At 40.7% G+C, this 143,598-nt stretch overlaps 7 protein-coding genes and 1 long non-coding RNA gene across 10 annotated transcripts in view; 4 read left to right on the top strand and 4 right to left on the bottom strand.

Moving 5' to 3' along the window:
* npr2 (natriuretic peptide receptor 2) overlaps positions 1-22,186 on the bottom strand; it is a 92,264-nt gene extending 70,078 nt beyond the window's left edge. For both annotated transcript variants that reach the window (XM_085169233.1, XM_085169232.1), the window contains exons 1-5: positions 21,139-22,186; positions 8,876-9,051; positions 6,175-6,288; positions 5,820-5,955; positions 4,135-4,229 (exon numbers count right to left, since the gene is read on the bottom strand). In XM_085169233.1, the coding sequence (XP_085025359.1) occupies positions 4,135-4,229; positions 5,820-5,955; positions 6,175-6,288; positions 8,876-9,051; positions 21,139-21,835 (1,218 nt within the window). In that variant the 5' untranslated portion in view covers positions 21,836-22,186. The remainder of the gene's footprint in view (positions 1-4,134; positions 4,230-5,819; positions 5,956-6,174; positions 6,289-8,875; positions 9,052-21,138) is intronic.
* Positions 22,187-24,592: 2,406 nt separating this feature from the next.
* Positions 24,593-36,649, bottom strand: alad (aminolevulinate dehydratase). Its single transcript, XM_085169235.1, has 12 exons — positions 36,517-36,649; positions 35,325-35,450; positions 35,168-35,218; positions 34,169-34,265; positions 33,674-33,809; positions 33,501-33,584; positions 33,230-33,318; positions 28,366-28,421; positions 28,181-28,268; positions 28,004-28,090; positions 27,752-27,881; positions 24,593-26,316 (listed from the first exon to the last, which is right to left on the bottom strand). Exons 2-12 carry the CDS (start codon positions 35,441-35,443, stop codon positions 26,258-26,260), a joined length of 996 nt encoding a protein of 331 aa, XP_085025361.1. The 5' UTR covers positions 35,444-35,450; positions 36,517-36,649; the 3' UTR covers positions 24,593-26,257.
* A 159-nt stretch (positions 36,650-36,808) lies between these two features.
* Positions 36,809-40,662, top strand: tmem203 (transmembrane protein 203). The gene is made up of 2 exons (XM_085169242.1): positions 36,809-36,953; positions 38,577-40,662. The coding sequence occupies exon 2, from the start codon at positions 38,744-38,746 to the stop codon at positions 39,155-39,157; it is 414 nt and encodes a 137-aa protein (XP_085025368.1). The 5' UTR covers positions 36,809-36,953; positions 38,577-38,743; the 3' UTR covers positions 39,158-40,662.
* A 3,219-nt stretch (positions 40,663-43,881) lies between these two features.
* On the top strand, positions 43,882-77,152 carry tprn (taperin). Its single transcript, XM_085169234.1, has 4 exons — positions 43,882-46,184; positions 69,159-69,360; positions 71,371-71,495; positions 72,578-77,152. The coding sequence occupies exons 1-4, from the start codon at positions 44,094-44,096 to the stop codon at positions 72,638-72,640; spliced, it is 2,481 nt and encodes an 826-aa protein (XP_085025360.1). The 5' UTR covers positions 43,882-44,093; the 3' UTR covers positions 72,641-77,152.
* A 625-nt stretch (positions 77,153-77,777) lies between these two features.
* On the bottom strand, positions 77,778-80,335 carry ssna1 (Sjogren syndrome nuclear autoantigen 1). Its single transcript, XM_085169243.1, has 3 exons — positions 80,065-80,335; positions 78,899-79,098; positions 77,778-78,006 (listed from the first exon to the last, which is right to left on the bottom strand). The coding sequence occupies exons 1-3, from the start codon at positions 80,114-80,116 to the stop codon at positions 77,914-77,916; spliced, it is 345 nt and encodes a 114-aa protein (XP_085025369.1). The 5' UTR covers positions 80,117-80,335; the 3' UTR covers positions 77,778-77,913.
* A 4,994-nt stretch (positions 80,336-85,329) lies between these two features.
* ehmt1b (euchromatic histone-lysine N-methyltransferase 1b) lies at positions 85,330-123,073 on the top strand. 2 transcript variants are annotated; one of them, XM_085167154.1, is made up of 26 exons: positions 85,330-85,459; positions 106,214-106,304; positions 106,393-106,913; positions 111,158-111,413; positions 111,530-111,678; positions 111,972-112,124; positions 112,275-112,346; positions 112,502-112,604; positions 113,738-113,851; positions 114,452-114,729; positions 115,464-115,696; positions 115,778-115,990; positions 116,072-116,154; positions 116,658-116,764; positions 116,926-117,048; positions 117,157-117,258; positions 118,670-118,774; positions 118,866-119,020; positions 119,116-119,286; positions 119,398-119,542; positions 120,307-120,384; positions 120,532-120,647; positions 120,794-120,880; positions 121,552-121,630; positions 121,761-121,930; positions 122,851-123,073. In XM_085167154.1, the coding sequence occupies exons 1-26, from the start codon at positions 85,439-85,441 to the stop codon at positions 123,038-123,040; spliced, it is 3,915 nt and encodes a 1,304-aa protein (XP_085023280.1). In that variant the 5' UTR covers positions 85,330-85,438; the 3' UTR covers positions 123,041-123,073. The 2 variants fall into 2 exon arrangements, with proteins under 2 accessions (XP_085023280.1, XP_085023279.1); XM_085167153.1 differs by lacking the exon at positions 85,330-85,459 and adding an exon at positions 99,826-102,982.
* Positions 94,548-95,805, bottom strand: LOC146514638 (uncharacterized). The gene is made up of 2 exons (XR_014875181.1): positions 95,089-95,805; positions 94,548-95,040 (listed from the first exon to the last, which is right to left on the bottom strand). It is a non-coding gene; the product is annotated as an uncharacterized LOC146514638 (long non-coding RNA).
* A 3,072-nt stretch (positions 123,074-126,145) lies between the features above and the next one.
* LOC146514636 (voltage-dependent P/Q-type calcium channel subunit alpha-1A-like) overlaps positions 126,146-143,598 on the top strand; it is a 24,599-nt gene continuing 7,146 nt past the window's right edge. The window contains exons 1-5 of the mRNA XM_085164864.1: positions 126,146-126,361; positions 127,788-128,109; positions 132,880-133,158; positions 135,228-135,333; positions 139,985-143,598. The exon at positions 139,985-143,598 is cut by the window's right edge and continues 7,146 nt beyond it. Of these exons, the coding sequence (XP_085020990.1) occupies positions 126,301-126,361; positions 127,788-128,109; positions 132,880-133,158; positions 135,228-135,333; positions 139,985-140,128 (912 nt within the window). The 5' untranslated portion in view covers positions 126,146-126,300 and the 3' untranslated portion in view covers positions 140,129-143,598. The remainder of the gene's footprint in view (positions 126,362-127,787; positions 128,110-132,879; positions 133,159-135,227; positions 135,334-139,984) is intronic.

Below are 143,598 nucleotides of genomic sequence, written 5' to 3'. Positions count from 1 at the left end.
AAATTTGTCAAGGTGACAATGCTGTTATTTTATTTTACACCAGAAATGAACAAAAAAAAGTAAAAATGAAAAGAGCCAACTGAGTTGATATTACAAGAAGAGCTGCTTGCGTGTTTTTCCTCAAGTCATATAACAGATAAGGTTTTCAAAGAGTCTTTATTACCTTAGTTTTAACTTAATTATCGTATTACCTTCGTTTAAATTACTTTCCTGCAATCACAATTGTACAAAGGTATTTATTTACCCCAAGATTATGTGATTGTCCCGTCTCTGAATCAAAATATCAGCAAACCTATCCACATAATCAACATATGTTTTGCGTTACTAACCCCCTAACCTGGTATAACATAGGTAAATGGACTGGTTCTTATATAGCGCTTTTCTACTCATCTGAGCACTCAAAGCGCTTTACACAACTTGTGCATTCACCCATTCGCACAAGCACAGTGCTTTATAGCTAACATTCACACACATTCATACTCCGATGCACCGGAGAGCTATTTGGGGTTAGTAGCTTGCCCAAGGATATTTGGCATGCAGACTAGGGGAAGCCAGGAATCGAACCACCAACCTTCCGATCAGTAGATGACCTGCTCTACCACCTGAGCTACGGCCACCCCATAGGTGGTCATTGCATGCCATGCAATGTAATGATTAAAGGAATTAATGAAACGTTCAAGAGAAAATACAGAACTGTAGGATCAACATCCACACAAGCAGCGACCATCCTGAAAGGCTTGTGTGCGAGGGAGAGAGCTTTATTTTGACAGCTCCATGAGCAGCATCTGTTGTCCTGCTGTGAAACACGACTCCTGTGTTTCTAACGAGCCGGAGGAAGTTTTATGCTTTTCACCCCTGATCCCAACATGTTGTGTCCTCTCTGCTAAAGGCTTCAAGGCCGTCGCCCCTGCAGGGTCATCAAAACAATGCAGAATGCATTCAGTGAAGAGCCAGAAGCTGCACACACTGAAATAGCTCCAGTATTTCCAGTATTTCTTCCTCCGCCATCCATCTTTTACGTCAATGCGAAAATTACCGTGCTTCTCACTTGATTTATAAACTCCAACTCTTCTCTGATAAGTTTCAATTGCTAGTTCCACGTGATCCTCGATACAGGAAGATGTTTATTTTGGAATCTGTGCTCTTATTTAGATTATAAAAAATGATGAGTTTGGACATGTTTTGGCTACCTTGTGATTGGCAAGTTGCATGCCATATAAGCATGGTGATGGGCAAAAGTCTCAATTCATAGCTCAAACCTGAAGTTCACAAACCAGTGGGTAACAATGCCATCTATTACATGATATACTGTCTACCATACATATGCATTTGGAGTACCTTAATAAAATGGAAATACTTCATTTGATTATGCCAAAGTCATGCTAATGTTACTTTTTTTAATCAAATCTAACACATAAATCCACTTATTAACAGTGTAGCTTATGTTTTTATGTTAATATTACATATCTTCAAACATTAAGCAACAGAGGACGTTACAAGAACACTTCCACAAACAAATTTTGTTTATACGAGAGTTTCTGTTCAGTGGAAAATAAATATTAGTTAATATTCTGTTTCCCATAATCCGCTCATACAATATATAGACAAAATCATTGGACCACCTAAACAATACACCTACAGGAGTTGCTAACCCTTGGAAACCCATGCCGAGACGCTCCAAACGCTTAGCTTTTGTGCTGATGTTGCAATTATTGAGCTAGCGGAGGGTTGATGGATTTACACAATATTCTCTTTAACGCTTGACATGGCTAAGTGCTTAATTTTATACACCTGTGACAATGCAACTGAAAACAACTGAATCAAAGATGAGGAGAATACCTTTTGTTCATATATGTATCAACAAAAGTTCTAGCTATGTTCGATTCAGTTACAAAAATCTGCTTCTTATTTTCTTAAAGGGATTTTTCCCCTTGTGCAAAGATGAACATAGATTTTTATATTGTTTTATATTGTTAAGGTTGAATCCTAAAACTGCTCGTGATGTTTTCATCAGCCTGCTGGTCAATATGAATCCACCAATTAAAACCCAGGGATAAATGAGACCAGGAAGTCACACTGACAGCCTCTCAGGACCACTGTGAAATTCTAATTGAAGTCATGTGTAGCTAACCCACTTATTCTGCCCTCAGGGAGGAAAAAACACACTGGAACCGTTCACAGCGGTGTTTGCAGAGCACAGCATACAAAAATATTTTCATCGGACTGTTTGGGGGAACTGAGGTTTTATGCATCTTATCATTAGAGAGGTCAAGACCCCAGAATATCTAACAAACAGACCACTTTCCGTGCATGATGTCGAACATTTTATTTCACTGCGTCTACAGCCAAACATGAGGAAAGGCTGTGGTTTAAAACTGCACATAATGCTGAGAAGAATTTTGGGAAAAATGTACAGTAATTAGGGACACATTCAGTAAATTAGTCTCTCGCTGTCTGCAATTTGTTTATAATTTGGTGTCAACATCTCATTTTGTGTGGAAACCTCAGAAGTGTAAATCAAAAGTGTTCAGTAATGGGACTATTTTGTAGGAGGCAAACGTATAAACTTTGAATAATAAATAAAATATGAATTTGTTTTGCATTCACTACAGTATGTCTGCACTAAACTGCTTGTGACTCTTCTCCCAGGCAGTTTATTTAAGGGATAAGCCAATAAAAATTAATCACCGTATTAACCACAGTGAAGCTTGCTGCATGCAAAAACACTGCAGTAGAAAGAACGACAAGGTTTATTTAAAAGAATCTGAAAACACTCTCTTTGGTATTATTAGTTCAGTCCCAGCCATAATATGTATATTCAGCAAATCTATCTATCTATCTAGAGAAAGAGAAGGTAACTTTAGTATATCAACAAAAACATTTTTGAATTTTGAAAAAGTTCAAATGAAAAGTATAATTAAGAACTTTTGTCATGTGATGACTCCAAATGACACTATTTATAATGATTCAGTACTAAAGCTGTATTTTCATTACAATAATATCATCTTTTATGAAATTATACAACTAAAATGATGATGTAAAGGATTAAAAATACTTTGAAGAAGCTATAACGCTTTGCTACCTGTGTTTTTTTCTTTTATCTAATAAAAAAAGTAAACCACTTTGATAATAAATTAAATATAGAAGCCTTAAAAGAATTAGGGCAGTTTAACTTGAATCTCGACTTTTTCAGCACCAGAAGAAGACAAATCTCTGCACACCCTATTAAATCCTCTATTTTCCCTACCTTTTACTTTTTTCCATTTGCTAGAAAGTAAACATGGCCAGGGCACCAGCTGATGACACAAGTTTTAATAGATGAACAATGCTAAAAAAATTTTACAAGTAAACAATCTACAGCTAACAATGATAAATAAAATTCAAACCCTAAGGAAACTTTTATGTCGTTGTTCATATTCATTTGGTATTTTGTCAAAGTCACAAGAAACTTCTAGAGATGTGCAACAGAGGTGCATGAATCCCCTGAGCTCCAGGTTCATGACCACAGATGCACAGCTGGGTATCAAAACTCAGCCTCTTTTGGACCAAATTAAATTTCAAATAAATCCTCATTTTAACCCTTGGAAAGGCTTGTTTGGAGTTTCCAAGTTTGGAGTGTGTTTTATGCCTTCACTAGAAAGCCAACTGCGTAGCGATATGAAGAAATGAAGGTAGCGGGAGCTGGGGAAGAACATGCAACAAATGTCTCTGCACACAAGTTGGTATGCATCATAAGTCTTTGCTCACTACACTGTGCCAAAAACTGGTTTAACTGAGAAATGAAAGTTTACATTTCTGAAATGGGTTTGTGAGAAAATGATTGTTTGGTAGTGAAACGTATTAAACACTCATCGTTAATAAAACTGTGCCAAATCCCACTGATAACTGTGGCAGCTCTGTGATACTCTGTGTGCCTCTAGGTGTTTCTGTCATAGAGGTGCCATATGTTGGAAAGCACTTCCTATATCTTTAAATCTCCCTACTGTGCAAAATGCACAAATTTAGTCCGAGTCTTCTCGGAGCCTTGAGGGCTTATCACAGTAAAATCCAATAAGGTGTTGTCACAGATTAACAACTTCATGAGCAGCTAAAATAACTTTCAAAACCCTCAATGAAACTAAAACCATAACTTACCCCGTACTCCCCTGTCTCCTGGTTGGTCATCGCCCACAGGTCAACGTCAATATTTCTGGCATTTTTTTCATCTGTGGAAACAAGTCCGGTCACACCTGAAAACATGAAGAACGGCCACATTAAAGATTTGACAGTGGATCGCGATCTGTGGTGTTTTAAAACAAGCCAACCATGCACACAGGAGTTTTTATATTTTTCTTTCAAATGCTCATAGACAGCACTTTCTCTAAATTGTTTATAACTAGGAAATAGCATAAGCAACAGTCAGACTAACAGCAATAAATCCTTTGCTGAAAAGTGCACAACAAGTGTGAAAATCCTAACCGTAACTGTGACTTGTGTTTAATATAATAATTACATGACGGGAACTCCATTTGCAGCTTTTACGCTGAGTATTCTCCTGACCAAAAGCCTTTTGTGTAGCCTCTAAACAAAAGAAGTGCATTTGTTGAACCACAGAGGCACCACTGATAGCTTAAAATGGTCCAAATTCAAAATGTTTTAAATCAATGATGTATGAAATAAAAGTAACAGAAATGAAACTGTGACATCGAGGATTCAAAGCTGGGTCTCTGGTACATCAACTAGCCCCACAACAGAAAAATGTGGACTTTGCCAGCTAATCATCTTGTTTCTTTTAAACGACTGTTGAAAACTCATTTCTATAGGTTAGCATTTCCTTAATCTTTAATGTTCTTTAACCTTTTAAGTTATCTTTAATATGGGACTTTTATAAAGTGCTTCACTGTTTGGATAAAGTTATTATTATGGTTATTATAAGAATGGTTTTTTCATAAGGGTTCAAATATCTGGAAACGAGGACACTGAGTTTTTAAAAATTTTGCTGTAAAATCTACCACACATGAATAGTCCTAATAAAAAACGGAGAATTGCAGCACAACTGAAGCACCGTTTGAGGGCCTGCACATGAACTAAAACAACAAAACCAACAAGAGGAGAAAGCATTGCTGCATTTTAAAAAGATGAGAGCTTTCATCGAATGTTTGGACCCCAAAAACGCTGTTATGTCATCACTTAACAGGCAGACAGGATATTTGAAAAGCTTTTGTGTCAATCAAATTAGGTCAAGTTAAAGCAAAATTCGCTATAAGGCCAGGAAAGTTTCTATTACATCCTCATCGTGCCCCCTATTTTCTTGCTTTTTTCTCATCATGCTGAGAAAAAGAAGCTGTTGAACTCTTTCATGCCAAAACAACTAAATCCTATTGTTCTGCTTATTTCCATTTGATATGAGTGCAGATCTGGCAGCTGATAAAGTAAACAAGGAAGTGTGTGAGCGGGCACATCAAGCATCAAATGGCTATTAGCAGGAGTGTTGTGTGATAACGGTTCAATTATGCTGTAATTATGATGTTGAAAGGGCACATTTTAGTCGCATTCTGGGTTCAACGGTGCTTTACGATAATGTGCAGCTGGTCACTTGGCCTCGCAGCGAATACTGTTCCCTGTTATCTGAAGTGCAGTAACGGCTTTAGGGTGAAATGAATGGCAGTGTTTAAAGTGGTGGTGGAGACCTAAATCCATACTTTGCATTAGGTCTCATGCATGAACATTCAGCGATAGATGCAAGATCAAACAGCGACAGAAAGGCTCACTGTCGCTGTCTTTTAGTTTCTGAAACCTCTGAAAGACTTGTTGTTACAAATTTACAGAAATGTACTCACCCCAGAACTGGCGGTTTTGTGTCCTCATTGTGATGTTAATGCCGTCATTCTGGGCTCCCCCCTCTGCCAGTGTCTCCTGTAAGGCCATCGCGTATAGTACAAAACCATCATAGAAGCTGCCAGCGATGTAGTCCATCTGCAAGAAGAGACCAAACAGCAGCATGAGGATATTACACTGAGCCCTTTTAAACATTCAATAATACATAATACAATAAACATAATTTATCATTAAGTGCTGACAATGACACAGGGCAAATCAATTTTTTTCTGCACAGAATATCTGAAAAAAAAAAAAAGATTAAGCAGGTTACGATTCTAATCAGAACTCACAAATATGTTAAAGGTGATAACTTACCAACGACGGCTCCAAGTGCACACCAAAATCCCTCTGAGCTCTGGCATGGAGTTTCTTCTGGAAGTCTTTGTATTCTGGATTATCAGGAGGCCGGTACGTTATGACGAAAACAGACTAGAGGAAGCACAAAGACGAAAATGTTAACAAAGAGTGAAGATAGATATGAGAGATGTATTCTTAAAAATACTCTACATTTCCATGGTGGTATACACAAGCTTCCATAATTAAAATATCAAGAGCATTGATGGTGTGCTTAGAATGGTCAAAATGTTTTAGATGTGTTTTGCCGTTGTTTGAAGTCATCTTCACTGTGGAAAAATGTAGCATTACATATGCGCTGGGTTACAAGAAGTCAATACATTTTTGCAAAAAAAAAAAGAAATAGCTAGCACAGTGACCATAACAATCACGATCAAATGTGTCAATCATCACTTCTGCTAAGTGCACAATTTGATGTGCTTAATCAGAGACAACATCATCCTTCCACAATGAATGCACTAACCAAATAGGTCCATAGTATATATCTGAAATGAGATACGAAGACCCTCTTTTAGAACACTTAAAGTCCTAGTTGACTCAAACTAGCTTAATATTCAGTTGTTCATTCTCTGGCTGTAGCAATTTTATCATAGTAAATTAGAAAGAAACACAAACTAAATGTAAATGAAAACAGCTTGGCTGTGTAATACCCCGAGTTACCTAATGTGTAACCACCTAAACATGCAGTCTCTGATAATACAAAAATAAATGCTGTTAAAGTTGTTGAGAGAAATAATAGTGAAACACCGAACAAATCCAGCGTGTTTGGAAGGGTTTTCTAGGACATGGAAGCACAGCTTAGGTTTACAAAGTTGCATCTTAACAAACAACACGAGTTCTTGAATAGTGATGAGACCAAAGTGGAGTGTTTGGCCATAATGCACAGCACCAGATTTATTCAAGGAACAGTTATCGCTGTTTTAAAACAAGGTACCAACTTAAACATCAAATATAATGAAATACATGTATGCTTATTATACATAGTTATGTATTTGTATTAAGCAACTACCAAAAATTTAAAAGGCCTGTTTTTCATCCATCCACCCATTTTCAACCTAGACTCCAACATAACTGAACTACTCCCCTCACACCTCTGTCAGCAACTCATCCCTCACTCTGGTGACTAATTCACACTTTATTCAGTAAAAAGCAGGTCCTAAAATAAAGCAGCTGCTTAGACAAAACCCTCTCCAGTGTGGAATATGTGTTTCGAAAAAACATAAAAACACTATTGGTCTTATAATTCGTGGTGCAATTACAAATACAGCCTGACAGAGTGTGTTGTTACTTCTTTAATGACTTCAAAAATTGGTTCAATACAAACTGCTCTGCAGGCACAAGTGCTGAGAGAGACCTTTAGTCTAGCAATCAAATTTTGACCCAGACGTTTCAGTGAAAATATTTACCTTTGCTGACCTTTCATTCTGTCAATACACTAGTCACCAAAACAAGTGTTTTGCAAAAAAACAAGTTCTTTTTTTTTGGCTCTTATCTGGAAATTCTACAGCTTGGTTTTCATGTTACAACAGTTACTGGAGACCTACCACAAACTTCCACAAGCAATTATTGCTGTGAAGGAAACATATTGCGATAATGAGACCTGTTACGGCATGCAAACAAATTAACACCTTTCATGATGAAAAATATCAGATCCAAAAATGTGGCTTTACAGCTCAGAAGGTTAGAAGTTCAGATTCAGATGAACAGATAGAGACACAGAGTGTTTATCAGTTCATGGTTTCAACATTGCAAAACAAGCACTTCCTTTCATTATTAAATCTTCTCTGCGATCTTAAAATTGCTTCCTTCTTAAAATAAATCCAACCCCTGTGGACAGGTATACAGTTTAAATACCTTATTATTTGTTAGGATAAAATCTATACTTTTGCAATATTAATTATTTTGTTAAAACCCGTTGAATTTAAAAAAAGTCAAAAAACTGTCAAAAAACCGTGCTGTAACATACGTTTTACAAGACTGTACAAGAACATTTTCCAGCTATTCAAAGTTAATGTTTTATCTTATTATTGGGAATTTAGGCAAATATATGCTGTACATTATGTCTTAATCCACTATTTATTATGCAAGATTTATTTTACAAAGGCTACTCTGCTTCAAAACTACTGAAAATACTTCATTAAGAGAATTAGGGGGAGCCAGCGTGACATTTAGGGGGATAAATTAGTCGACTGACACATTTGTGCCTACTTTCTTATTTCTCAGTGCACTCATTTATAGGGCTAAAAGGCCTCCTGTAAAAACACATCCCCCGATTCATTAATGTCAACAATTTCCCTCTTTAAAGTGGTCAAAGTGTCTGAGAAGAGGAACAATTTGTGTCATCTGAGACTGAAGAGACCAAATTGGTTCAACTTTGTAAGATGAACCAATCTTACCAGCTTGTAAAAGTTTATTCAAGTCTTCCATCTACATGTCTGTCATTACCATAAACATTCCCATCTTTTTAATTTCCACAGCCATGTTGAGTTTACTCAGCCCAATGGACACGGTAACTGAAACATGGTAATGCCACTCAATTAAGCGAGATTACCATTTCCCATGCCAAATGGCGGTCTTGTGTGATTTCCAATAGCAAAGCAAGTGAAACAGTGATTGCAGCATCTAATAAATCCAAGCATAAAAAGGTATGTGTTCATTTTACCTTAAAAACCTTGATGGGATCAGCCCAGTCAGCTTTCTGCCACGGTTTGCGATCTGCCAAGATCTCAGCAAACACATCCAGATAGAAGATAGCATAGTTTTCTGGGTCCTGGATATCATTCTGAAACTGTTCCATGATGGTCATAAACGTCTCCAAGGGCCCACAGATGTACACGACTGTGAATAGAAAAGCATCAACCAATCAGTTTTTAATTTTCTTCAAAACATATCAAAAAAGTCCATCTTGTGCTGGGTTCAGATCATATTTTAGCAGATGCATGTCTGGTGTTAGATAAATGATCACTCATATCATGTCATTTTTAACACCATTTAGATTACTCAGATCAGGGGTGTCCAACTCCAGACCTCAAGGGCCGATGTCCTGCAGGTTTTAGATGTGTCCTTGAGCCAACACAGCTGATTTAAATGGCGAAATTACCTCCTCAACATGTCTTGTAGTTCTCCAGAGGCCTGGTAATGAACTAATCATTGGATTCAGGTGTGTTGACCCAGGTGTTCACCCAGGGTGATATCTAAAACCTGCAGGCCCAGAGTTGGACACCCCTGACTTAGACTGTCTGTTAGCATATTTCTCACTTACCTAGTGCTCTATGCACTATGGAAATAAATGTCCTAACATGCTAAACGTATTTGTCGGCATTGCAGAAGGTGGATTTTGTTTTCAAAAAATCCAATTCAATCCAATTCAAGACCTTACCAAGCACAGGTCTTGAGCCACCCCTCATTTCTTTACATTTTAAATGGTGAAATAATTGCACCAATTTACTGAGAAATGTGCAAACATAAATGGAAATACAGTTTAATGGCACTGGACTGCCACTGATGCCAGTCCAGTTCTTTAGACTTGGTACACCTAAACCTTTTTTTCCCTGTTTCCCATTCTTAAGAAGCAGCAACTCTTACACTGAGATTATTCAGATGAGGTTTCAGTGAACAGTAGAAGGATCAGCTAAAGAGCCAGTCATCTCAGGTCATGTATCAGGTCTTTGCTGGCTTTTTCCTGTTTTGTTTTGTTTTGTTTTGTTTGTTTTGTTTTTTTTGTTGTTTTTTTTTTTGGGGGGGGGGGTTGTAAGCACATGACTTCCAGATACGGTTTATCTTGTGTCCTCCACTGGTCCAGTTTTTTCAAATCTCTTAAGGACATGTTAGATGGCATTCTGAGATACCCTAAGTATTCAGCTAACAGCTTTTTTCTTATGTCTGTAAAACTGTGCTATCTTTGGCTTTTTTTTAGTAGATTCACCTAAAGAAAATTTTGTACAGGCTGTTAGTGCCTAAATATACAATTTACCCAACAATCATATGATTGTTGGGTTTTTCTCTGTATCTATGAAGCGCCTTGAGGCGACTTTTGTTGTGATTTGGCGCTATATAAATAAAATTGAATTGAATTGAATTGAACAATGGGTTCTTTGTAAAGTTGTTATACAGAATGTAGACACAAAGCTGGACCATCCCTTGAGTTAGGTGCTTTTTATGCTTGAACGAACAGTGTTAAGTGGCTTAACAAACAAACAAAAAAAGGTTCCTCTTAAACTCGTCAGGACTGGATAGGAAAATGAGTGAAAAAACAACCAGTGACAAATGACAGACTTGGAAAGACCTTCAGAAAGCCTGGAGAACTACTGTTCAACACCACTTTAGGGTGGGACATCAGCTCACAGCAATATTAGGGGAAACACACTGACATTTACTTTACTTGCATTTTTTTAACACTTACTGAATGTTCATGCTTTCAGATGCTGCTAGACATTCATATCAGCACATTTCCTGTGGCTTTGATTAAACATGTATAAGGTTCCTTGAAATCCAATTGATCTCTGTTTGCTATCATTGTGACAACACCAATAATCTCTATTAAAACCAGAGCAGTGTGACACATTTTCCACAGTTTCTTGTGGTTTCACGTATTGAAATGAACAGCACAGTCTAAGTAGTGGGTAATACACTTTGACAGCTGGCGTTTATTTCAACTTTTGCAATGCCTGATTCTAATAAATGTCAGGCTACAACAAAATGGTCTGTAGCAGGAAAGAAAAAAAATACACGAGCAAGCCAAGATGGAGAGAAAAGCTGTACAAAGTTTGGGGTGGGTATTAGTTCAGAGGACCTCGAACAGTGGAAACAAGTGAAGAAAGAAGAATACTGGACTAAATATTGTAAATATTTCAAGGGTACTGGAGATAAAAAAAAAATAAAAAAAAAGTATATTTGGCAATACACAAACTATAATCCGAGAGCTTTACATAAATAAAACTGTCAAAATATTTACTAGAATCAGAAATGGTTTTAAAAAAGAAAAAACAAACAAAATTACAACTCACCCATTCAGTCCCAAGTTTTAGATCAAGATTCAACTAAGGCAACATTTCCCTTGGTTTTGTGGTTTAACCTGATGTTTTCAGACATTTCCAGGTCTCTGAGCCAACTGAGTTAAAAATGGTCCAAATCCATTAAATTCTAATAAAATGATTGGTGCAGCTAATCTCCAGGTGTGACAATTAACTTTAACATCTGGGAATCGATGAAAAAAAGGATTTTACAAGATTTAGATTAGTAAGAAGTTGGCAGTCATTTATCTAGGTAAAAATATTCTGGCCATAGATTTGATTATTGCAAAAAAAAAAAGCAGTTTATGAAACCTACACTTTTAATGTTTGGAAATTAACCAAAAACAGAATTACATAAAACGCAAAAGATACTGCACCAGGAACACAAACATAATAAAATGTCTAAAAACACAAATTAATGTGTCCAGTTCTGACAGTACTCACTCTAAGCTTACCTTTAAACTATTCAGTTGATCGGAGACTTGAAAACTTTTTTTTCCAGGTTCTGGCAGTGTCTCTACCTACTACCTTCACCCTGCCACCTACACCCTCCTGCTGCTGAGTCATTTTTTTTAACCCCAAAAAGCTGCATTTTTTTCCATTAGTAGGCTCCCAACTAACAGACATTTCCTCATGTTTTAGAGCTGCTGCTGCTTCAACCTCAACCCTCAGCTCTTCCAGCTTGGGTCACCATGCCAGGTAGCTCTGTTGTCTGCTGGACCGATCCCAAAATAAACACGTTACACAGCCAGACGGAAAATGTCCTCTTGTGTTGCAGAAGTCACTGTGTTTACAGAGGGTTATATAAAAGTACCTAAAAGTGACTCTAAAGATTGTTTTTAAACCAAAATCTTGATTTAAATTCTGTTTTGTTTTTTTAAAGATGGCTTCATGATTTATATAATCGCGTTTCAGTTTTACCTCTAACAGAAAGGTTGTGGTTTCAGTGCTCTGTGTTTTCTTTTTTTGAAGCATTACTAAACATTGCAAAATAGAGCATTTGCTATTGTGTCAGGATCTTCTGTGTTTTTACAAATTGGCATGCGCCACCTATCCTGCAGTGTTCTGTTTTGTTCATGCACATATTTTGACACTGACCCAGATCTAAACACAAACAATTGTCAGTATTTTCTCTTACTGAAATAACACATATAGTAACGCATGTATTTGTGGCGGGTGTTTGTACAAACTCCTTCCTATTCGCTTTACCCTCCAAACAACGCTGTTTCAAGATAATGATGCTCATTTTAAAAAAAAAAGGCTTAAAGCGAAAAACGTCTCTTTAGGAAAACACAGAAAATGTGATGTTTATGGTGTTTCAGTCTTAAGAATAATATGCAGAAACTGAGCATAATGCCACAATTATCGAGAGCACAGTTAACACTTGTTAATGATACATTATGTAATGATTTGTATGACCATAATTAATTTTGGTAACTTTCAGAATTAGCTATTAAATATACTTATGCTGTAGGGTCCATCGTAAAATTTACATGACATAGCAAAGTTTTCACAGGAAAGGACAAATGTAATATTATACAAAAACATGGGATATTTCATCATTTAGTCTTTTTCTACTCTTCTTTATTAAAACATGATGTGATGGATCCTTAAAGACTAGACATATTAGTGCTTTAATGAGAGCAGTTGCTGTGTCTGCTACCCAATGTTAATATACGTTGTTTTAAATTTCACTCGGAGCTTTAAAAAAGAGAACCAACATCCCCATTGGACTCCAGCTTAGCATGTTCAGCTTGTTATCAACCAGTGTTTTGTTAGTTGAGTGCTGACTTCATCTTCACCAAAAAAACATCCCCCATTTTTTCTACCCTTATTACAGCTGTCCTGCGATCCATTTTATCTCATTAAATTACCATATCCGGTTCTCCTACCTAAATTATGAAGCCTGTAATGTTCGGTTTATGTTTCAATCTAAATAATACAAAATAACAGATAAGGCTGAAAACTGTTCAACAGCACCACAAACTGAAACCCCGACAATTATTGTGTGTTGTAATTTGACTGCATTTGTTTAGGTGTATTTCATAAACAGGCGACGGGTTGCTGATTAAGGCTTCAGTAAGTCGTAATTTGAGAGGTTGTTCTGTTGTTTTCTTTGCTCACTGAAAGGTGTAATGTCATACAGCTGTTATTTCTGGATCCATAAAAAACCATTTTATGTCAGGGATTTATAACAGACAGCACAAGACTGCTGTGCATACTATTATATTTTTATTTATTTTAAATTCTTATATTTTACTGCAGGTTTATCGTAGCTCTGTAGTGTGTATATGTCTCTAAAAAAGAGTTTAAAAAGTTAAAATATGAAAGATCCACCACTATGTAGATGTCAGTTATAGAAACCCCTTGCATTTTTATACCTCTTGCAACAAAATAAGAGAAATCATAACATATGACTTTATTGACTTAGATTCTAAATCACACTGTTTTGTTTCAGTCTGTTTTGGGGCTATTTCACTGTTTTGGTTGCTTCATAGGTAATCGCATGCAAATGCATGAACAGAAAGGAAGCCAAGAATTGCACTCAGTGTTTTTGTTGCCTGGATTATGCAGGATTTTCTGACATGTGCCATGTTTGTCTTGTAGATGAATCTTTTTAAGGTGGGATTACCCTCTCCAGCTCTTTGTTTGTTCATCTTCTGATCTTTATGAAAGGCTCTTGTCAAATAAATGACTTGTAGCACAGCCTCTAGCCTTTCTTTACACAGAAAACTGTAAAGCAACATGCAGCTCAACAAACCTGCAATGGTTGAAGATGTTTTCACGGGAAACAGGATTTCTGTAATTAGACCGAGGCACTACCTGAGCTTCATTGTGAAGAGACACACTTTTCATCCCTCGATCAGAGCTGAAAATCACTTGCATATGTACTTGAAAAAGAAAAAAAAACACATCAGGGCCTGATGTGATTGCTGAAAATTTCCCTCTTGTGTGCCATTAACAGAGTAAAAAGCATCAAGACAAGTGGGAAATGTGATGGGAGCTGGAATATATTCAGTGTTTAGGCACTGTGCTAGATCTAAAAAAGTGGTCCAAAACCTTCCAAATCACAGAGGAATAGCAGAAGCTAGTCATGGAGTAAAGCGCAGCATTTATCTCAAGAAAATGTATGTTTGTTTTGTTTTGTTTTTTACGATTTCTACTTTATTTTTAACACGGCAGTTTGTGAAACTGCCATAGCTTTTAATTTATTGATTCGTGTTTTCTTTCAATCTTTCTTCTATTGCTGATTTGGTTGAACAAACCCTTTAACTAAATACACTCCCTGACAAGCCTCAGTGCACTGAAGTTAAATGTTTTTCAGTTTACCAATACCCAGATAAACAGGGTAACAAGCCACTGCTCCCACTATGCTAATGGTTCTTATCAAAGATCATAATGCTGGCAATCTGCGCAAACCAAAAGACAGCTATCCTGATGTAAAGAGCTATTCAATTCAATTCAGTTTTATTTATACAGCAACAAAATCACAACAACTGTCACCTCGAGGCACTTTATATTATAGGGTAGACCCTACAATAATACATACTAAGAAAAACTCAACAATCATGTGAACCCATATGAGCAAGCGCTTTGGCGACAGTGAGAAGGAAAAACTCCCTTTTAACAGGAAGACTTTTAATTTACTGGAGTAAATGTTCAAAGGTGCATTTTGGGTACATTTTAAAAGGTCCTATAAGTATGTGGAGTAGATGGTTAGTAAGGAGAAACTTGTATATCTGGCTCATCTTTTCGCTGTGATTCCTTCTCTGTAAAAATAATTGTGTTTACCCACTGGCACTCAAACCTGCATGGAAAAGATTGTGGTTTGGGTTAAAATATGCTCCTCAACAACATCAAGTCTGCACATTGAAAAACAAAAACAGGCATTCCACCGTGTGTTTAAATGTTACGCTGAGGGCTTATTTACCAGTGTCGTTCGCAAGACCCATCTCATATTTCCCACAGACACCAAGAGTTACCTTGGGCTTAATTTGAAGACACCAAAGGGGAGCAGAAGCTTTAACAAAATGGCAGTATTTAGACTGGGCTGACTATGCGCTGTATATGTTTCCTGTAACCTTAAAATAAGTCCAAATACTAATCTCATTTATCCATATGTGCACTCACTGAGTGATTGCTTGAATTTAAGTCCAAAGCTGCTGTCATATTTTAATGTGAAGGCTTCTCCCGTTTCCTTTGTTTCCCCCACAGAACAAACCTTCACTAAAAAGAAAGCCTAGTCCTAAAACAGTAAGTATTTTATTCTATGCTAATCAGTTATCTAAAAGTGGTCCTCCATATTTCATTTAATTTCCAACTAATCTGCAGGTTTAAGGAAAAGAAATCTCTTAAATCAGTTTTGTTTTTTAAAATATGGCCAACAGTCAAACAAAAGATTTTCCTTTACAAAAGTTAAAAATATTTTCCTCCTCTAAAATTTGTGGTCAGTTATAGTCTACTGGGTGGTGACGTTACACACCTATAAACTGAAATGGGATTAAAAATGGGATGGCTGTGACTTGTCTGTGAAGGAGTCTGGTCAGTCATATTTTGTTGAGCCTGACCTATATTGAACACTGGCACTCATGACATCATTGTCTTATAAACCGGCTTCTTGAACTAGTCTTTGACCATATACCAGTACAAAAGATGGACATAGCCACTGTGACACCACTCATCCATGCATTTCTTTCAGCTCTTCCACAACAAACTGGCACCTTCAGCCTGTTTTTCCAAATAGACAAACCTTCTCAGGAGCTGCACATCACCAGATACACACATCAAGGTAAGAAGAGAGGCAAGATGAAGTGATGCACCCATCATGCCTAGTGCCTACTGTACAAGCCAGTATGTGCTCCAAGAATGAGGAGTGCTGGAGAAGGCCTTGTGCATCGGTCAGACTCTACCATCATCAATGTTCTTGGTAAAAAATTAATGCAACACTGGATGGAAATAAATCTTGTGACATTGCAGAAGCGTATCAAAACAATGCCACAGATAATGTGTGCCATAATCAAAGCTAAATGTGATCCAACAAAATATTAGAGTGTGTGACCTTTGTTTTGGTGGCGACTTTTTTTGGGCCAGGCAGTGTATTTTATGTGCTTGTATTTCAGTGATGCAAAATATACTCTAACAAAGAATAAAATGTCCTTCTTAACAGAAACATACCACCACTTCTTGGATTACTTCCCCCATCTAATTTTTTTGGATATTAAAATCAGGAATTTGGGGGAAATTGGAGGTCATAGTGGAACAGGTGAAAGGGTTTTTTTTGTAGCTTCAAATAGCATGCAGTAACTTGGTAAGCTATTAAACCTCCAGTGATATAAGGCGTCACATTAAAAGTCTCAGCCTTTGCTTTTTTAACCCAGTCTGCAGTCCGAGCTGACAGCCCGGAGGATATCTGCCGGGACAAAAGTGAGTGCTGAGCCACAACAAGCCCTGACAAAACCATTAGCTCCTCTGACCTCCAGCTCACTGTGGCAGCTCCACAATTTATTTGGGGTGTGTGCGTGGGGGTTTCAGCTGCCAGTACGTTTCTCCTCCTTTCCCTGCTTGAACTACCTTTACACTGTGTTTATCCCACTATTTGTTGACGCTGTTACTGTAACAACAGATGTTTAAAGCTTGTTTGCCCGTGCCAGAAACCATAATACTCAAGGATTTACCGCTTGAAGCAGATTTTGCTCTGACTTGTTGAGTTAATCCAAAAGTGATTCTGTCCAAATGTTCCTGCAATTATAGAGAGATGAATAATTTGCAAATATACACTAGCACTATCAGGATACATTCCTGAAGACCAAATATAAAGACCCCATGCAACGCACTTCACTCATCGTCAAAGCCTTCATATTACAAACTGTGCAACAGTCAAGAAAAAGTCACATATTTGTTTGTATTCTTGGATATAATTTTGTTTTTCTTCTTGACAGTGAAAATTACTTTTTTCAACTCTGTGCTTGCTCGGAAGTTTAGGGGGTTTTTTTGCTGTAAAGAGAAGTTTTCTTCCCACGCAGTGAGCAGCGGACGCTAATGTTTTTGTCACTTTTTACGGAATCAAACTCAAAGTAAGGTCAGTACTTCCACGCTTTAAACGCTGCACGCTCATACTCTCTCCCGCACTCGACATATTATCCATTGTTGATCTGCACACAGCTGTTGCCAAGAACGTCGCACACGCTTACGTCATTGTCATGAGACACTCTCGCAAGAAAATCACGGTTTTAGTAACGCAATAACGCAGCGTGCTTACGGGAAAGTAACAGTAATCTAATTACCGTTTTTGCAATAGAAATCCCTTACTTTACTCGTTACTCAAAAAAAGTAATCGGATTACAGACCATCTCTGGTCGTGACACACCAAAGTCACTTTAAAAACAGCAACTGATTGCAAGTTGTTGCAGACCCGTCACTATTCTAGAAGCAACCATTTTACAGGCAACGACATCACAAGTTTGTTGCAAACGGTCACAATAATATCCACTGTTTTCTGTTGTGTGACTGTAGCCTAACCAAGCTCAGTAACCAATACAGCCAAATAGTCTTAATGAGAACATATTTTAAATTAATAATGCATATATAACGTATTTAAAATTATACAGCTTAAGTGTTTTCTCTGGTGCATGGAGTGAAATGATTACATCCACCACCAAACCCCTCCAACTTCCAAACTTTGCATTCTTTCATCCCTTAAAAAGTGGAAAATACTTATTTCGTGTACACGGACGTGTATCAATACAAATGAGACTGTACAGATGAAGAACTGGGTTGAGGGTCTTAAAAATAAGAGTTGGAAATTCTAATATGATTTAATATTTAGATAACATATTAGGATCTAATATCTTATCTAAAGTGAAGAACAAAGTGTTAACTGATCCAATGATAACCTTACCATTCAGAAGACTCAGAAGATTCAACCACACAAATGCATTTCCACAAGAGCAGTAATCATCAAATCGGACTCATGATATTTCCAGTTTGTAAAGGACAGAAGAGTGGTGAGAGATTTAAAGGCCTCCTTCTGCTGCCTTTAAAGAAATAGCAGTATTATGATTTGTTGACGTCTAGATGAATGGGGTTTTTTTTTCAGTGGGACAAAATATTTCAAGGTTGAAGCTTTAAGGCTATCTAATAGTCTGCTGACACCGTGGCATTGTTGGTGTCGTCTTGTTCCAGCTCTTCTACTGGCTGCAGTTTATTTCTGTTTGTTTCCACTAAGGGAAAACTGTGTTTTCATGTTTCATAATGCCCCATAATTTAATCAAACGTGGAGTGGACCCCAACCTTTTCCATCTCCTCTACACCCACAGCCCTGGACTCCAAAATACGTCTCTCTTCAACATTTTTATTTTTCAGCAAACTCATTTAAACCTGTATCTGCACGACTTTCAGCTTACCATTCCTGTACTATCCATCCATCCATCCATTCGCTTCCGTTTATCCTTTTCAGGGTCCATTCCTGTACTACTAGCAACTATTACTATACTGCTGCTACTTTTGCTGTAAGCTTATTATTTCAACCATTTATGTACGGTTTGTAGCTTTAACAGCTCTTCAGCTTAGCTAGAAGTTTGAGTTTTTACTGTTTAATTCGAATTAATTTATAACTTTATGTTGAAAATGTTAGCCAGTTACTTCATTTCAACTATTAATCCGGTAAATTTAGATTACAGTTTTGTTTGGACTTTTAGCAAACAGTTTCAGTTGTTTATCTATATTTTATATAAGGTGCTGCGCAAAAGACTCGAGTCATATAGCCAGACCTTTCTGTCAGTTGTTTTTAACCCTATCTTGAGCAGCAGTTCTCCAGGTGTGATAGAGATCTTTCAAAGTTTTCATTTGGCTGCTTTTTCATTAATTGTCCATCCAGTCCTTCACCTGACCATTTTGAAAAAAGAAAAAAGTTATTATTTGGTGAACCACTTAACATGACCTACAAATCATTCCAGGACTAAAAAAGGTAAGTAAATGGATGAAACAGTGTTGTTTTCTACACATAACAGACAACTTAGCAAAGAAGTATAATCTTCGTTGGGTACTTTATTACCAGGAACCTGTTGAAAAAACACATAATGCTCTCATTTCTTTAGTTTAAGCAATAAAAATGTGAATAATAACACAGTTCAACAGACATAACATAGTATTTTGAGCCCAACAAGTTGATTCCTAAAGAACTTCTATATGCATACTCAGCATGCTATGCAGTGTGACCTTAAAAGCTTTGAGGACAAGTCTGAAGCACTATCTAAAACAGATGAGATAGCAATAGAACAAAGACCGGACACAGAACTTAAGGGACGGATCTCAGGACAGCTGGCTGTCAAGAAGCCATTTATAAGGGTGGGAAAAGACTGAGGGACATCAAATTACACAAGAACTGAAGTGAAAAGTGGCAACAGGTATGAGGAAGTGATGTACCCAAATGTGAAATTTCTGGTTCAGATAAATGTTTGGAAGAGGTCAGGAGACAGGTACAACAGTGGGTGTCTACAGCCATCTGTAAAACACGGTGGGGGCTCTATTGTTAGTTTGAGGGATGTTAGAGATTGTAATAAGCTTGATGGTGGGATGAACACAGGAACGTGCTCTCTTCAGGATGGAAATGATGCCAGCCAGATTCTCAATGCAGTAAAAGCATAACTGGATAGAAAATCACACAAGGGAACACTATCAGTCATGGATCGGCCTCACCAAGAGCCCGGATCTCAAAATTACTGAAGCAGTGTAAGATTATCTTGATGGAGAATGGAGCAAAAGGCAGCCAAGAGCTCTGACTGTCTTCGTGAAGCCGTGGAGAACAAGACTGCTTAAAGAAATTAGAAGAAAACTTTCCTAAGAGAGTTCAGGCTGTGCTGAAGAACAAATGTGGTCACACCAAATATTGATTTTTCAAGCTTGTTAGACTCATACAAGCTCTTTTTTGATTTATATACTGTATTTATATGTAAGTTTGCACAAGCTTCAATAAATTTGTGCACCAATTTCATATTTTCCCAGCTAAATGTGAACAAATGGGGGGGTGGCTTTAGACTTTTGCACAGTAATGTAGTTTGAACTGCATGAACTGGGAGTCTCTGTTTTCGGGTCCCTGTGCAAAACCCTCAAACAGCTTTGCTATTTTTTTTTCTCTTTGGAAACTTTATCTCCACGTGATTTTTAAATAATTGATATAAACCTAACTTACCTGGCTGCACAGCAAATATTGACCAGGCTGAATTGATTGTAAGCCTCCTTTATATTCTCATTACAAAGCAAGCAGCACTGTTTGGCTGCAAGGACACACGTTTACTCACAACTTCCCTCTCTCTGTGTGTCTTTATTGCCTTGGTCCTCTACAAGGCAATAAACCCAAAGCAGCAGACTGCCCACAGCCTAAACATTCCTGTGTAATAACTCCCGAGTAAACAGGCTTTCCCTGCACCTATTCCAGTCCACCTCTGTTTGTATCTTCTTAGGAAAAAACTTCACTGTGACCTCATTCTGGGAGAAAAAGCAAAATGCCTATTGTGGACATCTAGTTATTTCCACAACGGTCTGATGCATCATTTCGAATATAGATTTTTTTTTTTCCCCTCAAACAATTGGGAAATAAATCTGCATGCAGGCAAACTTAACCAAATTGTTCCCCATGCTGATCATCCAGTATGATGGAAATTTCGCTTTCCATCCACTGACATTATCTTTATAATATCCAGCTGGAGATCTGCTTTACTTCAAGATAAAAATGCACACACACACACACACACACACACACACACACACACACACACACACACAAATAAATGTTTTGGTTTTTTTTAAATCATACTCTTTTAGAGCTGCTGTTTCTGTTGGTTTGTAAGATACCCATTTTTTTCACTTCCCAGATTTCAAACTTTTAATCACACCTCCCTCAGCATGAACTTACTTCTCCCGCTCTCCTTGATAAAAGTAATGACATCCTTGTGGTACTTGTAGTCCTCCTGGTACGGGTGGGCCCCCACTGTAATGTTCATCTGCTCCTTCAGGTTCAGGTAAATCCCCTCAGAGAGGAAGTAGTGCGGCCGGTCGTCCTGCCGCCGGTCGTAAAATATCACCACTGCCCGGGACGTCCAGTTAAAGTGCGTGTGCAGGACGTTGGCGAAGTCCCCGAGCTTTGTGGTGGACGGTCCGCTGCGCACAATGGTCCGGTACTCCTCCCGCTTGTCGAAGCCGTACGCGGGTCCACCAGCGGTGATTAGCGGGATTTTCCAGTGGGATGCGAATCGCCCCACGGAGGCAAGCGGGTACACGCACCCGGGTCCGAAGAAGGCGTCCGGGCGGATGTATAGCTTGGCGTCCACGGCCACTACTTGCGCCCGGCTCTCGGCGCACGACCCCGCGGCGGGGTCCTCCGTGCTATAGTTCAGGATGTTGATGGAGCGGTCGAGCAGAAGCTTGTGTTTGACGTGCAGGTCCTCGTGCGCCATGAGGAGTGCCGGGAAGACGCGCGGAAGAGCCCACGGGTACTTCTGGTGGTTGTCCGGGAGCATCACGGCCACGGTTATGTTACCTCTGCAGCCGGGGAGGAGGCAGCAAGACAGTGCAGCGAGCACGCAGCATCCCAGCGCGCCTCTGCATCCCATTTCTCGTCTCAAAGAGAAAGCGCACGGCAACGGAGAGCGCACTGTTTGGAGAGAAGACACGGCCGGATGTGGCAACCTGACACCAAACCGTCTGCCTCACACTGTCTCCTTCTCTCTCTCTCTCTCTCTCTCTCTCTCTCTCTCTCTCTCTCGCTCTCTTTCTCAATCACAAGTGCCACAGAGTCGGTAAATGCGTCATCTTGTCATGGCAGTCCGGTTGTGCCACGCGTCTCCGATGCGTAAAAATCCACCGCTAGTGAACTCGTGGTACTTCCAAAGTGACTTTTCCAGCGCTGCGCAATCCTTACGCTGACAGTCTCTCGGAGAGTGATAACACACATCCAGATGACTCCAAGTTAAATCAGAGCAGCCCTCTGCTCGGCCCCCACACGTCACACACTGCAAGAAGTGCGCCCTACAGTGTCAATAAATCAGCGTGTCTCAGTTTATTTCCTTTATTCAGGTAATTTTTAATGTTTCACTGATTTAAGATGATTCCGATACAGTCTATAATAAATTTGAAATCTAAAAAACCTCATTGTGCCCACTTAAATGAACCACGGCAGACTCTGACTGTCACTTATGTGCTTGGAAAAATGAAGTAAACTGCATCAGGAAGAAGAAGAAGGTGCCCTGAGTCACGCTTATACACGTGAAGTGTTCACAGAAGATGACAAATCTAAACACGTCAAATGTTAAAATATTTGGTATTTTTTGCAGTGTATGAAGAAACAGCCCATTAAAAAGCGGAGTTAGGTCGCCCCCTGCCTGCCGTGTCACATATTACAGAGCAAGCATGTTTAGAAGGAATACGTTTGGGACTGTTCTTGAGGCTGCTCAAACTGTGCCAGTTTTAAGGTGCTGGTGTTACTAAACTGATTTAGGGTCTTTCAGGTGAGCTGGTGAAGTCACTTCAGTCTGCAGATGTTACACCTGAATGTTGCTGCTCCTGTTTGTGGCCCCAAACTACAACTTTTTCAGTTTTTTTTTTTTTAATTCTCCTTAGCTTTTAAGTTTATGATTTTTGGTTGTTTTTGCTTTTCACTTTGTATCTCATGTGCATTACTAGTCTGTGTATTTACAGGGACACTCTTGGAAGGGTAAATTGTTCCTGTTTGTAAGTAAAGTAAACATACTTTTTGTCTGTGTTTTGCTTGTTGGGTTCTGATCACAACAGGGAATCAGCAAAGTCTGGAAATTTGATTCACTTGGTAAAATGAGTGCTTGTATAAAACGTCACAGAATTCTTTCCAGGCATTAAAAAATTCCCAGGAGACTGCTAGTATAGTACGGGACACGAACAGTTATACTTTTTTAACATTACATTTTGATTAACCATCCAGCCTACATCTGTCACCTGTCACCTTATCTTTTTAATTTTCAGTAGAAGTGGATAGTTTTGAGTTCCACCTAACTAAGGATTAAAATCCAAAAAATAAAAGTCATGGAAGAAAATAGGAAGTTCAATGGTGCACACAAAAACAGTGGGTTTCCAAGCACCTCCTATGTGCTCCTATAGCACCCACGGATGTCTTAAGCGCTTGAGTTAAAGTCAACGTGATCTCTTTTTTTAGGTTCTTAAAGTTGTCCGAGGGAACCAAGAACCTAAAAAAGCAGTATTTTCCCCCTAAACTCAGCCAAGTAAGGCTCAAATATGGTTTGAAGCTCCAGCTTGGGGTCAAAATTCCTTAAAATCGTCTCTGTGTACAGCAAAGGTTGGGCCAGAGAAAACCTCTTCTCCCACATTGAAGTAGTAGATAAGCAGATATAGTGTTTACTTATACTTATTATAGATATTTTATAGATATACTCATCAAGCATCGTGGACAGGGTCCAAGAAAAGCTATGAATAAAATTTAATGTTAAAATGAATAAAATGTCCAACACTTTGTTTTGTTTTTTAAAAACTACACACATACTGTATTTTCTTCAAGACAATTCAGGCTCTTCATCACTGCTTTTGAAAATAAATGATTCATTAATGTTTAAGTTAGCGATGTGCGATACCACTGATTTCCTATCTGATCCAATACCAAGTAAAAATCAGGGTGGTATCGACGATACTGACCCGAAACCGATACTTAATGTGCTATTGTATTTCTAAATGGTTACAGGACATCAGACTACTTGTTCTTATTGTTTAATTATAAAGAATTATCATATAGAAATCAAAAGACCTGAAGTTGTGTGTTAATTGACGCTCCTTGAACACGTATATCTTGTCATTTAACATGTATATACTTGCCTGGACATTTCAACAAAAACATTCAATATTCATACTTTCCCTCATTCACAGTAGTGCTGAGCCACACTACAAATTTTGGTATCGATCCAATACCAAGTAAATACAGGGCCAGTGTTGCCAAGGTTAGTCAGGCAGCTAATTGGGCGAGTATAGTGTGCTATGACTTATAAGATGAATTCTCAATTTGCAAATTCTGAACACAATTTAATCACCACTATATCACTGTGATTGTTACTGTCCACAATAATTAGTTAACACAACAAAACACACCTTTCAGCTTTTCATGTGTTTTGAAACTGGGTTTTTAGAGACCTGGAATGTAAACCTTACAGTCTCTAAACCACACAATTTTCATAGTGCATGTTTGAGGTTTATTTGTTCCAAAGATATAATTAACACAGTTCAGCATGCTGCATACTGAACTTGCTAGTATCAATCTGATACCAATACTAGTGTTGGTATCGATACTATCGATATTTGGATCGCTCTGGCCACCTCTAGTTTAAGTTCAGTTCTTTTAATTATTTTTTTTTTTTGCAATTGTTGTACTAAGTAAGGTTGACTCCTCTTTGATATTTGACTCTACCTTAATGGCTTTTCCTGCTCAGCTGGAACTTTACTCCTCAGAAAATAATCTAAAATGTGGCTTGTGAAGAGGCAGGAAGAAGTCATATGCAGCAATTAAAATAGCTGTTTGCTGCTTTGATGCTGCTTCTTACAGGGTTTTTTTTCTGCCCAGCTGTGATCACCTCTACCCACACAGGTAATCTGATTGCACCACTACTCTTATAACTAGGTACGGTGCTTGGAATCAATTATTGTAATCAAATTACTCAGGTAATCAGTGTACTTGGGTATAACTGTAATAGAGTACTAAGGTAATAAGATTACTAGATAATCAGAGTACTTGGGTAATCCGAGTACTTATGTAATGAGAGTAGTGGTGCAATCAGATTACTTGTGTAATCATAGCACGAAAAAACAAAAACAAGACTAAAAATAATAATACACACAGTTACAGATCCGAGTGAATGACTTTATTTTCTCTGGAAATACTTCACATATAGCAGACATTTTAGGATGATTCATACAGATATACGGTTAGTAGAGAAAACTGACTTTATTTAACACTGATCCTACACACCCAGAAGTCACAATGAAAAAATCTGCTTTTACACTCTCAGCGTTTGGCTCCATATCAGCCCCTGATAAGCTCAGACAGGTATGTATGATACTGAACTCGCTTTAAAAATAATCAGTGGATACATGTGCAGTTTGCCATTTGAGTTGTGTTGAATTCTCCCAGTTCTTTGAATCTTTGGGCTGAAGGAAGGACACTTACTCGGTGTATAAATGCTCAATCAACAATCCTTTATTTCCATACAATTTTCACACACATGAGCATAAACCATCCGGATGGGGAGAGATGCAGAGAGGGTCACAGCAAGTCTCAAAATGGCGATGTATTACACAGCTTTTTATAGTTTTCTACTAGCCCCCACCTGGTCGTAAACCTAAACATTCACACTCTCTTATCTGTTGTGGAGCCTAAGTTATGACCTCGGGCTCCCTGTCTTTCTACCCCCTACAAGGGTGGGGGCACAGAATGTGGTCTGTTTCTGCTATTATCGGCACAAGGTCTTTTGCACACAACATTCTCAGAGAATGATTTAAGCAGTCTGACATGACAAGAAAACAGCGTAAAACATTCACAGCAGATAAATGGTGGCGCCCACCTGTCTAACAGAACCCAAAGGATGGTCACATTCTTTTAATCCCCAGAGATATACTTGAACTTTTGTCTATCCTTCTAACAAAATATACTGAGACATTTGGTCTAATCATACTATAAGAAAATGCAAAGGGGGTCATGTTCTTTAACCTAAAGATGTAAGGAAAACTAAGTTACATATTTTGCACACATCCTAGACTAAGGAATATAATTATGTTCTACAGCTGTTTAACATAACTCATCTACCTTGACTATGGGTATAAGAGAACCTAATTCAAAATACTGATTTCACAGTTGCTATCATGAAACTGACCATAAACATTAGAAAAAGGCCCAAAAAGGATTACAATTTGTGGATTTTATTCATTTTTCCCCCTTAAAGGGGTTTTTAGCAAGCATGCCCTGTCAGTTGGTCCACCTCTGTTCTGGTCCAGATCATCTCTCTTCACTCCTTCAGCCAGGTGAGCAGCTGAGGTGTGTAGTAGGTGATGATGATGTCAGCGCCTACATCAAAGAGCAAGGAGAAGCTATTAATATTAGCCAATTCCAGAGCAGAACTAACACTTAATTAAAGCTACATAGAAACTGGATGTAATTTTTCCCCTCACTTGGGCCCAGACCAGAAGACCAGATTGTTACTGACCCACAAGATAGCAGATTTAATTACTGCTAGCCTAATCTATGAGAATAGTATATTATTAGATGTATATTTTCTAATATAAAAATATATATTAATTCAATTCAATTTTATTTATATAGCACCAAATCACAACAGTCGCCTCAAGGCGCTTTATATTGGTAACTGGGGATTAGACCACACTGCATCAGACCCTGCAGCTCCTCCTGCAGGTGGTGGACCAACCTCACACTTTCAGGGTGAGCACAGCCAGGCCCAAGCTACAACGTGGGGTGTCTTCAAGCATCCACCCCGGGTTGGGTGGAAGAGATAGAGGTAGTGGCTGGGAATCTATTCTTAGAGTGCTGTACCAATGAAAGGACCCAAATAAGCAGCAGGTAATGGATGAAGAAAAGTAAATAAAGCTTTAAAATACATGTAGCAGTGTAACTTCTGTGCCTCCCTTTAGACTCACCCCTGCATGCTGCAGGTACTGCTGCTAGAGAGAGACAGGATAAGTGCTGTCAGTCTTTATCAGTTTACAAGAAATTCAAAGACTGCGTCAAGCTAAATGTGTTATCTGTATTCTGCTGTCACTTTAGCTTCCTCTTAATTCAGCTGACTGCTGTGGACTCATCCTTGTCCCTTTCACCACAGACTGCATCAACGTGAAAAGTAAGCAGCTAGCTAAATGATGAAAGAAAAATGATTCAGAGCAGCTTGTGATCATATTTTACAAGATGGTGAATGTTAAACGTTCCTGAGATCCCTACAAACTGTGCAGAGATCACCAGCTTCTTATTTTTGCTCTGGGGTAAAAAACAGCCGTCATTTAAGGGTATTTTAATGACTCTAAAAGTAAAAAATACTGGCAGTGGCCTTCTAGTAGATACTCCTATGGTATCAATCTGAAAGTCTTATGTCACACACTTCACAAACTTTGGTGTTCACATTGCTCAAAACCCCATATACCTTTTACAGTTGAGGGGTAAAAAGTAAAGAGACCAAAAGTTATCAAAAGATAGTTTAACTATTGTTAAATCCCTTGAAATAAAGCTGAAAGTCTGTACTTCAGGCACATCTGGATGGGCTGATTTAAAATCCACTGTGGTGGAGTACAAAGGAAAAAATAAACAGGTAAACACTAGTGTCACTGCACAAACACTTACTAGCCTAACTGTATCAACTGTTGTCTGAAAAAATAAAACATAAACAGAGGTTAAAAATAGCACCTGTAACATCAGACTGGGGCTTTAAAAGCGCAGTGTTCTGCACATTAAGAGGTTTTCTTTGAGGTAATTAAACACTGTCAGAGGGTCTCACCTGCCCTGCGGAACGCTGTCATGGCCTCCATCACAGCCGCTTTCAAGTCAAATGCTCCAGCCTGTGCGCCATGCCATATCATAGCAAACTCCCCAGACACATTGTACACTGCCAAGGGGTGAGTGGGGAACTGAGGGGAGGAAACCAAAGAACATTTAATATTTTAAAGTGTTGCTAATTAACTGAAGGAAGTATGCTTTATTTGAATTCTCCCACCCTCACTGGACTGGTACATGAAATATAGCTGCTCACCTTGTCTTTGACTTCCCTCATGATGTCCAGATATGGCAGACCCGGCTTCACCATCAGCATGTCCGCACCTTCTCTCACATCTCGCTCCTGCAGCACAGACCAACAGCTCAGGATCCCCAACAAGTGTTTGAGCGTAAAAATTTTTTTGCCAAACAGACGTGTCCACAAATCATTTACCACAGCTCTGATGGCGAGCCCTCGCGCGCCAGGAGGCAGCTGATAGCAGCGTCTGTCCCCGAATGCAGGCTTCGACTGTGCGGCATCCCTGTATATGAACACAACAAGGGGTGGGGTTAGGCCTCTTCTCACTTCAAAGTGCCCCTTGACTGATCTGTTAACAATGGAGTTTGGAGTTCACTTACCTGAAGGGACCATAATAGCAAGAAGCAAACTTTGCACTGTAGCTCAGCACTGAAACCTGAAAAAAAAAGAAGAAGAAAAAAAAAATTCAAGAAGATTTTATTTTATTACAGTTTTTGTCAAGAACCTTTTTTCCCCCCTGATGACATAAAAACTGTTGCACGGGGGACAAAAACTGATGAAGAGTATTGACAATTTTGTAGATGAATAACAACAGGATGAAAACGGTCTGGAGAGATGAGAGCCAATCACAACTAATTAAGATGTGTAGGAAGGCGGGACAAGTTTGGAAGTGATCCAATCAGAAGTAATCTCATTGTGCAGAAAGGTCAGATGCGCACAATGTGATCAGCTCCTGACAAACAGGGCGGGAGTTCCCATGCTCCCCGTTCCTCATGAAAACATGACAAAATGTCAATGCTTGGGAGGAAGAGAAGAGTAGAAGTATGGACACATTTTGATTTGGTGTCAAGGAAAATAAGGCTACGTTCACACTGCAGGTCTTAATGCTCAATTCCGATTTTTTGATCAAATCCGATTTTTTTGTCTGCTCGTTCAAACTACAAATAAAATGTGACAGCAAACGCGCTCTAGTGCAGTGGTTCCCAAACTTTTTTCACTGGGCCCCCCTTTGTTTTACAGAAAAATGTTCGCCCCCACCCCCCCTCGCACGCGTACACATGCGTGCACACACACACGCACTAACACATCCTCCAACCACACACACCCATATTTTGCTCAATTGCGGTTTATTTCACACCTCAAACATTTAGTAAACAATTAAGCAAATACAAGTAATCTGCAGGTAGTAAGAAAATAAACTACTAACTCTTTTACGCTGCGTCCGCACCTACACGGGTATTTTTAAAAACGCAGCTGTTTCGTCCACACGTAAACGGCGTTTCGAATCACTGAGATTTTTTAAAACTAATTTTTTTGCGTTTACGTGTGGACGAGGAATACAGAGTTCGTCATGCAATGTTAAAGCTATGTGCCTTTTTTCACATCAGCTGTGCGCTACGTTATTGTTTACATGAGAGGAATTGCAGAATGGCAGATATTCAGATTAACAGTATTTTGTCTCTATCTTCAGGTTTTACACGCTTACATATAAACACACAGTTACTGTCCCTCTATTTAGAAAGGCAGAGGCGTCACGGTGTAATTATTTTACATGTAGTTGTTTTTTTCCTGTGTAATAATGTTCAACATTGCTATCAATACATTTGTCAAAAAAAATGAACCTCTGTGCAAAATGGGTTTAAAAACATAAACAGCTGTGGGATACTGTTTGTCTGTGATTTAGACAGGGGGAACAAATCATGGCAGGTACGGCCTGATGTCATTTGTATCCCACTGTAACTTTACTGTATAAAGAGCAAACATCTCCAAAATGTCAGGAGTAGTTAGTCATTACAACAAGTGTTTGTAAACTAAAAATCAAGAATGTGGGATACTGTTTGTCCGTGATTTGAAGAGCCCAGCGCTGCTCCCAATGAAGTGAAAACCAATTCTGCAGGGGAGACCTACCTTGGCACATGTGCAGGTGAAGCCAAAGGGAAGACATGCTTCACCATATTTTCTAGTCTTTGGCTTAGAATGAAGTTGGTTTGGAAACATATTCAGCGATGCTTCATCTCCTGCTTTCTCCTGCCCCGTGCTAGCAGCGTCCAAGCGTTGTTTGTTTGGTTTTTTTTCCTTTTCATGCGGCGTTCCCCCCCCTGCAATGGCTCTGCGCCCCCCCTAGGGGGTGGTCCCCACACTTTGGGAAGGTCTGCTCTAGTGTGAACGCTCAAAGCGGCCCGCATGCGCAAAAGAAGACGTCACACACAACGTGCTCTGTTTAGACCCAGAGCAAACAGTATTGTTTGACTAATGGCCTTAATATAAAGACTTTGGACTTCACGTTTCCCAATTTTTGCTTTAAGTTATTTTGTTATTTACATAATAATGCAGATAACCTAATAATTATCCTTATTGCTGTTTTAGAGAGGAGCGGTGCTTCAAAGGATAGTTGCAGATTTCTGTCAGAATCTGCAGATTATACAGTATAAATAAAATGTTCACGTTGTCTTCCCAACAGTTTCACTAACATCTACACTGGACGGACAGGAAGCGTTCGCGATGTCTTCTCCAGTGCTGATAATTGGCGTCTGTCTTGTGTCAGTGACGTAAAAGACGGATTTAATGCGACATGACCGTTCAAACAGCAGTCACTTTCTAAAACATCAGATATGTATCGGATTCAGTAACACATACGAATGTGACCCAGATCGGATTTGAAAATATTGGATTTGTGCTGTTCACACTGTCATACCATGATTGGATATGGGTCGCATAGGGTCAAAAAATTTTTGAAATTTGATGCACTTTCGCCTGCAGTGTGAACTTAGCCTAAGACTCTTGGTAAACCATGTGGCGCAACTCTCTCTGGTAAACAAACTTTAACATTAGTCAAAGGAGCTTTCAAAGAAAAGCGTCTGGACTTCTTTAAGTTGCTTGAAGACGTTTCACCTCTCATCCGAGAAGCTTCTTCAGTTATAAGGTCAAATGGCGGAGAGTCCCAGAGTTCCTTCTTTTCTTGTATTGTGAGGTTGGACGGAGGGAGAAACCTCTACATCAGAGAAACCAAACAGCCACTTCACAAGCGCATGGCACAACATAGAAGAGCCACCTCCACAGAACAAGACTCAGCTGTCCATCTGCATCTTAAGGATAAAGGACACTCTTTCGAGGATGCCAATGTTCACATTTTGGACAGAGAGGACAGATGGTTTGAAAGAGGAGTGAAAGAAGCCATCTATGTCCACTGTGAGCGACCATCTTTGAACAGAGGCGGTGGTTTACGACACCAACTCTCTGCCATCTATAATCCAGTTTTGAGTTCCCTTCCCAGACGCCTTAACGCCCACTCACATCCTGGGCCATCTGACCTCAGGAATTCGCATGATAAGGTGGGGCCAGGTTTCACAATGAGCTCACCCGAAACTCTGGCTGATTGGGACCCACACCCGCTTTCACACCTTGGCTCAGGCGATTAGAGGATCATCAGGGGGTCCTTTTGTCCCTCTGTGGGGGGATACTCCCACTGGGTTTAAATCTGGGACTCCCCACCATTTGACCTTAGAACTGAAGAAGCTTCTCGGATGAGAGGTGAAACGTCTTCAAGTAACTTAAAGAAGTCCAGACGCTTTTCTTTGCAAGCTCCTTTGACTACGATGACCTGGATGACTGAGAACCTTCACAGACAAACTTTAACATTCAATTCTTGGATGTAGTCTACTATAAATCATATGATATTTAGTCAACTAAAACTAAAAGAATTTAGATGCCTAAATAATGACTAAAAGGCGCTGACTAAATCTGAATCACAATTTGCTGCCAAAATTAACACCATATAAAAATAACAATGACATAATCCAATTACCAGTCACTGTCTGTGTATCATGAGTAGGGATGGGTATCGAAAACCGGTTCTTGTTGAGAACCGGTTCCCACTGTTTCAATTCCTTGGAATTGTTTGCCATTTTTGCAAACGATTCCCTTATCGATTCCAGTCGCCCCGAATGACGTCACCACGTTGCGGAGCGTCATTTACCTGGCAGGAAACACGGCGCCTAAGCGGCTCAAACGCTCAAAAGTTTGGTTATACTTTACGAGAACGGATGACAACAGGGCAACTTGCAATACTTGAAAAGTAGATATTTCATTTAAGGGAGGAAACACTACGAAAATGCAAAAGCATTTGCTCACAAAACACGCGATGACCTTAAATGAATGTCGTGTTTTTAATTCCGCTCCAGACTCGTGAATCTCAACCCAGCAGCAGCGGTAACGTTTGCACGTCCTCTCCCATTAATGCGGCAGGTAAATAATCAACTAAGAGTGCATATTATATTAGCGCGATCTGCCTCATTACAAAACCTGCCATTACTGTGCATTTAGTTGACCATGATGAGAGAGACAGACAGAGTCTGGCTGGCTCAGATGCTGGCAGTTCTCGCTGCAGTCTACCGTTAGCGTCTCCTTTCAGGCCAGGATAGACGAATGTCACCGAGCAGTGACTAAGTTTGTGGTAAAAGGCTTGCACCCATTTGCCACAGCAGATGCCCCCGATTTTCGGTAAGTGAGTGTGTTTAATTGTGGGCAGGAACATTACTGGATATTCTTGTGTAATTGCTGCAGAATAATATTTATTGTATTATTTTACATTTACAATTTTTTTTTTCCTGGGGACCCTGTGACACCCCATTGAAGAGCCATAGGCTGGATCTCTTAAGATCTCACTGTTGGGTTTGTAAGGCCATGTTACTCCTAAATTTTATCTTGTTCAAAAAGAAGATATAAAACAAAGTTCTAAGCTAATCGAACTTAGGGCTCTCCTTTTTTAAAAAGAATCGATAAGAGAATCGATAAAGTATTGAATCGTTAAACAGAATCGAAAATGGAATCGGAATCGTGAAAATCTTATCAATACCCATCCCTAATCATGAGTGTAACACCCACTCCTGCAGCTGATAAGAATGACTAAAAATAACTATTTGTTATGCAGAAGAGCATCTCTGCACAATAGCAGCAGAAGACCATACTGAGGCTACAGTTTGCACGGGTTCATCAAAATTGGACAATAGAAGAAGAATGTTGCCTGGTCTGATGAGTCTTGATTTATTCCTGGAGAATAAATCTATTCTGAAATTCTCTGGAGGGAACATCATTCTCAGTTTTTAGCATTTTCCACATTCTTTCCCAATAGTAAAAGGTAGGATCACAGGCGAATGGTTATACTTTGATGAGCCACACTATGAGACTAGGTCGCAGGTTTCTGAGTTGCATTTAAATATTAATAAAAAGTCCCAGTACATTTACCTTATTTCCCAAACCATTGGAAATCAGTGCTTGTTTTATGGCTCTAACTCTTCCATCCATCATATCAGAGGGAGCGATGATGTGACAACCTGCAGAGCAACATACAACAGACAATGCGATGATTAGTGCACCAAATGTAGCCTAGTGTAGTGTGGCTTTAACTTTGCCTTACATTAATTTAAAAAAAAAAAAAGAGGAAAGGAGAGGATGAGGAGGCTTCCTCCAGTTTGTCACACTAATAAAACAAGCACGCAAGCAAGTAAAGAATTACCAGCACGAGCGTACGCCAGCGCTACTTCAGCCAAACGCAGACAGCTGGCATCATTGTTCAGTGTGCCATCATCATTCAGGATGCCTGCAAAGAAAAATAACAAATAAATAAATAATATGACAACACAAATATATGAACTTTGTTAGGCTGCTTTACGAGGACAAGCCACTGACCACAGTGTCCGTGTGACGTGTAGGGACACAGACAGACATCACACGCCACCAGCAGCTCCGGGAACAAAGATCGGATTTTCTTGACTGCCAGTACCGCCGGTGTATCATCGGTGTCGGCGCCTGAACCCCTCTCATCCTGAAGGAGGAAGCATGAGAGATCAGCGAGTCCAAGTGTGAGGGAACGGAGTCGTGTCAGTACAAATCCTCGGGCAGTAACAACCAGCTATAGCAGGATGTCAGGCTTTCCAGAAAGCTTCTGGCTTCAGGAATTTGCTCCCATTCAGGCACAAAATATCAGCGAAGTGAATCCAGTCTAATCATTTCCAACAGAAACTGAATGAATACACAATAATAGCCTCGTACTGTAGCTTTAAATCTAATTTAAAAGACTGAGCACACTAGAACACAGCACAAGACGAGTCATGTCTCTGTTCACTGATGAACTTTTAACAAATGACTTAAAAAGTCTACCTGGAGGTTTTTAGCTCTTCATACCTTTGCTATTTTAGCCGGGACACCAAAAATCAGCACACACTTCAAGCCGTTATCCACAAGTGGACGCAACATTCCCTCCAGCTTGTTCACTCCATATCTGCAGGTACAAATATAATGACAAAAGCTTTTTGTTAGTGTTTTTGTTAGTGAGGTTTCTGCAGGAGGCCAATTTGCATCCTGAAAAAAAGTACAACATATAGAAGAAAAATGACTATGATTCATGTTTAGCTAAAGCTCTTTCTGAGACAGGAGGTTTCTAATTTTAGAGATGTTGCACAAATACAAGAAAGCAGTCCTACATAGATGCTTAATACGCACACTGAAGGAAATATTGTGGTCAAAAATGACTCCAAGACTACACAGTGTTACTCAAGGCCAAGGTCATGCCATCTGACGTATCTGGTTTGACATGATGTTTCTGAATTTTTTTTTTTTTTTTTAAGGGCCCAGTACAAAAACCTCAGTTTTATCTGAATTTAGAAGCAGGAAATTAGAGATCATCCAAGACTTTATGTCATCAACACATCATTCCTGCAGTTTAACTAATTGGTGTTTGTCTTCTGGTGTGTCATTTGGGTTTCATGGAACCCAAATGACACACCAATTACACATTATACATAGTACATATGCAAACATTAATATTTACATGGTAAACAGATATTTTAATAAAATTTCCATTTCTATGTCTTGTTACCAAGACACTCCAAAAAATGTAAGTAGAGGTTTTCATTTTGGGAGGTACAGGTCTAACGATTCTCGTCTTATCTCGGTCCAGGTCCAGTGTTTGGCTCTGGCTCCGCCCTTCCTGACTATTTTTATCTGGAGACTACACCCTCAGTGGTTTCACAACTGCAGGGTGACACCATACCCCATGTGATTTTTGTTAAAATGAACACTTCTATAATGTAATTATTCTTTTTTCAATAGGTTTTTAAGCTGTTCTGAAAGTGGGTGCTGCAGCTGTAAAGACTTGATGCTATTGATGGCTGTGGACCTTACCTGGCCTGTCCCGGCAGGCTGCCGATGGGCTCTACTGCATCTGCACCATCTCTGTAGCAAAGAAGAAGAAGAAGGAGGCCACATAACAAGAGTGAGAAGATTTGAATGTACTGACCTAAACTTCTTCTGGTCAACCCCAAGTCATTTTAAGACTTACGTAACAAAGATTGGGTAGATAAGATTGTCAGGTCTTAAATCGGCAATGCAGGTCTGCCAGTATCTTAGGGTTGGGTGGAAGTAGCCACTGTGGAGGATTGATTCTGCAGGCGTCTGCATCTTTACACTGAAACAGGGAAACCATCAGTGACAAAGATCCAAAGTATTCCCTCTCTGTCACACATTTGCCCATCAGCTCGGTGACCGTTAACACTGATCAAGCATGCATGGAGCTGCTTCTTCAAACAGCAGCTCGGCTCAATCCAACTGCAGAGTCAACAAGCCACAGCTGCCTCCAAAATGTTATCTTAATAAACTGAACCAGCTTTTCACCACAAGATCTTAGGGTTATGTTACGGTCTTGTAACTGTGCCATGTGGACTTGGCCTGGCAGGACTACCTACAAGAAATGAGCCAATAATCCCTTTTTCATTACTCTTAACCGTTTTATTACATTTATTGTTATATATTCACAAAATACATGTGTTCCTTTTGAATGTTTAATTCTTCTTAGTATATTTCTAACTTAACCTCCTAGGCAGTAGGTCTGGAAATGGGGTCTAAAATTAAAAATTACATTTTCCAAAATTATTGTCTTATAATAAGAGTACTAGGAAGAAACTTTTTTTTGTTTCTTCAGATCATCTACTGATAAATTGTACCACAAAACATAAAATTATCATGTTTGCTCAATCAAAAATGTAAGTAGAGGTTTTCATTTTGGGAGGTACAGGTCTTTTTTTAAAAAAAAAAGAATAAGAACTGATATTGATATATGAAGCTAAAATTTCACAGCAAGCATTATTTATGTGCAAACTTTGGACCACAAATTTTTAGAAAAATCTAGGATGTAAAAATGTAATGATTTCAGAAAGAAAAACTCCACAGTAGGAAGCGCATAGTGGCATCTTAACACAGTTACTAAATATTTTCTAACCTTGTTATGATCAAAGTGAGAACCGCAAAGGCCAAAAAACGCACTTTAAATGAGACGTCATTCTTCTCTGAACTTTAATTCAAGCTTTTCATTGAGCAGGTATTCTCTTCTTCACGTTTAGTTAGAAAATATAGTTTTTACTGACTGGGTAACTACAGAAATCATCGCTAACCGCAGCTAATGTCATAAATATGTTATAGTTGTTTTAAAAGACATGGAAAAAAGAGTAGACGTTAAAATACACCAATAAACTCACCTCTCAAGACAACAGCTTCTCACTTCTCCGTACTGAAGTCAACTGACATTGTGTCCTTCTTCGGTGGTGTCGATTTTAGTTTTATGCTATCGCCACCTATCGACTGCAGTTCTGCTTGTAATAAAGTTGTCTATTATAATTATACTTTTTATTTTTTAGAAAAAAATAATACAAATAATTATTATTCATGTATCTGTAACAGTTTAATAATCTTTGGACAATTTTCAAGAATATATAAATAAACGCAAAAAAACAAAACAAATTAGCTTTTAAGGGCCACCGTACCAGCCTGGGGGGTGGGGGTAGTGTTCTCGCGATATCTCTCAGCAGCAACAAAATAGCAGAAGGTACAATGCTAACAGCTTGTTAGCCTCGGTGGTTTCTAAAATTTCAGACATCTAGTGTGATGAAGAAGAAGACTCGCATCTGTTTCTAAGGTAAATAAAAGTGTTATACTGAAAAACGTCTTGTGTATGTAAACAAGCGCACTGTTATTAATTAGAAGCTCAGTATCATTTCTAGCTGACTGGCTATTAGCTTAAATTGAAGCTATCTTTGTGATTGCCGCTGGATTCTCTGTATTAAACGCTATTTTTTGCAGTTACTCTCGCATCAGACGTGTTTACCTCACTCAGAGCGGTAGGGCTGAGATTAATAAGAATAGTTATGGAGCTGTCAAGGTCTGGAAATCAGGAGGGACTGGACGTCAGTGACGTTTAATCAACAGCCTTGTATCCATAAAATATGGGTTTTTTTTAAGGCCCTGAGCATTCAAAAAAGACTACGAGTAAACAATAAAGTGTAATAAAAATCATGTACACTTTTAAAAAATATATATTTAAAACACATTGTAAAATCAATAAATGTCAATAAAACAATGCATACACAAAAAATAGTTAAAAAAGAAAATCATATGTTATTAACGCTACTATTGCTGAATAATCATAATTACACATTTTTAAAAATATGAGGGTGTGTGCGTGGAGGATAAATAAGTAAAAGTTCCAAAATAATACAAATCTGTTTGTTCAACTGTGCTGGGTGATCCTGTTATCAGTTTTGATGAGTGAAGCACAGTATGTTTTGAAATACACGAAAGGGTTTATTTCTGATAAATTCATTCAGGGATATATTGAAATGAAGCTACATGGAAATACAAAGTATGTATACAGAGAGAGAAGTATTTTGGAAGAGTCAGTATTTGGTGTGACCACCTTTATTCTTCAACACTCTCTGGAACACAAATGGAAATACGGTGTGTGTATATTAGGCAGCAAGTAATATATGCATCAAATGAAGGGCCAAATGTGTCAGGCCTTTGGTAAAAAAAAATGAAGATTTCCTCTTAAGGGAATTACTTACAGATACTGTTCATCTCCTGTAGATCGCATTTTAGGCCTGTGACTGCTTCACTTGTCCAGATTTCTTTCGACTTTTTAAAAAAAATTTTTTTTTTTTTAAAAGGACACACTGCACAGGATGCCAAGATTTGCCAGGTTTTTGGATAATTTGGGAATCAACTCGTGGGTGCCAAAATACAATTTTGAACTTGTCAAATTTTGCGTTGTTGTCGGGTCTTGTTTTGTTTTTGTTTGTTTTTTTGAAAGATGAAAGTTAAAATTCTTATTTTAACTTATGTGTAGGCTCACCGGTTCATCCTTAGTTAGGATTAGGTGAGGTTAGGTCAGTGTATGAGTGGCTTATCATTAAAACAAAAAGCATTCTTCTGAAAATGGCCAGGTACAAGGTTTGAAAATGGAAAAAGCAACCAATATCCAAATGAAAACTTTGAAAGACCTGGAGTGGTGTTGCTCTTGACCACTAGAAGAAAATTACATCCTTAAAACAAAATATAAAGGAATGAGGGGTGGCTCCAGACTTTTGCACAGTACTATATGTCTGTAACAAATGAAAAACTGTGCCAACACTGTGGCTAAGAGTTGAGATTGTGTAGCTTAGTCTGTAAAATGTAAACAAATGTTTAAAAATAAGGTGGTAAACTAATTTAATGACAAAGCTATGATCATCATTAGCTTTTTCACTTCTATTGTTGTTCCCAGGGTGGATCTGAAGATGTAGCCTACAGTGTGCCACCTCTCCACCACCTAACCACTCCTGCCCTGGGATAATCAGCCACCCTCACCCTGGAGTACTTTGACCTGCATCCAGGGCTGCCTTGTGTGTGACTTGGCCGTCCTCAGTCACTCCGTCCCCAACGTCCTTCGCCATGCTGTTCTCCCTTAGAGAGCTGGTCCAGTGGCTGGGCTTCGCTACCTTTGAACTCTTCCTCCACCTGCTGGCTTTGATGGTCTTCAGCATGTTGGTCGCCCTGCAAGTCGACGAGTTCACCGGGCTAAGCTGGTGGCTGGTGTTCGTCCCACTGTTTGCTGCAGATGGCCTCAGCACATACTTCACTGCCATCGTGTCCATCCGGCTTTACCAGGATAACGAGAAGCGGCTGGCGGTGCTGCGGCTCCTCTGGGTACTAACGGTGCTCAGCCTGAAGCTGGTGTGTGAAGTTCTGCTGTGCCAGAAGCTGGCCCAGCAGGAGCAAGCCAAAGACCTGTGGTTCGGCCTCATCGTCTCGCCGCTTTTCATCCTCCTGCAGCTGCTCATGATACGAGCATGCCGTGTCAACTGAGAAGGAGCTGAAGTGTTTCATCTAACTGACAACATAGAAGCAGAAAGCAGCTTTGGGTACATCCACACTAATAGGTTTACATTTTAAAATGTTCGCACTACTCCAGCATTTAAAGACCCCTAAAATATGCGAGACTGCCCTCGTATATTTTATCCATTCCTGCGTACAAAACATTAAATACAACTAACATGTGTTGAATAGCCTATTAAAATAGATACATTATAATGAGACAAAAAAAGAAGAAATCCACAAAAGCAGCACAGTTAATAAAAAAGTGAAATAAAATCTAAAAGCCCAGTGAATAAAATGTAATACAATTAGCATAGAAATGAGAGGGGAAAGAAATACAGGAAATAAATATGGAGTACACGGGGTAAAGACTTCAGGATGATATTGTTGGGGCAAAGTCCTCTGCTGCCTGTATGTCAAGGTTTTGTGTTGTAGTCTGGACGGGCAGAAACCGAAACTTCTGAAAGTGCTGATGCAGACACTAACATTTATCATAGGGCCACAAAAAGGAAGTGAGAACACTGTAGCCTGACTTGGAAACCATTTATGATTGCATTCTTTATGTTTGTGAAAAGTATGACTTAATTTTTAGCCGTTGCCAAGGCTTCCTCAGATGTTTCACTTTATCACAAATCCCACAAGTTACTTTCAACATCAGTTCTACCCACAGGAAAAAATATATATATAAAAGATGAATGTAGTTTCTGGGTCTTAAAAAACAAAACAAAGTGAAGCTAGTGCTAAAGTGCCTTAAATCTGCCACCAGGGGGCAATTCCTTTTGGTTTCCAAATGACTTCTAATTATATAAAAGCCTGTGGGAACACATCACTTGACTCCCTTGCCCTGTGACGCATGCATTTATTTGTTAAATTGGTTGTTACAGGTCTTAATAAATAAAACATAAAGGTAATTTTCTAATCTTTGGTCATTATTGGGTCAGAAATGTGTTAACCAGTGAGCTTGTGGCATTCCTGTTTCTCAGTCAGATCCAAACTTCTTAAAACGCAAGTATTGTGACAGACCTGAAAGCATAATAACAGAACTTCACTAACTAACAGGTGAAGTCACAGTGGCTACATCTATCTTTTATAGACAGTTTATGCTTCCACTTTATTGTGAGTCCAAGTAAACAAGCCTGTCTTTACGCTCTGTCACTGCTGTTCTTCCCCCATAGTATTTTGCATAAGATTTGTTTCATCTTTACACTGGCTCAAGCACACACATTAGTTCTTAGTCTTCACCATTAAGAAAAATCCCTATTTCCATTAAAAATAAATAATAATAATAATAATAATAAAAATCTTATCATCTCATTATTCTCCCGTTGTTGTCCAGACTGCACAAGTGAAACATGTTGGTCTGGACATGGACATTTTCTGGTTTAAAATACAAACATGTTAGTGTGGGTGTAGCCTTCATCTGCCATTAGAGATTTTAAAGCATAACCATTTTTCATTTTTATTTTTGTTTTCTTTGGTTCATTGCCCCCCCCCCCCCCCCCGAAAAAAAAAAATTAAAAATTAAAATGAGCGTTTCCCATTTCAGGAAACACGGAGTTAATTTCTAATTGCTTTAACATGCATAATAGACAGAAAGTTTTCTCACCTGCTTGAGTTATTATTTTAAAAAAAAAAATCTAAAGAAGAAGCACGCTTGCAGGATATATTTTGGTGTGCAGGTTTTGTGATACATTTGAAAGAGCTTGTATTTGGACCATAGTGGCACATCTGCACTGATCAGTCAGTGGTAGAAAATTTACACCAGAGGTATCGCTCTAATGCACTGTGCACTCAATGTTAAAGCAGCAAAGCCCCAGGCAACCTTTTTGAGCAACTTTCATGATGTTGCTGCAGCTTTATTGATTGCTGTTTCCCTCCTTGGACTGAGAAACTGCTTGCCAGCAAAAATGTGTTTAGGATTTTAATCTGACTATGTCGTGTGTGTTCATCAAACTCTATCACAGAGAAGTGGTTTGGACTTGATAAAAAGCTGGATGTGAAAACTGTCGGGACTCAGAGGGGATTGTTTTACACATCATCCCTAAAAAACAAACAAACTGCTGTTTACTTTGACAACATGTAATGTGTTTAGTCTATTTTGAGTCCTTTGCTGTCTGTGTAGCGCATGTATTTAAACTTTAGGGTAAATCCTGATGTGAAATTCTGTGTATATGTTGATTTTTTTTTTCTTTTTTTAAAAAAAATAAATTAAAATGTTATTTATGTTCTTTTTTTTCTGTGCCACCTTTTTATTGTCATCTGTATATACATGTAAATAAAATAACATTTAATGGTTGTCCATTAAATGATTTGAGTCTGTGTTCTCTCTGTCCACAATGGGGCGCTAGTTCGTGGGGTAAAGGACTAAACGTTTATGTCACCGCATAATTAAGTCAAATGCAGCCATTTTTTCTGCATATAGAAATCAAACAAGTATGACTTTTGTTTTTTCTTAAGCAGTGTTAATAATTGGGATTTCATCTACCTAACCATGGCACTGTTAACACTGACCTACATCCTAGGATATGTTTATACATCATCCATTTTCTTCTCATTCAGGGCCTCAGAGTGCCTATCCCAGCTGTGACAGGGTGGCAGGGTCACTAATCAAGCTAACTCTCCATCAGATGCTTTTGGACTTCAGGAGGAAGTTAGAGCATAGAAAACCTGCTCAAGCGCAGGGAGAACCCAGCCTGGAACCCATCCTTAAAGCAAACATCACATCTGTAGTGTAATGCGTATCCTAATGTTTTGTCGGGTGAAAAGGGGGTGTTTTACTTTTATTTTAGCATCAGCATCATTATTATATCAGAATCATTTAACAAGCATTGCATTAAACATTGATTGAAGCTATTGACATTACATTAACATTTGTATTACAGTGATTGCTATAACCTGGTGTTAATCTTCTACTTACAGGTGTCAGAATAATCATATTATCTCTCATTGCAGGTGTAAACATGATCACCTTATATACATTGCAGTTTGTTGCTCATTATAGAGTTGTGCTCGAGTTAATAAAGGTCAAAAACTACAGTCAGCGTTATGACTGGCTGATCCATGGTGTGGGATGACTTTGGGCCCAGGAGGTCGCACGCGCTTACATAACACTGATATCATGTGATTCTTTGTGATTTTTTATTTAGTTATATCTTTTTATTAAGTTTTTAAGTAGTGGTAGTTAATTAAACCAACTTTCATTTAATGATTCAGAGTATTGTACACAGGTCAACTTGATAATTTGCAAAACCTTGCAGCTGTAGTGTTGTGTCTCCATAAGGGACCGTTGGCTCTAAGGAGATAAGTGGGAGCCAGTGTCTGTCCTCGAGAAGAAGAGAATGTTCCTTTGCTGTGTCAAAAGTTGTCAATATTGACTGTATTGTACCACCTGTACGCATGAGGGGGCGTTCTAATACCCTGATTTTCATAAAACAATTGTTGTGTGGTGTCTGAGGCGAGATTTGATGCTGTCTGCTGTATGGTGTCCATCTCCCACGCGTGTATCCATTAAATCATCGTTTGACTTGACCCGGCCGGACCAGTGTAGTTATTTTTGGTTTTCCTCTTGTATCCATCCCCAATATTTGAATCCGTAACAGTTTAAAATGATCTCTATTAGATTTGATGATAACAATATGGGAGGCTTCTCTACAGGTGAACAAAAGCATAATATCCGGCTGCATACCAGTTCGGTGTGGTGTTCCTGATTAAAGCTGGAACTGTTTCCAGAATTGTCTCTGCAAATGATAGAAAATCTCTTTCTGAAGTTGATCTGCAGAACAATGTGGAAAAGTTCCTGGTTTGCAGATTTTCTCAATTTAAAATGTATATACATTTAAAAATAATTAAAGGAACGTATTTATGGCTGCATACGCTTGATATACTTTACATTTTAAAATAAAGATAAATAAAATACCAAATATTATGAAGGCTTTATGTCCTTCTTTTGTTTAGTTTTTTCTCTGCATCTTTCGGTCCTGCTTCAAAGGGGAAATAAGGCACACTCTTCGCCCTCTTCAGCCCTGCTCTTCTTAATTATTGCCCCGCGATGAATGTTTTATGAGCTACAGTAATCTCTTGTAGTACCCAAGAATAGCCCTCTTAGTGCTGATTCATGTGCAGCAGACTCTTTCCCAGCTCATCTGATCGCTGCACGCGGATTATCGACAGGTGGTATCACCGGCAAATGCTGAATGAACCGAGGTTAAGTCTATTTAACACTCCGACATCCCAACCAAAACCATTTAGAATAACCTGATTCCTGTCCAGTGAGACTGGGGATGAAAACTGTGGAAAAACCACAAAAAATAATTATTTTGAACACTACTGGGACATAATAGGTGGTAAAGTTTAAGAAATGTTCCCTATTTAGTAAATACAACAAAGGTAAATTAGGGTTTTAATTCAATTTTAACAACAATAATAATGTGTAGTGGTTATAATTCTACTGTGTTATGTAAACGACATTTTTGTTGTGATTAACTACAAATTAATCAGTGTTTTTGTAATTAAACAGCAACAAAATTTATATTTAATCACATAATGTAAAAATATCGAGAACTTGAACGCAGCATTTTTGATTGTTTGATTGGCAGGCCTAATTTGCTCCGTCAACAATAGAAACGGGAGGGAGGGGGCGTGTCCAGAGCACACAGATACCAATCATAGACGCTCGGGCTGCCGCTGAGGGGGCGGAGCCGCGTTCAGGGTCCTTTGGGGAGAAAGGGAGCCAGACAGTGTGACAGCAGAGGGAGAGGAGAGAGAGAAGAAAAAAGGGATGTGTGTGAGTGTGCGGTGATCGGTGCTGCAGGTACAGTCACAGCCGGAGATACAGCTTCAAGAGCCGCACCGGACCGCGGCAAGACCGCCTCGGAGCCTGCCTGCCTCTCTCTCTCCTCCTCATTTCTTCCAGTAACAACCCTCCGCGATGTCTGGCGGAGGAGAGGTTCGCGTCCTCCGCCAAGAGGGCGGCCAAGAGAGCCCGAGGATGCCGGCCTGGAAGCGAGAAATCCTGGAGAGGAGGAAGGCGAAAGGCGGCGGCGGGGCTGGGGGAACCGGTGCTCCGGAGGCTAGCCCCGGGGGAGCGGGCCCGCAGCGGGTAAACGGTGAACTAACGGGGAATGTGAACGGAGGAGGTGGTGGCGCGACCGGGCGGAACTACACCATCACCCCGGCCACCCAGCACTTCTCCCACAACAAAGAGCCACAAGCGACGGCCGCGGCGACACCGAGGGAGGAGGGCAGACACGAGAGCCTGGTGCTGCAGGAGAGCCTGGGGCCGCTGGAGGAGAACCCGTTCATCAAGCTGGAGAAGGAGCGGAGGAGGCGGCAGGAGCAAGAAAACGCCACCCGCCCGGTCCAGCACATCCTGGAGCTGTACGGCAGTGTCCCCGGCATACGGACTATCCGAGCGGAGAACATCATCATCATCGAGTCGGACCCGGATTACTTTCCGGAAGGTGGAGGCGTGAAAAGCGAGTGCCAATGGCAGCAGAACGGTGTGAGTAGTTACAGCTCTCTAAACGACCTTCTGGACCGCAGAGGGAGTGCTGTTACCGAGATAAGAGCCAAGGAAGTCGTCATTTATGACACCACGTTAAGCAAGAGCGAGGAGAACCTGAGCACCCTGGGCCGTCCTGATCAGGAGGTCCCCTATAATACAGGTGAGGGTCAAGGTAGGGTCAGCCGGATCCTCCAGAAGTTTGACAGCAACTATGGGAAGCTGCAGAAGAAGTCCCACAGCACAGAGAACCTCCTGGACCTGGATTGTAGTGCCAGCAGTAGGCCAAGACTCTGGCCCAAGACGCGGCCAGATCTGGTGCCAAAGCCCAGGCCGGGTCCACTGGTCAGCAGCCCGGGCAGTAGCCAGCCATCTTCGCCTGTCTTCCAGGGTCCCTGGTCTTCCAAACCAAAGCCACAGCCTGTCGTCTCTGGGCCGGGAAGCCCCCAGCGTTCACAGCCCGTGTCTTCCTTCCGTCAGCGCTTTGAGGAGAGTGGAGTCCACCACAGCGCAGCCGTCACCCCCAGAGACGAGCCGGACAGGTGGACAAACAAGCCCACCAGGGAGAGAGACTGGGAGGCCGCTGAGGTGCCCCCCAAACCTAAGGTGCCATGCTCTCCGGAGACCCGCCGTGCCCGTGCCGAGGCCCCCTTGAGCCCTGTCTCATCCAAGGTGACCTGCTCCTCACAGGAGTTTGAAATCCGTCCCGCTCCAAAGCCAGACCTCGCCCAGATTCCTGATGGCGACACCCAAGCACGGGCCCTCGCAAACCTTCGCCTCCAGTCCCGAAACTCCTTCACAGTGATCCCCAAGCGCCATTTGGCTGCCTCATCTTCAAAAAGCAGCCCCATGGTGACACCTGGCCCCATCAAGTCCTCCCCCTCACACAGAGCAGCAGAGGTGCCCAAACCTGGAGTGCCAACCTCCCCCACCCTGTTAAAGAGGAAAGAGGAGGAGGAGAAGGAGGTGGAGAGGCCATCCAAACCTGAACCATCTCCTCTCACTGTTGCCACAAGTCCTGCTCCTTCTCTCTCTGAACCTTTATCTCCATCCCCTGCTCCCACTTCTCCACCTGTCCTCTCTTCACCCCCCTCTTCTCCAGCTATCCCATCTTCACCTCCCTTCTCTCCCACCCAGTCAGTCTCTTCTCCAGTGCAACCTCCAGTGGATCAGCTGCCAGTAACAAACATTGACGACATCGAGGTGGAGCCCCCACCCCAGCGTGTCCCTGTTCCGAGCCCCTTGGTGCAGAGGAGAAAGGGGAACACCTTCACTGTGGTGCCTAAACGTCGGGTGGAGTCTGACGCCCAGCTGAGCCCACCTGAGCCCCAGCAGGAAGCCCCGAGTGAAGCCCCGAGTGAAGCCCCTCCGGGGTCAACCCCTCCCCAGGCCCCCTACGCCCAGCTGGGTTCCCTGTTGAAGAAGCGCTACCCTGCTGTGGAGGAGATTGAAGTCATCGGCGGGTACCTCTCCCTTGCGAAGTCCTGCCTCTCCAAGACTGGCTCCACGGGCAAAAAGGTGAGACGAAATAATATATTTAATTATTTTTGTGGCTTGTTAAATGTGAATATTTGGTGATTTATAGCACTTTAACACTACACGATGCATTACAACAGGCCTGGGTACATGCATGCAAAAAACAAGCAAATACGGGCTATTTATGAGCACATGGCCTTACACATGAATGCTTTACTTCATTACAATGATGCCGTGCTTGACACTGTGCAAACAACTGAGACAGTAACCTCTCTGCGAGACCATCAAATCATGGCCTCTGTTGCTGACACATGCAAGACAGATGTTTAATCAGCTGCAACCTGCAAAAAGTGTATATGAACATACAGTTAAGTGCACAAATATTTGCATGGTGTAATTATGCAGCATTGCGGTGGATTTTTGGTTTATTTTGCTTTTTGAGCCTTTATCACTTGCATCCACATCTCTGTGGACCTCACATTTAGAGGTCCAGTGAACAGCTACTGAATACAAGCTCAGCACATCTCCAGATCTTTTATGTGCATAATTTCTATTGAATTTAAGAGGGAGCAGGCCTCATCTGGCCATTAAGGTGTCTGTCCAAATTAAGTGGGGGACTGTGCAAAAAATGGCTGTAATTCCCAAATGGTTAATGCAATGCATTTGTGCTAAACTCCTCGAATCAAAACTGAAAGTGTGCATTTGCTTTTTAAGTCTACTGTGATGGTGTAAAGAGGGAATACTGTCTGTATGAGCGGGGTATCTTCTTTTGGAATAACATTGCAGACTTGCAGTCAGTAGCCTCGAGATTCATTAACACAATGCTGGTTTTTATCTATGTTTTGGGTGTTATTTAGTTTTCCTTCTAGGACGTCAGGTTGTATTTTGCCTGTGTGTGCTTGTTTGCTGAAAATCTCTGGGGTTTGAACTCTTCATAGATCAATCAAACACACAGAAAGTACTAATATTATTGTTGCCTTGCAATCTCATGCCTAGCAGCCTTCCCGGGAGACTTGCGCAAGTTTCATGTGATCTAAATTTAGCAGCTGAGCGTCACAAGTGCAGGAGCCGCTGTGTGTGGGGTTTATTTTTTCTTCTCTGTGTGTGTTTCTTTTGCATCCTTACCAAACTGTGGTCACCTGAGTTTTATTTTGGAGGATTGTTTTCACCTTATCCTGACCGTTTTTGTCATGTTGGGCTCCTTTAAATGGCCCATCACTTGACCCGCTGCCGGCTTAAGTGGATTAAAAGCGTGTGTTTACGCAGTCACTTGGAACAACACGCTGTGGACTTCTGTCCAACAACAGCATGTTAGTGCGGCATTAGGTTAAATGGCCCTCCAAGCTTATTGACTGAACAGCTGCTCTCAGTGTTTTGTCCACTGCAGGTACAAATATATTGCTTCTTTTGCAAGAAGAGCTGAGATATTCCCAATCCTGGTCATGAATCATAATTAAATCATAGCACAGAGCATGTTGGAGGCATGTTCATATCACATTAATGTATCTGGTGAACGTCCTGCCTTGTTTTTAACAGTTTTAGGGCTTTAATTAAATTTGTGGCAATGTTTATATTTAATTTTGCAAGGTGCTGCAGGCTGCATCCAGAGTCTGTGTAATGTTAAGTGTGTTGGTGTTTATGTTGCTCGGGTATCTGCAATAAAGGGAGAAGGGAAGAGAGCCTGTGGCTTGAATTTGAATATTTTATTGACGTCTTGGTGGTTCAGATGCTGAGGAGGGGGTGTGGTATACAACCTCAGCAGGATGTTACTTTTTTCACTGTTCTGCTTGGGGGGGGAAAAAATTGTTTCTGTTTCAGCCCCTGAATATTTTTAGCCATTTGGCATGTCCTCGATGTAGGCCAGTGTTACAGCATCTCAGACGTCAGCCTGCAGGTGTGCTTCCTCGACCCGGTGAACTGTAATCTCTGCGAGTAAATCCAGCTACCTTTTACAAGCAGGCCAAGAAACCTGAAGCTCACAACATACCATGTGTTTTTTAGCATAATCGCTGCATGCTTGGTTAATTATGTTCATAACCATCATAAGTATTAGCAGTCATGTAAAAGAGAATATTGGCTCCCTGTTAAATCCAGAGTTCAAGAGTCTGGTCCTAAAGACCTCATACTATCATATTATCCTAACAAAGCACTTCATTCCCTCCATGCTGAATGTGAGGCAGAGCCTTCAGTTGTCAGACCCTTCTCCTGTGGGACTAGCTCCCAGTTTGGGATCAGGAGACAGGAGGAGGACTACATCTGCTTATATGTCATTACTTATGACATTACTTGTTGATGTTGTTTCTCTCCTCACCCCTCAGCCTGAGCCTGGTTTTTTCCTGTTAAAAGGAGTTCTTTCTCCCCACCATCACCACATGCTCATAGGGGATCATGTGATCATCGCAAGGGTGGTCTTTCCATGATTGCAGGCCCTTTACCTTACAATATAAAAAGCCTTGAGAAATCGAAACGAACACCATTGTATTTACTTAGAATGTGATTTATTACGATAAATGATTCATTAAGTTTTGGTCTTGAAAGGTTTTTCTTTTTTCTTTTTTAGACAGTGAGCAGACAGGATGACAGGAGGGTCGCACCAGGGCCCAGTTAAAGTTGACCTCCTATATAGAGTTTACTTGTTAAATTTGTGGCTGCTCATAGTCAACATGCCAAAGACTTACATCATTTTCAGAGAATTTAAAAGTTATCCCATCTAATTTATGTCATAGAAAGCAGTTATCCCTCATTTGTCCATGTTAGGAACAGAAGCTCGGTGCACCTGCTGTTGTTTTGGAGGGGCAGCCAGTCAGAAAAGAAAAGTGGAGCTTATCCTGAACTATGTGGCTGTTTAAAGCTGTGAGTCACACAAAGCAACTTGAGTAGAGTCTAAGAATAAAAAACATGGAGGTGGAAATGAGCAAAATAAGTACCTGTTAAGTTACTGTACCGAAATAAATAAATAAGTTGACGGCAGTATTGTCAGTTATTTTTGCCATGTTGAGTCTAAGTGAAACAGAAGTTTGTAGCAGTGTTGTTTTAAACATGAATTTAAAGCTCCTTAGTAGGAATTTTTCCACATGTTCCTGTAACTTGTATTTTTAATTTCAGTGGAAACTCCGGGTGACTGCTGACTAGAATAAAATTACCTGAGGTTTGCTCCTATTTCATGTCATAAAACAGATAAGGAGGCTGCAGACACGTCCATGCAGCCTGGTTGTGACGTGTGTGTGTGTCTGTGTTTTTTATTGTGTGCACATGTAGACCATGGCAGCGACACATGATCACATCCTGTCCTTTTGTGTCCAACAAAAACACTTTATTCTTTTGTTTTTCTGCCCGCTCCTCTTGGTCATCATCAAGGCCCGGATTTTTTTGGGTTTTTTTTGTTTGTCCTCTTCTTCTTCTTCTGCTTCTTTTATTTTCTGGGCAGGGCTGCACAAGCAATTACAAAAGCATCAAGGCTTGGCCTAGCCTGTATAATTTGTGTGGAATTTTTGTTCAGGGCCGCTTCTGTGTGAGAGCAGCCTTTCGGAGAACGGCCTCAGCTTTGAATTATGGGCTGGGATTGGGGTTTGGTTTTATTTGAGCTCCCTTTTTCCAACAAACCCAAACCCAAACCATTTACATTTTTTATTTTTTATTTTTATTTTTTTATTATGAGGAGCTTGGCTGACACTGAATGATCCACATGTACGTCAGGAACAGATCATCAACTCTTCCGCTAGATTTTCCAAGAATCTTTTTACTGGTTTTCTCCCAAGACGTTTTGGAGCACATCCAGCAAAGACTCTCCTGTTAGTCGTCTTCCACTCTGCTTTGTTTCCCCCACCTCTCTAACCAGTGATGCTTTATTCCTGTGTGGTGGTGGTTAATAAGGCCTGTCCCCTCGCTCCTAGCTTCCTCTGATCTCCTCTCTGTTGGGGAAGGAATTGTGGAAGAGCTAGAGTAAGTAGGTCAAGTGCAGCTTCTTGTAGCACTATCACTTCTGTATTTGCATAAAAGCGACTCAGGGTTTTCGACTCACTTTCCAGCTGCAGTTTGATTGGATTGGCTCTCTTGGCTGGTTTTCTTTTTTTTTTTTTTTTTTTTGGAGAATATTTTTGTTATACGCAGCAGCTCTTTGTGAAGCAGAGATGCAGTTGGCAGCGGGACACAGGAGGAGGTGGAGTGATTTGTTTCTTTTTTTAAGTTGCTGCTCCCTATGACTGTTATTATGGGAAAAACGAGACCAGCCAATGCGTTTGTCAGCATAACATCCAAAGAGAGAAAGGGAGAGAGGCATTTCTGTGTATTTGCCACAGACTGTTTGTAAAAGATGGACAGAGCCACCATGAAGCTTTAAATGGCTGTGCAAAGGTCAAGTCAAGAAATACACATGTTTGCACTCTAACCCTAATTAGGACAAACAAAATTACCGTGACCACGTCCCATTAACTTGCAGTTTCATTGCCTTTGAAATGATTTCTTTGAAGATAATAACCAAGAACTGCGACTACTTGCAGTCAGTTGCCATGCTCAAAGCGATTTTGATGCATCAGGACAGTCATAAACAGCAATAAGATGGAGCAATTCCATTGACAGCGGGATTAACTTTATGATTATTTGTCCTGTTTGTGATAACATGATGATTAACTGTGGTAAATCTGCAAAAACTGCAGTTCTAGAGCCAGGAACTGCAGTTTTTGCACTTTTGTGTTTGCTTCATATCCTGGGTGTTTCTGCTTGGTATTCACAGAGGAAACGGTAACGCTGCTAATATTTAAACTGTTGCTGCATATTTCTATGTAAATATGATCATTCTGTCAATTAAACCCGATTAGGTTTTAGTGAAGACGCTAATGCATTTGTGACCGAAAGGGATGATTATTCAGATGAATGAGTGTTATTATCATGGAAAGCAGATTAGTTATGTTTTTTTTTTTTTTTTAAAGTCAGTCTATATTAACCTGTGATTGGATGATTGAATGGCTGGAGCTTTGGGCTTGTTTGGTTCAGTGAGTTTACGCTGGTGTAAAAGCTCTCAGCTGAGCTCAGTTTAGGACGACCTCCGTGTGGTTTAAAGCTGTATGAATTTTGGTTTAAATCTTATAGCAGATACGTGTCGTTTCAAGTATTATTAGAAACGCTAGCTGATCATGAGAACTGGCTGGGAACTGAGCTGCTTTCAGACCACATAATTCTGCACCCTCTTAGCTTTCAGTGGTTGTTTATGCAGCGTCACCTCTTCTTGTGGTCTCTTTTTTTCTCTTTTAGTCTCTTCAGTTTCTCTGTAGATGTCCTCAGCTGTGTGGTGGATGACGGGTAGCTGAGGGGAATTTCTCGTGAAGATTTTTAGAGTTCCTTCTGATGATTAATAAAGCCTGGGCTTCACTTGCAGTTAACCTCTCTGGAATTTGTTCTATTTATCAGTGTCAATGATTCTTTGTAATTTAGTGGTGCTGCATCATATATTCACACACCTACACCACTCTTGCTTCCTTATATGTTAGGAAAGCACCTACTGTGTAGTGGGAGGGGGAAAAAGACCCTAAAATCAGTTCTAAGAGCCGCAATGGTCTCCAGTTTCTTCCGGTGTTACTAAGTTTCTACGTATGTGTAGCATATTCATCATCAAATCTTCCATCTCAATAGTCATACTGATCATTTGTCCCTGCAGTGACACATAGCAGTACTAGTGCAGCAAAGGCAGAGTTAGGAGGAAGTTGGTGTGGAGGGCGCTGAAACAGATCTGACTTATTTTGACTCATTTTTTAAATTTAGCATTTAGCTACACTTTAATTTCATTTTCGGTCACTGTTTGGTTAAGTGTAGGAACAAAACCTATTTGGATGGGAAGAAAAAAACGAAAAAAAACTAACAGTTACCTCTGTATAGAAGTCTGGACCGGCTCTCTGTTCAAAGAGTCCGAGTCTAGGGGTATTACCACAGTAGGTTAACAGAAACTGATTTAAACCTATGATTGGGGGGATTCACCCAGCACTCACTACCTCCGTCTGAAAGCCTACCCTGCAGTCTGCTAGATGTTGCACCCCATTAGCAACCCTGAGTAAGGTGCAGTCAACAGCCACATCCCCTAATGATCTATGGCACTTGCTGAGATTGACCTTAGTGACTTGGAAAATCTTGGAAAGCCCCAGGGATCTGTTAATTTTAAAAGGCCAGAATTAGAGCAGGGCGATATGACCAGAAATATTTATCACAATATACATTTGAAAATTTGCGATAACGATATAACTGACGATATAATTGACACTAGACAAAATACTTTACAACTCCACAACTTCATTAGGGAAAAAAAAACATCAATGTATTTTCACTTAAACAAGCAGCTTTTTTATGTGCATTAAAGTTACATAAAAATGTAACAGTGCAAATTCCTTGCTGTCAGTTTAACCAAAAGGCATTTCCAGTGGAAACTGGCCGACATATCCTCAGCATAACCATGTATAATATCCACAAAACTTAAAAAGAGGTTATACACGCACAATACGGTAATATTATGTTGAAGCACAGTACGTATCACTCCGCGAGGCTCCTGCCTACGATAGCCGTAATGCTCCGACAATCCTTCAAGCGGTGCAGCTTCGTAGCTTAGCAAAGTCGTACTAAAACATTTGACAGATTTTCAAGTGCCGTGTACATAAAATCGTTTCGAGGTCAGTAAACACAACCAGAATTCATACATAAGGCACACTGGATTATAAGGGGCACTGACGATTTTCAGAAAAATCAAAGGATTGATTTTAAGTGTGCCGTATTTTCCAAACAACACGGTAACAACGACGGCCCGCTAGCATGCTCTACCAAAAACAGTGCTTTGTTGTGTATCTGACAGACGAAAGCTAAACCAGTTCCACCACTGAAGTTGCAGCATTTTTACAAACCAGTTCTGGTTCATTGGTTTCATTCAACAATCCACTTTCGCTCTTCTCATTCTGCGTCGCTGCCATGTGCACTGCGCATGCGCGTTTTACCCATATTCTATCACCATATTTCATTTTCCAATCGTTGCCCAACATTACACTGGTATTACTGTGAACGGTATGATATAGCCCAGTCCTAGCCAGAATGACCTATAACAACCTTACAAAAGTAAATGTTTATACTCATACCCAGGTTTTACGTTTACATTTGAAAAGAATGCAAAAAAGGGAATGTCCAGTTTTAAAACTCAAAATTCAAAGAAAGGTGAAAATTGTAAAAATGAAGAATAATTCAGTCTAAACTGACGCTAAATACCTGTTGCTGGTTTTGATGAGGTTTTGGTGGAGGAGAGAGAGAGAACACTGCAGGAGTAGCTAAATTCCCTCCGTGCTGGATGAAAACATTTGTTTTTTAGGACGTAGAACCCCTTACAAAGTTCCCAAAGCCCTCTGTAAGTCCCAACCCACGATGGCGGCAGTGAGCAGATTAAATCTTAAAAAAATGTGAATTTGTAATCCACAAGAATAGCAACATTTACAGCTGCAGAAGCTTTGAATGTGAGTGCTTCTACACTAAATATTTTAAATATTACACATCAGCATGTTTAGATTTTGTTTTAAATAGAAATATGGAAGCAAGTGAATTTCACTTTAATGAATTTGACGGGGAAGTGAGGTTACTTTGGGACTTAAAAAAAAAAAAAATTAAGAACCACTTTTCTTAGCAGTCTGTATAAACACTGTAAACATACAAAAGGTTAAATATCCAATTACTTCCTGTAAAATAACAGTACAATCCCACACAAAAATGTAACAGCGATTTACTGTAAAATTGCAGAATCCTCTTTGTAAATTCATAGCAAAGTTCATGAGGAAATTTTAATCTGTCAACAAGACATTCAGAAAATACAAAAATTCAGAAATTGTAGGGTTAACATAATTAGGGTAATAATAGTTTGGAGTTAAGTGTAGATCAGTGTGCAATAATGTGCCTGTCAAAAATGCAGATTTCATGAAGTAAAAAGAAAATGAATTTTTCTTTAATTTTTCTCTTCTTGAACAAATATTTTGTATGAAAGTTTAAATGTATCAAATTAGATATCGAGGTTTAGTAGTACAGATGTCATGAAGTAAAAATACAGTTTGTGTACTGTAAGTAATCAGGAAGTGAGCCAGTTTGTTGTCTTGAATGATAACATGCAAAGTTACTGCTTTTAATTATTATGATAAAAGAGACTATAGTAACATTTGATAAGCATTTTTTTAAAACGTGAAGACAAATACTGGCATCTGATTATCTGCGATAATGAAGACTGGCACCAACAAAACTGATAAAGGTGCTTCCAGTCAGGCCATATAACTTTGTTTTCAACCTCTTGGCTTGAATGCAAAGATCAAACTGTGACTAAAAGTCATCACGGTTTATTTTACTAACAGTAAAAGCAAACAAAATTAAAAACATGCCAGCATGTTTTACACGTCCTTAAGGAACTTCAAAGTCATGCTTCTCCAGCAGGGAGCACGTTGCATTAAATTGAAGTATGTTTCCTGCATGTGGGGTTAGACAAACCACTGCTGTTATATTTTTTGTGTGCGGTTAAATGTCATGGAAGCAGAAAGTTTAAAAATACCCAAACTTAAATAGTTAAAGGCTCCCTGTAACACAGGAAGGCCAGTGAAAGGGCACACTCCTACATTTACATTGTGCTCCTGGACTACAGGTGTGAAAGTCCATTGTGTTTAATTATTTACCACTCAGCAGACATTTCCCACCTCTCCTCCCTTACACTTCCTGAAGATTTACCACCCAACCTCCTTGCATTAAAAAAGGCCCAACCTCTGTACTGCATGAGTGCTCCTTTTATTTAAACAAGCTAATATTAATTTAGTTGATTATATGCATAAGCACCATACTATACGTCATATAAAGAAGCTGATTCTGGTCGCCACTTAATTGCTATGACTAGAGTAGTTTTAAAGAAGGTGAAATAATGCAGCCTCGTAGCTCCACTTCCTCTAACTTGTGTACATTTAGATTATTAACCTGTACAATATTAATAAATGCTGTTGTAGTAAATCCCAGAATCAGATCCTATTGATAAAAATTAATTTAATTTTGTACGTTATTGCCTTTAAGAGTCAGATAGGAGGATTATTTCAGGAGAAGGATGGCAGAAATTTAGTAGCCAGCACCAGTAGAACTGTTCAATTCTTAGTTTGATACCAAAACACAAAGATGACCTCACATCCTTTATTTAAAAGCTGTTTTAAAACACTGATGTGATGGCAGATCATTGAATTAATATGCTAACGACATATTTTGTAGACAAGACACAAACTAAAATGTGAGGATGGTTGCAGACTAGTCTACTAATGTAACAGTTGCATTACATTAGCATAAGGATTTTATGTGAGGCTTTGCAAATGAAGCCTTTGGAACGATGATTTCACAACCAGAGCGTTGGATGTCTCAAACAGAATAACAGCGTGCATTTCAGGATTCTTCAAACAGATCTGGAATGATTTCCTCTCTTGGTCCAAAAAACATGATAATATTGTTTGCATAGTATCTTTTTTCCAAATGACTTATCTTTAATTCGACTTTAAGCCGATTCTGCCTTACATCTTTAATCAGTTGCCATCTTCCATTTGTAGTTTTTTCCTGTACTTGTGGGCTTCCTTTTTTCTTCTTCATCGCTGGACTAACTGCTACGTCAGAAAGTAAAACGCAACTGTGTACGTAAAATCGGTGGCGGTCTATAATTTGCAATAGACTTTCAGCAGCAGTTGCTTCTAAAGAAAGATTTTGTATCTTAACGTCTCTCACATAAGAGAAGTGCTACTGCTGTTTTTATAATTCATGTCAAAGGTGGTGAAAATGTGGTTTCTCTGCGTGGCTGCAGGATGTGAACAGGCGCACACAAACTCACAGAGAACACACTAACAAGTCTAATTTCTGTACAGGCATTACAACATGTAGATATAGAGAGATGTAGACTCATGAGTTTCCCACACAGCCCTCAACACACATGTGCACCCCTGCAAAGTCAGTGTAATTAGAATTCAGCCAGCAAAGCCCCACTATCATAGTCATGTTTAATTCATTGTGTTTGTGTGTGTGTGTCTTTAGAGTACATGAAGCTGAAGATACTAAAAGCACAGGACGCTAACAGACCAGGCTTTTTGGAAGTTTATAAAAAGAAACCAGAGTGGGGCGAGTGTAAGGAGCAGGTAGAAGATGCTCACTTTTATCAGCTGCACCGTTTCCCCCGCTATCTGTTTGAGATTCATCGTTTCTCGGGGTTTTAACTGGCTCAGTATGGACCTTTTTGTGGGGTGCTGCATAAAGTGAAGGCAGTAAGGGTGTTATTTACAGGAAATGCGTGCCTTTTATTTACCTTTTATTTCTTGGTCTATAAACAAATGTGTTTCATAAATACAAAACTGTGTTACAGTTCTGGGTGGTCTCCTTTAAAGAGGAGGTCAAAGCCTTTGTTGAATCCTGGATTTATTTGTTTGCTTGCATTTCTAATTAAGCAGGTAAAATCATCTGTGAAACCCACCACGCTGTCACGATAACTGAACACTTCGGCCTCTGCTTCCTCGATAACAAATGCAAAACACAAATTCTGGGAATACGTGAATTTGGTGCTGGATGTAAATTTTATTCAAATGCTCTCTCCATGAAACCTGTGTGCAATCCGCCTCAGTGTTCCCACGGTTGATAACGTCAAGGCCACGGACCGGGTGTCCTGTATGTAAATTGTATTTCAGTAGCTGCTCTTAATAATTTGCTTTCCTCTTTACACGATCAAAATCCTGTGTGCTTCTCTGCGTCTCTGCTCTCTCCTTCCCCTCGGTCACACATATTCATGGCGCCTGTCACCAGGGCAACGAGAGCCGCGGCCATTCAATCCCATCATTAGGATTCCTGGATAAGGACACAAACTGTCTCTCCGACTCTCTCTCTCTCTCTCGCTTCGTCACACACACACACACACACATACACATTTTGACGTCAGCATTGATGTTGCAGATCGTGTAATTTGTAGGTAGGTGGAGCAGCGTTTCGACGTGACTGACGTAAAAGTAAAACGCAGCCTAATAAAGATGTTGGGCGTCAGCACTCTGATGTTTAAGAGAGGGCTGTGAAAACAGAGGTTAGTTCTTCTGCTACGTGACTTAAAAAATATAATAAGTAATAATAATAAGTAAAAGATTCTCATGCATAAACACCCAACCCACATTCACATTTTAAGATCTTTAATCATTGTTCCTCTTTACTTCACTTTAAAGAAGTGTAACTAAACACTCAATCTCAATCTGAGATTCCTTAAGAAGAGGAAGAATTTTAATTATACACCTCAGCTTTTTTAGGTTATAAAGAAATGTTGATGTAGTAACTCTGAGAATCTCATAAGAACAGTTCAGTTGGCTTTGATTTTAAGTGAAATGTGTAAAATTATTGAACAAGTACTGGCAGCATATCACTTAGATTTTTGTCCTTTTATTAGACAACAGAAATTCACAGAAAATATCAGTTTTGTTGATTTTTATTCTTTAAATAATGGAAAATAAAGAAAAAAAAACCCATAAACTTTTGTCACTTGATGCAACATTAACAATAAAAAACACCTAAATTATCTATTACTTACATATTGTGGTGTATGGTAGGCCATCAATCTTCTATTTGCTTGTAAAACAGACAAAAATACAGATAAAAATCCAAAATCTACGACCTTCTTCTTTGCACCCTGCCAACCCTCGCCCAGATCAAACCCTGTTCTGGGTTCTGGACCGCGAGCTATTCTGTATCAGTATTAACTTTGTAACTCCTAGACAAGGAGGAGATGCAAGTGCACAGTTTTCCTAAATACTCTTAAAAATGCCCAAATTTTGTCAGAATTTTTTTTATTCCTATATGCATTGAGTTGCAGCTGTGTGATTGGCTAATTAGATATTTGTGTTAAGTGGCCGTCTATGTATTTGTAAGAGGTGCATTGTTAAATTTCACCGATATCTTAGTGTAGTTCATAAACTGGGCATTTTACAAAAACATAAATGTAGCTAAAAACTCATCATCTGTAATCAGCTGTGTTTGTTTCCACTGATCCTTTAAAAACATCAAATTTAGTTGTGAGGGGTGTTAAGTTTGGAACATTTCCTAACAAACACACCTCACTGTGCCTATTAGTCATTAGTTGTTTGGTTCCTAACGGCGCAGAGAAGCTGGCAACAGAAGGGAAATGCAAGCAGTAAGGACGGGAATATGAGATAACTGGCAGTACTGATGATACTGGGCACACTGATTGTTACACTGATGAAAGATCATTGACGTTAAGTTATGTTTCCTGTAACAGGAAGTGTGAAACAGCACGTACGAGGTGTTTTATGCCTTAAGCTAGACTTTTCACTTTACTTGCACTGAGCACGTAACTTCTAGAGCAGGGTGGAAAAAGCAGCGTTGTCACTGTTCACTTTTCATTAGCACTGATTTTATTTTATTTTATTTTTATTTATTTTTTTTGGGGGGGGGGGTTGTAAATAATGGCCCAAGTAAAAAAAGAAAATATTTTTTACAATAATTGTTCTTTATTTTTATTAGCTGAAGTGTTTAAAAGTTTAAATGGGGAAAAGAGTTGGGGGGGGGGGGGGGGGCAAACCTAGCTATTACGCTTGCATATAATCAACAGTTTGTTTTTAATGATGCTGAACTTTGACCCACCTTGGATGTACATGGCGTTCACCTTTTTTGACTACGTCATATCTTTCTGATATGCCGCCTTGTAAACGGGTCAGTCGCTGACTCATCTCAGATCCCAAAGTTCATTAACCTCCTAAGACCCGAACTCTTCCACGGCATGCATTTTTAATTTCTCTTTGATATTTGGGCTGATTGGGACCCGGTGATTGTAAAAACAAAGAATTACCAGATTTTTATTAATTAATTTTTTTTACCTGATTTTTGTTTCTAAGAAAAATGAGAGCCACATATGAGGATATGCATTTGAAATTTCGATAGAACAGTAGCTGTATAATGTCCTCGTAAGTGGATATCAGGCCCCTGTAGAGCACAATTGAGTATTTTGGTCTAAATAACCCAAAATGTGATGTCCACATATGTGGACGCCAGGTCCTAGGAGGTTAATACAGTGGCTCCAACTGGCCGTCCTAACCGTAAACAGTGCCGGATGTGTTCCTGTAAAAAGATTTATTTAATCACCTGCTAATAAATGCTCATCAAATCCACGGGGAGCCACCGGAGTTGGGCAAAAGAGCCGCATGAGGCGAGTTTGCAGCCCCCTTCATCATTTAAGATTCTAGAAGCTGGATAGTGAAAGCTTTTTAAAAACAAGGGGGGCAAACACGATTGTGATCCAGCAGATTTCTTCACCTGACAAATATTCGTCATCGTGTCATGTGCCTTGTCTTGATTGTGGCTTTCCGGACACACCCGACCATCAGTACTTTCACATGAGAGTCCAGCAGAGAGCTTTAAATGGCCTGACTGCTCCCACAATGACCGTGTTTTCGTGCGCTGAAAGGTTTCGATCTCCACCCTGCCGGTGTCACCTTTCATATAAAGTGTGCGCAATTATATTAGAGCGTGCCACGTCACCACGTGAGTGAAAGCGTCCTTAGACAGAGCAAAAGGGTTATTAAAATGATCTCAGGCTGATCAATAACAGTTGTCGATGCACGGAAATAGAAGCACTGTCTTCCCTGTTGCATCTCATTTCTTATCTGTGAGATAATCTGTGAGCACTGATAGCACAGGGAGGATTAAATACACAAAACCTACACGCACAAGGCTACAAAGGGCATACTATTACAACTGTGACTCACTCAGTCTTGAGGCATGGCAGTGTAAATACTGATTTTCACATTTGGCTCTGTTTGCTGCCCACGCTGCCAACCCCAGCCTCGAGTATCAGCCACCTACACGCGAGTTTCCACATTTATATCAGTGTTTTCATCACTGATGATCACTTGAAGTGCTTCCAAATGCCAGACCGTTTCCAACTCACACGTGATGCAAAATCTACACAGCTTCATAAGAACCTGCACATATTTATTTTTGTTTTCTTTCTAACCAAAATACTTTAGGCCACTGGTATCCCAAAGGTTGGATATTTGGTCCAGAACTGGGCGTTGAATCCAACAAGTTAATTTATCTGTTGTCCCTGTTGTAAAATTATTGAATGTAATTTGCTGCTGGGTGGTGCTGGCATTCAGCAAATCTGACTCATAATTACTGCATAGAGGTTTGGGTACTGCACCAACATTAGCTAATGATTAAGAAAAAAATACAGCACGTTTCATTTTTCATGCGTTAAATGAAACGCTTGTAGAGTGATTTCAAAGTGCACTTTTTGTGTTTTCACCAGTTGATTGTCAGAAATTAACATTCAGGGTAACATTCAAGAGTTCTCCGGGCTTATTGGAGCTCTTTTCTTTGGACAATGGCTACTTTTACACTCATCTTCAGTCCAATTGTTCAAGCAGAAAAAGAAATGGACCAGTATTGTGTCTTCAAATGGCAGACTGCATAGTAAAGAACCAATTCTCAGTTGTATTATAAGCCAGTATGACAGGGAAGAAATTATGTTTTCCACGTGTCCTCAAAATTTGAGGAAATTGGACAAGTGGATGACAAGAGAAGAAGTGTCTAAAACTATAGTAGATGAACAGTGTCTGAAAGTCACGTCCTCGGGAAATAGGAAACAGCAAAGACCTGATGCAGGACCTGAGAGTTGCATCTGGTCCAGTTCATTTATCTGCTGTTCACTGAAGTCTCAGTGGTCTCAGTGGAAGGGTGGTTGTCTAGAATTACTACTTATGGAGGGTAAACAGGGAGAAAAAGCTCATGTATGGCAGATTACACAAGAACTGGACTGAATATCAGTTGTAACAGGAATCCAAATTTGTATGGAGGAAAACAGGAGACAGGTGAGCATCTACAGCTGTCTGTAAAACATGGCTCTGCCAGGGTTTGGGGCTGCGGGGATCTTGTCGAAACAGATTAAAATATAAATCCTGAAAAGTGCATTCAGATTTTGATCAAACATGTAATACTGTCTGAAAAGCTCCTCAGAGCTTTGACTTCAACATTACTGAAGCAGTGTGGGATAATCTTGACAACAGCAGAGAACAGCAGCCAACATCTAAATAAGAAGTTTGAATGTCCTTCGGGAAGCCTGGAGAACTATTCCTGGAGATTACCTAAAGAAATTACAAAAAAGCTTTCCTAAGAGAGTTCAGCCTGTGTTTAAGAATAAAGGTGATCTTGCAAATATCGTGTTTGAAGCTTGTTAGAGTTGTGTATTTTCTTGTTTTAGTACATTACTGCAGCTATTTCCCATTTTTCTAGCAAGATCTAAGGAAATGAGGGGTGGCTCATGAGTTTTGCAGTATAGGGGAAAAGATGATTCTGATTGTTGTCACCAGTGATGACTCCATCAGTTGGGGATATTATGGTGTTAAATTTTCTTAGTTAAGGTTTTAAAAATAAATCAACAAATCTTCTGTTGACTGTATAAAGCAGGTATTATTAGCAAGTTTGGTGGAGTGAAAGTGTCAAAGCTAGTAAAATAGAGTTCCTATAGGAACGTGAAAATGTGATTATCCTCTGTTTGATAATCATGCACTTACTACTTTGTGTTTTTTGGCACTAGTTATCATAACCAGCTAAGTGGTGCTTTGTTGGTTACGTTTTGTTATCTCTCTTGTTGGTGCTAATGCCTCTGCAGCCAGACTCTTCAGTCGGGTCATTGTGGTGCTGTTCTAATATTATCTACCTGGCTGGAGATTAGCTCTAATCAGGCACCAGGTCAGTCTTCTTCCAGCAGCCTTGCATGCGTGTAGTCCTTGTGGTGGGCATCAGTGTGCCAACATTAGATCCTGCTGACTTGATTTTATGTGTTATTGAATGGACAATAGGTATCAAACACTCTTCTACACATATTATAAATGAACAGCGGCATGGTCAATATTAACATGACTGTACACGCCGCGCCCTTCACCACCTGGAAATACCGACATAAGACTGGCACACCGTGTAAATACAAACGCGCCCATGCTGCAACAACCTCAATAGGGCTGAACTATTGTGCTGAAGCTCTGCTGTAAGTCTGCAGCCTTCCAGTTCGGTGTGTCCATTCAGCAAGAGCCACTTTTCACCAAACGAGGACACGCCATGCTGGGTGGCCTGGAAAAAATGTGTGGCACTGCTCCCATCTTGCTTATTGGCCGAAGCACAATCATAAAGACATAATCTCATCAGCTGGCTTGCCTCTTCCTTTTCTCCCTTACTTCTTTTGTTTGTCTTTCTCTTGCGTCTGTTTGTGCTTCGTAAAGCATGAACAGCAAAAAACACAGCTGATGAAACTTAGGGTGGAAGCAACTTGTGGAAGAAATCTGATTTATTGAGCTCTAAATGAATATTTTTTTTCTTCAGTGCAAGAAAAGCATCAACCACACTGCTGAAATGATATGACTTCACCTATATCTTTCAGATTATCAAACAAATGTTAATATTAGACAAAGATAACCTGGTTAAATACAAAATATGCTTTTTAATTGATGATTTTATTAATTAAAGGGGAAAAAAACAAACCAATCCTACCTGGACCTGTGTGAAAAAGTAGTTTGCCCTAAACCTAATAACTGGTTGTGCTACCGTTGGCAGCAACAACGGTAATCAAGTGTTTGCAGTAACTGTCAGTGAGTGTTTCACATCTCTGTGGAGGAATTTTGGCCCTCTCGTCTTTGCAGAATTGTTTTAATTTGGCCACATTGAAGAGTTTGCCAGCACGGCCATGGTCATGCCAAAGAATCTCAATTGGATTTAAGTCCAGACCAAAAGCATTTGTATTATCCTGCTGCATAGCCCAAATGAGCTTGAGCTTCAAGGCATGAACTGATGGTCGGACATTCTCCTTCAGGATTTTTTGGGTGGATTTTCAGAATTCACAGTTTCATCAGTTACAGAAAGCTGTCCTAAAATAGCAAAGCAGCTCCAGACCATCACACTGCCACCACCATGTTTGACTGTTGGTGTGATTTTCTTTTTATTCAATGCCGTGTCGGTTTTATGCCAGATGTAACAAGACTTAAACCTTCCAAAAAGTCCTGTCAGCCCACAGAATGTTTTCCCAAAAGTCTTGAAGATCATCAAGATGTTTCTTGACAAACCTGACACAAGGTTGTCTATTGCAGTCTCACACACTGTCCCATATTTGTGTGCTTTTTCAATTCAGATCAATCAGTAACTTTGCTTATAAAATGCACATCATCATCTGACTTTTGATCCACGAAGTGAAAGTAAATCAGCCTTCCAGGAAGTCTTCATCATAATTAAGCTTAACTACTGGTTCAAATCAGACGATTCTTTACATTTGGTCTACATGCTGTGCACGCTGCTTGGCAACAGCATTAAAACCACCTGTCTAATGTAGTGTAAGTATTTGTCATAGCCCTAACTGCAGTTTGTGAAGTCCTGTTATGAAGCCTCAAGTGTTTTTGCCATCTCCATCTTTGTGTTTTGAAACCTGGCAGAAATCTCACTGAAACGGCACTTGTCAGTCACAAGTTGTTAGCCAGCAATATCCCCTCGGTAATCCCCCTTTATGAGACTTTAGTGAGATTTATATTTCCGCATATGTGGCCTCTCTAGAAATGTCACTACACGTTGCATTGACATGAACCCGAAGAAAATGGGGCACCAGTAACCAGCTGCACAGTGTTGATGTAGGCTGCCACAGGTTCCACTAAAGGATGGTGGTAACTTAAACTACTCTCGCAGTCTTTTTTTGACACGTAAGTGTGTGCAGCCCGTTGGAGGTCATTTTTCAGGCAGTGCTCGATCTGTACCTCCTTACACAAAGGAGCAGATACCGGTCCTGCCCAATGACCAGAAGTTGCCATCGGGTTGCTGAGTGCTTTCTAGGCCTGTGTGACTGTGACCTAAGTTGGACCCTGCCTTACTCGCACGTTGTGTGTGCAGCTGTCAGTATGTGCATCGCAAAGTGAATATAAACACAGCATAGAAATACCCACTTTATTTGAAAAAATGAAGTGTAAATGTGTGTTTCAGGTGATTCGTGCACTCATATTTAATCTTTTGTAAGTGAGCAAGAGGGCTGTCAAGTGCATTTTCAGGAATTTGTATGCAAAGGGGCTTTTTGAAAGAGAAAATTATCCAACTCGTGAAGCTGAAATTGATCAATTCTAGATAAATTATAGTTTACAAAGGTCAAATTGCTTTGTATTTGTGTGTAGATTGAAGCATGTGCTTCAAAAGTTACACTGAAATTGCTGCAAACTTTTGTAAATCTTAGTTTATATAGCGTACGCGTTTGTAGCCTTTTTGAGACATATTTCTCTCTATAGTCGGGAGGCCACTGCTGTTGGGGAGTGTCATCGCTGTGGGTGTTTGTGTGCTGGCTCAAAAAAGTGCCTGAAGATGTCTGTTTTTGTAACGTTAAACTTTATCAAGAAATAATATAAAAGTAGACTGTATATCAAAAAAAGACCCTGCTGAAACAATGAAAAATGAAAAGCGTCTTTCTCAAGGAAAAGTGGAAATTAATCTAAATCAGTGTCCTGTTTAATGGCGTCTGTTTGGCACCCTGTGGTGAGCAAGGAGGACAGCAGGCGTGAGTATGGCCTGTCCCATAGCCTGAGGACAGAAGACGAATCGCTTCTGCCTCCATGATGCAGCCTTTTATCATAGAAAAAAGAGCCACAGAAACTAACTGCAGCAGGAAGGGAGCGGCCCCTAAACAAACATCCCCGTTAAGTTGTGGTCTTTATTAAATTGCACAGAATTTCATTCCCCTTTCTTTTCTCATGTTACGGAGAAAAGAAAGGTCAGCTAAAGCAGCAAGTCAGAGAGAGAGGATGCGGAGTAAGTCGCTGCAGAGGAGTCTCGTCTAACCGTCGAGTCTCATGTGAGAAGAAGAAAGACAAAAATAAAAAGTGAAAGACTGTGAAAGGGGAAGCGAGCCCAGCAGCAAGCCTGATTTATTGATGGGACGTGCTGTTGGCATCCAGAGACTTCCTCTAAGTCAGGATGCCAGTTTAGCAAGGAAAACCTTTTTTATGTGGGGTAGGATTTAACAGAGGAACTAAAAAAAAGAGGTTTGGGGCTAAAAAATAAGAGATTTCTGGGAGCGAAGGCCCTTTTCAGAGATGCTAACACACTGTCTCAAGCGTCTGTATACACAGGATTTAAATGGCATTGTGGTTTCTGCTGTTACTACTGCTGAATACTGATGTTTCGTCATGGCTGTCAGGAGGAATATGTGGGAAAACGGTACTCATGATTAGTTTAAAAGTCACAGACTGAGGTTTGAACCATAGGCTGTATATAAAAGATGGGTGTAGCTTCCAGGTTTAAAGTGAATTACGCTGGCATTATCTCTAATGGACAGCAGGGGGAGACCCATCTAGTATGGACTCTCCCGATTAGTTTTGCTTCTCATTCGTTAGCTCCAAGTCTTAATGAATTCAGCATAATGTTAATTTTATACATTATGGCCCACTAAGAGTAAAAATGGAGGATAAAATGGGGCATGCTTTACCACATGGTAATGCCTATAAGCATGCAGTGCCTCTCGGGTCCTCAGTCAGACCCACCCTTGGCTTGTCATTTCCACACCAACTGTGACTTTAGCTAAGGAGGTAGACTAGGTTGTCTGCTAACAGGAGGTCGCTGGTTAGGTCACCAGCTCCACCAGTCTGCTCTCAAAGTGCAGAGCAAGACACTGAACCCCAAGTTGCCATCTAATACCATAATCATTAAAAAAAGAGTCTAAAGGCATAAATGATGATGTTTATGGATTTAGCTTGTACTGTAAAATTGAGTGTTGAGAGGAAGAAATGTCTTTTTATTTAAATGCTAAAGTTACTGTTACTTATTAACCTCCACCCCTCATTTGTTTTGGACTTAACATGGATTTTTGTGCCATATTAATTTATTTCTTAATAATATTTTGCCTTGAAAAACAGACAAAACAAAAACATTAAAAGCATTACACTCATCAGCTGTTCAGTAATGTGCTTTACGTGACATTAATAAGATTTGTAAAATATGCAATATGCATAATCCTACTGATATTATGATCTTAATACATGTTGTTATTTTTTTTTATGAGCTTCCTGTTAACCTTAATCAGATATTGGTAGCTGTCATATCATCAGGATATGATAACGGACGTACGGCAGATGTGGTTTGCCACTAAACTTCAGCAGTTAAAACTGATTTCTAAAGTTCGAAATCTCATAGATTCTGGTCTGGATGTTCTCACACGTAAACACTTGACAGTGGTCGGGCGAGTCAGGTCAAGATTTTTGGGACATTCTCCAATTTCAGCATTTATCAATATTTTCTAACCTTAACTGCCATAATTACCAGTTTTCCAAGCCAATGTACAGAACAATAAGGAATTAAATGTACAGCTTTAAACAAAACATTTTTATAGACCTATTCTGATAGGCAGCTCTTTCGCTAAGGTGTGATCATACTTTAATGCTGAAAATAAACAAACTGAACTCTTTTACTTTATGAAGGTGAACCTAATACAACATGTATATATAATGCACAGTTCACCTTATTTATTGCATCCTCTTTTTATGGTCACAGACAGGCTGAATTTTGAACCTTGTGTTTAATTGCAGTCATCATATTGTTACACATCTTTTAATACATATTTATGGAGGCAGGAGGTCTGTCCGCACTTAAAACCATTTTAACTTTCAATCAGTTTACAAGTGGTTTAGTATTATAGTTCGGCAAGATTTCTTTATCCTCTGTGCCACACCTGGAAACATTCCTGTTCCGACTATCAATTACAGAGAGGACATAAAGGATCCGGGGGAAAAAATTTTTATAATATAGGTTAACTGCGAGCTCTGAGTGGTGGAGGGCGGCCTTGTGATGGAGATTAGAGCAGATTTAGATCACGGCCTGCAGAGTTGATGGAGCCAGGTACAGCAGGTTAAGAGCAGTCAGCTGATCACCTCGGGGAAGACACAGACAAACAGCAGGTTTGTGTGTGTGTGTGTGTGTGTGTGTGTGTGTGTGTGTGTGTGTGTGTGTGTGTGTGTGTGTGTGTCAGTTTTGAATGCCATGGCAACTCAGGGGGAAAAAATACAAGCTTTTTGAGTTTGCAACGCCTACATCCGACCAGAAGACAGAAATAGTAACTTATTATAAACCATTTATAGTCTTTCTGCCAACTTCAAAATAAAGTCCTCAGGAAGAGAGCTGCACACTTGACTCCAGAAAAATCATATGCAGTAGGCGTGTACTGATGGCAAGATGGTGTCTTTGCATATGTTTGTGCTTTTTAATTCCTGTTAGCTTTCAGAAATGGAAGATGTATTTTATCTTTAATTTGTATAAACTAGTGAACGAAGCTTTTTTTCTGTAGCCACAACATCTGACATGCAGGCAGTAGTGTGTGTAAGTGTGTACGTGTTGCTACTAATAAACATAAAATGCATTCAGTGAGCCAGAGGAGCCGAGCTAATGTTGATAAATAATCAAATAGTCAAGTCACCTTCAATCCAAAACAGTCGCTGAATGACACAAAGTGCAGAACAGGAGAAACACAATCGCAAAATCTTGACAGGGGTACTGACACAGGTGAGGCCCACACACAGTAGAAGAAAAGCCAGAATGGATGTTTCCTGAACTTGCATTTCTTTGAATAGCCAGCAGGGTAGCTGGTTTTAAACAACAGGATGTGATGGTACGGTGGCTACGAGCGTCTTTTACATCCAGTCTACAAGGGAATGGTTTTTGAGAGCTGTGAAAAATGGGCAAACACATACAGAGATACCTGGATTTATCGGCAAGATAGGCAGATCTGATTGCAGCACAGCTGATGCACATACATGTTGATCACACCACCTGTAGATTTCTCTACAGGCGACAGGAGACAGGTGGTGAGATGTCTCCTTTTAGAATAAATGCTCCCTGACAGCTTAAACCTCTGCTGCATTCATTACACAGCCCAGCAAAGTGCGAGGGCTCGTCTCACCCCGCAGATCTGTGTTTGCAAGCCTCTGAAGCATTGCCAGACAGGCGCGTCTCGCCGCATACTCTGAGACAATCAATCACAGGCCCTCGAGCTCCTGCAAGGCTGCCACCTGTCCCACTTAGAGGGCACACAAAGTACAGCACACGTAGCCTCAGATGAGTGAACAAACTGCAGCTGGCTCTGCAGGAATCCTAATTAAAAGCTTTGCTGAATAAGTTATGAAGAAGTGGGTTTGCATCGAGTTAAACTGCCATGACTGCAGTGTCATCAAATGACTGAGACACGTGATGCTCAGTGTCAACAGTATAATTACGCAGCAATAAGGAAGTAATAACCTGTTCATTTTAACTGGGCTCGTAAAACGAAGCCTTCTCGAAGGAGCCTGCTGCGAGTGTCAAGTTCAAATCTGTGCTGGGAAAGGAGAAGTTTGGCCTGTAAACAAATCAGGTTTATAAGTCAAGGCAGCGTTGCATCAAATTATTCTGCCAGGAAGTAAATAAATGCATGTTGGGTATTTGAGGTATTTCAGTTGTAGAAAGTGAATACAAGAAGCTCAATGCTGATTTCAAACAACAACGCTTGAGTGAGATGCTGAATGTGATGAGGTGTTATTGGTGTGTCTGTTAGCATTAGGAGTATTTCCAAGCAAATAACCAAGGGATTGGTATTCTTTTTTTTTTTTTTTTTAGTTTATTTTTACCAAAGATAGGAAGTTACTCCAACTTAGAAGAGATTAATTTGTGTAGATGTTCCTGATCCAAATCTGGGAACTTTTGGAAAGATTCTTTATATTTATTGCAGGATATTGTGGGGCATAATTGGACATTTCACATCATATCTTTGCAAAAACATCAAGTTAGGAGACAGGAACTGAGCTCTTTGATAATGGTCATACATGTATGTTTCACTCAACATGAAACATACATGTATGACCATGTGGATTTACAGCAAAGGACTTTATATTTTAACTAAGAGTTTAAATATTCGTAAGTACAGATGTTTAAAAAGAACAGCAGGTGATCACACCCCTTTTTCTGCACGTCTTTCAGCTGAAGATCTCCTTCAACGAGTCCAGCCTGCAGAGCACCTACGAGTATCCATCAGAAAGCAGCGTGTGGGACAGCGGGGAGGAGGAAGAGGAGGACAAACAAGATGAGAAGTTGGCAGACGAACAGCCGAGCATGGTGGGACGGATCCACATCCCTCGAGCCAGTTTGACCGGCTCGCCCTCCCACACCACCAACAGCAACGGTGAGATTTTGTGAAACAAAGAAGAGCTGGTTGTCAAATCTCCTTCATATACTCATGGTCCTCAGAGGATGACGATGATGATTATTATTATTTTATTTATCGTCATCACAATGTACCCTAAAATCCACTGGCTCAGATTGTACTTAATGGCACAGCTTGCAAGATAAGTGCATTTGCAGTCGCGCTTATCTTGTAAGTTTTTTGTTTGCAAGGACGAACTTTTTCAGTTTTAGTTTTAGTTTTAAATTCTCACCTCAGACATTAGAGGGTTACCTAGGCAACCAGTGCCTGGAGAGTTTGCAAGCGACCAGCCATGTAAATCAAACTTATCAAAGCGAATCACCTTTTATGATTGATCCAGTATTTTTAGTAGTGGGAGAAATTAACTACCTTTAAAAAACACACCCCTACTTTGTCTTCACTCTTGAGCTGCATCTACTGAACTTTTCCTGTGAGCTGCCCCCAAATTAACTTAAAACCTTTACAGAAGTTTGCTTATCATGACAAGTTATATCACTTAAAAATCTCAGGCTAGCCTGTCTGCATGAGCATGTTTGGTCAGTTTTCATCTTTAAGGCTTTAGGCTTTCAGTGCGAGTATATTTGTAATATGTGTAGCCTCATAATAATTTTAGAATGAGTTAAAAATCATGTTAATTGTTGCCAACATAGCTATGCTTTTAGGTTTATTCAAAATTAATTTAGGCAAAAACTTACCAGACAGCGCACGTGCCACATTCTGATGCAAATTAGATAAAGCAGATGTTAACAGAATTAAAGGTTTAGCACTTAAAAATACTGCATGTGGAGAAGAGATTAAAATGGTGAAGTGTATTCGCATCCTAAATGAACTGAGGCTAGGCTAGTGGTATTTTTATCTTTTATTTTTTTTTTGTAAAGGGGGCTGGTTTTGTTCTTCTTTTTTCATGATGTTTTCTGCACTTTCCCACAATGGCAAAGTAAGAAGTTCAGAGAGACTGGAAACTCGTCAGGTGTTTTTTTTTTTTGTTTGTTTGTTTGTTTGTTTGGTATTTACATATCTGGGTAAAATGGCACTGAAAGATCAGACTGCTAATCTGACTACTTACCTACATGCATAGATCCAGTTTTATAAAGCTTTTAGCATTCTGCAAGTTCATATTAATAAAACAGCAGATTTCAAAACTGAAGAATTTGCGAGCGCTTCCAGAGATTAAAGAGAGCTGCCGATGTGCAGAAGGAAGGGGAAGATGCTGTGTAAAGTGCAAAGCTAGTCCAATCAGGTCATTACGGCTTTGTTTTGCCATCATCATCCTCCTCATTTGTATGGAGGTAAAGTGAGTATGTAAGCCACAATAGGTGTGGTGGCAGAGCCCCCTACTGGCTGTCCTGTTTACTACACCCGAGAGCAGCTGACTCACTCAGATATAATAAGCCCTTCAGCTAACAAGTGGATCCTGTAATAGCAGCATTTTTGGCCTTTTTAGGTAAAAAAGAAAAAAAAATTAAACCGATGATTTTTGTATGTTTGTTAAACGTGATGACTATCGTGTCTCCTCTGGGTTACATAATGAACTATATTGTACTTTGCCACTGGAAAAATCAATAAGGAAGCTCATAATTGTAGCTCTAAATCACCAGATTATGTTACGCCCCTCTTCAACCTCTACTGAGGCTGTGCAAAAGTCTTTGGCGTTGCTTAGTAATTAAAATAAAACCAGTGTTTCTAAGAACTCTGCTGTCACAGTCTCCACTGTGGTGCAGCAGGGCTGAAGCAACCTATTGTGTGAAACGACTTCATCCTCCAAGAAACAGTGGCCACTGTAGTGATTTAACAACAGTGTATTCACATACTGTATCTCATAAAGCACTGTCATTAAAAGCAGCTCACATTCTTTATACCAAAAACACACTTGAAAACCTAAATGTTGGAATGACTTGGATAAAAATAAAAATGCAGGGGGGAAAGTTACACAGTTAATATCTAATGTGTTTTATTCTTATTTACTTATTTATTTATTTTTCTCTGTAGATCTGTCCAGCTACATTCCCAAGCACTCGGTAGACTTCAGCGCCTGGCAGGAGCACAAACACGATGACGGCATTAACCAGGAGGATGCCGCCTCCCAGCAGACACAGATAACTGAGGAGGTCATGGTGAGGGAAACACCTTCAGCTGCCATTCGTAAAGTTGGGTTTCAGACTCCACAGGAGGAGATGTGACCCCCTGTTTTTCACCTCCATCTATCAACTCAAAGTATTTGATTTACAAATATATGAAACAGAGAATAGCAGCATATTTTACATCCATGAAAGTTGGTATGTTGCCATTTTATGATTTAATGAATTTTGGCTAAAATTATAGATGGATTATTGATTATAGATGGCACATTAAGGTACTGGGTCCTAAACTGAAACTTGTGATACTTCAGCAATTCAGACTGTTATACACGGCATCATTTTATAGAGTTGTAGGTGATAAATTTAATGTGATGATAAGGAAAGGTTCAGGCTTCAGAATGCATTGAACAAACAGTTTCAGACAGTGTTTTTCTTTTCCTATTATCCATGAATCTTCATTCAGAGGCATAGAGACTGGTTGGCAATTGGATGCTGGCAGTTGCTGGGTGAAATTGGTTTAAGAGAGGATGCTGCACTGTAAACCTCTGTGTGATTATTTTGGTCACTTGCAGATTGCCTTAACTGCCTGTAGTTTGCATTGAAGTTGCTGTCGTATCTTCAGACACTCGTCCTTTACTCTCTGAGCTGCAGTGAAACTACAGCCAGTCTGTTACACTTTTTCAATTTGTCTGCAAACATTTGAAGATAAGAAGCAAACTACTGGTAATCACAGCAACCTGCTAGCAACCAAAGCAATCACATGCAAGATTTCAGTGTGACCAACTTCATTCTAGTGATTGCAGCAACCTCCAGCGACCACATGTTAACCAGTTGGGGAATAGATCTGTTCATCTTGCAACCAAACTCATCTCTTGAGCCTAATATAGTCATTTTAGGCACCGAGGCCCCGCCCACCTGCTGTTCCAGCCTTATGTCTGTAAAGGGGCAGCCAATCAGAAGAAAGGTGACTTAAAAGTAGAGGACAGAAGGTGAACTGAGGGCTGCACCAAAACTCAAATAGTAGTTTGATTCTTTATAGTTTCTTTCTATTATGGTAGGGTATCTTAGATTACATAACTTTATCTAATTCAAAGTATTTCTTTCTCTTTTCTCCTCAGCTCACGCCGGCGGACAGCTCCTCCCTCACCGACTACAGCAGCGAGCCCGCTCTTTACTTCTGATCTGCCTGACCAATCAGCTGTACAGTAGCATTGCAGCATCTCACCTGTGGGACCAGACTGCCTCCACCTCGACACTCCAGCCGACTATAAGCACATCTTCCTGACCAGACAGGAAACATGGGTGTTTTATTTTTGTTTTTCTGGCTGATTTCCTGCCACGGCACCGCCACACGCCACGTTTCCAGCTGCGCATCGGAGCTGCCGGGTGGCTGGCGTGGTGTTCAATGCCCACCTTCTTTCTGAAGCTGAAGCAACAAATCCTAAAAAGAAAAGAAGAAGGAAAAAAAAAAAGCAGCTGGGCTGTCTTTCCCAACCCGTGATCTAACAGACAGTTGATCTGTCAGCGTCCAGAATCTTCCTCCTTGCCACGCTGTAGAAGTTTTTGCTGCTTTCGAGGTTCAAATTTAGCTTCAGGTTTTATTTTATTTTATTCTTTTTGGAGGATGTCGACGAGGGAAGGAGCCGACAGAGTTCAGTGTTATCGTGGAAGCGTGTCATTACAGCAGATTGGCGGCAGATAAACATAAAAATGGTGAAAGGGTGCCACAATTGCATTTCTTTGTTCTCTTTTTTTTTTTCTTTTTTTATCCGCATGTTTTGATTTGAACCTGGCACTTCTGTTGGTTCTGTCTTACTGTAAAGCTTCTCTATGCCTTTTTTTTTTGGTTAGGTTTTGTGTATTTTCTGGCAGACTGCTGTACTGATTGAAGCTGCTGGATTTTTTTTTTTGGCAAGCAAACTTCAACACGCTTCACTTCTTCATGTGACGAGGGAGGAAACATATGCACCCCACCCCCCGGGATCAGTAGCACCTCTCATTTCTTATTAAATGCTTGATAAAGTGACCTTGGCCAACAATGTCTGTATGTCCGTATTGCTGAAATCACGTGTCCGTATATCTGCTCTGGAAAGCTGGTAGACCTCCCGATGCCTTTCCTCAGCTCTTTGTGTATTTATTCCTGCTTAACGTTGAAGTTTGCATGTCTGAAATCTGCTTTCTTTTTTTTGAGGGGGGGTCGTTTTGTTTGTTTTCGTTTTTTTGTACAGATGTTTGCTGGTAAGGGCTCCAAAAGATCCCCACCAGACCAGTCGGACCTCATCTACTTTCACATTCCACAGGGAAACAAGGCGGTCCACTTTGAAGGCAACAGTGATTGTGATTGATCATTAAAAGAAAAAAAAAAGGCATTTTGTGAGAAAGAATGAAAGTTTGTGTGTGTGTGTGTGTCTTTTTTTTTTTTAATTATTCATATTTTTTATATGCTCATAATGCCAACTGATTAAAGAGTTCCTGTAAAGGCCTCGCATCCACTCTAAGGCCAGTATTGTTGTACTGTCTCCACTGGGATTCATCTCTTCTGCTCATTATTTCATGTATTTTTTACATTTTATTTCTCCAATCAGATGCAATTTGTTTTTTTTGCCGTCAGGAGCTTTGTCTTTCTCTCTGATGGATTTACAACTTATATGTTTCGTCCGGGAGTCTTGGTTGATAGATGTCTTTGCACTGTCATGCTTTTAGCTTTGTTTTGCACCTCATGAGGAAGTAAGAGTGGGCTGTAGAGGAAATGTGCACTTAAAAGAACGAGAAGCCTACAGACTGGTGACAAATTAGAGGAGAAGGTTAAAAGCGTCTCAGTGACGTGCCTCCAAAACACGATGATGTCATCTAACACGTTTGAGACTGTAGCACTTGATTCTTAATGATGTCATCCTCATAAATCCATTCAGTGACATCCCACCTGTTTCCTTTCAAGGTCGGGGAAGGGCATTATCATCCTATAAGAGACCACTTCCATCAACCATGCCAGCAAAATTGCCCCCTGAGGGCATATTATGGGGTTAAAGGGTTCAGGCTTTTCCTTTAATTTGTCACCAACCTAAATTTGGTTGAAGAGTTACATTTCAAAGAAAACCCTGACTTAAGTCTAAGTCAGGGTTTTGATTGGGGTGGACTGATATATCAGTTTAGATTGCACTGACTGATATTTAGATATTCTGAAAGAAAAAAGGTGGGGATAATCTGTGCATTTCTAATTTCAATCCCATGTCTCAGTCGGCATGAATGAATTAAAATTTGAAATGAAACTCTTCAGCCACACACGATTGAATGCATCGCGATGAATGCCATGACCACTTTGTTTTCTTTTGCCACTCTAGTCTTACGATTGTTTGGCCTTGTCACTGTGACCAAAAACAGCAGCCCGAAGTGCAGTTTCGCCACACAGGTCCACAGGGACTTCATCTTTGTCCACCTGCAAAATCTCTCCAACCCCCTGCTGGTGTACACCGATTTGAACTTTGGATGTTTACTTCATGCGCTCAATGTGACTGCTCAGCAATGCTTCTGTTTCAGAAGACTGAATGTAATTTTTTTTTCAATAAATTTCCTGTGGTATGATTATCAGCTTACCAGAAAACATCACATTGAACAGTGAGCCCTGTTATTGTTTCTCCAAACTTTAGCATGGCTGGATTTGACCTTCAATACATTTCTCTGAAAAGGTCTCAAACTGGCAAAAAGTTAGTAATAATGAACACATTTCCATCTATTGCAGTATACATTTTACTTGGCCTGGTTCAAAATAGCTGGACTTTCTTTGTGTTATGTGGCTTGACAAAGCCTCAATTCCCAGTCAAGGGATAAATTCTTTCACAACAGCAGTTATCAGCTTCCTTTATTAGTCCAAGCTTTCTGCTTCAGCCTGTGTGTGCACTCAGGTACAAGGAGGCATTGGACACACTTTGGCTTTCATTCTGCACAAAATCAATCAATTGAGCATATCCTACTGATATTTTAGATATGAAAAGAGAGAAACCTTACAAAAAGACCCAGAAGTCTTTCCTGGTGCTGCTTAGTCAAGAGCAGTTTCAAGAGAGTTTCTGCAGAAAATCATTTAAACATTAAAGGGTACTCGGCCTGATGAAGTAATAGAAGAGGAAATCAGTCTTTTCCATCACCAACCAAATCTGTGCAAATTCCTGCTAGAAGAAAATGCACAGTTTGTGCTGCTGTAACTTGAAAGCAGGGCTTCATTCAGTGGTAGTGGTAATATGGCGCTCACAAGATTGAAGGTATAAAATATATGAACTTGGAATACAGATCACCTTTAAATTTAGTTTACCAGATCTAGTTTAAGCCTAGTTCAAGACCGAAAAGCCAAATTTAACCCATTGAACCCCCATGCCAGAGAAATCAAGCCTAAAGGTGAATCAGTAAATTCTGAAACCAAAACCCGTGAGGTTGGCTGCTCTGGATTGGGTTATGTGTCTGGCTTTTGTTACTAAAAGGAAAGCCACCTCTGAAAACATTAAAAACTACGCTGGATTATACCTTGCTAACCCAATAATCTCTCCAATATCTTCCAATCCTACAATACACTCGACAATACTCTGTCACTTGTAGCTGTGCAAACACAATCTGCAGAAACTCGACTACGGTGCGTCTCGTGATCAAAGACACAACAGATAATCAAGGACCACCTCAGAAAAAGCGAGGACCACTGATTGAAACTTGTTGTTCACTGTGGTGTTTACAGAGTGCTCTATCATATCATGAGAGGAAATGAATGAAAACTGCTTGAAACACAAAAATCTTGGGTATGTAAACGAAAACACCAAAAAATGTTAAGTATGCTTGATTTGTAGTCATGGATATAAATCCTCCAAACACACTGATTAAAGGAGACCCATAATGCTCATTTCCATATTCTTATTCGTGGACCCTACCAGAATAGCTGTGCATGATAGAGAGGTCAAAGTAATTCTTAGTCTGAAATAAGCTGATTTAACTGCAGCTTACTTCTGATTGGCTGCCCCTCACAAGCAACCACAGGTGGGAGGGGCCTCTGTGCTTGAAATGACCATATTAGTGATATCCATGCTTTCTGATATCAAATAGAACCAAGAGTAGGAAAAACTGCCAGAAACTGAATGTTTTAAACATAAACTTTTGTCTCTCAGAGTTTATGACCATAAAAGCATTGCGGGTCCCCTTTAACTGAGCCCTGCTTGGACCTCCTTTGGAATTGTGGCTAATGGTCACATGACATACCTGTGGATCCATCAACCTGTGGTAACTGCTGCCTCTGTTGACCAAAACCCACTCTGCGGTACTCTTTTTGCTCTCTCTGTGAACTGAAGGACCAAACTGTGGGCAAACTTCACTGATCTCGTCTTAAATGGCACCAGCAAGAACTTTTCTGATGGCCAGAGACGCAGCACTCAACTTTAACGCTTCTGAAGTGTACACACCGACTCTTGCCGCAGTGTCCCAACCCCGTCTTTGTCTATGCCCGATGCAAAATGAGCAGTTTGTGTTGGTCACTCTGTAGCAACACTGTGGTAGAAAGCTTGCTCATCTTTTACTTTCCACCCTCCTCTCGTCTGTAAATCTACATCGCAGCAGATGTGCTTACTGTAAAGTTATTGTCAATGATTTGGGCAAGTGAAAAAAAAAGTGATGTCATACTTGTACAAATGAAAGCTCAATAAATAGAAGACTTGAAGAAATGCGAGTGCTCTAGCCTTTCTTGTCTATGAATTAAACTATGCGCCAAGTATGACTTCTATGCATATAGTTAAGGCAAAGAGTCTGGGTTACTTTATTATCTGGGAATGTCTGATGGGGAAAAATAAGCTTAAATCCCTTAAAAAACAAAACCTGTCAGAAATCTCAGTTCTGATAAGTCTAAAGTGGTGGATGACCCACATGGGAACAAACATTTTATACACAACAAAACAAGGATATTAATCTAGAACACAAATAGGAAAAAAAACCCCTCAGTGGGTAGAAGCAGCCCTTTTGGAGCCATGCAAACAGAATAAATGTGACAAAGGGTGCACTAAAGAGGCGACAGCGTCCCCCAAAAGAAGAGAAATGTTTGGTGAACTGAGTAGAAACCATCGCGCTCTCCTCAACTTGCACAGGTAGTCTTCCTCCCCTCACCCCAACTGGTCATGGCAGAGTGTGGAGGAGATCCCTGGAGTCACCACGCTACCTGACATTGGCATTCACCAACAATATGCTTTTCCAAAATACCCATTGACCCACTGCCAAACCCATCACGTGTCATACAGTGTGAAGTCTCACTCAACAAGCAAAACAAACAAATTGGAGTTTTAACACAAAAAAATGTTAGGAAATACATTTATTGAATCCAGAAACTTACAACAAAGGCTTAAATACATTACAAATTAGTCCAAAGTAGGGAATAAACTGCCTCAGAAGCCACAGTCAGGTGAGGTCAGGTGCACAGTTTTGCTCCTCGCCTTCAGTGCTCCGTCCTCCGAGGCTCCGTGGCTTTACTGAGGTTTCCTGCCTCCTGCTTTAGGACGCTCAGGAGAGACTGGGAGCTCTCCAATATCTGCAGGAGTTAAAACAAAAACAAAACAACATGAACTAACTTGTGCAGAAACTCAGAGGAAGTGGGGAGTGCACTTTAGAAGCAATTAAAGAAGGGGTCCAGGCTTGGCCAATTTGTTGTTTTTTAATCAGAGCAGCTCAGGAGTGTTTGTTTACAGTGATTAAGTGAGAGCACAAAGGGAGTTCAGCGTCAGCAGGTGGGATCTTACTGACATCCAGTACAGCAGCCAAAAGCTTCTGTGGCCATACCCAACTTTTAATTAGTTCTTGAATCAACACTTGAGACTGAGAGGTTTTCTGGTTGATGCAGACCGTCCAACAAACAGCTATTGTTTTAGCATCTTATAACCACTGATCCATTACTCATGCACTAATAAAGGTATCCCACCCCCGCCTCTCCTTCTTCCGAACGTCTGCAGCTGGTATTACCCAGCAAACTTGGGTGAGAAGCAGTTGTGGTATGAGGCTATTGTACCAAAAATTACTTGCTATTTTGAGTTAGAAAGAACATTTCTGTCACAAGGTAGAAGCAGCCATGGTGTGACTACATAAGATCCTTTATATTACAAAGACCCTACAATCAGATTACCTACTATCAGCAAGCACTTGGCAATAGTGGGAAGGAAAAACTCCTATTTAACAGGAAGAAACCTCCGTATAATGCAGAATAATATATAATACAGAACATCAATCAACATGGAAATTCTTGCTGGGTTTGCTGTTATGCAGAGCTCCGTTTGTTCTCCGTTCACCATGCACCTGTTATGTGATATTGATTAACTTTGCAGAAGAGCCACATGAATTTCAATTTTTTTAAATTTTGCCTTTATAAATACCTGTGTAAACAAAAAGTCAGCATATGAAAACCACTGCAGGCTCGGTCATTGACGCACCTTGGTGTATGCAGCCTCCGTCTCGGCGATGGTGCGGTCGAAGGTGGAGCGTGCGGCGAGTCTCTGCGTCAGGCTCTCGTTGACTCGGCTCAGCTTCTCCGAGAGGACACGGATGTCGTGCTGCAGCCGCTCCTTTTCCTCTTCCTCCTGCTTGATCTGTCGGTTCAGCTCATCCCGCTTCGAGCAAAGCTCCTCGATACCTGATCGGGAGGGAAAGGTGGGATTAAACTAGAGCCTCAGTAGATCTCCTCGGGACTCAGCCAGATGATTTCTGCCATAATTACGCAGCCCAAACACAGACATGGATACAGTAAACAGAGAACAATGGAAACCTTCACAGTGATCTGAAATTAAACACACTTATTAGGTCAACAACAGTAAAATAGTGGTCTTAATTTTCATTTGAGTGAGTGAAATGGCTCAGCCACTTGCGGGTTAGTCGCTATCAATACCAGGACTAAAAAAGTAGGATTAGTGCTTCCCTAATTCCAGCAGACCAGAAACAGATTAACCAACACCTGACAGGTGACAAGCTTCATCTTCACCGGGCTTTTATCTTCCAATATTTTTGAGAGAAGAAGAAAAAGTGTCACACTGACATACAGTTAAACTGCTGCAAGCACCCAGAGCTGATACCTGTTAACACCATTCGCGCCAGTGTGGAGTGCAAAGGGTTAAAGGTGATCTGAGGAGGTTAATCAGATTATTAGGCGAGGTGCAGCATCACAGGTTAACCTCTCAAAAAAGGACTTTTTTCGGTTTTAGACAAAATTACAGGCAGCAAACTTTGCTTTAACACAAGGGTGTTAACATTGCAAGCTGGGGCCAGAACACCGGCTCCTCAAAGGATCCTCTCCGGCCGCAGAATAGCTCATTAAAATAAACCCAATATGACAAGACAAACCATCTGAATAAAAATGCTACAAAACACACATAAGGAGGACACAATAAACTTTAACACAATAAGTAAATGCGAGTATTGTTCTCTGGTGACAGTGCAGGCTACAACATGCTTGGTCTACATATAGCGTAATAGAGTCATTTAATAGGCAAATATGCTTAATTTATATATTAACCAGTAAGTATACTATAATTTAAATTTAAGCCGCTAACACTGTTATGCTAATCAGTCTAATGTGTTATTGACAGTAAATAGGCTCACTCACATTTGACCAGCTCGTTGTTGTAGGTCTGCAGAGCTGCAGCTTGTTGGGTCATGTCGGATTTTAGGTCAACCTTCACCGGATTATATCTGAGGTACTCGGTCGGCTACCTCGTCATCTATCCCTAGGAGCTAAACAAGCCGGGGTGGACCAAATATTCAGCACTGTTTATTCAGCAAACCTCCTTGAAAAGCAAAGCCCGTACATGGCGGGTTTCCCAGACAACTCAAACCCAGGAGGAACTACCGGACACCCAACCAGAGACGATAACTTGGAAGAGAGTCTACTTCCTGTTAAAAACATTGTGTAGAAATGAACTGGAGTTTAGAAGGTTGCCAGAAGATGGCGCACACGACCAAGACCTCAGGGAATAGGAGTAATTATAACGAAACGGCTAAAGCAATCGTTTGCAAATGCTTCTACATAAACAGCCAAAATATTATTTTAGTTTTGTTCTCCAAGGCAATAATAATGAATTCGGAATTATATAATATCGACTCGTTACCGGAACCATCTCATGAGCGCCCCCTATCAAACCAGAAGTCGATAGAGTGAGAGTTCTTATATTAAGAGATATCTGCCCTTCTTCTCTACTGTGTTTAACACCGATAATGTCCGGCTTGCGCCCTCTGGCGGATAACAAAACCTACTGTTAAATTAAGTTCCTGTTAAGAGTTACTGTTTACCATTTAACCACAAGTTTCCTCCATTTCCCATGCATATATTAGATGCAGTTCAACCGGACTAATGCCTAAAGACGGTTAGCTGTGCCTCATATTAGTTTTACTAGAGAGACATTCAGTACTAGAACAATCCAGAGTACACATCTGGAGAAAGTAAAAATACAGCCTCCAAGTAGATATACCTATGGTATCAATTTCAAAATACTGCATCACCTGAAGTGATCACACTTAAAAGATTTTCATAAAACTTGACCTCTGACCTTGAGTAGATCTTTAGTAGATCTATGGTGTCAATTTGCAGCTGCTATGTCGTCTAGTTCTCAAGTTATCGGATTTACGACGTTTGGGAGATTCCTCAGCGGCTGCTGCTGAGAGAGAAGCTATATTACTCAGCACATGACAGACAGGAAGCAGTATGTGAGGGTGTCCAGTGCTCTGTCTGATTGGTGCAGTACAGGAAAAGAAAAAAAAAATTCCTCCATAGCGATGTGTGAGACTGATAAAGTCAGAAAATTATTACTTAAAGTTATTGCTGCTAAAGGTGGTCCTACAAGTCACTGAATCAGTGTGTTTTTCACACACTGGTTCTGCATTTTAGGCTTTATTAAATAAATTATGACATGTTGTAACATTTCTCACGTTACTGTTCAACTCAGGTTTTATTTTAATAATTTTAGATTTCAAGTTTGCCTACCGGTCTGGAATTGGGGTGAATGACGCTGTCATGTACCTGTTGCAGCAATCCCTCTCTCACCTAGAGCAGGCGGGGAACACTGTGAGGATCATGTTTTTTGACTTCTCCAGTGCTTTCAACACCAACCAGCCTACACTAGGGAAGCTGGAGGGAACCAGAGTGGGCAAACAGCTGACTGCATGGACCATTGACTACTTAACCAACATACCACAGAATGTGAGGCTTCATGACTGTTGTCCGACGTGGTAATCTGCAGCACGCTGGGCGCCACAGGGCACAGTTCTCTCACCCTTCTTGTTCAGCCTGTATACTTCTGACTTCTGTTATGATTCAGACCATTGCCACCTACAAAAGTTCTCAGATGATATGGCCATCATCAGATGCGTATCAGATGGAAACGATCAGAAATACAGGAGGGTCATCAGTGACTTTGTTGGCTGGTGTGAGACCAATGCTCTCCAAATCAACACTAGCGAGATGAAGGAGATGGTCATAGACTTCAGGAGGAAGTCACCCCCTACAACACTGGTGAACATCCAGGGCAAAGACATTGAGATAGTGGACTCATACACATACCCGGGTGTTAACGTCAACAATAAACTGGACTGGACTACAAATACAGACAGCCTGTATAAAAAGGGCCAGAATCGACTCCACCTGCTGAGGAGACTGAGGTCCTTCAGAGTCTGCAGGACTCTGTTAAGGACATTTTATGACACTGTGGTAGTATCCACCTTTTTCTATGCAGTGGCCTGCTGGGGGAGTGGATGCACAAACAGGGACAGGAGGAGCAGGATTGGCAAACTGGTGCGGAGCTCTAGCTCTGTGCTGGGATGTCCTCTGGAGTCTGTGGAGGTGGTGGGCGGGAGGAGGATGTTAGTAAAGCTGACATCCATCATGAACAACCCACATCACCCACTGCATGAGTCTGGGAGTGGGCTGAGCAGCTCCTTTAGTCAGAGACTGAAACACCGTCACTGCAGGAAGGAGCGCTTTCGCAGATCATTCATCCCAACAGCAGTTAGACTCTATAACTCCTCCTCATGATCTCATGAGTCACTTGGACATTGTGGTCATCCATTGGTCATCAACGGTTACCACCTCATGCATAATGCATCTTATATATGTATGAACGTGTGCATGTATTTGTGTATGTATATGTATAAATGTACAGTCAAGTCCATAAATATTGGGACATCGACACAATTCTAAGATTCTTGGCTCTATACACCATTACAATGGATTTCAAATGAAACAAACAAGATGTGCTTTAACTGCAGACTGTCAGCTTTTATTTGAGGGTATTTACATCCAAATCAGGTGAACGGTGTAGGAATTACAACAGTTTGTATATGTGCCTCCCATTTGTTAAGGGACCAAAAGTAATGGGACAACTGGCTTCTCAGCTGTTCCATGGCCAGGTGTGTGTTATTCCCTTATTATCCCAATTACAACGAGCAGATAAAAGGTCCAGAGCTCATTTCAAGTGTGCTATTTGCATTTGGAATCTGTTGCTGTCAACTGCCAAGATGAGATCCAAAGAGTTATCACTATCAGTGAAGTAAGCCATCATTAGGCTGAAAAAAGAAAACGCATCAGAGAGAGATAGCAAAAACATCAGGCATGGCCAAAACAACTGTTTGGAACATTCTCAAAAAGAAGGGAATGCACCAGTGAGCTCAGCAACACCAAAAGACCCGGGAGACCACGGAAAACAACTGTGGTGGATGACCGAAGAATCCTTTCCCTGGTGAAGAAAACACCCTTCACAACAGTTGGCCTGATCAAGAACACTCTCCAAGAGGAAAGTGTATGTGTGTCAAAGTCAACAATCAAGAGAAGACTTCAGCAGTGTGAATACAGAGTGTTCACCACAAAATGTAAACCACTGGTGAGCCCCAAAACAGAAAGGCCAGATTAGAGTTTGACAAATGACATCTAAAAAAGCCGTAACAGTTCTGGAACAACATCCTATGGACAGATTAGACCAAGATCAACTTGTAGCAGAGTGACGGGAAGAGAAGAGTAAGGAGAAGGAAAGGAACTGCTCATGATCCTAAGCATACCACCTGATCAGTGGAGCATGGTGGTGGAAGTGTCATGGCGTGGGCATGTATGGCTGCCAGTGGAGCTGGTTCTCTTGTATTTATTGATGATGTGACTGCTGACAAAAGCAGCATGATGAATTCTGAAGTGGTAGGGGCAATATTTTCTGCTCATATTCAGCCAAATGCTTCAGAACTCATTGGACGGCGCTTCACAGTGCAGATGGACAGTGACCCAAAGCATACAGCAAAAGCAAGCAAAGAGTTTTTGAAGGGTAAGAAGTGGACTGCTTTGCAGTGGCCAAATCAATCACCTGACCTGAATCCGATTGAGCATGCATTTCACTTGCTGAAGACAAAACTGAAGGGAAAATGCCCCAAGAACAAGCAGGAACTGAAGACGGTTGCAGTAGAGGCCTGGCAGAGCATCACTAGGGATGAAACCCAGTGTCTGGTGATGTCTATGTGTTCCAGACTTCAGGCTATAATTGACTGCAAAGAATTTGCAACCAAGTATTAAAAAGTGAAAGTTTGATTTATGGTTCTTATTCTGTCCCATTACTTTTGGTCCCTTAACAAGTGGGAGACACATATGCAAACTGCCAAATTCCTACACTGTTCACCTGATGTGGATGTAAATACCCTCAAATAAAAGCTGACAGTCTGCAGTTAAAGCACATCTTGTTCGTTTCATTTGAAATCCATTGTGGTGGTGTATAGAGCCAAAAATGTTAGAATTGTGTTATTGTCCCAATATTTATGGACCTGACTGTATATTTAGTGTGTATGGATGTATGTGTATTTGTATTTCTTTGTATTTGTATTTTTATTTCTTGACTTTATATTCTTGGTCTTTATCTCTCTTATCTCTTTGCATTCGTCTGCTATTGGTACCTGAGCTGTGGTAATGCAAATTTCCCCACCGTGGGATCAATAAAGTCTTTTTTTTTTTTTTTTAAGTTTTAAATTAGCTTTGCAACTTTTTGAATAAAATTTCTGACTTTGCTCTCATAAGTTTGAGAGCTTATCTCGTATTTTATCCTATTGACAGTTTTTCCTTATACATTTTTCATTTTGTCCTTCTTTGCCCCTTGTTTTGTCCTTCGTAGCCTCTAAGAGTCAAATAAGATAATCTTTATTAGTCCCACACGTGGGAAAATACAGTGTTGTCAGAAAAAGAGAATTGCACTTAGTGTTATTGCACATGGGTGGATGTGCAAGTCTTTGTTGTGGAGTCTGACAGCAGTAGGAAGGAAAGTCCATGTTAGTACAGAAACCTTTCAAAAGCATGATTTGTACGTTTTATTCCAAGAAATCTGCAACTTTTTCCTTGTTTTCCCCAATTTTAGTAAATTTGCCATTTTTCCTAGTAAATGTGTGACTTTGTACTGTAATTCTTTCTTTGTTAATTCCATCCATCCATCTTATTCCGCTTTATCCAGGGCCGGGTCGCGGGGGCAGCAGCCTAAGCAGAGAAGCCCGGAACTCCCTCTCCCCAGCCACCTCCTCTAGTTTATCCGGGGGAACTCGGCCAGACGAAAGATATCTCTCCAGCGTGTCCTGGGTCTGCCCCCAGGGCCTTCTCCCTAATTTGTTCATTTATTTTCTAAATTTTTGTTCTAAATTTTGGTAACATTTTCCATTTTTTCTTCGTAAATATTTAATTTAAAAATTTCGTTCTAAATTTGCAAAAAAAATGTTTTTGTTCTCCTCAGAAATTTGAGAGCTTTTTCTTGTACATTTCCAAATTTTGTTCTGGGAGATTTGCCATTTTTCCCCATAAATTGATCGACTTGCCCTTGTTTGCCCCTCATTTTGTCCTTCAGAGCCGTTGATACCCCGTCTTAGTACAGAAGCTCTTCAAAAGCAGCCTTCAGGTGTGGCTTTTTTAACTAGTGCGCGCATCAATAAATGTGACGTAATTCCACGGTGGGCGGAGTTTACGTCCAGGCACCATGGCTTCGGTTGGGACCGAGGTGAGTGTGTGAGCTTTTTCTGCGCCAAGCTTGTTTTCCTTTTGCCCTGTTTTCCGCTCCACGGAAAATATGTTTTGTCCCGATGGGTAGACCAGCCCCCTGTGAGCGGCCGAGCCGCCGGTGTCGAACTGTCGGTTCGCGTTAAATTGGCCGCTGCCAGCCTTGGAGTCTTTTGCTTTTGTGCTGGACCGGAGGGCAACTGAATGTGCAGGAAGATGCTGCGCCCCGGAAAATGAATACTCTGTGCAGGCACGTTGTTCGCTTTTCGCCGGGGTCTGATTATACATGGTCCCGGGTTGTGTCACTGTCCTGCCTGTGTCCAGCTTTAGCGGTTCAAAATAAACCACATACACACCTTAAACTTGCATTTTTAGCCAATATTCTCAAAGTTCTTGCTGCACTGTTTGTCGCCGGCTCACTGGTGGCTAATTTGTACACTGTTTTGTAGCTAGCTGTTAGCAGCGATGCTAGCTAACAGCAGAATGCTCACTTTTAAATTCCTAAAAAAAAACCGGATTCCAGCGATTGTCCTCTTTACACCGATCGGTCTCCATTTATTCCCCAACAGTGCGGTTAAACGCTCGACTGATAATGCTATCTCCACTGTGGAGTGCTGTAACTGATGCAGTCAAATGAAGCCAGCACTGGCAGAGCTGCAACAGCCTCCCATTGCATACATATGGCGCCAGATCCGGATTCACCTTTTCACTCATTATTTCTCTTTTTTAACCTTTCAATTATGATTTGAATTATTCTTCGAGTGAAGGCTGATCTGTGTTGGATATTGTCACGGCTCTCAATGTTGCTGGCTGTTTTGTAGGTGCATTGATTTGATTTGCTTTTACAGGAAGGTTTTAATGGTGAAGGTGGATCATTTCAGCTGATCGGCATGTGCAAAGCTGCCACAGCTTCAGTCTCTGGTGCTTCATTTCTTTTTAGTAGATATGGCAGATTTGGTATGCTTGCTTTGTTCGGCAGAGGTCGCTCCAACAGTGCTGAGAGTATCTCGAGGTGTAGCAGAGAAAGGTGTAGGGCATTGAGCTGTGGAGCCACTTCCGTTTACGCTCATAGCTGGTGTGTGAGTGAGTGACTGAGTGTTTGTTATTTGATGCATTTACCCTCAAACGGCAACTTCACCTGTATTAAAAAGGAGGAAAATTAGGAAATATTTGTGCCAATCTCATGGTTTTAAGCTGATAATTTCAGGCACCATGTTAGAGTACAGTCAGTGGAATTGGAAGGCTTTATTTTTCATGTGATAGAAATGATATGAATGAAATGTTGGACCTTTCATTTTAAAAATTAAAAGACACATTGGTTATCAGATTGGTTATTAACAGGCAACCTGAATGAATGTTTGAATAAATGAATGTAAAAAGGTAAATCCATGAAAAAATATATTCCTTCTACTTCACTCCCTCAGAACCAAAGTAAGTCAATTTTACACCCACTTCAAGAGTCACAATCTAAACCCAGAATCGTATTTTTACCACCAACTTTAAGCATTATCCCTGTTTGAGTTTCAAACCTGCTCCAGTTTATTGTGGGACTATAATTTACATGTTCGCAAGACCAACAGGGTCTGTGTGGTTCCCTGTGATATAAATTTTATCATCAGATGGTGAGTGTAGTGTGAGTGTTCGTGGAAATGGCTAGCTTTTTGTTTTTGTTTGTTTTTTTGCAACCACATGCACTTGTCCACAAATTTACACGATGGACCATAAACTACACATACGGTCCAAGCGGTGGACTTTAAAGCCATACAACAAGGAGGACTACTTGGCTGTTGGGTTTCTACGTCTACATCATAGTATAAGTGAGGCATTAGTATCTACGTTTTGGTGAGTATTTACTCACCAAAACGTCACGTCTGGTGGTTCAAGCCACGCTTTGGTTTCATTTGGGCTTGTTGTGCACTGCTAAGTTTATGTAAACTAGTGTAGTTGGATTGAAGACATGAGCGTTAGATAATTATATTGATACAGCGATATTAAAAACGGTGATAGGGTTGTGGTGACACCACTGTGTCACAGCCAATTTGGGGGCCATAATGTGCTCTTAATATTATCTGATAATTCAAAGGAGAAAACTTGAAACATTGATGGTCTGGTATTGCCTTGCCCAACAGATCACTGGTCAAAACATGTTATAACATCCATCCATCCATTCGCTTCCGCTTATCCTTTTCAGGGTCGCGGGGGGCGCTGGAGTCTATCGCAGCTATCATAGGGGGCGAGAGGCAGGGTACACCCTGAACAGGTCGCCAGTCTGCCGCAGGGCCAACACATAGAGACAGACAACCATTCGCACTCACATTCACTCGCACATTCACACCTAGTGGCAATTTAGATTATCCAATTAACCTATCCTCTTTGGACGGTGGGAGGAAGCCGGAGTACCCGGAGGGAACCCACGCAAACACAGGGAGAACATGCAAACTCCACACAGAAAGACCCCGGCCTCATGGTGGAATTGAACTCAGTACCTTCTTGCTGTGCGGCAACAGTGCTAACCACCGTGCCACCATGCTGCCCACGGTGTTATTATTTATTTATTTATTTTTTAGCCTACATTTTGAAACTGGTAGGGTTGGGTACCAAGCTTTGTATTTTAGGTTTTAGGGGTACTGACTGAATTGTATTTATCTCATCAATCCTTTGGGAATGTGCATAGTTAAGAGCAGGAATGTCAGAAGGTTTTAACCCATTTAATTTGTTGAAAACAAACAAAAGCTGAAAAACACTGTGAAAGAAAGAAGCCAAAACAGGAAAAATGTGGTTCCGCTTGTGTGTTCCTGTAAGGAGTCGAGATGATGCATTTTGGACAAGTTGCAGATGAGAAAGCAGAATCTGGCTGCCCAGATAAAGACTATTGCAATAGTCAAGCCTGCATGAAATGAAGGTAGGGGTGGGCGGTATAAACGGTATACGGTAGAAATGATATAAATTTGGCCAACTGTAGAGATTTTGACTATACTGCTCTACTGCGATAGCACATGTTAATGGTGTCATCATCAAGCTGCGCCTGTTTTGGTCGAAAGCATTGCAGTGGCTGCAAACAACATCATCGGCAAATTATGCCCGGCGGCAGTAATAGCAAAGAGACGAAGCACTTTTGGAATATGGGGAAAGCCAAAAACTGCGCTTCCTCCACTTCCCTACCATTGATTCATTAATGCTGAATTCTCTCGCAGCTGCTCTATTCCCATGTTGTTGCAGTATATTAATGACTAACCTCGTATTGTGGATGGATTATCTCAGTTGTTCTCCTGACTGAAGTTTGGTCCGTTTATAGCATCCTGCTATGCGATTGCATTTGTCCCTGACCACCAGAATCCCTCACGTTAACTTTTATCGAGTGGAAAAAAGTTAGCGTTCATCCTCCAGCTTCTCTGTGCTAATGTTATGCTAACATAGCTGTGTCGCTAGTGATCACGTCATTATATACCAGCTAGCTCAACTTCAGTAACCCTGCAAACGTCACTGCTGTTTAGTTTCCTGTCTTCATTTATGTTGGAAGTGATAGCAGAGCTGTACTTTTCATTTTTTCAGAAATCTCTCAGTCAGAACATGGCATATCATGTTTACGTGGAAACTAGCGAGCTAACTTCCTGTTAACTTCTAACTCTGTTGAATTTAATAAATTCTGTTTTCATGCCTGGATGTTAAACTTTTTTGTTACACCTGGTAAAGCAGCAACACTGATCATTTTATTAAAGATGAAAGAATTGACCCTGTGCACGAGAAAATGCTAACTTCCTGGTTTGAGACTGGATGTGGGGTTGTACATTTCCGGTAGCTTTACTTTGCGGTCAATCGCTACTGCAAAGATATCCTCCAAAACTCGAAAACGGAAAGATCGCGTTAAGTTACAAAGAGCAGAAGGTGGGAACACTCAGCACTGTTGTGTCATAAAAAATCTAATGATCAATTTTGACGTTTAAAGAGTTTAGATCGATCAGTTGTTTACATCACTCAACACAAGCAGAACTGCATTACTGCATGCAGAAGACATATCGTCCACATTCAGAAGCACATCTCTGTATAGTGACTGGTCTTATGATTTAAACAGGCAAATGTTCAGCATTCAAACTACAGGTGAAGAATAGTCAAACCAGATGTTTCCCCGTTATGTCGATATCAGCTAGTCAAGTACACACCTACACAGCATGTTAACAAACCTTGAAAAAAAGCCACACAAAAAATGAATGATTGCTGGTAATGGTTTCTATACATCAGTATTTATGAAGGGTATGTTGTGACTTACCTTCAAAATTACAGCAGTCCCTCGCTATAACGCGGTTCACCTTTCACGTCGCAGTTTCGCAGCTTTTTTAGTGCAAGTTTGAATGCTTTTTTTTTTACGTCACATTGTGTCCTGCGTCCTGATCGCTGCAGACGATCTCCTCCGTGACGTCTCTCCTGTACAGTACAGAATCGCTGCATCGATCGCTGGCAGTGTGACTCTGAAGTGCAGTACTGTATGTCCATGATGGCCACGAAACGTTTTGCACCGTCAAAAAATAAAATTGGCTACTTGATTTCACCTATCACTGGTTATTTTTAGAACATAACACCCGCGATAAACGAGGGACAGCTGAGAAGTATAACATTTGAATCCCTTTTCTCTTTTGCTCTGAGGCGCGGGGAAAAAATATCGACAAGTCGATGAACATCATTTACAGATATATTGGGTAAATGCCCGAGACATCTATAGAAATGTAAATCGCCGCTTGATTCATTCATTTGCTTAACTTGTTTTGGACCGTAAACAGGGCGCGAATAGGACACCGGAAACAAAGCTCCCCACAGGAGTTTCCGTACCGGAAGTAGCATATGCTAACGTGCACATAGTCAATTTATACAGTTTTTAACTCTCAGTGATGCCGCAGTGTTCGTTTGACTTTGGGACCTGAAGCAGACGGAGTTTTGGACCCAGATTACTTGCGAAGCTCCTGACTACGGCAGCTGTAATGCTCCGACAATCCATCAAGTGGTGCGGCTTCATAGCTTACCAAAGTCGTTCTAAAACATTTTTGACACATTTCTGCGGGCTGTGTACCATATAAAATCTGTTCGAGGTCAGTAAGCACAACCAGAATTCATACATAAAGCACACTGTTGATTTTTGAGAAAATTAAAGGATTTTAAGTGTGCCTTATAGTGTGTAAAATACTTTATACAGAAGAAAAAAATATATTGCGATATATATTGTTACCGCACATGCTTAAAATTATACCGTGATATGGCTTTTAGGCCATATTGCCCAGCTCTAAATGAAGGCATGAATTACTTCCTTACAGTCAATGAAAGATACAATGGGCTTAGACTTTAGAAAACCCCTCAACTGGAAGAATCTAGCTCCAACAACAGCATTTATTTGTTTACCAAATGTGAAGCTGTTGTCTGTTTTTTTTGCAAGGGACATTTAGAAATTATCCAAAAGGGCCAAGACGACATTTAAAGGACGCATAAGGCTAAGCTCAGGAGGGCTAGTTCCACTTCTGTTTTTTGTTGATTCAGGTTCAAGAAATACAACTTTGTCTGAAATTGGGGCTGTGGTATTCTTTTTGAGAGCAAGATAGATTTGTGAGTCATCTGCATAACAGATGACTCACATTGGGATACATTCTTTGAAAATATATCCTAATGGGAGCAGGAAAAGTGAAGAGTACTGGACCTAGGATGCATCCTTGTAAAGCCCCCATGTGAGGGGAGCAGGTGATGATGAAAAACTAATCAACCTGGTGGTGAAACCTTTGCAGAGTTTCTTTAGTAGAACTCTCCAGTAGAAAATCAATAAATGATCCAATTCTGTGCCATTATGTGTTTTGAAACCAGACTGAAATGTTTAAGTGATGACATTTTTTCCCCTAGGAGATCCTGAAACTGGTAGAAAGCAAATTTCTCCAGCACCAAAGAGACAAAAGACAGATTAGAGATCAGTCTAAAATGCCAAAAAGGTATAGCTGGGTACTAAAACATGAATTGTACCCAACCCTTTTTTTTTTTTTTTTTTTTTTTGGATACTAAAGATTTTATTAAACCTAGCAGTGTTTATTTATTTATTTATTTTAAATAAGCTATTGTAAATGTGTAAGACAGAGTTGCAAGTTATGTAGCACCAATAGAAATGTCTGGCACCACTACTATTGCCAACATTTATAGTAGTGCTAGTTCAACCCCATTTAACCTCATAACCATATTGCTTTGTCCAAAAACCTCTTATGTTTTTATTTTTAGCAGTCTCCTTTTTTCTGTACTTTTTCTTTGGTCATTTTAGCCTTTTTGGCCAGGGTGAAGGGAGTATCTGCCATCAAACAAGAAGACAGCCGCATGTAACTACGACGGTGTTTGCTAGTTCACCTTACATGCCTTAATGTAATAACGTGGTTAGCCTACTCAACTTAAATTACACACGAACAACATTAAGCTACTCACGCAGAGAAGAACGGCTGCTGCTGCTGCCATCATCATCCGTCATCATTTCTGCTACACTGGCAGGGCTAGGGGCCAGGACTCTCCTCTTCGGGTTCTTGGGGGATGTTGCTAACTCCCGGTCCGATAACAGGCACCACACTCGCAGTCGATGTGCTCGGTGTGAGGTCTTGCAGCAAGCTATCAAATACGATACACTTTTGGCTTTTAAAAAATGCTATGTGTCGCCAGGAGTTTCATCAGATTCGAGGTGTTACCTCCTTTGCACAGTATCACCTTAAAGCACTTGTTGCAGGCTGCTGAGTTTGCATCTTTTGCTGTGAAGTACAGCCAGAATTTTGACCGCTTCGTCTTGGGCATTTTTAATCTGTAGCTCTGCTCTAAAAGAACGTACATACCTGGGCCCGCCTACTATCATTGGAAAGGTAAAAAGCACCGAAATAAAGGACCGAAATGTGCGCTGCTTTTCGTTCTGGTTACTACCAATTATGTCAGAACCATCAGTGCCCATCCCTATTGCTCTGTGGTCATTATTATGCCAAACATTAGTTGATGGTGGAGTTCTTCTTCGTCGTCGTCTTCTTCTTCAGCCTTTTTCATTTAGTCAGTTAAAAAAATGGTATCACAAGAAGAATTGACCAGAACTGTTTATGAGGAAATGTTACTCAATGGGCCAATCCCAGTAACTGAAGGTTGCATTTATGTGATGTGTAGTTACATTTTTAGTGAGGTGTATGATGGGGTACTGTGTAGGGGTTTCAAGCCTTTGCGGTTATGACACACCCCCAGCATAGATATAATGCAGAAGGATCGCCTGCTGATTCTTTGAAGTTGATTTCACTGTAAAAGTGAAAGCAAAGTGGGAAAATGTTTTATTTCCTGTGTGGCAACCCTTCTTTGTAGGAACCACTTCACCAACTAGGTGCCTATATATCCCAAAAGAAAACACCAACATGAAAGAACCATTTGAAAACTAAGGGTAGCATGGTGAACCAGTAGTTATGACTGTTGCTTCAAAGCAAGAAGGTTTTGTGTTTGAACCTCATGGTTGGCTTTTTCTTGGTGCTGCCACTTTAAAGCGTGTGCATCCTGGGTTAATTCAAACATCAGGAAAACAGTGGGTGTGTGTGCTATCTTGTCTGCCTCCTTTGCAGAGCTTCAAATCACACTGGGTGTGTAAAGATCAGGTAGGGCAACTAATTCAATTTTGTTGTAAATTAATGCTAGAGGCTAAGGCTATTAAGGCTAGACATTGTCTCTAAACAATGCATGACAGACTCCACCACATTTTCCCACTTTTCAGCACTTTTTCTTTTATTTACGGTTGTCACAAGTTACGCACGGTGGCAGCTTTTCAGTTGCCAGCTAAACACACCACTAACAACAACAGAACCCAGTTCATTCTGCTTTTAAGCCGGTGAGGTGTGATTGCTGATGCCGCTCAGGTGTGTCTGCCTCCCCCACAGCCACACCACAGACCACGCCTTGCCACATACCCCCATCGCCTGACTGAGGCCGGGGAGCCATCCGGCCGAACCTATTCAGCAGCAGGTATGTGGTGGCTCGGCCGCATGGCAAGCGGCATTGGCGCAGCAGTTACGGATGTGAGCCGAGGTTCGCAGGCGGCCGGCATGCAGGACCCTACTGCACGCTGGTCTCTGGTAGAAACAAGGCAGGTCCAGCTGGTGCGCAGGTCCCTCCTGCACTCTGACCTCCTCCAGTTGAGCATGACTCTCCCTCACATCGGCCTCCGGCTCTGGATGAGCAGGACTCTCCTGCACACTGTCAACCAGCTCAGGCTGAGCAAGTCCCTCTGGTGCCCTGATCCCCAGCTCCGGCAGAGCAGGTCCCTCTGGCACACTGTCCACTGGGTTGGGCTGAGCAGGTGGTGAAAGTGGAGGGGAACAGGTGTGGGCAGCTGCCGGGTACTAGCTGCTCCCACCCGAGGAGTTGGTACTGGTGTGAAGGTAGGCTGTGCCTTGGCTGGCCTCAGCCTGGCGACTGGCACGGCTGCCGGACACCCGGACCGAATGGCATTGGCCATACGAGGGATGCCGATGGGGGAGGTGGCAGTGTCAGCCAGGACCCAATCCGAGCTGCATCCGGCACTCTGTGCGGTCCTGCAGCTGTTTCCACTGGCGGCGTAACATTGCCACCTGCTCCTTCCGCTCTCCCGGCCACCATTTGGTTTAGCACCTCGCCTGGCTGGCCCAGTCGTAGTTCCGCCATGCTCGATTTCTGGGTTTTGGCACCACTATTGATTATTGCAGATGCCGGTCAGGTGTGTTCGCCTCCCCCGCAGCTGCGCCACAGACCATGCCCTGCCATGCAGTCATTTCCAATTACAATCGAGTACCATTTAGTGTGCGTGGGGTCGTTATAGAAACGCAGGTGAAAGTCCAGTGACACAATTTGTATACGACTCAACACCACAACAATGGAGGACATCAAGACGTTGGTATACCTGCTGGTTAGTGTATGACTTTTTGTATGGGGACTACGGTGTTCTTTCTTTGTTTACCCATTCCCCTCATTGCTAAGTTTTAATAAGAGTGGTTTTGATTTTCAAAAGAGAGACGCTTTCATGACTCGAGTGACGCCACTGAATAGCCAGTCGGTAGCATGCAGACTGTTGATGTCACATTTTCGGGTTGCTTAAGATCATGTGGAACCCCAGCTGAGTAAGTAATAAAAAAAGTACCTGGTGCTATGTGCTACCACCCAGTGGAAAACCTGAGACAAGTAGGTAGTTCTGACAGCAGTCTACTTGCCTTTGCGACATGGGCTTCACTGTCAAAAAGACCCGCTAGTCCCGGCCCAACTCATCGTCAAATGAACCTGTGTCATGTTTATTTGATTTTCAGTTGAATTACATTTAAAGCTAAGAGAATCCACTGTTTAACAAACATCATGCAGTTTTTTTTTTAATGTAGTTAATATCTTGTGTTAAATGATTGAAATGATAAAACTGACCAAAATAATCACACTTATTTTTCTCGGTAGAGCAGGGCGATATGACCAAAAATATTTATCACGATATACATTTGAAAATTTGTGATAACGAACGATATAATTGACACTAGACAAAATACTTTACAACTCCACAACTTTATTAGTGCAAAAAACCCCATCAATGTATTTTCACTTAAACAAGCAGCTGTTTTTTTTATGTGCATTAAAGTTACATAAAACTGTAACAGTGCAAATTCCTTGCTGACAGTTTAACCAAAAGGCATTTCCAGTAGAAATTGGCCGACATATCCTCAGCATAACCATGTATAATATCCACAAAACTTAAAAAGAGGTTATACACACACAATACTGTAATATTATGTCGAAGCGAGGTGCCTGCCTACGATAGCCGTAATGCTCCGACAATCGATCAAGCGGTGTGGATTCGTAGCTTAGCAAAGTCGTACTAAGACATTTGACAGATTTTCGAGCGCCGTGTACGACATAAAATAGTTTCGCGGTCAGTAAACACAACCAGAATTTATACATAAGGCACACTGGATTATAAGGGGCACTGTCAATTTTCTGAAAAATCAAAGGATTGATTTTAAGTGTGCCGTATTTTCCAAACAACACGGTAATAACAACGGCCCGCTAGCATGCGCTACCAAAAATAGTGCTTTGTTGTTTATCTGACGGACGAAAGCCAGACCAGTTCCACACCACTGAAGTTGCAGCATTTTTACAAACCAGTTCTGGTTCATCCATTTCATTTAACGATCCACTTTCACTCTTCTCATTCTGCGTCGCTGTCATGTGCGTATGTAAATATAGGCACTGCGCATGCGCGTTTTACCCATATTCTATCGCGATATTTCATTTTCCTATCGTTTCCCAAAATTACACCGGTATTACCGTGAACGGTATGATATAGCCCAGCCCTAGAGCTCGGCATTATATTGTACAGGTGTTTCTAATTTCCTCTTTACTCAGTGTACACTGGTTACATCTGTGTCTCATTCAGACAGGAGATGAAGTTGGAGAACAGCCTTGGACAAATGTCGAGCAGTGCTTTGGGCTCCTGTGGTTGATTTTTATATTGTCGAGATAAAATTGCCTTGATAAGGGAATTGTGATGCTGCCAAATGGTTCTGTGTAGCAGGCACACTTATGACAAATATTCTAAAGATTTTAAAAAAGCAGACACGCTAAAGCCCATGAAGTCATCTATTAAGGTAAAATAACTGATGTGTGGCATTGACTTTTTAAGATGTATTGATACATTTTCAAATAAGATATATGGTTTTTATTGATTAAAATTGGATGTTGCATTGTTTACATTTTTTAGTGTCAAAGCCGTGCCTATTCTGAATATATGCACATAACAGGTTCCACTTGCTCTTCATTTTCTTACATGGTCTTTGCTGTTGTAGGGATTTTGTAGTAAGTTCTTGGTGCTATTTGACCCCTGCAGCTGTTCAGTATCTTGATTGTTAGATTTGTTCAGTGCACATGCTCACTGATGATTCACTGCTGTTGCAGTGTTCTGTTGTGTTATTGCATGTGCTATATGCTGAAACTAAAACACTCAGATATCAAGTTAAATTTGACAATTTCAAAAACTCTTATTTGAAAACTGTTAATAAAATTTGAAAACTATTAATCATATTCTTCAATAATGAATCATGTTAACTGAGCAGCACCTCGCATCGTGGATTATGAACAATACGGTCTATACTCGAAACAGATCCAGAGATCCGGAAAACTGCTCTGGATTATGAGTGGTGCATGTTGTTAGATTCGAAATTCAAGACCACTTCAGTTAAACTTAAAATTAAAATAACAAAATGATAACTCATCTATCTATCAATTTTCTGCCGCTTATCTGAAGTCAGGTCACAGAGACCTTCCTCTTGCTAGTCACCTTCTCCAGCTTATCCAGGGGAAATTAAGGTGTTCTCAAGAGATGCCAAGAGATGTAATCTCTCCACCGTCTCCTGGATCTACCCTGGGTCTGTTTCCCAGTTGGACATGCCAGAGCAGAATACCGTACCCAGGGGATGACCGCCTTAGCTGGCTCCTTTCGATGTAGTGGGCTATTCTAAGCCTCTACTGAATGACTAAACGCCTTACTCTATAGTAAGGGAGAGCCCATCCACCTTTAGAGAAAGCTCATTTTCCCTGCTTGTATCTGTAATCTCATTCTTTCAACTTTAAAAGAATCAATGACAATGATGTTAACAAAAAGATCAGGCCTAGATTAATAGACTTATGGAGTTTCTCAACATCAATGCTCCACCTGGTGGCAGATGACTGCATAAAATTTAGGACACAACAGTTTATCGACATTGGGCATCAAACTACTAGTTCATCTGGTACGGACTAGTTACGGTAGTAGGGCTGCACGATTTTGCATAAAATGAGAATCACGATTTTTTTTGCTTAGAATTGAGATCACGATTCTCTCACGATTTTCTTTTCCAATATAAATATTTATTGCACTTATTAACTGCACATCAACTTTGTAACAGTTGAGACTTAACATAAAAACGATAAATAAACATAAAAACAACAAATGTCTCACATTTTGTTGTTGCCGCAAAATGTTGTACTGCTTAAAATTCCGTCTCCACCGTTGCTCGACACTGCGTGTATAGAGCAGGTAGTGCAACAATACAAAAATAGTTGTGGGACGGCACTGTGTAGCGTTTGTCTAGGGTGTTGATCATTTTCCTAAATCCCTCGTTTTGCACAGTGTTGATGGGAGCCATATCTTTGGTCAGGTGATAAGTAATAGCCTCCGTAATTTCTTTGTGCCTGCGGGAGTTCGACGGGTATAGGGAAGCGCTGTATAAGGTCTCCGTTATTGATGTTTGGGTGGTTGACCGGGACGGATTTTCTCCAGTCACTTTCTCGTCATCCCTGACGTGCTCTCCGTTGTTTTTTCCCTGCCAATTTTAGCAGCCAGCTTCTGTATCACGTGGTATAAGGCTCCGCCCTTGTCATTTGTTGAGCAGGAAGAGTGAGCGCTTGTTTTCATGCAGATTACGTCCCGGATCAAAATGTGGTACAATCGTTGTCGTCTTTTTTTTTTTTTTTTTTTTTTTTTTTAAATCGTTGTCATTTGGAAACGAGATCGCACATAAGTATGAATTGAGATCGCGATTTTCCAACGATTAATCGTGCAGCCCTATACGGTAGCAACGATTAGTTCATAGACGGCTAGTTGTGCACATTCCTACTACACTGTACCATTGTGTTGCCCAAGATCCTGGGTCCAAATCAAATGGTAAACTGTGGGCTGTCTGCGTAGAGTTTGTATGCTCTAGCTGTGCTTGGTGGGTTTTTTTATAGGTACCACTCCCACAGTCCAAAAAAATTCACATTAGGCTATTTGGCAATTAAATTAGCAGCAGGCTTGAATCTGAGTGTGAACAGTTGTCTGTGGGTTAGCCCTGGGACATAGACTTTGTGACCTGTCCAAGTCACTAGTCTATTCCTGTTGTCATGGTTGAGATAGGCTCCAGATCCCCCAAAACCCTGTACTGGAGGATAAGCGGTTGGATAAGAAATATATTAGAATATACTGTGTGACAAATAACAGAACAAACTGATCAGCTGCCTCTCCATTGAGTCTCTCGTCATACTGATAGACTTCAAATCCTCTCCAGACTTTGACTGCAGCTGGTTGTCATCCTCTTGCTCTGCTGTCTCAGTGTAGGAGTTTTACACTTGCTGTTGGCTGTGGTGTGACTCAAAACATGAGCCAGGAAGTGGCTATTGTCCACTATTGATTTGATCACAGGTGGCCTGGTTCTCTCGGATCAATAAAAAATAAACATTTAAATGTCTCACTAAATATACTTGAGTAGACAGCATACTTAGACTGTGTTTTAGAGAATGTTCAGTGCGGGGAAACACTGATTAGTGTAAAGGCATCATGGTCCACTTGAGTGTGAAGAAGTTACATGTGCCAGATACTTTTTGCATAGCTGACTTATAGCTGTCTGGTTAACAGTCCCTGCCTTGTGGTTATTGCCAAGCTGTTGTCACACTTTGGCAAGGTATCTAGCTAGCATTTTCACAGTTTTGTATTTTACTAGCACTGACATTGGCAAGCAAGTGAAGTTTTACCAGAGTCCCTCTTTTGCCACTTGGCAATGCCCTTAATCAATTATTTTAAAGCATCTAACTAGATAAAGCGGGAGAGAGGTATAACTTTGAATTCACAGCCATGTACAGAGTTTCATAATATTAAAGCTTTATTAAAACTCTGTTTTCCGTCTTTGGCTGGTTCATTGTTGTTGTGACAGACCTTGATATAATTCAGCTAGTTCTCCACTGAAGATCCTAGGTCTGGTGTACTTGATCTCAACCAGGACTTTATTTCTTGGACTGAAGCTAGCAACAGTAGTCCTTTCTTCTCTGCAGGTCATCCAGAAACGAACACAGTGAAATTGTTTATCAGCTTTGGAGAGCAGTTAAATTCTTTATCTGGGTAGTTAGTGTAACATTTTCCATGTGATGTGATCATCTCAGAACATAAATTTATTTCTTGTTTAAAATACCACACTGATGACATCTTTGAGATTGTCTTTATTATTTCTCAGATGGCTCTGTTTTACTTAACATTAGGGATGGGTATCGTTTAGGTTTTATCAGATACCGGTGCCAAACCGGTACTTTTGAAACAGTGCCGGTGCTTAAACGGTGCTCGAACTGGTGCTTAAACAATGGAAAACACAAACTGTGTCCTAAAACCTCTCATGTTTAGCAGTTTTTTTTTTTTTTTTTTTGGTAAAAAGTTAACAATGTTTTCTGCAGCTAGAGGGCATATATGGTTTCACTCTATCAAACAAGAAGACAGCCGCATGTAACTACCAGGTGTTTGCTAGCATTAATGTAATAACATGGTTAGCGTACTCAACGTAAATTACACACGAACAACATGAAGCTACTCACGCAGAGAAGAACGGCTGCTGCTGCTGCCATCATCATCCTTCATCACTTCTGCTACACTGGCAGGGCTAGGGGCCAGGACTCTCCTCTTCGGGTTCTTGGGGGATGTTGCTAACTCCGGGTCCGATAACAGGCACCACACCCGCAGTAGATGTGCTCAGTGTGAGGTCTCGCAGCAAGCTATCAAATACGGCGCATTTCTCGGCTTTCAAAAAAACACTATGCGTCGCCAGGAATTTCATCAGATTCGAGGTGTTACCTCCTTTGCACAGTATAGTATATAGTATAGTACATACGTACCTGGGCCCGCCTACTACGCTTGCAAAGGTAAAATGATTGGCTAAAATCCAAAGTGTATGACATCTGAGGGGGGGAAAAAAGCACCGAAATGTGCACTGCTTTTCGGTCTGGTTACTACCGTTCATGTCAGAACCGATACCGGTATACCGGTACCCATCCCTAGTTAACATTTACTCAATGTAAATGATTTGGGCTTAGCAGTCTCTTTTTAGGGTTTGTAACTATGGGGTCTTTTCAAAAACACATTTTTCTAATAATAGATAATTATGGATTTATCCTGGATAGCTTTTTAATGAAGGGTTTCTAGGACCCAACAATTAGATCACCCCTCTAATATTTTTTTAGGGGTCCCTTTATACTCCTAGAAAAGCTTAGACACTTCAGGAAATGGACGTGGAGCGTCTGAGGATGTGTAGCTGTGTGTTATCATCAGAACTTTGGCAGCAGATCCATTAGCTTCCTCTGTGTTGGGCTTGTATGAATCAAGTTTGTTCCATCAATGCTCAGTCAGATTGAGATTTGAAGTTTTTTTTTTTCATTTTAGTCCACATTGATGCCTTGGGCTTTATTATTTGATTTTTGGCGTGTGGAGTGTGGTGGAGTGTTTGTTTTGCTGGCCTACACACGTGTTCATCAGGGAGAGCTGTTGGCAAGTGAGGTTGTCTGGTCCCACTGAATAACAAATTGAATTTTTGCTTCAAATGCTAATCTCTACAAGATATGACAAAAATGGATGTCTCCTAAACTATAGGCGATATCTTCCAGTATCTTCAAACAAAATCACAAGGAAGCTTTTGATGCAGCAACCTCTTTGCAGTCAATTTAACTTGGTTGCAGACAGCAAACACTTGCAACCAATTGGGGAACACACATTTTTCCTGAGCCACCAATGGTTGTAAGGGGTCACCAACTGGTCTCGAGACCTTATGCTTGTCATTCTCACCAAGAGTGGTGTCAAATGACAAAAGCCACGTCACATCCGCTGGTGTAAGCCGTCCTTTAGTGTTGTTTCAGCTGGTTGCACATTTAAGTTAAATTATAGCAGGTGCAGTTATTTTCAAAATGGACATGTTTCAGGCATGACTGTGTGAGCATGTCCACCTCTACAAGCATATACATGACACAACGAACATGGGAGGACAGAAATCGTGGAGAGAGATTACTGCAGCAGTGCCGAGTAATTTCACGAGTACAAATGGATGTGGCTGTGTGATGACGTCACCTGATCAGCGCACAAAGCCATTGTGGCGAGCATAAATGGATCATTAAGCCAATGTCATTTGAGAGCAGGTTTTGGCTGGTGAGCGATCTTTGAAGAACAGCTGAATAGCTCCTTGTGAAAGAGTACTTTTTAAAAAATATTTTTATTTTTTATTATCATCAGGGACTTACTGAGCTTTTTAGGAGGGGCACAAATGCACTTATATAATGGAAATGAGAGTGCTTGATATGGAGCAGGAAAAGGAGAGCTTTGTAGAGAAAATTAATACAGAGAGAGTAATAATTATGTCCTGATTATTTGGCTGTCATAATTTAGAAGCCAGAATCAGAATTAAAATTAACATTCTTGCAATATAAAGTATAATGCTTTCTGTTAGAACTGTTTGTTTTCTCCTTTTTATTCATAATAACTTGAGTATTTTCATGTTTTAGACACCCAAGTAAAATGTCAGAAAGGTATGAATGTATGCCTCCCAACCTGCTTCCATTGTCATTGTCTTGGGCATGTTGCATAGCTCACATGTCAGGATTAGCTTGTTATTGTTTAGCTGTGAAACAGTAGAAGCTGTAGCATTTCTACATCTGCATTCCTACCTGTCCAGGAAGTCTCCCAATGAACTAACCTGTTTTTATGTTTTTGTTTTTTTTATTAATTGTGAGTTAATTGTTGGCAGAAATGCTAAAATAAAATTTCAGGGTTCGTTGATATGCTTCCTCTTGATGTCATTTTTTTATTGGATAGATGATTCAATTCATTGATCACATTAAAACAAAGTACGACAAAGACAACAAAAACAACGATGGAAAACCTTTGTACTGACATGTTAGTTTGATTGATCTCGTAGGCTGATATCTTCAGGTCCTTTTGTGCTTTCCTTTCTAAGTGTTTCCAGGCTTCTTTAATGGCTGCTCAGCCTATGACTTAATATCTGTTTCATGAACCTGGCAGGCCATGTTTAGTGGTGTTTGTTGGCCTCGGGCTGAGTGGAGACAAAAGACACTCCTGTTGAGAGGTTCAAAAAGTGGCCTGCTGTCTATGAAGAAAAGCAGTTTGGTTTTGGGCCTCATTTCTTGTACCTCCTCCTTCCTTCTCTCCATTGCTCCTCCTGAAATGGCAGTGGCTGCATACTGTCAAGGCTTTTTGGAGCTTAAAAATCCTTTACTGACGAGAAGATTTATTATTTTTATATGAAACGATGAAAGGAATTACAAAATATGTATAAATAGAATAAGTGAATTTGGCATGAATACAGGAATGATTTGACAGATAAAATCGTCTGTACATGCTGGTTATTCAGGCTTTTTCCTCTTATTCTTGTTGGGTATGCAGCCTTGGGTGGTGATTTGGGTCTTCGTTGGCAGTGGGGGTCTTGGAGTGGTGTTACAGTTGGAAATGACTGAGCATGCTCTGTGGAGACCCTCTGACAGAGAGGACCGACAGAGGGAGCCACCAGGTCACATGACCGGCGAGGTGAATGTGCATGCGGGGAAAGAAAAGGAAAGGAGGAACAATCTGTTCGACAGATCCTCGCGCTCTCCCTCTCTGTCCTCCCTCCTTCCCTCATTCTCTCTCTCTCAAACACACACTCTCTCCCTCACTCACTCCTTCTCTGCCGCCTTCTTCTTCTCAATGGAGGCCATGAGAAGAAAGCAGGTATGATGCTTCCTGGAGGCACAAGAGAAACGACATGTTAGCTTTGTATTCTTCACCCTTAGTTGGCTTTTAGTGGTCTGAGGAGATGCATAGTCTTTCTTCCCCGTTCCTTTTAGACCAAGTTACTACCAATTAGTTTGAGCTCTTGCTTCTCTTTGAGAAGGTTTCTCTGTTTTTGTTTTTTCTTTCTTTTTTTTTTTTAATTTAAGACGTGCTCCTCGAGCTGCTCATCTGTCAGTAATTCTAATCTGTAAGATTTCTCTGGATTCCTGAAATCAAAAACTAGATCTTAAAGGAGAGAGGATTTGTGTGTTTTTTGTGTGTGGTAGCAGAGAGATGTGATTATGGCATGGATGGATCCTGTGACTGGAGACGGCTCCCTTTGAATTAGAGCAATCACTTCATGACAAATGTCAATCTCAATATGGGAAGATAAGTGTGACCTCCTGAAGATCTTGAAATTTACCTGATTTTTCTAAAGTGAGGTACAGCCACCTTTTTTGGTTATACCTTTATCTTTAATCCCTTCTCTTCTCCACTCTCTCAGTGGTCAGTATGTAGCAATGAGGTCACTGTGGACCTTGTCTAGGCTACATTATGTTCAGATATATACTGCAGATGCTGTTTATTAATTTAGAGGAAGTACATTGGGGTGTGATGTGAGCTTCTATGTTTACCAGCTGCTGGATTCTGGCTCAGGGTCATTGGTTCATTTGCACAATGTGTCCCATGGCGGGTTAATTATTGACATATTCATAAAGGTTAGCTGAAATTTTATACCAAGTCAATTATTTTTTAAGGCTATCTTTGCCTTTTTTTATCTAGACAGTGGACAGCTGGGAAACGACAGGAAATGAGCTAGAAGAGAGGCTGCATGACAGACCACCCAGACTATTCAAACTGAGGGTTTTTTGCAATTACAGTCTGCAGCTTCAATCCCTAAACCACCTGGAAACAAAAGCTTCTTTGCCAGATTTCTTTAGCACAGTGTCAGGCTGTTACTGTGAAGTGGTAGCAGGTTAAATGTCAGGGTGATCTATACGATTGGGCATTTTTTAGGATTTTTTTTATGTAATGGGGGGGGGGGGGGGGGGTACTTTTATGTAAGCAGATCACAGCAGAGAACAGGTTTTGCAAATTGGTTCTTCATTCTTGAGGGATCAGGGTTCATTATTGTTTTATCTCATCTGGGTACTTAGGTACTCGGTACTTAGTGGCAGCCCCGGCAGCCTGATAGCTGCCTGTGTAATGTGTTTGTGGTTTGGTAGCTCTGACTTGTTTTTAGGTCTCTTTCAGCAGATCTAAAGATAGGTCACATCAGCACCTGCCTTGTCACATAAGAGGTTCACATTAAGTTGTATGGACAGGAAAGGCTGAACCTTTATAGTGCTATGCGCTTCTTTCTAATATTTATAGTGTAATATCACTAGTAAGTCCAACCACTGGGGCCTTCTTTGTGCACTCATAGTTGCAGCTTAGGCTCTGATTAGCTCTCACAGCCTTGGTTTCAGCTTTGGAGCTTCTTTCAGCAGCCTCCATATTCCCATCTATGAGCTTCCAAACCCCTTCAGTCCCCATCTAGTGGAAAACTGCTGCAATGGCTGCGCTGTGTCAGTAAACAATCTGGTTGCGAAATGGCGGCGATCTGCAGACAGCCTTCTCTGCCTCCCTCCCTCCCCCTTCTCCTGTCTCCACTGTGTATGTTCCACTTTTCACCACTAGGGGGAGGGCTGAGGCTTGTGTGTTTTTGTGTAACTGGCTTTCTTCAAACCATGGGGGGAAAGGGGGGGGAAACTAAAAGATTCTTCTTCTCTTGATGCTCACAAGTGTTCACTAGATTCCTCCATGTAGATCATACACCAAACAGGGTTGTCCCAGACTAGATGTTCTTTGGGGACAAACCCTCACAGACCAGTCCTTGGCCTGGACTTGTTGCTAATTGATTAGGTTAATGTTTGGCTCCGGAGCATGAACAGGGACATGTTTCCTGACGGTTTATTTAGTTGGAGTCTCGGTTGTAAGCAGATCAGGACTCACACAGTCTGACTGTCTGAGCCATTGAGGAGAGGCTTTAGAGTAACTGACTGAATCCATTAGCTTATAGTGGCCTTATTCTCTCTCAGGTCTTTTGATTGGCTTTGTGTGAGAAGAAAATGTATCCTCTGCTTTCCTTCATAAAGGTTAACTGATATTTTATGCAAAGTGTAATGTTTTTGGATAGGCTTTGCCTTTTATCTGGATGGTGGACACTTGGGAAGCAAACAGGGAGAAAGGATGCATGGCAGACCACTCAGACTAGATTTGTTTGGCTTAATGTGAGACGAAAATGAGTCCTCTGCTTTCCTGGGGCAATCGGCTTCAGTACCTGACTTACTTCTCATCAGATATGACCTCTCACCACTGATCAGCACGTGTCTGTCCCTAAATATGCCCTAAATGAGTCTTATGAGGTTAGGGAAAGTATAAACCTTTATTTTCTGTGCTGGTTCTGTGTAATTCCTCAAGGTTCAACTGGCCTAGATTGACTAAATGTTGATATTTGAGCTGAAAGTAAAGGCTTTGCAGCAAAGTAGACCTTAATAGTAAGCATGAGAGTGAAGTCACAATGATTTTTCCTTCAAGGCCTCCTGTTTCCTTTGGGCCTGTTTTTCCAGCGTGAGCATGAAGATGAAGGTCTGCTCCAGAGGAAGAGTCTTCATGTTTCCTGCTGTTATCTCTGAGATGTAAAGACAGTCAATGGGTGATTTGGTTTTCTTTTGAAGCTGTGGCAGGTGTCTGTTGCTCCACTGGTTAGTTGTAGCATATAAGGAGAGAAGCCGGAGACGATGCGAGTGCATAGGGGTGGCCCCCAATCTCTTGGCTGGCTCTACAGTATTCCTGACACTGATACATCACTGAAAAACACAAATAAAAAAGGATTTTACACAGGATTAGGTGCATCGAAGGATGATGGTTTAATTCAGAGATATGCCTGCTTAGGCCTGGATCACAAATGTGGTTTTGAGAAGCTAAAACCAGAATTTCTGGGGTATTTTTATCAAGAAATATGTCTTTACACTCACTTTTCAGATAGTCTTAGGCTTTAGGAACACCTGGGGGCCTGTTTTTAGACACATTACAAACTAAGCAGCCACTTGATAATGTTATCCACAAAAAATGTATTTAATAAAGCTTAATTTAACAGTTTCCCTCACATGTACTTTTTTTGGTTTTTGTTTTTCTTTAAATCAGCCCGCTGGTTTAGCCAAGAGCTGCGTGGATAAAGGTGGATCCACAAAGAAAGAGGGACTCGATCCAGGAAGCAATGGAGAAGAGAAGTCAGGTATTTGTCTAAATACACTTGAACGTGTTTTATTTGTGTAAATGATGGATTTACATTGTGATTTAATTTGTCTTGTTTGGATGCAAAGATGGGGACAAAGAGGTAGCAGACAGACTGGCTTTTTCCCCTGCAGCAGAGGTGATGCTGAACGGCACCGAGAGCGACGACACAAGCCACAAGGACCTGACAACAGGAAATAACAAGACTGTACTGTTGTTAAATGAAAATGGCACGTCTGACATGGAGCCACCGCATGGTTCTGTTACTGGAAGCAATGGATTCATTCTCACTAAGCAGCAGCCGCCGGAGCAGGAAGGCAGCGCTGCAGCGGCACCAGGTTTGGGAGTTTCCCCTCACAGGACTAACTGGTTGCCCTCGGGCTCACCGACAGGGGGGCATGCAGCCAAAACCCTCCCTGCCTCAGCGTCTGGGAGTGCACAGAGTTCAGGTGCACTGAGGACTGCCCCCAGTACAGGGACAAAGCTGGGGCAGGGGACACCAGACACTAAAAATGGCCCCAGTTTATCTCCTTCCCCGGTTCCAGCGCCAGTCACCGTACACAGAGCGCGCAAGACCATGTCCAGACCTGCTGTCAGCCCTGCACAAAAGGTGAACCATGACCAAGAGCAAAGGATTATCATGTTTGCTTTAGATTTGTTTTTTTCGACACCTTAAGGAATAAAAATAGTTGAAGGCCAAATTGGAAAAATCTGTAATTCAGAAATGCCCTTACAATATACAACAGGTTTATCCCTGCAGCAACTCTTATAGTAATACAGCTTATATTGCCCTGTATGCAATTTTAATAGCAGTTTCATAGTTAGGGTACTATTAAACTGCTAGAGGCTTGCATTATGCTTTATATCAGCAGCTCTATCATACATCAACACAGGAGTTCTCAGATTCCCAGCTGGCAAAGAGGGAGATGCTAAAAACGTAGGAAAAGATGAGATGTTCTGCAGAAAACATCCTCCTCATACATTTTGTTTCCTGTTTGAACTTTTTCCATTTCTTTTCCAGTGCTGAAGCGTGGTCATTTCTGTCTGAGTATCCACACCTTAGCATTTGGGTGCCTCACACTTGAGTGTGAATGGTTACAAAGCTGTGTTAAAGTAGTAGTTCATGCATGCTGCAACACATCAACCCTAACCCTGATGTTAGAGCTTACAGGGTTAATCTGCGACTATAAAGGCAGGTATTAGAAGCAATTTGACCACAACCACATTTCCTCTGAGTAATGGTGTGTTATTCATTTCATCCCAAGGGTGTTGGATGACCTTGAGGTCAGTGACTATGTAGGCCAGCCCAATTTTTTCTTGTTTCTTGTGGTTTTTGCCTTCATTTGACTAGGCAAATCACAAAGAACAATTTCTTTATAGATCTGGCTTTGCGAATGTGTATTTTGTCCTGATGAACCAGAAAAACAGCTTCCCCAAACTCGAAGCTGCAAGCTGTCGAAACAGAATTATATAATTGTGTACTCGAGCATGACGGCTTCCTTTTTAGACCTGTGGCTCTTTTCACAAAAGGATCTTATCTTGCCACTCTTTGTTACCTGAAATGTCACTAAAAGTTCCTACCGCTTAAGAACTGTTTACAAAGGTGCTGACAGGAACATTTAATAAGGAGCAGAGTGGAAATGGAAGAGATTGGGACCTTTGTGGAACTTTGCTTTTGAAATGATTGTCATTAAAACTAAGATGGGTGGAAGGAAGAACTTGCCACCATTGAAACACCTCATGTGGGTGCACATTTCTCAATAAGAAGAATTACCTGCAGCACTTGTGCAAACCACAACAAATGTAATGGGTCTCCTTGGTGAAAAGTGAAACTTTTAATTGGAAATTGACCCCCCCCCCCCCCCCCCCCCCCCCCCCAAAAAAAAAAAAAAAAAGACAAAACCAAACAAAAAACTGATCAAATTTTATTTTTAAATCCTACCTGATGAGACTTTATTTGTTTGTTTGTTTTTAAACCCCTCAGCCCTTAAAGGCTGATGGGTGTCATCACCCTGCCAGCCAGTGAGGCAGGCATCACGGAGACCCAAGTTTATGAATGACATGACTCAAGAACGAAGTAATGTAGGAGTTTTAAATTGATACCATAGGGGTATCGTCTAGGAGGCTGAGGGGTGTCATTGGCCGTCTGCAATATTTGGTTTAAAACAGGTTTCTTGCATATTTTTCAAAGCATTTTACTTAGCTGGATGTTGTCTAAGTAGCTCTTATTTTCATCCTCATCAGAGGCTGTCTGATGCATGGTCTAATCTCGTTTTGCATGCTGTGTCATTGATATCTGGATATGACATTTTTCTATCATGTAAAAACACAGCAGTGTTATCCTGGAGAATAGGGGTCTAGTGCATAAGTATTAAATTTAATTTTTTATTTTTCAGCCAGTTTGATAACGATTTTTAGCACTTAAATTGGTTGTGGTTCTGGCGCCTAAACTTTTAATGTCTACTTACTTTTGGGCAAACATGTTGAGGCATATTTTGTAAAACAGAAAAAAAACAAGGAAATTGTTTCTTGATTGGAACAGTTATTTATTTTTTATTTTTTTATCAGGCAAAACTTGTTAGATATGTAAAAATGTAAACATCTTAAACATTTCCTGAAATATAGATAGATTTGTATTACTTGTCTGCAGCAGGAAGCAGGCTTAATTCTCAGACCTTTTGGTTTGATTAGCAGAAGCGGACATGGGGCACACAAGTTCTTCACTCTGAGGTTCATCGAGCCAGCTGCTCAACAGGCGGCTTCTCTAATCTAATATGAAGGCAGATGATAAACGATACGAATGAACAAGATTTTAACAAGAGCAAATTATAGCAAACACAGGGCTCAATGGTAAGTCCAGTAAAAGTTAAGCCTGCATTCTTGGCCAGCATCTGGTGACCAGTTTTATACAGCCTCAGTTCCTTGTCCTGTGACCTCAGTAAAAACCTTGAAGAATTTATGGGTTCAGTCAGTAGTTTCAGGCTGTTTAAAACACCCTAATTTGATTCAGTTGCAGTCATTATTGATATAAAAGAGGAGGATTATCCAGGGTGTGCTCTTTGGCTACTGGGCGTGCTGTGACCATCAGTTTCACAGTCAGATCCAGCCCCTAGTTTCAGTTTCAAAAAGCCAAGATGGCTGACAGCTGAAGGCTTCACAGGCTTCACTAATCTTGCATTTGTGACACTGATATTGTGCTCGGACATGTAAAACCACTTTATATTTCTTACAGTCAGTATTTTCATGAATTTTACCTGGTTTAGCAAGTGACCCATAAGCTGTAAGCCTACTGCAGAAGCCCAGGCTCAAGTCAGCCCTGAGCTATTTACTGCTTGTCATTTCCTGTCTGCCACTCACTTGGTGAAAGATAAAATAATAAATTAAATCTTTATTTATTTATTTATTTTTTTTTTAAAAGAGCAAGAGATTGACAGAGAAAGAAGTGTTTTTAGCTGCTCCCTTCCACTACTCGCTTGTTTTACACAGCGACAGCATTACTGCATAAGGAAGTTAAAATAAAATCTGTGCACATTATCTTCTGCATCTTTGAATAAAACTTAGGATATTTCTTAATAAAATAGCTGCAGGCTGGAATTAGCCATCCTGGCTCTCTAGCAGGAATAGCTGCAGCCTGCAGAGGGGAGTCTAGAGAGTGGGCGCAGCATTTACTCCACTATATTTGTTTACACACTTTAGATACTCGGTTATAGATACAGATTAACTAGCTAGCAGTATATAAGAAAATGTGTTTGTGCAAAAGTTCGAGCAACTACTCATTGCTTTATATGTTTTCAGGAAAATGAAAGGGAGGTTCAGTGATGTATAGAAACATGCGCAAATATAAAATGAATATAAGGCAAAAACAGTTAAATGACCACCTTCATTTTTCAACACACGTTGGCGTCTCTTAGGAAACCTTCTAGTAAGGAATAACTCTCTAGGCTTCTCGAAGGACATTCAAAGTTCCTTTTTTGATGTCGGCAGCCTTTTTGTAATTTTCTGTCACATTGATCCCACACTGCTTCAGTAATGTTGAGGTTCAGGCGTTGGGAGGCCAGTCCATGGCTAATAGCGTTCTATTGTAGTCTGTATTTTCATGCTGAAAAAATGAAGCTGTTGCCAGTTAGAAGCTTTCCAGATGGTAATGAATGGTGGTTCAAAATCTGATGGTACTCTCCTGCTGAAATGAAGCCCCAGGCAATGATGGAGCCTTCGTGTATTTGAGTCTTCTTACTTGGAAATATTTAATTGAATGGTTGTAAAACCGTAGCTCACTATGTGGACATTACAGCACTAAAAATGTTGGCTTTATTTTACTTAAGTGTGTGTATATTTAGGTTTTATTTAAAAAATAAAATAAATTTGGGCCTTGTTTACTTTCCTTATTCTGCCATAAATATACTGTTACAATCATATGCTTATATTAAGCATATCCAGTTTCAGATAATGAAGTCACTCTTTGTAGCTCAATTGGTTTACTTCTACAAACTCAAGTTTGAGGGAGTTTTTCTGTTCTTGGCTCTTTATGATGTCAGTGCGTGCAGATTTCACTTATGTGGACATCTCAGACCCACAGCTCTGATTGTGAGCACAGGTTTAAAGTTAGGAGACAGAGGATGAGCTGATCAGCTGAACCAGGGCTTAGTATACGATAAATATGGATTATTTTGTACTTGAATCATGCTAAGCTGCTCTAATGGAGTCCCTGAATAGAGTGGGGAGGGGGGGATCCTGGAGCTGGAACAAATCCATTTGAATGAAAATTGGTTTTAAAAACAAGGAAATAAAACAAGAACTAACCATGAGGAAACCTTTTGTAACACATTGATCCTAAATGCTTTTGCCACTCTGCAGCTTCTTAACAGGGAATTAAGGGAAGCAAAGAGTGCCAAAATGGAGTCTCATGTTGCACCCGACCTGCAGAAATCCTCACCGCAGTCACCCTCTCAGAACCACCTACCTCAGAGTCCACCAGATACACCATCTTCAGCACAAACTGCATCATCAGCTTCACCAGCACCTGTTCCTCCACCACAGCCACTTCCAACTCCTGCAGAACCGGCAGCTCCTTCGGCTTCTCCTGCTCCTGTCCAAGCCAAGCTCCAGCTAGGTTAGACTGACTCCAGCGACACATCACAAAAGCTAACGCACTAAAAATTGGAGCAGAGTGTAATGTTTGTCTGCGGCAACACTCTGCTGTAAATGTGGTGTTCTCTTGTGCTCTAGGCTCTTACTCGGGAGCGCTGTCATCCCGTAAGAAGAAGAGGCGAATGGGAATGTACAGCTTGGTTCCCAAGAAGAAAACCAAAGTGCTAAAGCAGAGAACTGTGCTGGAAATGTTTAAGGAACTACAGCAGACTGCCAAGAGTCCAGAGGTCTGTGCTTCTCATCTTTTCAAAAATTTGCAAAATTAAAAGAAAGCGTAACACGTATTCATTTAGCCTCTCGAGGCACATCTCATACATTCATACAGTCTTACGCTTCTCATGCACTCTTCTCTGACAACTTTTCCTAGTTTTTTAAACAGACCAGGACTGTTGGTATGGTAAGGTTAAAGGGAAGTTGTTCAGGTTCATTTATGACCGCGGAAATGCTGAGATGCGGCTGTTAAGGCATGCAGTTTAAGATATAACATTACATCCACTTTCTTCCATTTGTTGTCTTGCAGGCTAAAGAGGTGGCCAGCATAAATGGGGAGAAAGTGGGAAATGCATCTGAGGATGAAGAGTCAGAAGATCTGGAGTCTGAAGAGGAGGAACAACAGCAGCCATCAGAAGAACCGGAAAGTGCTGCGCAGGAAACCTCTGAATCCATCGCTCAGGTTGGAGAATAAAAGTTGTTTCCTTCTCTTGAAATCTTGTGTGGTTGTTTCTTTGTGGGAACTCTGAATAACTGTGAATGCAATGCGTTGCAGTGAAAGTCTTATGTGTTAAATGCTACTGATGAATTCTGTTTGCTTTTCCTGGTGGAGGTGAAAGACGAGCAGGATTCTGAAGAATCTGGAGAGGAAGAGTTGGAGGAAGAAGGCACTGAATCTGACTTGGTAAGACCGCTCGCCACCACTTCTCCAACTGCATCTCATACCACCTCTTTTAGCTAAAAATGGAAGAGAATTGATGTGTTTTGTTTTTTGGTTTTTTTTCTTGTTTCTCTCTGTTATTAAAATCATCCCTGTGGCCAAACTCTCACCTGCATCAGAGCACAGAGTCGAGTCTGAAGAAAAAATTGAAAAAGAAAACAAAAGCAGACAGCGCATGGCTCCGGCCCTCCAGGAAACGAAAAAGGAGGATGAAGTCCAAAGGTGATCGCTGTTCCTCTATATGCACATCCACCCAATCACCTATCTCAATATTCTCAGGCTGACTGATGCTATTTCTTGAGAGAAACATGTCGCAAGTGGATGACAGAAAGTAATTCTCTGAAACCGACATTAACCCCAGAAACTGAAACTATGTACTGCTGGGTAAATGTTCAGCAGTGAACTGATTTTAGCCACCTAATAGATTCAGTATCGGTTTATACACTGGCTTTATTTAGATTCTTTTCTAAATAAACTTTTCACCTCTTTACCTGCTGCCAGACTGACAGAAACAGTCATTTTAGTTCAAAAACATGTGAATTGTTTGTGTGCTGCTCACCTTGATTGGTGGGTTTATTTCTCGACTTCAGACTTCAGATCTGAACTGCACATTCACAAAATAAACAATAAACAAAGCTCTCAATTGTTGCAGCAGCTCTGTCTGTGTCCTTGATTCAGGTTCCTTTTTTAGAGGGAGCTTGAAATCCCATGTGAGAGGTGGAGAAAGCTTTACTGGCAATATTGCCTCATTTTATATCTCTTAACCCAACCCTAGGCCACGTCTCCAGCTGTTTGGTAGCGAAAAATACATATGTATCTGGCTGTGGACAGTATTTTTCAGTATACATGCACGCAGGATTACAGCACACAGTTAAGTTAGCTTATTTTGGCAGAAATCTGTGTATTTTCTGACCATTTTTGACAATTTAATTTTAAAAGTATATTATATTTGTGTAAATAGTTGCTCAATTAATAAAATGAGCTTTAAAAATGTATATAATCACAGTGCTGGTGATCTTCTGGGTAAAAATTGGATTCTAAAAGCATGAGTTTAAGCCTCTGCTAAACCCTAAAATCTGTCTGAGACTCTACAGGGTGGCTTTGACTTTTATTGACTAAAATGACAAAAGTTAGATTGCAAGCTGACTAAAACTTCAGATCCACGTTGGTCTGAAAACATGGCACAGTTCAAACCCAGCACCCAACTGGTTGCACTTGTTGTTCCTGTTTGATATACATCTACACTTCTGCAGCTGCTTTGAACTAAAGGAAAAATGCCATAATTATATCTTGTCCGAACATTTTTCACCAAGGCTCTTCCTTAAGTATTTTCTTATCCTTCGTCTTTCTCACAGAGCCGGAGGTGGCTGTTCAGCCTCAGGCTCTAACTCCAGCCGAACCCCATGATCACAAGGAGTACACGCAGATTGTCCCACCTGTCAGCCTCAGCACGCCTTCACCCAGCAAAGGTGAGATTCAGTCTAGTTCAGTCACTCCAGTTACCAGAGGTAAGGCCTCAGACACAGATTGGCTCCACCTGCCTGTGCCACAAAACCCGTCGAAGCATCTACACCCCTAACTTCAGTATCCAGGTGGATGAGTTACTTACTAAAAAAAAAAAAAAACCCACCACTCAAGAGTTGTTATCGAAGTGGAACCTATCCAGATGCCAGAAGTGTGTTCATAGCAGGCTGTAAGCATGCTTATTTCTGCTGTGAAGTTGGTTGTTAATATGGTTGCTGGATCTTTTTTTTTTCTTTTACTTTCCTTCCCTTCGTGTGAATCAGGAGCTGTTATAGTGCACACGTTCAATGCAATGGAGCCACAAGGTTTTAAAAGACAAAATGCTACAGAACTGAGAGAGTGGTGAAGATTGAGTATTCGATTTTAATTTGCAAGTTTTACACCCAAAATTACAAAAAAAAACCAACAAACCTCCAGAGGGCTTCTATGATATTTGGGTGATAAAGGGTTAAATGTCTTGTTTTGTTGATTTGAATAAATAGTTTTCTATTCCTGGTGAGACCAATGTGGCTGATTTCATTGGCCACGCTCTTTTCTTTCTTCAGACACTTCAGGGTCGGCGGTTGAGGAGGCTCAGGAGCTTCCGCTCTGCAGTTGCCGCATGGAGACCCCCAAGAGTCGAGAAATTCTCATTCTGGCAGACAGGAAGTGCATGGCCACAGAGAGTGTAGATGGACAGCTGACTCGCTGCCAGGACGCTGTAGTGAAACATGAAATGATGCGTCCTTCCAACTCCGTTCAGCTACTCGTTCTGTGCGAGGACCATCGCAACGGCATGGTGAAGCACCAGTGCTGTCCGGGCTGCGGCTTCTTCTGCAGAGCGGTGAGTGAAAACTGCGTGCCAATCAGTTTCAGGCCTCTGGCTGCAGTTTAACTGGCAGCTACTGTCACAAATGGAACAATTTACACAGATGAAACACTTGCATGGTAAATGGCTCTGCATTTACTCTGAAGATTGAAGAAGCTGCACTAATCTCAGTTCTTTGGGGTTAATGAGGCTTTCACACAGGACACAGCATGTGATACGTTTGCCATTTCTCGATGAAGCCACTGAGGTTTTCCGTTTTCTCTGGCTCCTTTACTCATACCTCAAGGCCTTTTAATAGCTCCTGTAAGGAACGTGTAACTCATCTAATATGTTTATACACACAGTACGTTCACAGATACATAAGACCACACAGTTTAGTTTGTGCTTGACAGTCTTGACTAAACACTTTCCTAATTTGTGCCTCAGATTTCTAAGTGTGAGTCCTGGATGACACTTAGATGTCAGTAAGTTTTCACTCATTAAGTACACGTCGTCATTCAGTATCCTGAAGAACTAACTTTATCAGGAGAAACTTGAAGTAATTGTTTTCATTATGGCGGACTCTCACATCATTCACCATTCTTGTTTGGCAGATGTTGGTTGTAGGGCTCTTGCTCCTTTGGGCTCTTATGAGTGAATATTGTAGGTTTACAGAAGCAACCTAGACACTGTTTCCATGTGAGACGTGGTCAGAGGACATGTGCTTTGTGAATGTTTGTTTACAGAGACTGTTTGTTGTTCCTGCACAGGGGACCTTCATGGAGTGCCAACCAGATGTGAACATCTCTCACCGTTTCCATCACGCTTGTGCCTCAGTGCTGAAAGGTCAAAGCTTCTGTCCTCACTGCGGAGAAGAGGCCAGCAAGGCCAAGGAGGTCACCATTGCCAAGGCTGACACCACCTCCACGGTGCCCCCTGCTCTTGAACATGGGCCAGCCACGCCTGGAGCCCTCGAGGGCCGAGCAGACACGACCACTGGCAGGTAAAAATGCAACTTTGGAACTATTTTGTTTGTTTATTACAAAACGCCGAACTTAAACTTTTGTTCTCACTTGTTTTCTAGCTCCTCTTGTTTAACTGTGGGGGCTGAAGTCAGTGGCCGGGCTGACAGTTCGCTGCCTGTTCGTTCTGCACATGGATTCGACACATCTGCTGTTCCTGGGTCCTCCAGGGCTGCCCCCCTGCAGGCTGGGATGGCAACAACAGCCCTGTGTACACTCACTCCAGGACCCAGAGAAACTCTAGAGAGCATCCTGGTGGCTCTCGACACAGAAAAGTAAGTAAACCCACCTTAATTCACCTAAAAGACCACGAGCCATTTACAAGCTAATTCATTTTTTTGTGTCTGTTTGATCAGACCCAAGAAACTGCGCTTCCACCCTAAACAACTTTACCTCTCTGCCAAGCAAGGAGAACTGAAGAAGGTCCTGCTCATGTTGGGTACGTAAATCCCATTCAGGCTCTGTCATCTGCACTCATTTTCATTTTTCACCTTGTAGCGATGTCTGCCAAGATTAGTTTTGGTCTTTCTTCCGGGAAGCTGGTGTAATTTTCATGACCCTCAAATTTTATTATGAATAATTTTACCACATGCATTTGTAAGTTTTCTGTGTTTGTCTAATGCTACCAAAGTCCTTGACCCCCAGCCTAAATACACAGTCCACACACTGTATACAATTTCAGCCCATCTGTCACCACAAGCTGGCAACTTCTTGTCACATGCATCCAACATGTGACAAGAAGTTGCCGACTTTGATCCAAATACTAATTGTAAAATCACAAATGATGCCATTAAAAAACACAAATTATCCATCAAAACTAGCTCTGCTCTAAGCTGGACAGCTGGCACAGTTTACACAGAAGTGTGGGGGGGGGGATTTTTTTTAAACATAAACGTTGGCAGGTATTTTCATGCATCTTACTCGCCTTCCTTTACCTTCCAGTGGACGGCATTGACCCGAACTTTAAGATGGAATCGCAGAATAAACGCACCCCGCTGCACGCAGCAGCAGAGGGAGGTTACAAAGACATCTGCCACATGCTTGTTCAGGTAACCTTGTGCGTCACATCTCTCTGACGGAAATATTAAACTTTGAGTAACTTTCTGACAAAAACCTTAAAATAAAAATCTCAACCAGAGGTTTATTCTAATATTAATGATTCTGATTTTGTGGAAGCAGTTTTACACTAGCTGTTTGTCTGATGTTTCAGGCTGGTGCAAACTTGGACATGTGTGATGAAGATCAGCGGACTCCTCTGATGGAAGCCTGTGAGAACAACCACATGGAGGTGGTCCTGTACCTGCTCAGAGCTGGAGCCAGTGCCATGCACAAGGTAAATATGCACCAGATTTTTCTCTGAGGTTCCCATCAGCCAACTAAAGATCCAGGTGAAATGTTTGACTAAACCTGAATCAATAATTAAATCCTCTGCCATTCTCAGGATGTTGAAGGGTTCACGTGCCTCCACCTAGCGGCCAAATCTGGCCATTACAAGATTGTTGAGCACCTTCTGTCCACTGGACTGATTGATATTAACTGCCAGGTTAGTACACTTAAAATGTCTCTTGTGAAAGAAGGGGAGAGGCTGCAAGATTGAAATGTACAGCTTCAGGATGCAGCACTCTGCTGTCTATGTGTTAACTACAGAGCCATGTGTAGACTAGCTTAGCTTAGCTTTAACAAGCAGTGAAAAACAGCTATCCTAGTTTATAAGAAAACAAAAAAAAACATGTGTGCTTTCACTTCAGCTTCCCATAGTCACCCTGTTCCCAGTTGATTTCAACCTTAGCAAAAGGTTGGTTTTCTGGCTGTAGTTTCATGATTGCTTTGTAGATGAGGGGGTATCAAGCTTCTGATCCATGGGCAAAGAAACAGATGGTGTCCAGGTTCCTGAGGGTCCTTAAAAAGTCTCAAATGCATCATTAATCAAAAATAAGGTCTCCGTGTGTGTTAAATATCTCAATGTCTTTTTCTAAAACTGCAAAGAAATAATTTTTCTGACATTGTTATTGAAAATGTCCAAAATATGTTAGCCTTCCTTTCTTAGCAATGAAGCAGAGAAGATTTGAAACCTGGAAATTAATGCTGGTTGCTTAAATCTGATGGTTTAAGCAGTTCTGACAAGCAACATAGATGAAGTTGTTGTGGATGCTCATGAGTACACATGAAACTTGTCTCAATCCTAGAGAATTTGTACAGTTTTCAAAATTTCATTTTGAGACATTAAAAGTAGAATTTAAAACATAATCCTAAATTTAGCTACATTTGTTGAAACCCTGTAAAAATGTCTTTCCCCATAACTGTTTAAAATACTTCCTCACTAGTCTTTTAAGTTTCTTAAAATTTCAGATCTGAGAGATGATAAACAAAGTTTTATATAATAGTAATTCCCGTTAGGATGTGCGTTCGTATTCAGTTTATTTATTTATTCAGTGTACTGCCTACAAAGCAAACATTTTGCACTGATCTAAAATGTTTTGGTTGACTGATGTCCTCTGCACTAAAAATTGTTGCTCTCAAAGCTCAGTAATAATATGTTTCATATGATCTGTAACTTCCATTGCAAAAACAAAAAACATTGATTTACTTGTTTTCCATTCATGTGACACACTAGGATGGATTTCCAGTGTGTATTTTTACTGTAAAGCACTTTGTAACTGGGCTTAAAAGGTTCTCTGGGAATAATTTATGCATGACGTGCTGCACTCTGCTGCATGTGTCTTGGATTAAGAAGCAACTTGCTATATGTAGCATCAGGACAGCTTTGATGTAATGAAGCAGCCTTTCCTCTTTTACTACTCTGTACTCAGGAGGACTGAAAATTAAAAGCTGTGCTTTTCTTCTTAGTAGTTTGTTTTTTGTTTTTTTTTAATAGGAATTCCAATATGTAGTTGGATTGATGTTGTTTCAGTATTTCTTCAGTGATTTTCAAGCCCATTATTAATTTTCCACAGGATGATGGAGGCTGGACGCCCATGATCTGGGCCACAGAGTACAAACATGCAGACCAGGTGAAGCTGCTTCTTACTAAAGGAGCTGACTGCAGCATCAGGGACAAGGTTAGCATAGAAGTCTCTCCACCCCAGGTTTGAAATCCTTTGCAGAAAAATGTTGGCTAATTGTGGGTTTATTTGGGTTATCTTCATTTAGGAAGAAAACATTTGCCTTCACTGGGCCGCATTCTCTGGCAGTGTGGAGATAACGGAGCTACTGTTGAATGCTCACTGCAATCTGCAAGCTGTCAACATCCACGGAGACTCTCCTCTACACATTGCTGCTCGGGAGAATCGCCTGGATTGCATCACGTGAGTTGCCAGCCTCACCTACTGAATAAAAACGGCGCTAAAAAAAGTAATTGTTGTCGTAGATAGTCGGTAAAATGTGTTCTTTGTCTCATCAGGCTCCTCCTGTCTCGAGGAGCAGATGTGTTTTTGAAGAACCGCGAGGGAGAAACTCCCCCAGACTGCTGCAGCCACAACTCGAAGGCCTGGGCCGCTCTGCAGGCCAACAGGAAGGAGAGGGATGCCAAAAACATTAGGCTTAGTCGAGCAGAAGAAAAAGCCCTTCACAGGTTAAAGACCAGGCTGGGAGGGATAAAGCATCATAAATAGCGATGTCAAGATTCTGTCCACCTGTTTCTTTCAAATTAAAGCACCTAAACTGTCTCTCTGTCCGTTTACAGTGACATAGCTTTAGGGCAAGAGCGAGTTCCCATCCCCTGTGTCAACGCAGTTGACAGTGAACCTTACCCAGATGGCTACAAGTACATCCCCGAAAACTGTGTTACTTCCCCCATGAATATTGACAGGAACATAACACACTTACAGGTGAGCTAAAGGCCATCTGATTAGGCTTTTAACATTACTTAAACCCCAACAACAAACGATAAAGAGACAAACTAAAAGGAAACTGTCTGCATGAAGAACAGCAAGTTCAGATTTACAGAAGAAAACCCTGTCATCAACACAAAGATCCAGTATCGTCAACACAGTTCAAGAAGAAAACCTTTTTTCTTTTTACTCAAAAAGTTGCAGATGAATTTGCGTTTCGACTTAGAAGTGATGAAGTTTTGGAGGCGATCCAGATTTGGACCCAGTAATCTATGGAAGATTCTTCACTGTTGCAACATAACACAGAATTCACATCATAACTTACAATGTACTTGGATCTGTATTTAAGAAAAAATAAATAAAACGATCACGTTGTGAATCCACAAATGCTGGCTCATAACTGCCAAGGGGAGGAAGGGTGCAGCTGAAACCTGGAAACAAGTTACAGCACATTACCAGAACTTCACAGGAAGTCCTGTGATTTCACTCACTTATCTCAGTCCACTTTCTGTTGCTAAGGTTGAAATCGTTTGATTCAGATCACCCAATTTTGCAGACACTTGTGGTCAGAAGTTTACTTTTGGAGTGAATGCATGATCAGACTGTTCCGGCACTGTTAAATGTTTTAACGTCTTTTGTGTTGCATTTGATCCAAGCCATCAGTAATACAGTGCCATTAGACATTTTAAAAAGAACTATAGGTTTTTCTTTGCATTGTGAAGTTTGTGAAGTGACCTATGTTATTTTCCGCTCTGTTGCAGTACTGTGTTTGTAAGGAAGACTGCTCTGCGAGTATCTGCATGTGTGGACAGCTCAGTCTGCGCTGCTGGTACGACAAGGTAAGAATGGGCTGCGAGTCTGAAAGTGTGCCTACACCTTAATGAAATAAGCTTTACCCAACATGAACTCACTACAGTTTAGTGTAACTACCATCGCTGAAACCATCAAGCTCATAGAGAGCACTATGTGTGTATTGTCCTGTTTAGAGTGGTCGACTTCTACCTGAATTCTGCCGAGAGGAGCCGCCTCTCATCTTTGAGTGTAACCATGCGTGCTCCTGCTGGAGGACCTGCAAGAACCGCGTAGTGCAAAACGGACTCAGGTGATTTAACAAATAAAACTCTTAAAGGATTTGTGGCTTTGTAAGCCAGCATGGGTATATAACAGTTTTGATGTGAAGAGCTGCACTACTTGCTGTGTGAAGGTAAAAAAGATGAGTGTTGCTTAAAGATGTTTCTGGTCCTCTAGGACCAGACTCCAGCTGTTCAGGACCAGTAAGAAAGGCTGGGGTGTTCAAGCACTGCAAGACATACCACAAGGGACCTTTGTATGCGAGTAAGTCAAAGACAGCCCAATAACGCTTGTTTTGTAGGGATCGATCCTTCAGTGTTTCCCAGCATAATTTATAGTTTGAAAACGAGGAGAATAGTGGCCACGACTTTGTGTTTTATCACTTCTGCTTTCATTTTGGGAAAAATTAAAATGCTATTCTTGCACGTGCAGCTTTATCTTTATCTCCTGCCAGATGGTCCCAAGACTGACCCAAGACGACTGTCAGTAGTCTAAATGCAAGTATTACACATACAAAACCAGATGTTTGGTTAAGTTTAGTTTTAAACAGGAGCGTGGAAGGATCTGAAATATCTGTCTTAGCAAAGGAAGTGGTACATCACGCCTGACCAACACAGAAGGTTATAAATGACTTGGATTTTTTATCTACAGAAGTCAGACTGGACCCTGGCTGAAATCACTGCTTTTCAAAGAGGAATTGGTCATGAATAATGTGCTGCCCCTTGTTTTTTACGGCCCTTCGGTACACTGCAGTTCGTGCCTTATGTGACTGATTTTTCTGAATGTGCTTTAAAAACTCTTCTAGGGACGGGTGTTGCAAACCAGCTTGGGCTGTAAAGTCTGTGGTGTGTTGCACGGTTCATGTCACAAACTTGTGAACAAAAGATGAATATTAAAATGTTCCCGCCCCTCATGGCCTGTCTGTTTTTGAACAGGTATGTCGGTGAGATAATCTCTGAAGCAGAAGCAGAGATGAGGCAAAATGATGCTTACCTGTTCAGTCTGGATGACAAGGTGAAGTAAAAGTGAAGAGAAATTTGAATAGACGTTGGACTGTTTTCTGGTTTTCTTCCTTCTATGCAGAATTCTTTTAAAAAATGTTTTATGTCATTTATTTTATTATTCCCCCTTCTGCAAACCACAGGATCTCTATTGCATTGATGCTCGTTTCTATGGAAATATCAGTCGCTTCCTCAACCACATGTGCGAGCCCAACTTGTTCGCTTGTCGAGTGTTCACGAAACACCAGGACCTGCGCTTTCCACACATTGCCTTCTTTGCCAGTGAAAACATCAAAGCTGGAGAGGAGCTTGGGTAAGCTTTAGCAAGTTATTTAAATTTATGTTTATCTGTTTTTCTGCAATGTTGTGTTTGTTGTTGTTATAACACAGAGTCCCCTGTTTTGTTTTTGTTTTGTTGGGGGTTTTTTTGTCCCCCACCACTTAGAAAATCTGAACAAATAAAACAAAGAAAAACAAACAAAGTTAAAAAAAACAACAACGCTGCACAAGACAGCAGAGCAAAACAAATACGTTTCTGGGGGTCTAGTAATGTTATAGTGATGAATTGCTACAGATCAGCATGGCTATTTAAGAGTTCCAACCCTTACGTGTGGGAAATGAGTGGGTGGTGACTGAAAGAGTGACATGGATCAGGTGGCAGAAATGAGCCCCTGGTTTGTGGCCACCATGGTACCATTGCCATTTATACTGGCTCTTGAGACGTGCCGGACTTGCTGCAGTTTTCTCCTGAATGCAGCATCTCCCTCCCTCAGCAGTTAAGGGCAACAGTGGCATGCAAGAATGAGGCACGGGGCCCTGAGCTGACCCACTGCTACTCCACATCACAATGAGCTAGCTGAGGAAGCTTCCTGGGTGGGAGATCCCAGGACAAACTGGAGAGATTGTGTCTCTGAACTGGTTTTGTAATGTCAGCTGAAGAGCTGAAGGGGATCTGGAGAGCTTTGAATTGACACTGCCACAGTGTCGGTGGCATACCTGAATAAACAGCAGAAAGTGGATGGACCATTTATAAAAAATGCTAACTTTTTACCACTGCTGACTGTATTTGCAAGCAACATTTGAATAAATTACCTTTTAACTGCTGTGAATTTACAGCATTTGGATTTACATTTAGAACTGCGAGAAGCTTTTGGCTGTAAGATAAATGTCGTTTTGGTTGCATAGCAGCACTTTTATGTAAACATTTCCTTTCCTCTGTCGTCCTCCTCTCAGATTTAACTATGGTGACCACTTCTGGGAAGTCAAAAGCAAGGTGTTCAGCTGTGAATGTGGCTCATCCAAGTGCAGGTACTCATCAGCGGCAATGGCGTCCCTGCAGGCGGACAGCACACCTGAGGACCAGCAGCAGCCCAGCGCGTCGCCTGACACCAGCTCTTCCAACAGTCCTTCCAGTCCCTCCTAAACAAAACAAAAAACAGCAAAAAAAACAAACAAACGCTCCACACACTAAGTTTGGCCTCGTGTACTGATGGACACACGGGGACGCCAGTCCACATCCTCTTTAAACTTTCATTCGTGAACTTGTACTGTATCTCCACTTTGGATTGAAACCACGGACCACTGACCTTTGTTGAGAACCTAAAGACGAGATGCACAATCACATCCTGGACTAACCTCCTGCTCTATTATTCCGCCGTATATAATGTGAACAGCAGGGGGTGATGTCATCACGCACAGTAAACGCCACAGAGACGATCTTTACATTTCATACTTCACTGCTGGAAAGCAGAACTGTGCGTTTTTGTTTTTCCCTTTTTCACCCCCCCCCCTCCCCCCTTTTCTTTTTCTTTTTTTTTCTTTTTTTTTTTTGACACGACTGACAATTTTCAGTGGACTTATACAAAAGTCATCAAAGAATTCGAGGTCACTGATTAAGGGTAATTTTGTCTTTTGCAAAGACAGCCCCAGCGCACAGCTGGGTGTTACTTTTCTGACCTTTTCCGTTATTGACCATGAATCATTCCAGCAAAACTAGCTGATAAATATTAAATTATATTGCCACTTTTTTTTGGTGTCATTCATCTTTGAGTGTTTCAAAGGACATTTCAGACATTTTTCACGACACCTGAAGATGAATTTACTAAAGAGAAAGAAGTGGACTGCTTTTAATTTGCTCCTCAAGTGGTTATAGGTTGTAAAGTGGAACAATGTTAATCCATTCCTCAGCATTGAGGCGTTTCTAGTCTGAATAAATTGGCTGACCTTTTTATTGAGCATGTGTACGGGGTGTGAAACTTGCCGGACGTTTTCACCATTTTTGTTGACAAATTGATTTAAAGTGAAAATGAGCAAGGAAAAAAAAAGAAAATGGTGCTGACAAAGGTTTTTACTTTTGTTTTCATTTTTATTACCCAAGTGAACATAATTTGTAAAATAAGAGAATGTTTTAAAGTTTTTTTTAAGTTTAATTTTATCTCCAGTTTTCTAATTGTAGTTGCCGTAGTTGATTTTAGTTTCATGATTTTTGCCGACAGAAGCCAACCTGTCATTTTAAATGTTGTTAGTAAAGCAGTGACTGTTGTGCAAAGTCTTGAAAGGTATTGGTGGAAAAAAGGTTATAAAAATGCACTTCCATTATGTTCTGTTACATATTTCTGGACCGTGAACCATCCATCTGATTGGTTGTATCTTTTTCAATAAATTTAATACTAATGCATTTATCCTGTTATGCTTCATTTGTTGGAGTCTGCTTGAATGCATTGCTGAAAATGTGCTAGAACAGAAACTGCTTCCTCTTAGCTTTTATTTTGTCAACCACAAACGCATTACTCAAAGAGGTGAAGCCTGCAGGCACTTTGACCCAGCACAAACTGAGTAGCAGCCCAGGTTTGACAGATGGGCTTAAATATTCAGCACCTGAGAGGCTCACACTTCATACGCAGCCTCCTTTTAATGAGTTTAGATTTTTAAAGCATCTTGTTTGTGCCATGAGTTTATTTCTGTAGCGGTTTAGACTGTAAGTACCAAAATCAACTTCTTCTAACAGAGAGCTCTTGCTTTTTGATACAAGGAACAAAATGTTCTGGCCAATCAAGTCTACAAAAGTCATGTAGTTAAACATTATTCAGTGCTCGTGTCTCATGTTTCAGTTCAAATGACCAATGTGTCACCCTTTGTTTACTTCATCTTGGTCTGTATAGCTCTGGGGGGGAGAATCAGCTATAAAGATTGGTGTGTAAAGCTTCATGTGTGATGTCAAAATATACAACCTAATAGACTAAACTAGGCATGACAAAATAGGATCTTCTCTGGGTTTTGTTGGGGCGGTGGGGGGTTGTATATTGTGTGGTTAATGGGAGTTTCCTACATTCATCGAATATTCATCATATTACAGATGAGACAACTAATAATAATAACACATACACATGGGAATCTCCTGTTTACCACAGCCCAAGGGTGCTCTACTAGCCATGCTGTCATGTTGTTTATCCCCAGTCCTGACCCTACTGTCTGAATGTTGGAGCAAAAATCGAGACTCAAATTTGTTTCCAATTTCCAAACAGTGGCACCCAGTGTCTGCTGCTCTTCTGCATACCTTGGTTGTAATTGTTTGTTTGGTTTGTTTCTTCCTATCAGCTTGAAACATTGTGGTCATCCTCTGAACTGAATTTTTTTCCCCCAGGCCTTTCTCTGTAAACCCTAAAAATTATTGTCGAGGGAATATCGCAGCAGATCAGCAGCTTCAGAGATACTGACAAAACCAACAACCATGTCACATTCAAAGTCACCTTTGTTCTACATTCTGATTCTCAGTTTAAACTTCACCAGGCCTTCATGACCACATGCATGTCACGCCCATTGGATTGCTGCCATGTTGCAAAGCAGCTTGCAGTGTACATGCAGCTGAAACAGTTTAAATAATATTTGTGAAAGGGAGTGAGCAGACCCATCAGTTTCACACCTTTTTCTTAAACTCTGCTATAAATGAAACCAGCGTGGAAGAATACACTCATAAATTGTAGCTTTAATAGATTTGTCTTTTGTAAGTAAATGGTCCTCTTTTCAGCTAACAGTGGTTAGTATTTGTAAATAATTCAAAAGTTCATTTTTAGTAGGGTTTCTTGGCCAGCCTAAATCAACACTATATATCCCTGACTATTTTAATTTAGATCCAGTAGGTGAAACCAAATCATCCCCTTGGAACGTTAAACTTTATTCTGCACAGTAAAGCTGTCAGTTAAATGTAAAACAGAAAAGTAAAGGCTGAAATGCTGTCACTCAAGCAGCAAAGCTGTAAGACCCCCGGTGGACCAAGATTGAAAAAATGTCCCCATAGCGCCAGCAGGGAGCCCCCCCCCCCCCCCACACACACACACACACACACACACACACAAAGAGCAAAAACAACACAGGAAGCGAGTGACTGTGCATCTGCAGGCCTTGTAGGTCTCATAAACTGGCTGATGATTGCTCCCTTCCTGATTACCAGGGTGGACAGCGAAAACGGAGTCGATAATTGAATCAGAGAAATTTCTCCCCGAGCATTGCAGATGGCCGGTCTGATAAGGAGGTTCTTAGCTTGGCAGGACAGGAAGCAGCCTTTCCGCATTCCAAGGTGGCAGAAAGTTTTCTTTTGGTCTTTGGTGCCCCTTCACATGGTGCCATACAGGGCAGCCTCCTGTCAGCAGACCTGCATGAACTGTGTTGCTTTACCGAGCAGCGATGAAGAAAGCCGTTCCTCACTACTCCAGATGGGCAGAAAGACGATCCACCGTGGTTTATGGTAAGTAAAACTCTGGATTGCTCACATTCTATGTATTTGTTTGTTTGCCTTCCATATATTTCTTTGCTTTATAATGGCAGTAAATGGTGCGTAAAGGCCTCTAGATTAACTCGAGTGTCAGAAGCTCCTGCTTAAAGTCTCAGAAATGACAAGAAGCTTAACAAATTAACTTTAGTTTATTGTAATTGCATGAATACTATGCATTTAAAAAGTATTTATATAGAAGATTGTGTTAAGTTCTGAGATGTGTAGTCATTTCGCTGTTCAAAAGCATGTCATGATGCTGTGTCTCGGCCTTAAAGGATCTTTAATTTAACAGGTCTCGGGAAGTTCTTGGGAATCTTTGCTGTACAATTGGCTGAGATTATCTTGGGAGATTATGGAAAGTTTGACAAACTTAGTCTACTTTTGTATACACAGTTTAAGATGTCACATTTTACAGATTTAAACTTGAGCTTGAAGAATTTGAAACAGCACAAAAAAAAAGTTATTTTCTTACCATTAAAAAAGGCCAGAGTAGGTGTTACTGAGCCAGGATGCTCAAGCAGCTTCAGCTGCTACATAAATCTCATCATTACACATGTAAAGTTAGCATGTTAAATGTTAAAGTTCAGTGAGCTGCTGTCAAGCACAGTGAAGGAGTGGTGATGGTCTAAGGCTTGGTGTGCAGTCACAGAAGCTGGGCACCTTTCAGAACTGAAACAAAGTTGTAAAGAAGAAAAAATGGTGCCTAATCATTAACATATACACATTTGGTGATATAAATGTGACAGCCCATGACACATACAGCCTCGAATGTTTGCATCCATGATCAGCATTTCACAGCAACTACTTTAACATGAACCGAATACTTTAGATACAAAAAAGGTAAGAAAAGTCTGAAGTTTTATGGCTAATGGTGAAATGTTGTCTCATGTTCACGAATGAATGGCACCATGCAGTTTAGCTAATAATCATTAACATATACACATTTGGTGATATAAATGTGACAGCCCATGACACATACAGCCTCGAAATTTTGCAGTGTGTATAATATATTTATAGTGTTTTCAACTTGTTTTTCTTTAATTGTTTAAAACAAGCATTTAATGGCATTTTATTGTATTATGATCATTAAAACAGTTGAATGAACATAACGCTTTAAAGCCAAGTGAATCTTTTTGTGAGTTCTATTAGACTTCTACATAATCAGTGTGCATTTTTTCCACCCAAAAGCTAAAATAACACTGCACAATATATTTTGAAGAAATAAATTGAAAGAATGCCTGTATATATTCCTGTATAATGTATATATTTCTTTACAATCTGAGGGTTCTTAATGGCAGCCAATGTAGTGAGTCTTAAGCTTTAGAATATTAAACTTATAAACTCTTTCTACTCATCAGAAATAATAAATATCATCCTGTTTACTTGTTTCATGCTCCAGCGGTTCGCTCAGCCACGTTCGGCTCCTGGAGGATGCTCACGATGGGGGCGGAGTACTTAGACACCTGGGCTCGGTCACCTGACAGGAGAGAATGTCCTGAGAAGCTGGTCAGAGAGGACGAGGAGGAGGAGGAGGAGGAGCCGGGGCCATCAGACACTGGAGAGCAGGGGGAGTCCTCATGGATATCTGCTGACAAGGACCCAGAACAGAAGTACGAGACTGTTCTGCACCTGGACGGGATGAGCAGACGAGAAATGGGAGATGGTGTCCGGGAAGCCATAAAGAAGCATGACAACCTGAAGAGCACCTCCACTAATCAGAGGTGAGACAGTTTGGGTGTGGCTGGTGGGAAATCATACTGTTGGTAGACTAATCCTGTCACCAAATCCTGTGCTCTGGATATTTTCCATTTTTTATTTTTATTTTAACAGCTTTTCCAGAACACAACTGGACAAACATCTGCTGATTCAATGTTCTAACTACAGCACAAGTGTCTGTAACTCTTATTGCAGTAAATCAGCTAAACCACCAGATGTATCCTCAGTCATATCTAATGAGTTTGCATCCATGATCAGCATTTCACAGCAACTACTTTAACATGAACCGAATACTTTAGATACAAAAAAGGTAAGAAAAGTCTGAAGTTTTATGGCTAATGGAGAAATGTTGTCTCATGTTCATGAATAAATGGCACCATGCAGTTTAGCTTTAAAATGAAGTGTACTCAGGCTGAAAAGGCAACACCTTCCTTTATAAAATCTGTTGCAATACAGTGGCAAAGGTTAAATTTATGAAATAAAATAAGTTTATTTATCCCCAAAGTTGTGAAATTCCTGTGTTACAGAAGCTAAAACATTAAATGTAGTCTATAAAACCTTAAATAATGTATAAAGGTAAAAAAAATAAATAAATAAATAAAGAAATTACATAACTAAACAAATACTTAGATGAAGCAAAGGTAATACTAACTTTGGAGCTCATTTACATAATGAAGAAAAACAAGAAAAAGATGCGCAGTAAGAAAATGAAAATCATGAAATCCATTAAAAATTCTATTTAAAGCATTATATAATACAAGAAACTTACTTAAAGCATAATATGTATATAAAAAATTAAATAAAGCAACATGAAAATGAATATAAAATGACACACTAAACAAATATGAGATTACATTAAAGTCATACCAGAGTGTAAAGTGAGCAGGTCATGTAGATTTTGTTTGTTTGGCTTTGTTTTGTGTTCCAGTGTCTACATAATTTTAGTTTACACCCACTTTTTACGTTATTAGCACGTCTAATCAGCCAATCATGTGGCAGAAGCTCAAGAAGACTTCCTGAAGTTGAAACTGAAATATCAGAATGGGGAACAAAGGGGATTTCAGTGACTGTGAGCGTGATATGGTTGTTGGTTGTTGGACTGAGTGTTTTAGAACCTGCTGATCTGATCTGCTGGGATTTTGCCACACAACCATAGGGTACAGAGAATGGTCTAAAAAAAGAAAATTTCCAGTGAGCGACAGTTCTCTGGGTTAAAATACAGAGCTGCTACGTAGATGTCACACTGCTCCGAGAAGGTGGAAATGCTACAACCAATGTTTGCAGAAGAGCGTCTCCGAATGCATAACATGTGAAACCCTGCAGCAGATAGACTAAAGAAGCAGAAGACCAGACCAGGTGCACTCCTAAGAAGTGGAAACTAAGACCACATGGGCTCACCATGATTGGATGGCAGAAGATTACAACAATGTTGCCCGGTGTGATGAGCTTCAATTTGTTCTGCAATGTTCAGATGATAGAACCAAAATCTGACATGAACAACATAAAAGGATCCATCCATCCTGCCTTGTATCAGCAGACTGCTGGTGGTGTAATGCTGTGAGGGATATTTTCTTGGCACACTTCAGGGCTCATTAGTACCAACTGAACAGCGCTTAAACACCACATGCTACCTGAAGGACAAACAGAAAGGAAACTATAGAGAAACAAGCGGTTAACAATCATCTGTTTGCTTTAAAAAAAAAACACCGGTACAACAATTCTTCTATGAATATTAATAGGAAGTGACTCACATGAAGCTGAAGTAATGACATGCAGTAAAACAGGAAACTGGATTCAGACTATTTCAATATTCAGACTCATTAATACTGTCGTAGAAAATGATGAATGGATGAAAACACACTTACAGATCTAAGTGGCAAAGCAGATTCAGTTTCCAAATCTAATTTGAAAAGCATAACCATCGTCTCCCGTAAGTGGCACACATAAAACGGCAATTAATGTTCATCTCTGCAGACTCCTGCCTGATTTATAGCGGCCTGAATCAAGGTAGCAACCACTTCCTATAACAACAAACTACCAGCAGCTCATTAAAATGATCACGCATGCAGAAAACGAAACGAAACAATACAAAACAATGGTGGAAGCATGAACATCTATAAAGCTCATCACATATGCAAGCCCAGCTAGAAGAATAGGAAACGTTACCATGTGAAAAGCAAAAAGAGAGAGGGAGGAGACAACATCACGCGTGTGTCTGTGAGGATGTTTATACTTTAGTTGTGGCTCTTTGCTGTAGTGGTTAACACATCTGCCATGCATGTGAAATATCCCCATGCTCAGCTCTGGCAGGACACACGACCCAGCGTCAGAGGCGCATGAGCTAGCGTCTCGGTCGTAGTCCCGGAAAAATGGGAAAGCTGCATTAGGAAGGGGATCAAATCTGGCAACCCCCTAAAAATAATAAAGCACTTTAAAGCTTGTAGTTAAGTTTTAACTGACATCCAGTGCCCCCACATTTTGTACACACATTCTGTGTGTAAATAATAAACAACAAAAGTCTGAGCATGCGGTGAGGTTCAAAAAAGGCCCATCAAACATTTATGTAACTTAATGAAAGACGTTTGAGAGCGCATACCTCTGCCAAGGCCAGTGATTTATCTTGCGAGTGAATTAAAAACTCCTGAATGGAAACTCAGATCTGTATCCAACAGGCACATTCACAAAAACCTAAGCACCACATAGCTGAAGCACAGCTACTATGCTCCATCAATCTCTGAACGTAAACATTAACAGTCCTGTGAGGCTCTCTACTCCATCTTAAAAGGTACTTTTTGTAATTACCTTCTCTGCGGAATTTAATTAAAACCTTCAACAGCAGGGGGCAGCACTTTACCAGTTTGTATGTTGAGACTTTTTCACTTTCCGTTCTTTTAACTTTGTATATTTCTTTTTGGCCCTATCCCCGTTTTCTCGGGGGACTTCAAAATTTTAAATAAGAATGTTTTTATGGACTTATGTGGTTAAATAGAGTCACATATTGCTGTATAAAGTGGTATTGCATAAAAGTACAGTCCAGTCTTAGTTTAATTTTAGTCGATACCTCTCCTGCTGGGGTCACCCGAGAGAAAACGGTCGCTGGAGATGGGGACCAGGTGTACGATCACTCACAGTTAGTTGCTATCTTCAAAACAAATGTTAAAAATCTGAGAGTGATTGCAATTGTTTGGAGACAGGTTTCCTCCCGTCAGGCGACACGTGCAATCAAAATAATCTGATTAATTAATAATCTGATAGGCAACCACAGATTTTAAAAAATCTGTTTATTTATTTTTACTGCTGTCGAGTGACCGAGCCATTCGACACAGTACATTGATGCTTTGGATTCTAAGCTATTCTTTTGGTAGCTAAACAAATTTACAATAAGTACCTTTGAAAATCAAATATAAGTCATAGTAATAAATAAAGAAATAATTCAATATAAGCAAATAAGATGAAAGTACTTTAGATCAGGTTTAATGTGCTAATTTAATTAATTTAGTTCATCAAGTGCAGACAGAAAAGGTTTCATGAAAATTGGATTTACAGATTTTACACAACGTTGCTGACAGACAAACAGGAACAAAAGCATAAAGAAAACATTAAAAAAAAAAACAGGAAACCATCATATGCACAAATACACACTGTGTGGGGTAAAAATGTGGTTAAAAATAAAAGATGTCAGTTAGGTACAATAATGTTGCAAAGTTTCTGAAACGTTGAGTCTCCGGTGTTTCTGCAATAAATAAATAACTGGTGGATTGAATGAATGAAAGAATGAACAAACTGTTTTTTGGTCTTTTGTTTAACTGGATTATCTTTGTCTTCTTTTAGGAGATCTGATGTTGTTTTTGGATCTGAACTTCTAAAGTGTTCACATCATTTTCAGCACCTCTGTAGATTCCGTTCATCTTAATTTAACATATATTCAGCTTCTAGTGAATTCTTTTTTATTTATTTTTTGTTAGCTCTAACATGGTTACTCTAACCACGGTCTGAATGTGGATACTTGCGCAACCTGTTTTGCAGTGTGAGATGTTAAAGGTGGATCTTAACCTCGTCTTTCATGAGCATTAATCTTCTCTCATTGGTGCCAAAAGGGAAATGTTCTAGCCTCAGGGCTTTTCTGAACTTCATTATAACCTGCCAGCAGACGGTGAGCGCGTCTGTGCGCTCCAGTCACTGATAGGCTCGTTCTGGTCACGTGCGCGCTTCCTTATTCCACCGAGGACTTGGTATAAAACCTACAGCCCCTCATGCAGGGAGCGACCAAACAGAAATCAGAGGACTAATACTCCTGCTGGATTTGCATGTTTTATTGTTGCTGTCGGCTGGGAAAAAGCCGCAAAAACGGATTTCCTTTTTTCTCCTGGTATTTTTTTTTTTGACCGCCTGACATTTCAACTGGTGTTTGGAGATGATGCTGACAGGATTTGGGACTGAGACAGGATGTTCTGATCTTATTTCAGCCTGATTTTTCTCCACTTTGAGCTGTAATGGATGCAACAGCCTCAACTGAGTGATTTACATCGGAAGTGCTTTGCGGCTCGAAAACTTTAACGTTTTAAATTTCGCCGAAGATGAATGAATGGAAAGGATCAAGAGAGCGTGGTTTTCAGTGAGGCCACCTTTTATCTGTTATTTCCCAAACGCCGCGCTTTCTCCTCACACTAACGCTGAGCAGTGGTTTGTATGAAGCGTGTTTGTTGTGATGCTTCTCCCCTCCATTTCCACTGACACCACTTTGGATTTCCCCTTTTGGATCTGTGCGTTTCCAGAATGGCTCGCTTCGCAGAAGATCTACCCACCCGCTATGGAGGAAGCGCAGGCGGCGGAGGGAGAGGTGGACCGGGCGCTGGGAGAGGAGGCGCCCGGGGTGGTGGCGCTCCGGGTGGGCAGAGGATGTACAAGCAGTCGATGGCCCAGAGAGCCCGGACGATGGCCATCTACAACCCGAACCCTGTCAAACAAAACTGCTTCACCGTCAACCGCTCCCTCTTCATCTTCCGCGAGGACAACCTCATCAGGAAGTATGCAAAGCGAATAACAGAGTGGCCATATCCTTCCTGACGCACAGAGCAGGTGCATCTGTAGCCTAGAGGCACAGTGGTTGAAAAGCAGAGCCACACAACCGCCTACAGGCCTGTTTGCCAAGCTATTAAGTTTAGATGTGGATTATCTTCTCTAGTGTTGAATGTGCAGCTATTTACGCCCGTGGAGTAGCCGCTAACACACTGTCCCCTCTTTATCCCCCTCCGCGTAACGCTGGCTACACCTGTCGCCCCGCTTCTTATCTCCCTTCAACATGACACAAAGCTGTTCTCTGAACAGCAGCGGGCAGTGAAAAGACTTCACATCCGCCTATTGTGCTGCCTCTTTTATTACCCCCACCTTCCCGGCGCCCACATATATACCGAGAAGTTCTTTTATCAGTATGTCAGCTGTAAACTGCTCGCTGGGCACTGACAGCGGTGATTAATCACGATCAAACATCGCTATTGATCCGCACAGCTACGAGTCAATGAAGAGATGCGTGCGTAAAAGCGGCGATGTGGCTTGCGCTTAACCGCTCTAGTGTCCCCGTGCTCTCCTACACAGTATTGTGTTTGGGGGGGGCGCGCAGTTTTCTTTAAGTAGAAAACAGAGAGCGCTCGTCCAGGATAGCAGCACGCCTCGTTGTCTTAGTCGGGAGCCCTCTCCATGGTGCTGAACTCGCCCACGCTCCCCGCTCCACGCCGTTTATTTCACACTGCAAAGAAAAGACAAAACAAAAGAAAAGAAAAAAAAAAGTCCTCTTCGAGGAGTCGTGGTCACTTTTATAATCGCAGTTTGCTTTCTTAAAATTAGCGAAAGACTTGATCATCAGCAGCGTGTTTCTGAGTCTTTCATTCATTTAAAAAAAAAAAAAATCTGAAGAAATAATCTCATCTACCCCGATTTTAAGACTCAGTTTCTCCCCCCCCCCCCCCCCCCCCCCCCCCCCCCAAAGTAGGTTTGTAGCTGTGTTTTAATTATGTTAAACGTTAAAAACGTTTTATAGAGTTACAGGTGCAATAATAATAATAATCTCATTTTCACATTTTTTCATATATATAATGCAACATTAACTTTTAAAATGTAAAAAAAAAAAAGCTAAACTGATATCTGCATCTAAACAACAGGCCCGAGTTTTGCTGCTGAGGGCTTAAATTCTATTTTCTGATCACATTCAGGTTTTATTTGTGTGAAGGGGAAAAAGTACACCTGAAGAACAAAAAAAAAAATCAGCCATCATCTGACAAAGATTCAGGTTTTAACTTGGTGGCTTGTTACTCCTGGTTGTGCCAGAAACACCCAAACATTTTTTTTTCCATATTTTAATGTCTCTTAAAGACTCCACTGTAGGTTATAAGCTCAGAGAGAGGTTTTATATATATATATATATATATATATATATATATATATATATATATATATATATTTCTGTGTTGAAATTGTTTAGTCTGCGAAGCCACAGGGCTTGTGTGATGGACATGACCAGACAGCTGGATCTGCTCTGTGGGCGACAATGAGGACAACATTAGCTCTAATCAAATAACACCATTTATCAGTTTGTCCGTGCCCTCTATGGGCTGATATGAACCGGAACCTCTGATATTCCACTGGACAAGATAATAAAATAATCACCGCGTTCACACTCATTCCTGAAATATCCATATCTTTGCTGTTATGATCATCAGCTTCCAATTCCCTTGTGATTCATGGACCCTCAATTGGCACTGACCCTCAGGGCAGTGACCGAGTGAAAATGAATGACAGAATGAAGAGGTCAACCATCTGGAAGGATCATGAGCACATGTATAGGATGCCTTCTTTCCACAAAAGGCCTTCAACCAGAGCGTGATGGAAAATTTATGCTTAGTTGGACAGAATGCATCTAAATTCAAGTTTAGCACAGGAGCATGCAGGATCATTTCTGTGCAACCGCCATGAATCTGCTTCCTTATTCCATTAGAATAGATGAGTTACAAAAATGTGATGTTTATTCATCAGTATAAAGTAGTTTATCAGTGCTAAGAAGGTTTTCAGACATACTGAAATGAAATACATGTGACATCATTTATAACTGCTCCTTAACTCTGCACACTCCATTTGAGTACATGATCCTGGCCACAATTATCGCCAACTGCATCGTCTTGGCCCTGGAGCAGCATCTACCCGCCGGTGACAAGACGCCAATGTCAGAGCGCCTGGTAAGTCCATCTCTTTAAGGTCGCATCCCTCACACGTTGATTTTCTGTCCCTTCCCCGGAGGTGCCAGATTTACAAAAATATTGGGCAACACTTTATTTTAAGTGCACACATTTACTAATTGCTAATTATTCGACACTTATTAATCTCCAGTTTACTGCTTATTGGTTTTACGTATTTATGCATGCTCAGTATGGGCCTTTCATGGCACTACTACAATCCTTATTAACAAATATAAGTCCATTCTTGTGGTAACCATCAAAAGTGATTCCTTCACTTGTATTTGACACTTTAATAACCTCCTTCACACTTTTGAAATTCACCATGGCACACTACTACTGCAGTTAGCAGCTCCTCTTCTTATTGAGAGGCACAGTTTCCAGTCAGATTCAGTGAAAGAACAAATTCACTAAAAGTGGCAATATGTTAAATTGAGGAAAGTAACACCCACAGTGAGATAGTTCTGCAATCATGGTGGAAAAAAAGAGAAATTAAGTCACGAGTGAGAAACTCAGCAGTTCCCTGTAGCCTTAGGGGGAGCAGTGCAGGTTTATGGAAACTGAGCTGTATCAGAAAACAGCGATAACCAATGTTTTCAAAATGCAACAGTTAGTCCTTGTTGAAAGACAGAGCAAGAGGGATTGGATTAGAAACAAATACATCAGAGGGACAGCTCGGGCTGAGCAGTTTGGAGAAGGATGAGGGGCAAGGCTAAGATGGTTTGGATGTGCACATGAGGGAGAGTGGAAATCAAAGGGTGTTGAAGATGGAGCTGCCAGGCAAGAGGAAAAGAAAAAGACCACAGACGAGGGTCACATATGTAGTGAAGGAGGACATGCGGAGTGTTGGTGTGACAGAGGAGGCAAACGGCCTGCTGTGATGAACCCTAAAGTGAGCATCCCAGAAGGAAAGGCAGAAAAATGCTGAAATAATATATCCTACTGAACATCAAAAATGGTTATCAGGTGGTTATTGATTAAAACAAAGCTCTTCATTATGGTCTAATAAATGATCCTGCACAATAAGCTATCAATAAGAGTAAGCAACTAGTTAATTAGCATCTTACCAAATATTGATCTGCACTTGTTTAATTACTTTTGTTTATTTGGTGTGTTTAGCTGTGATTGGTTGTTTTTCCACCCTTTTTCTTCTTCTTCTTCTTCCTCATCCTATCACAACTCCTGCTGCCATTCTCACATATGCAATTTAAACCAGCATTTGAACTCTGACAGTCACGTCGCACTGCTGACCAGTCAAAAGAGACACGAGAAACAAAAGAGACTGCTGCACAGCGAGGTCAAGTGTGATATATGCCGGGGACAGAAATTGTGCATGCATAGCTGCATGCTCCAGCACTTTGTTCCTCTTGAGTTTGAGGGTGCTGTGGCCGAGGGGAATTTAGCCTTAAAATAGCAAGGCAAAGAGCGCTACGAAGAGCAACAGCTTGATGTGGAAAAAGTCAAAGAATTCCTCACATATTCATCCACCTTGCTGCTGTTGATGGTCGTGATGCTAATTCAGCAGCGAAGACGCGCACGAGGAAGTGATTAGAGTGGTTACACAAAGAAGGAAAACAAGCATCCTCTCGCTGCCTCCTCCACCTCGAGGATGTAATGCAACAAGATGCCTTTTAATTAGAACAAGGGATCAGGTTTTTCTTTTGTTGTTGTTTATGAAGCTCTGTCAATAGACCAGCAGGCATGCTGTAAGTGGAAGTGATGATAGAAATTATTCAGTGAGAGTACACCATTGCAGGGCTTTAATGCCATGATCCGCAGAGGATTCTTTAGCTGTTTTCAGAAGGCTTTTCTTTATGATTCCCAAAATTCCTCCCGCTATGTATGTAAAGATTTCAATTTCTTTATGTATGATTATTGTCCTTTTATAGGGCACTGGAATTATTATAATTAATAGCCTAGAAATCACTAATTTGTTCTTCATTTATAAAAAAAAAAAAACACCACCTCAGTAACTCTCATCCAACATATCTATATCATGTGCTCCCTGTACTCACTCAGGGGGTATAGAAAAGGTCACCCTTCTTATAGTGCACGGGCCTGTCACACTGCTTTTATGTGATTATTTATGTTGGAGGCTGGGTGAGGCTGGGGGTTGGGTGCACTGTCTGTCAGCTTGTAGCATGCTGGGAGCAAGAGAGAGAGAGATACAAAAAATGGAGGGGGGAGAGAAGGCAAAGTGTAGGCGTGAGATATCCTCTGCTCGTGCCCTGTGCGTCGCTTCAGGCTCTCTGAGATATTAATGGGGAGGCAAAGGCAAAGAGTGTCCTGCCACACAGGCCAGAGCTAGCTCCTTTACTTGCAGCACAGCCCAGGGTTAGCTCAACCACGTAGTGCAAATTATTCCGCTGTGACCCAGAGCTGCTTGTTTGACATGGTTCGAGAGTAGTGCAGTGCTCAAATAAACTGCCCAGTCATACGTGTTGCCATGTGAGTGCAAACATTTGGCCCGTGTCGGAGCACGTTCTCATCCCAGGCGTCCCTTACAGCCATTCTGCAACAGCAGCGTTAGATGCCAGGAGATAATAGCCGTCTCCTAAAGTTCAGTGCTCAGTGTGTGTCCTGTTTGGGAACTTTGTGCTTCCCAGTTTGATTTGCTTTGTTTTCACTTGCTGATTCATTTCCTTTTCCTTTACTTTGTACTTACACTTATTTTGTGAAAGTAGAAGGCTAAACTGCGTGGTGAGGTTTAGGAAAAAGCCATAGTGTTGTGACTTATACTGCCTGCTTTCATCTTAAGAGGGCCGGACCAGTGAAACGGCCCTTTCTGTTCATCTAAAGGAGTTTAACAGTTCACGGTGTTGTAGCATTTAATCCCTGAGATATCTTATGAGAAAAAGGAAGTCCAATGTCAACATTACCTCTCGTTTTTTTCACATGACATTGACATGCTGCCGTATGAAAGAAAGAAATCTTTCAGCACTTCTAGCAAGCTGGCCTTATGTTTGACACCCCTAGTTTAGGTTAATAATACACAGCATTAATGAAGCATGCTGAAAAATGAAGTGCATTTACGTGTGACATTAAGCTGCTATTTACAAACATGTATAATTGACCAGCTGGATGTGAAACCAGTGGGACTATGGTTATAACCCAGCATGTCATGACCTCGTGTCTGTGAGATTCCAGCAGCTGTGACAGAATGGCAGCATTTGACACCCAGGAAATAAGAATGGGCGGTCACGCCACGTGGCCTCTTAAATGCCTTTCCATTTGCTCCAATGTGTTCTGACCACTGGCCCTATTTGTTGGTCCAACTGACTTTCTGGCCTTGCTATCTCCAATTATTGTAATTGGTCCTGCCTGCCAGTGCGATGCTTCATTTTTGCGCTCCTGTTGTTGCTCTAAGCACCAGTTTGACTGTCCAAATGCTCCAGTTTTTGGCACTTCTGGCTGACACCTTAAAAACCTGGTTGGTTGCTTATATTTTCCCATGACACATGAGCAGGACATTTGAACAGTCCAAGCTCTTTTCTGGTTGGGTCAAGTTCTTCCCTGGAAGTTTCTAATGCTATGCTTGTGCCCAACTAACCTTCAACGACTGTCTATAAAAGACTCATGTAACTTAAAAGTCTTTAATCTGAGGTCTTATACCTGAATTTTTTCTCATGGTTAGCAGGGGGCAGTTCTGTAGATATCTATGGAAAAGTGGCTCAGCTGCTCATTTCATGATCCGTGATCTCAGTAAACACCTTTCTGATGTGGTTGTTGCTTCAATAGCTGGTTGTAAGTCTTAGTTAACATATCAGGATATTTCTTTTTGTAAATGTTCATCACAATAAGAGTAGAGACAAAGAATTTTACTTTCTTGTATTTTACACAATAAGGGCAAATAAAGCGCTCAGACTCCTTTCAGTTGGATCTGATTCTTTATTAGGAACCTCAAATGCTACACTTTAAGTACTTTAAGTGACCTTCTGGTCAGTCCCCACCTCACCTTTTCCTCTTTCTGCCCATCTACCAACATAATCGCAGCAAGATTTCCCTTCCCTATTTTTCTCTTATGTCATACAAGAAATGGCCAAGTGCCTTTGTTGTTGCTGGCCTATCAGGCTAAGTACCTCAAATGCCTCTCTGGTCAGCCTAAGTGGCCATTTCTTAGAGCCAGATACTCTACCTGACCTCTAGTTTTGGTTTTGTTACCTCACTGGTGAGACAGAAAGGCCCTCTATTCCATTTAAAGTGCCCTGTTGCATGGCCTCAGCAGAGGTTGCCCTTTTTTTGGAGTCACGCAGCACTGATGATATTTAATGTGACATTTTAACAGAACACACAGCTTGTTTAATTTTTTGTTTGCACACGTAGTTGTCTGCATTCAGTTGAAGCTCCATTTTTTGTTTGAATGCATTAAATGTGCACGCCTGGGGCGCCATTAATTTACAATACCCCCATACGATCATCCTGCGTTTGTGGATATTTGTTTTCCCAGTATTTACTGTCTTTTCATCCAAAAGAGAGCTTCAATTCCTGCATTTCTGCTCATGCCGGCATAAAAAGTGAAAGAAGTTTTTTCCCTCTCTTCTATTCACCCCCTGCTCTTCGACTTAATGCTTCAGTAAACACTCTCCTACCTCCAACAAAAAGATATTCTTCTGCTGGTCTCATCCCCTCTCTGATTCTCTCTGTCTTTCTGCAGGACGACACAGAGCCCTACTTTATTGGAATATTCTGTTTTGAGGCCGCCATTAAGATCATCGCCCTGGGCTTCGCATTTCACAAAGGCTCCTACCTCCGCAATGGCTGGAATGTAATGGACTTCGTGGTCGTCCTCACGGGGTGAGTCCCTCGCCCGCTGGGTGTCAGCTGGAGATGGAAACATTGCAGTAAGAGTGGTTTCTTTTGTGCATATCTGTGAGCACCCTGAGAGGGAGTGTAGTGGAATCACCTCCTTCCAGTTAGATCATGTGCCCACAAGGATGTCTGTTATTCAACGAGTAACCCGAGCCTGTGAAAGGAGTGAAAGGAGTGCTTTAGTGTTTTAGCCTCTGTCCTTGAGTTCAACACTGTTCCTGGGCAACACCATACGGACGCCATGTCCTCGCAGAGCGGCTTCCATCTTTGTTTCTAACAATTTGAGGTTGCCTTCTTTTGATGTGTGATTTTAGGTGACATTAAGATATATAGTGTAAGCCAGACTGTGGGGCTGACATACCGCCTTAAGCTGTACAATATTCAATATTCTGCATGTTTCGCATTTTATCTAAGTTTCAGATTTAATTGCATGTCTGCACTGGAAGTTGTTAGCTAAGTGGGGCGCAGTGAGCTCTGTGACACATGCTTTATTGTTGAAAGCTTTTCTTCCTCTTTTGAGCAGCTCTTGGTGGCTTCTCGGCAGGGAAGCCATTGAGGCTCTAGGCCTTTGCAGGGATGTAATAGCCTGTGTTTCTTATCATCAGAGGGGAGCCATGAAGAGTCAGTGACAGGGAACACGGTCAAGCCAATAGTACTGAGTAGTTACTGCCAGGATTTCAAAGCTTAGGGCAGTACAGTACTCCCTTTTGATGATGTAAGAAGTCCTTACAGTGTAATACAGGAAAAGGGTGTAAGGATATTAATACGTTTCTAAGTTGGTGTTGTTTTTACTGTGGTCAGATACAAGAGTTTAGTCTTCAGGTTTACATGTCACAGTCATTACCTCTATTTCTTCAAAAGACATGAATCATAAAGTCCTTCTGAGCTGCTTACACATGGAAGCCACCTTTAATATGTCAAAGCTTGTCTTTAAGGGTGAAATGTTGTCTTTGTGGGACAAAGAGTCTGTCTTATACAGTATATATAAAGTAAAGTATACAGTATTTATGTATTTTTGGGGGATTTTTGTGAGTGTTTCTTGGGGCGGGGGCATTGTTATAATAAGGCAGATTAGTGTGATCAGTGTTGTGCAAGTTACTTTGAAAAAGTAATTAATTATAGTTACTAGTCACTTCTTCAGAAAAGTAACTGAGTTAGTAACTGAGTTACAATATTCTAAAAGTAATTAATTACTAGGAAAAGTAACTATTGTGTTACTTTAAAAAAAATGTTTAACCCTCTGGGGTCCAGGGTATAATTGGCCATTTTTAACTACTTTTGATTTCCCTCTACATTTCATCTTTAAAAACTATTCACTTTGCCTTGTTTTTCTATCATTCTTTTCAGCACAACCTCATGTGTCTGAATTTAGTTATGTTTTCATTTTGACATTAACACAACTGATCTAAAATCAGACAGAAAACATAAAATCCGAGTAAAAAATATATATTTTTTACTGTAACAACCACAAACATGTTTACTGAATCATACTTCATAACTTTAAATGCAAATATAAATTGTCAATTTAAAAATCCTATGTACAAGTTTTGCAAACAACAAAGTTATTTGCAGCCATTTACCTTTTACCATTTTTTTAAAATAACAATTTCAAACTATTTACAGAACAACCAGCTGTTCTGCATTTAATAAGATGCCACAAATTATTTGTGCCAATCCAAAAAAATAATTTCTGTCCCTTATAAAGGAGAACATCACAGCCTGATACCTGCAGGTCTGACAGCAGCAGGTGTGTCACTCCTGTTTTTTTTTTTTTACCTGGAGACAGCAGTCGCCTTATTGTTCTGACACACAACACAAAACTATTCGCAACACTACACACTGACTACACAAGACAACACATTAACTACACACTCCAAACACGCTAAACTTCATAAATCTCTCACATCTCAAAACTTGCTCTCTCTCTTTTTCTGCTCTCTCTCTCTCTCTCTCTCTCTCTCTCTCATCATCACTCCTAAAACTTCCCCCTCTTCTTAAACAACTAAATGTCATGTTGCCATATCATTTTTTGACTGGTTGACATGGTGCATTTCTCCACCAACACGAAAGGGCAGGGTTTTGTTTTTTTTGTTGTTGTTTTTTGCTCATAAGCAGAGAATGCTTGCTAGCGCTGTCCTTAGTAAACGCGACAAAAAAACACGCATATATATTGTTTATCTTGACTCTGGTTTTACGCGGCCTATCAACACAATTTAAAAAAACTATATCACCTTGTTGCTTTGTCATCTTGAAGTGGTCGTGTGATTGGCTTACCACGACTACTATATTTCTTCCTCAGTCAAACAGCAGCACTCATGCGATTGTTTTGCCCACTTAGCTCCAGGTGTTGTGTTAGAAAGTGATCGTCTGCAAGAAAGTGATTGCCGCTTGCGGGAGTGCGAGCAGCTGCTCAAAGCTGTAGCGCACTGATTACTTGCAGCTACTTCCGTGCAACTGGTATAAGATACTGTAAGCTGAAGACAGCTTCAACCGTCTGTTTGTTGAAAAATAGTAACATGACTGCACCGCATTTTCTTGTTAGTAACAGTAACGGCGTTGTAACGATAGGAATAGTAATTAGTTTGATTACTCGTTACTGAAAAAAAGTAACGCCGTTACTTGTAACGCCATTATTCCCATCACTGAGTGTGAATAATGCAAAGCTGCTCAAACAGAGTTCATGAGTAAAATGTGTTTTGGAGCTGGAAATGAGCAGAATAGATCGACTTGAATTAATGTCCTAACCAACTTCCTGTTTATGGAGCACAATAAAAACCCACAAACTGGCACAATGTAAACAATCGTGTGCCCTGTGGTTAGAGCCACTCAGTGCCAGAACATTTAGTGTTTTTATGAAACACATTTTAAAAAGTTTAACATTTTGCTGTAATTATTCCACCTAAAAGCGAGTAGGACACAATCTTTCATTAGGGGATTTGGTAATGCAGTAAGAAGTGTATTTCTACCATAAGGACACACATATTTATCCAAACACTGGAGTCCTCTGAGATAACATTGTTATGGTCCTGTCTCTGTTACCCAGTGATTTAGAGGTTGTTTTTTTTTGGTAAATGTATATAAATCTGTTATTCTTGGGTTTCCTTGAGTTTATATACATGTATCTTTTTGCTTAGTGCATTAATTCTGTTCTGCCCCCGTTGTGTCAAGTCTCCTTCAGTTTGGTTTCCTGTTTTCCTGGTAGTCCTTGTCCCATGTGTTTAGTGTACTGTTTTACTTTCCCCAGTCTTGTTTTAAGCTGAGTTTCAGGTGTGTTCCCACTCCCACATTTGGACCTGTTTCCATACTTCATTAGCCTGTATTCCCCAGTGTAGATTGCTCCTTGTTTCCAGTGTTCCCCTTGAGACTTTTGTTTCAACGACTGGTCTGGTAATGAACAGCTCACTTTAAGTTCACCTGTACCTGCCTCTATGCATCTGCACTTGTGTCCTCAACTCAACA

The sequence above is a fragment of the Neolamprologus multifasciatus genome, chromosome 7, assembly GCF_963576455.1.
Source record: "Neolamprologus multifasciatus chromosome 7, fNeoMul1.2, whole genome shotgun sequence".
In the NCBI taxonomy this organism is placed as follows: domain Eukaryota; kingdom Metazoa; phylum Chordata; class Actinopteri; order Cichliformes; family Cichlidae; genus Neolamprologus; species Neolamprologus multifasciatus.
Note: the sequence above shows the minus strand (reverse complement) of the source record. Positions and strands in the feature narration are given on the sequence as shown.

Bases quoted from the DNA above. Each gene is read 5' to 3' on its own strand.
- alad (XM_085169235.1), bottom strand. From the start codon at position 35,443: ATGCAGACGCCTGCAGAATCAATCCTCCACAGTGGCTACTTCCACCCA. The intron at 35,219-35,324 runs GTAAGTCTTAAA...TCTTTGCTACAG, and splicing joins ATCTACCCAATCTTTGTTAC to AGATGGTGCAGATGCAGTAG. The intron at 28,269-28,365 runs GTAAGTGAACTC...GTTCATATACAG, and splicing joins TGCTATTATGGTCCCTTCAG to GGATGCCGCACAGTCGAAGC.
- tmem203 (XM_085169242.1), top strand. From the start codon at position 38,744: ATGCTGTTCTCCCTTAGAGAGCTGGTCCAGTGGCTGGGCTTCGCTACC.
- ssna1 (XM_085169243.1), bottom strand. From the start codon at position 80,116: ATGACCCAACAAGCTGCAGCTCTGCAGACCTACAACAACGAGCTGGTC. The intron at 79,099-80,064 runs GTGAGTGAGCCT...CCTCCCGATCAG, and splicing joins CAACAACGAGCTGGTCAAAT to GTATCGAGGAGCTTTGCTCG. The intron at 78,007-78,898 runs GTGCGTCAATGA...TAACTCCTGCAG, and splicing joins CGGAGGCTGCATACACCAAG to ATATTGGAGAGCTCCCAGTC.
- ehmt1b (XM_085167153.1), top strand. From the start codon at position 102,653: ATGCAGCCTTGGGTGGTGATTTGGGTCTTCGTTGGCAGTGGGGGTCTT. The intron at 113,852-114,451 runs GTGAGATTCAGT...TTCTTTCTTCAG, and splicing joins CACGCCTTCACCCAGCAAAG to ACACTTCAGGGTCGGCGGTT. The intron at 114,730-115,463 runs GTGAGTGAAAAC...GTTCCTGCACAG, and splicing joins GCGGCTTCTTCTGCAGAGCG to GGGACCTTCATGGAGTGCCA.
- tprn (XM_085169234.1), top strand. From the start codon at position 44,094: ATGTCTGGCGGAGGAGAGGTTCGCGTCCTCCGCCAAGAGGGCGGCCAA. The intron at 69,361-71,370 runs GTGAGATTTTGT...TTTTCTCTGTAG, and splicing joins CCACACCACCAACAGCAACG to ATCTGTCCAGCTACATTCCC. The intron at 71,496-72,577 runs GTGAGGGAAACA...TTTTCTCCTCAG, and splicing joins AGATAACTGAGGAGGTCATG to CTCACGCCGGCGGACAGCTC.